The sequence below is a fragment of the Cyphomyrmex costatus genome, unplaced genomic scaffold (assembly GCF_001594065.2).
Source record: "Cyphomyrmex costatus isolate MS0001 unplaced genomic scaffold, Ccosl1.0 scaffold28, whole genome shotgun sequence".
NCBI lineage: Eukaryota > Metazoa > Arthropoda > Insecta > Hymenoptera > Formicidae > Cyphomyrmex > Cyphomyrmex costatus.
The window spans coordinates 118,434-262,612 of record NW_017276910.1 but is presented as its reverse complement, the minus strand read 5'-3'; the positions used below and the strand labels follow the sequence as shown (position 1 = coordinate 262,612).

Genomic DNA, 144,179 nt, shown 5'->3' with positions numbered 1-144,179 from the left:
ACCTCGGGAGTAAAGCAACAGGAGGGCATACACGATAGAGAAAGAAGGTAGATAGACTGACAGATAAGTAAGTAGAAAGAAATACTGCTATGAATTCGTATTTAATTTTCTACGCGCAATTAAGCATTTATGGCATTGAAAATCGATAGCATAGACATTGACAATTTATATAATATTAAAATTCTATATATTTTCGATTTTATTTTAATTTTTAAAATAAATATTTACAATCTTTTAAAAGACTTATAGGACTTATTTATATACTTATTTCAGTATAATTGTATTTATATGCAAAAAGTAAAAGAAGTAGTACAAAGAAGAAGTAGTACAAGATTTTTATAATTATTCAAATATGTGTAAAAATTTTCTGTTGTTTTAAAAATTAAACTTAAAGTAAACTTCACAGACATTTTTATTTTCAATACAAATATTTTTACTATCAATACGGTCTTATTTTTCTTTAGAAATGATCCGCAAAAAGTGAGATGTAGGAAAATATATCTAAGTTAATTTCAAGCAGGCAGAGCATAAGTCTATATATACGCTATCTCTATACGCTACTCATTTATACAACTCGTTAATATATCAAGCAAAAGAAAATTATTTGTGTAACAAGCAGACTACGAAAATAAATGAGATTTTTAAGGGGCAGAATCAACTTTAGAGGATTACTACGACATTCTGCATGGCAAAATTTTAAGGAAATAATTTTCATTACGTTATAATAATAATTTTCAATTACGTTAATATATAGAAAGTTGCAGAAATTAAATTTGTAATACCTTGCATACCTTTTACTCGCAATAAAACACTCTAATTTAAAACTACAATAAAACTGCAAATGCATTTTACGTTTATCTTTCTAATTAAAAAAAACTTATTACAAGAAAGCTTTTGATCGTAAGCAAGTACGGTATATAATGTCATTAAATCCTATTAACTCTTTGCACTTAAAGTCTCCTCTTAGCCGTTAGACAATTCAAAGTAATTCTTGTAATGCATTATTAATATCATATAAAAGTCAAAAACACAATTAGAAAGACTTGAAACGGTACAAAATTGAACGCATTTCCATTAAAGAGCGCGTCCGAATGAAACAATATTGTCCTCGCAAAGAGGTCATCCCGGAGCAAAGGGTTAAAATGAAAGACAAATGAATAATGCACGATAAGTAATATATCACCTCTCTGCCACAATGATGACAGTGTGCAGCGTCCAAAGCGGCAACAGAGATGCAAGGCTGATCGGCGCTCTCGCTATAAAAGACACTGTCGCTGCCCGGACTGACGGATCTCAACGATTCCGCCGACAGTGCTTTCAGTCTCGCTTCCGGACTTTGTGCTTCTATGACGAGCGCCCGCTGACCATTGTGCCCTGGACTACGCTGATAACGTCCAGGACTCAAGCGACTAGAACAAACTATGTCGTCCGCGACACGAGACTTCCTACGCGGTAAACTGCCAGTTAACGCCGCGTTCTTATCCTGCAACGCAATTGTTAATAAAACGTACATAGAAGGAAAAGAATAATTTTGCTAAAAGGTATTCTAAAAATTTTTAACTAAAAAACGAAGAATAATTTTTTGTGGAACGTGAAAATAATTAAATAAAATTCTCAAGAATAATGAAGGTGCTACAAGAAGTTTTGACATTCTAGTAATATGAAACGATTGTTAGACCGGATATGGATAAGTTAAATTTTACATAAGAACTCTATATTTGCTTGAAGCGGGTCTTAAATATTACGTATATTTTTTGTGCAAATTTATAATACAGTATATTCTGATTTTGCATATCGTGCACCAAAATAATTTTATACATACATAATTTGAAAATTCGATAAAATTATTTTCAGATCTAGCCCAATTTTTAGATACTTCAGCGAACCTTTCTGTCCGTATATGAATCTTGTCTCTGGCATGTTAATAAAAGAATAACAAAATACACCCGAGTGCTTACCTCATTGCTGCGCCTTCTGGTAGAAATATAACCACTAGTCTTCCTTCTTGGGCTTTCCCTGGTCCGACGATGTCTCGCGTTCTCTGCACCTTCGCGATGCATATGATGATGGTGATGGTGATGCATATGATAATGATGACTGCAGCTTGAATCATCGGACGTCGGCGCGTGTGGACCATCCTCGGTTTGCTCCATTCTCCATTCCTCCTTTTGTGGACTTCTAAGCACTTGTTGCTGCTGCATTTGCGTCGACTGTTGCACGGAGTCCCGTTTTCTGTTATTCCGATGAGGACTACGAGTCAACGTTGGCTTGCTACGCGATCTGTGGCGATGGCTAGGAGTCGGGCTGACCTCGACGTTCTCGGGATATACCGGCTCCGCGGAGTGCTCCAGTTCCACGTTGCTCGATGTTCCTCCGAGGAAGTCCAAGCTAAAAGTTTTCTTCTTTCGACGACGTTCCTCTTCGCTCCACATGCGAACGTCAGGTGGCGACTCGGCGTAACCTCCGGACGACGACCGATGACCCTCCTATCGAAGTGAAACAATATTAAATTGTTTGTGATTAATAAATATTTTATTTTATATATCTTACAGCTACATGTAATTCGATTGTAAATGTCTTCGAACTTTTCACAATTTTGAACAAAAGTATTTTTGTGTATGTATAATAATTTGTAAACTTACATCTCGATCCAATTCAGTCTCTGAGGTATGTCCGCTGCGTGGAGCAACTTGTTCTAAATCATTATTCGGATCCGCCATCGCATCCTTTAGGTCGTAGCTACCTGAACTACTGCTGCTACTAGACCTCATTGCCGGTGGAGGTAGTTCTAATCCAAATGCAATTTCCGCTTCTTCTAAAATTGGTGGCGGACTGCACGGCTCCTCAATAACAGCCTAATAACGTAAAGTACAAATTTTAATTAAATTTTTTTGTTAATATGATAAAATTTTGTTGCTTAATTAACTTTAAATGAATTCTATATTTTGAGGAAAATTAAAGTTTAAATTGGGTTGATAATATAAAAATTAAAGACTTATAGAGTCTTAAATCTATTTTTAAGACATTTTTTTAATTTAAAGAAAAAAATTAAAAATTAAATTTACAAATTACCCCAAAGGTAGAAAAAAGTTAACTGATAATGTGCAGTTATGTTGTACACAGCAATTATCTTGCAAATTTATTTAAATTGTTTAATTTGAATAACATCCCTCCGGCATAATTAAAATGTAACTAGCATTAAAACGAACGAGTATTTACCTCGCTCCTCGCCAGACTGTAAATTGAGCTTGCGCTTTCGAAGGAGCTTCCTTCGGCGGCGGTTGCGGTGGTCGAAGCAGGCGCTGACGCCGCGGCACTGGACGTCTGCGGTGGCCTCGACCAGGAACTGGTCGTGGCAGACGTGCCTGTAGTGGTCCCGGTTTCCGTAGAAGTATTGGCAGTGACATAATCCTCGGAGGTCTCGGAAATATCCGTGTTCGTACGTCCGCCCGAGTCGGTTCTCGCTAGGCTCAAACCGAACTCGCTCGACGACTGTGATTGGGGTTGAGACAACGGCGGACCTGGACTCGCGCGGCGTAATCCACTTCTCGGTCGGCCGTTACTCGCAGAAATAGATGATTCGATACTGAGGAGAGGAACATAAATTTCAATCGAATATGTGGAGAAAAAAAGACCTGAAGGGAAAATAGGATATCAATTTCAACGCTGTGGGATGTTTTATGTACATTGATTGCAACATTACTAAGGAAAAAATATATACATTGACGATAACACATTTCTTAAGGAAACGTAAGGATGAATGTCTTTGTCACTACCAAATCCCTAGCCACGTATCCACTATATATATCACTATATTGGGAGATTATATTGATATTTTATTGTAGAAATACAAAATAAAAAGTCATATGAATATGAAATGTATATAAACGTTAGTTAAAATGATTATTACAAAGCCGAGAAAAAATTATTTACAAAATTATAATCATAATTTAAAAAATTATAATACATTGTATTATATTATTTTAAAATTTTGGGAATACTTGAGCAAACATTATCCTGCAATTTCCATATTTAATATACAATATTTTTTTTAAATTATAAAAAATAAATCTACATAGAAATTTATATATGAATATCTTTCTATAAAAAAGAGTCATCACAGAAAGAGTGATATCTTATTAAAATTATTACCTATCATTTCATTTATATTGCATGCAGGAATGTATGTCCACTCAAATTTATTAATTTATGAATAATATAATTATGTATGATAATATATTTAAAAATGCGTATTCTAAGGATGTTTTATCAAAAATATCGAATTAAAACTTGGGGAACTACTATATGAAACCAGATCAGAATGTGTTATGGTCTTACATATCGTACGCATAAAAATGTGCTGCTGGGGATACATCATTGTAGTAAATTTGTTGAAACTGTACTGGTAACAGATCTTGTATTCTGTAAGACCGTCTGTAAAAAGTACCTGCTATAAGTAAAGTAATATACAAAACAAAATACCAATACAAAAATCTCTTGACATCTTTTAATCAGAGTATCGGATTTATTTATCGCTCCACATATGATCTAATCAATTTTACATTCTCTATTCTATAGTAAAAAATTCTTCCAAAACAAATCCTAATTTACCTTGGTGTGATGGGTTGCACCGGAGTGGCTGGTTCTAGACGTATTCTCGGACTCGGCGGGCAAGGTTCCACCTCGTCCTCCACGTCCAAAGCCTCGGTGTCCATAGAGGAACGTTGCTGATGTTGTAAGAGCAAGAGATGTCTTCTCCTCGAGGATGGCGTCAGTAAAACTAACGAGTCAGCTTGAAGAACCGTCGCTTGCGACTCGTTCCATATTCCGTCGCTGTGGTCCCTGGTCACGTCATTCGTTAAAGAATCGCTGGAGGCAAACGGTGAAGTTACCTGGCCGACGATACTGGTACTGGCGATGCCGGTTCCAGTACTAAAAGCAGGCGGGTAGACTGTAGTGTGCAGTAAGGCGCAGGTGGGCAATGAATCGTCCTTCGGGGTCTGTGAGATTCTACGTGTTGCTAAAAAATATCCTTGATTATACACGAATTTCTTCATTAACAGCGGCGCGAATGTTATTGCATTATGATACACACTTGCTGCTGTGGTTGGCGATGTAGGGGAAGTTGGAAGTGACCTAGGAAGCATAAAATCGTCTGACGATACACCTTGTACACCATCTTCGAGAGATACGCTTCTTTTCCGAAAGAGACCCCGACGTATTAGATTTTCATGAAACTCCTAGGAAGAGATGCAATTGTTTTACAAAAATTTTATTCGATATTACGGTTTAATTTGCAAAACACGTTTCGAAACGTTTATCTACCTCTTCGTGATGATCCTCGTGAGGCGAGAGGCTGCGCAACAAAGATAAATCCTCGGGTGTCGAGGAAAATTGGACGGGTGTTCTGACAGTTCTGCTCCAAGAATCCTGTTGATTCCTTCTGCAAGTGTGAGGATAACTCGGTTCGCTGCTTTCTCCGATAAGTTCACGTCTCTCAACACGAATCTCGCCATCGGAGAAGGTCTTCTGGAGAGGAAGGAATCGACGGATGGGTTCGGAGATCCGGCTAAGAAGCGCGCGAGCATCAGGCGAAACCGGTGCCGGTTTGAAATTTATAAAAATCTCTTGATCGTCTATATCGAGAGATTTACGATGTTGATTACACTGAAATAGGCACAGAAGAAATAATTTACTATTTAATGATTTTCTATCATTACTCTTTATCGATTCGATGAAATTATATATGTTGTGTCAATTATATAATAATAGAAATGTGCATGATTCTACCACTTCATCATTAGCAGATTAAAGTGCTTAATAAAATAAAAGTTTATATCAAAATGTATACTTACAACGCCAATAGGAACAATTGCGATGTCTCCGTTTGGCAAAGTCTCTTCAACGACAACGGTGGTGGTAGTGACAGAGCAAATAGGTGGTGGTGTTGTTGAGATAAGAAAGGGTGACCTTGGTGGCTCTTCACTTTGTGTCCTATGGAGCGGCTCGTGTTCAGTTTCCTCTTTTGCTGGCGCACCAGCCTGTCCACCAAGCGGCGTCCCTAACTGTCCAGCTTCCGAATAACTTTTGGTTAATTTTCTGCCGTTGAAGACACCGTTAGTTTGAGCACCTTGCGAAACCATCTTAACGCGATGGATGGTTCTAGGACTGAGAGTCACCGGAAGTACACGACCGCGAAACATTGGTGGAAGATCAGTTTGTGTCGCCTGAGTTTTCATGGCACCGCGTTTATGTGGTTTCTCTGGAACAAATAAATTGCTACAAGTTAGCCGCGAATTGGTCTGTAAACTGTAAACAAATTTATCGAAGCTATCTTAAATAAGCTTTAACTAAATTTTAAATATTTAGTACTTTAAATGTTTAAATATAAAATACAAATGATATTTTTATGTAAAATAATATTTTATTCCCTTTCAAGTCAATTTATAAATAAATAAAAAATCTTTAAATATAAATTTCTTATGCAAATTTTATAACAACAAAATTACAATTTTTGTAATTTCAAACTTATCATAAAATTTAAGTCACTATATACGATTACATATTTTATTTAACATTGTAGTATAATAACAGAAATTTATTTCACATTTGCAACTTCAAGTGTATTTCTTCGCTTTTTCATTTTATTTTGTAAAGTTTTATTAAATCATAGTTTTTTAACGTCAGTCTAATGTATAATAAGCTTTGCCATCGTCAAACCGGCCGCGAGTAAATAGCTTTAACTACTTTCCCCACATAATCTATGATACTTGGCTTGAGATCAAAATAGCAAGACGATATAGATCATCTGTGCGCAGTTGCTGCACAGTATGAAACCTCAGATTAAATTTCAATAAAAATTAATAATTTATTTTCAAGTAAGAACACCGATATTAATATCTCTCTCTCCTCTTTACAATTTTATATAGTTAATACTTTGTAATCTTATACTTATAATTTATATGTAAAGAACTATTCAATCACACGCGAGATTTTAAAATACACGACTTACCAAGTACGAGAACACGTGGCTCGACGCCAGGATAAGGATGAGCTAAGGGCAAAGACGAAGGCAGTATAGTATTCTGCATAGTTGGTTGCGAATCTATAAGACGTTCCGGATTATGTGGCCTCGGGGGGCTTATGTTTCTTGGGACTTCAAACGATGTGAGCGTGTGCGATCTTGCGAAGCTCACGTGCTTCGCTTTTGGAGCTTGCGATATTTGCATCGTTGTCACAGAGGCAGGAGGAGGAGGTACTACTGGTGGTAATACTGGTCGTGGACCTTCCAACTTCGCGGATTCTTCGTCCTCTGGGACCCAAGTGTATCTACCGCAAGAAAAAAAATCTATACCGTCAAATTATAATATCATTAGAAATGATAATTTATGTTGCCGATCGATATCTCAATAATTAATATCAGCAAAGCTGGAGATGGGTGCTTCTATAAAAGTCTAAAGTACTTTTTGATTTAATTTACTATCACTTTAAATTATTCACATTAATTCAATTTTTATTAAAATAAGTGCTGCTTTTTTATAAAATTTATATCACTAATATATATGATAATCATTAATTACAATTTTTCATTTACTTTAAATTTGAGTAAATGCCATTAAGAATTTTTCAATAAAATGTGTATCTCCGTTAATGATGAGAATTAAGTGAGCTAAAATATCAAGCGAATATATATAGGTCGTACTGTTGCAAATATAATTCGATTACACGCGTTACGGATACATCGTGAGGGAAACAGAATGACAACGTGTCATTCTATCGAAGCGCACATGATCATTTTATGTAAACACGTATACGTTAATTTTTAGAAAAACGATGTTGTTGCTCAAAGATAATAATTTGTAACGTAAAATGATTGCAATGAAAAATAAATGCATAAACAGAAAAATTAAGTAAACTTAAAATAAAATCGTTAACACGAGACTATATTTACGTTATTCACATCATTATCTATTAGCTATATCCAGATTTTTTTTCCGCATATTTTGCACACATACAGCGATTTTGCGCGCAACCATAATTTTTTAATCGACCGCTTTCAGTTGACCTTAAAAAGCTGATAAAGAGGCGGTGCAGCACTCATGCTAATCAGAAATAAACCCAACCCTAGACACTACGCTACGAGGAGACCACGGAAGGCTTTACACGTAACAGTCGATGGAACACCGTGTGCTATATAAATATCGTTCTTATAAAGTCTATCTAAAACCATAGAAGATACTCGGATCAATATAAGTATAAAGATAAATTTCCGAATATGACGTTTTTCTATACCAATTATGTAAAAAAGCGTCATCACACTGTACATCTATAGTGTTAAATTTAACCTAATTTAAATCGCCACTGCTTCTATACTCAATATATCGTTACTTTATACTAAAACAATGGATAAATTTGACACTATGTAGCGGCAATTTAATATTATATAGTGTCAAATTGACATTTTATAGCATCAAATTTTTACTACAAAATAACGATATATTGAATAGCAGCAGTGAGACGACTAAAATTAAGTTAAATTTGACACTATAAATTTAACAGTGTAGATTTTTATAATCAATAAAAAATCATAATCGAGTTTTCTAGCAAAATTGTATGATTTTCCTGACAACAATATATAAAATATATTTATAATAATTTTTACATTTCCCCAACTTTTTCATTTGTATTAAAGACAAAAGACCGTTTCTTCCCCTTGGATTTCAATTTCGTTTCCCTTGCACGTTCACCGTTTGCACTGAGACACGCCTTTCGATCAATTACGTTGCTAAAGTCTTTACCGATAAATCGATTAGTAGATATACATTCTAAACGTGTCTCGACGGAGTAATTTGCCCCAAATATCCGAAGCACTCGGTTTGCCAAATAGTCGAAGGTAATATCGCTTTTCGCAGGTGTCAATCTCGCGTATGATGCAGGTATACGGTGACTACTCTAGTAGGTAATTACCGTAATTGGAATACGAAACCAAACATATTCGAAAATATATGCAGTATGTTTATACATAAATATGTCGCGTATGTCACGTCCATTAATATAACCGTAGATTTGCGAAAGTACTCTTTCACCTCCATCGGAGAATTGCAATTTCATATATTGGATATTTTTGGAAATATTTGGAAATAAACGCGAATATATTGCCATCAGCTTTTTGTAGTAATTGGTCCGTAGATTTGCGAAAGTACTCTTTCACCTCCATCGGAGAATTGCAATTTCATATATTGGATATATTTTTGGAAATATTTGGAAATAAACGCGAATATATTGCCATCAGCTTTTTGTAGTAATTGGGCTCTTAAACGTTTAAATTTCCCTACTTTTCGACGCTAATAGATTACGGTCGTTTTTCGCGTTCAGAATTCTGAAGGAAGAAGTCTATATTGCCCGCGAGAGATCAATCCGTCTTCTTACTCACCTCTTCGGATCGGGCACGGTGCAAAACGATCTTGGGCGCCGTCTGAAGTAGGAACTCTCGATCCAGTCCGCCTCGTCCTCAAGGTCGTACCGCGATAGACCGCGGGAGTAGGTCGGATAAGGCTGACGGTACATAATTTGGAGGGGTCTTCGGGGATAGGGTGCGTCGCAGAGGTTCTCGTCGCTGGGAACGCTACGCACGCACGCCGACAGGATGGAATTTCTGGTGGAGCTGCACGGTGACGGTCCCCTCGTGGACAGACATCCGAAAAAACCACCGCCGGACTTCTCGACGGCGTCCAGCTGCCGGCTGGTGATGCAGTACTGCTCCTTGATGTCCTCGCGCGAGTACAACGGCGTCGCGCGACGATCCCAGGAGTCCATAACACCACCAGGACCGCCGAAGCCACTGTGGAGATCTACCTGCGTCGAGACGTCCACCTGTCGCAAACAGGCGCGATTATATTCCGGAAACCCAACCAGAGAACAATTCCGACAGGTTACGGACGTTGATTGACACGCGGAGTGATTTACGCGAATGTGATAGGAGTATGATATTTCAAAGGAATCGCTGGGCGGGATTTGTATTGCTAACTGATAGGTGATATCGACGACAGCGCTTTCTGATGCTTGAATATGATCTTACGCTCAAAATTGAGAACAATAGGATTCTGGTTTTTCGAAAATCGAAATGAGAAGCGAGTGTAAATGAGATAACGCGAGGGAAGAAAAATACTTGAAAACTAATTACTGTCCAACGCTATCAGGAGAAACGAGAAAACTCTCTCTAAATGAAATTACTGCAAGAACACATACGTAGACTTGTCATTTCTATTTGTGTTATTTTTTTTTTAGTTAGAATTACATTATAAAGTTTTCACATTTTCCAGCTCCGAATGTGTTTAGCAATTCTTCACTTCACGTACAGCGGTTTAGTTTAACTTTATTATTTTTTACCATAAAAATATGTACGAAAGTACGGACTCTCTGAAATTAAAATCAATAATAGCGATTAAGAGTATTATTTTTTACTTTACGCTACGAAAATATATTTATAATATTAAAATTTAGATTGTACACAGGATATTAATTATAGATACTATTTCCGACTGAGGCAAGATCTAAAACGTTTATTGGCAATATTAAATTTCTCTGACAAATTTCCTTGCTAGAAATATGACACTCAAGACTAAAAATACTGATTTTAAAATATTTCTTATTATATTGAAATATGAAATTACTTTTGTAAGAAATGAGAAAACAAAACGTTCTCGTATAGGATGGTATTGTCTTCCGCGGAGCAGTTAAAAATTGTATCGCTCTTCGATCGAGTACCGTAAACTGCTTCATTCATTGAAGTTCTGTAGCTATACACGGCTCATTGTGCTGAGTTACGTTATCGGAAATCGCAATAGTCGCTGCATTAAACTTCTGTAATTTCCCGGACTTCATTACCGTTCTTGCATTATTCGTTTCCTAAGCATGGAGTTCCGCTATCTTTTGCCCGCGCCATGGCGATGGCATTGTAGTCTAATGTCTATCGTATTATCAGTTTCCGGTAATGAGATTCATTCGGCTAGTCCTCCGATTAGCAGGGATCAACGAGACGGACGAGGGAAACGCTTCAGCCGTCGTCAAACGAAGAGCGTTTCTCTCGAGGAGATTGACCTACATTCGGTCACAGGAAACGGATTTTGAAGCGCGAGCAATGTCCTCATTCTCGAAGGATCAGAAGATGAGAAAATAATATTCGTATTTACCTAAATCAAAGAAAGCTTGTCATTACAACATTAATTAATTTTTGAATTAATTAAAAAATATTTATGAACAAAATAGTAATAAAAAATTGTTGGTGATTTAATGATAATAAATATAGTAAATATAGTAAAAAATATAAAAGTGAGCTTAAATAAAAATAATAAAGATGTATAATAAATACTAGCAAAAGAAAGTAAATGAAAGAATGTATTCCTCAGAAACTTTCTTCTCAAAGTTAATAGAAAAATATGCACTATTTTAATAATAAAGTTATTTATTAATTAGTAAGATATATGAAAAATAATAAAAAATGAACAAGCTTAAATTTATTCTATCAACGATATTGACGAGATTTGATTGCGACCGCAAACGCAGTGACTTTTTGTATACGTAGTATAAATATAAAAAAAAGATGTAAAATAAAATTTCTTATTGATTGTGTAAAATAAAAGTTATGTAAATTAAGGATTTTATTTGATTTAGTACGATGGTATCGATATTACGTTATCTAAAATATACTTTATATAGATACATTAAAAAATATAACATTATATCATGGTCGTAAAGCTGTTGTGTGTGATACGATAAATCAAATTCTAAATACTTTATTTTTCTGTATGAATAACGATTTTAAAAATCATGAATTAAAAAGAGACAAAACACGATTTTTATTAAAGTAAAAGTGAAGCTTTCAAACAAAACTTACGTCTACTCGTTTATATTTATCAGTTTATTTATTTCTCATTATTTACGGTACGCGTTTAATTTTTAGAGTAAATAAAAGTGGAGAGAAGTGCCGCGAAGGAAAAACACAAAATTGTCGATTTGGAAAATAACCGTACAGCGCAACTGACCCAGTGCTCTAGCAGTTGAATATACATCACACGGTCTTTCTACGCAAAAACATGTCTATCATTGGAATTGGGATCTCTGGATGATACCTGGGGATAAAAAACGGGTGTCGTTCTGCCAACAGCGTTGGCGTCTCCTCGCATAGCAGGCGGCATGCTCGCGGATGCTGTGGGCAGATTTCTTGGGTTCATGGCAATTTCGGGACTGGGAAGGATCCTCCTGACACCCGTCGGACCACCGGCGGGTGCCACGCTCGGCGCCTTCACCATCCTGGACCGCACCCCGCGCGGTCACACAGACTGGCTGCGAAAACGGCTGCGAACACGCACACCAGCTGGCCTATCGATCTACCCGCTTTTTCCCTCTCGAACGAGAGTAATTGTCCTACTCTCGGAGGTGAACCGAGAGACTCCCGCGAGCCAGCCAGCTTCTCCTCGTTGACTATCTCGTCGGCGCGCTTCGCGCCCGCAGGACCTTCATGGTCGCACGAGCGGGATGACGGGTCCACCACCCAACTGTGTCCGTACGCGACACTCGCGCCTCGACGGATTCGCGGTAATCTGTCGTCGGCAGACTCCTGGCGATTGATACGTGGCCGTGGAGGACCCGACAACGACAAGCGCGACGGTGGCGATGGTGACGGTGGCCACCACGACGACGTTGTAGCATACGTCGGACACGACCGAAGCGACGCGTCTCGGTGGTCCTCGCGCGAACGCGAGGGATGACGAGCTCTCCTATATGGGTTGGAAGAGATGCAACCGGAGGGTGCGCGTGCTGGTGCAAGAAAGACACCGCGTGATACGAGGAGGGTAGATACGGGGTAGAGACAGGGTGGCAGAGAAGCGGCGGCGTGATGGAGGGGGATGAATGGAGGGAGTGGAAGCGTGGGAGAAATTGAAACGGGGAGGAAAATCATAGCGGATGTTCGCGGCAAAAGAGGGATGATGATGACGGGGATAGTTAATACGGTGGGGATATTTGTAACCTTCGTTACTCTCGACTCGTGTGTATTCGCTTTGTGAGCTGCACGGCATACGTTTTCCTCGCTATCTGGCGTATTAATACCGTGATATTTATCCGTGTCTCGTTCGTTTAATGCCGATAGGGTGAGAACGTCGTGCACATAAATAATTCTTTCCCCGATTTATTTTCATATGGCGGCGAACTCTGTCGAACTAATTAACGACAATCTCGACTTTTCTACTGAAAACTTTTGTAAGAAGATCTTGTAATGTGAATTCTCTCGATAATCGGTTAAACATTGGTCGAAGTGGGGAAACGTTTCTTCATGTTATCCGAGGTACCGCCAATTTATAATAAAGTGATTGAATTAATTAATCCGTGTTGAATTGAAACATTTATAATTACATAATAATTCATGTACACACTTATATAATATTTACATTCAAATTACGTATTTATATATTTAATACAAATATAATTATAATATAATTGTAATATAATTATAATACATATTGTTTGTATTTGTATTGAAATGTTTGTGATTGTAAAATCACTGAATTCTTTCTTATTTTTCATACTATCAGTTGACCTATCCATACATCCTTTAATCATCTGAAACGCCTACAGTTAACGTCACAGAATGTTCCAATACTAAAATATCATGGTAGTAAATAATTAGGTGAAACGATAATCAGGCTAATAGTGTTGTCGCTGAATCAAAGGTAAACTAGGAAATGAACGGGAGAACAGTTCCGTTGCGGGCACGTGTGCATATGGGACAATGGCATTAGCTGTGAGGAAAGATAAAAAAAAAGCGACATGTTAAACATACTGTGATAGAACTGGCACGTTGCGCCGATGAATGAGGAGGCCGCGGGGAAAGCGGACGACGACGGTAAGAGCAGTAGAGGGAGCGAGATAAACGAGATGACATAGTTGCAATATTGAAAAGACAAGCCGGACGCGTGTTGGCACGGCGGAATGAAACAAATATGACGTCATAGACGAGCGTCGTCCTTAAAGCTGGCGACGCCTACGTTGTGCGACGTACGTACGCGCGCGTGGAAGTACCGACGCCTACGATTATGGGATGAGCAAAGAAGAGAAGGAGAAACGAGAGAAAGAGGGAGAGCAAGGGAATAGCAAAGGGGAGAAGGAGAGCAGAGTACAAGATTGACCACGTTGAGACCAGATGGAGCTCCTGCACATCCTTCCGCCGTCACCCTGTTTGTTACACGACCGGAACTACCCTCTGAAGTTCAAGTGACGAAGTATTTCGGTCGATATAATTTGAATCACACAGATGACCGAATTTTAATCTTATTATCTTTTTTATCGAGTCACTCGTTTTTGTTCGTTTGCTAAATTTTATTTTTGTAATATATATATGTACATTTTAACATTCTTTTAATTTCAAGTTTATTTATGCAATTTATCACTTGATATTTATTCTCAAATGATGATACTGGTTCCAAGTCTATTAATCTTATGGACCAAAAATTTCGATTACCAAAATTGCTTTCAAAGGTAAAATTTGTGTATATATTACCGTTAATGTATTTACATTATCATATACATATTTATAAATATAAATTTTATTATGTAAATGTTTTGAAGTATCTTGTATATACGTATTTGTAGTTCTTTCACTGATATAGAGAGGTCGCGCATATGACAAATGCATATCTGGGTGTAAAATCAATGCAGATTTCATCTGTACCGGTAGATTTTATAATAGATTACACATAAAGAGATAATAGCAATTTAATTTCGTAATTATTACATATCGAAGCATAAAAATGAAAGATGATATAATTTACAATATAAATATATGTTTTAATTATACAGATAAATTTAAATTTTAGATTTGTTTGATATAATGAAAAAGAAAATCTTTTTTAAACTATTTAATAATAAATGACATCATTATCTATAATATATATTGAAAGGTTTTTGAAAGTGTATTTCAAAAACATTGCAAATTGACATATTTTTTACTTTTCGGAATCCGTATCAACAGTTTATGACTATATCATTTCTCATTTTATATCAATTATAAAAATGTTTACGGACTTTATATATCTTAATTTTTGAGCACTGAGAAAACAGTTTTTTTTATTAATTAATGCAATGTGCAATTTGTATTCCAATGTTTCTTCTGATGCTTGTGGTCTGTTGCCTACTTTTCTAAGATGGAACTTTTGAATAAGGCAATTAGAAGGAGATTGCTTGCACGGGGCTGTAAATGTACGATAAGAAAAAAATCGATATTTTATTATTATATTTTACTTCACGCTGAAAATGGTTTAAAGCGGAGCCGAAACGTTCATTTCTGAAGAATGTAATTATGTATTTTAATTTATAGATAATACTATAGTGTTTAATTTTTCGCAACAATAACTGCGTTAACTTTTATAGTCTCATCTTCATGTTATTGTTAATTTATTAAATTGACATTTGATTACTAGCGAATCATTAATCGTAATACAATGGCATTTGGAAAAATTTTTTGAAAGTTTAAAACGTTTTTAAATCATTTAGTATTTTTTATTTCTCTTTTTGCATATGTACTTTATACATGTATATATACGTATATTGAAATGGACATGCTTATACGTATATTGAAATTGACATGCTTGGACATCCATGACAAATTGTAAATAAATGTGAAAAGGGAGATAATATAAATATTCATCAACATTCCTACCGTAAAAATAAATGTTTTATCAAACTGTAATTTTGTAATTCTACGGACAATCTAGTCAACATTGTTTCATAACGAACATTATTGCAGATATTGTTCTCATGCGTATAAAATAAATTTCCATTGCACATGAAATAAAAGAGATCTGCAAACTCTCTGTTTGATGTCCACTGTTTTTTTATCACTTTAACGGAATTTCAACGAGGCAAATTCCGTCTATTACATGACTTTGCATTTCTAGCTTGATAAATGGATTTGAGTGTGTGGTGAACTATACAAATAAACACGCGTGAATTTGTAGGACGAGAAAACACGTATATGTGACATAGTACATTTCTTTTTATCGACCTTCTGACCTTATGATTTCATGCATTGTCGAATAATCATCAAATAAACTTCGCTGAAACAAAACGTGTAACTAAAATATTTTTTTTTCTTTTAATATTTTCTTTTCAAATGGTTGGAGATCCTTGTAAAAATTCGCACGGATAAAGTGAGTAAAAATAAAATTTATCGAATAGTGTTTCACAGTAATTACTTATTAATTAGCAGAAAAGATCGACGTCAAATAGTACGCTTTATTTAGCCGCTCCTTGCAATTTTGCAAGTTTCCTGTTCAAACGGATATCCTTTTTTGCATATTCTACGAGGAAAAATTATACAGAGCAAAAAAAAAATAAAAGATGGAAAATGGAACGATAGAGTGACGTCGAATGTGAGTGGTGTTTGACACGAAACGTATAAAGTGACGTTGAAGAAAAACCCAGCAACTAGATTGTCACGGTTAACGGACCGACGTTAACGAATTACGATCCGGTTGAATGAATACTTACTTTTACGACAACCATTCGGATTTTTTTGCACAAATGCTTAATTATTATTGCACGGGGAAATTGTATTATCTCGTGGGCGATATATGCAGTCCATTCTTTAAAAAGGAACTGAAATTTTTGAAGTCCAAATAAATTGCATAATGTTATTTAACTATCTATCAATATTGAAAATTATATGTCTTGAAAAATAATATTGTATTAAAATAAGATATACATTGCAGCATTAATTCCATTAAATATACATATTATAGAATTATAGATATTAAATCCAATAATTTCGTGTCAATATTCTGTCAATTATTCAAACTAACTCTAATCACGCTTACAATCTGTCGCGTCACAGTGACAGATTAATTTTAATATAAATCTAATTTATTTTATTATTGATAATAATTGTATAATTGCGTCAATTTTCTAAAAAAAAGTTAAACAAAGGTTTAAAAATTAAGAAAGCATTGTTTATCTGTATTTTCAAATAAGACTACTTATATTTTCTTTCACTTATAAATTATATAAAATTTGAAAAAATTAATGGGATTGTGTTATAAGAAACATCATTATTTTGCTAATACTTGATTAAATCTTAAGTAGGAAAATTATTCAAATATATGTAGGAACTATTTTAATAAAATATTGTATATTTAATTATTTAAACAAAATGTTTTTATTATTATAAGCTCTTATATATTGTTTTATATGATGTGTTTTATATAGAAATATTTAACATAATTAATTTGTAAATAATTATATCATTCATGGAATAATTTAATAGCTCCGTAATTAAGATAACTGTCTCTAGGTCGTGTTATTGCTATATATAGTATACATCAAGATACGGAAGTCACCTTGACAATCCTCAATAAGTTCGACGTCGAGGATGAAAAGCTCACTGACGAAGAAATCGCTCGGGTTTTCGGTTTCGAGGACGAGTATCGTAAAGGGACTTTAACGAGATGGCGAAGATTATGGTCTCGCGTTTGAGAGTTCTCTTCGACGAACCGTACTCTCTCTTCAGCAGAAGCCAAACGTATAGCCTGTATATCAATATTTTTCATCCATCTGTCGGCATTCCGTTTCTGCGTAAAGAATCACGCGCCATTACTCGTTAATAGAATTATCAAGGGATAAACGTGACTGTACAAAAAATTGAAAGGAAGTTCTTTAAAAATTTTACTCAAACCGCCACTGATTTTTACCGAACGTTTTTTTAACCTGATTTGTAATGCATGAATTACTATCAGCAAACACTCCACTGCACTTTGTATGGTTTTATTATATTTGCTTTAATTTAATTATGATCGTTAATTGCATTTTACTGAATATTTGAGGTTTGTCTACACATGCGCAAGATAATGTATGTACATTCACATGAGAAATTCTTCGAAATATTAAATTTTTATTTTACACAAGTAAAAAATAGTTTCTACTAATAAATGATTTTAAAGGATGAAGTCACACATATCCCTTAAATGTAAAGCAGTTTTCAACTTTTTTTATTTTAAAAAGTATTTAAAATATAATAAAAAATATATATTTTATGAAAGTTTTATGATAAAATAATCTCTATTTGTCCATGGTAATATTGTGTGTTGTGTTAATAAGAATTAATTAATGTTATAATAATACTTTAAAAAATAATTTTTTAAATATAAATTTTAGAAAGAAATTATTTTTTAAAAATATTATTGGCGGGAATAAATAGATATAGTTTTAATATAAAACTATAAATATAACATTTTTGGATATTATAGGTAAAGAGTTTTTAAAATGATGAAAAAAGTTTGAAACTGCTTTATATATTTTCTATAAATTTATCTACTTATACGTAACCTATATACAAAGTTTCATTAAAATTATATATATAATACTTATCCTAAACATTTTATTATAACGCTAATTTGTTTTAATTTATAATCAATTAACCAGGCTATCTTTGGCTGTGGTAACATAATGAACACTATGAAACTTAGTTGCAGCTAAATCCCAGCCCGAAGCGCTTTACTACTTCGATCAATGCGATCTAGTAGCGACGATGAGTTTCTATACGGAGTTTCTGATAAAATCGAACCTTTATCTAGAACTCCTGTCAATAGCGCTTGCTCTGCGACTATTCAAGTTGACAAAGCGCTTATTCGGACTTGGAATCCTTATCCACACCTGTATGGCGTCCGCCAAAGAGTTGACCTTACTGGTCTTCTTCCTTGTACTATAGAAATTCCGTTTTTTTGCCAGTCTCATGTTTTCCGTGGAACGCTTGCAGGTATTTTCAACTTTTGGTTTTACGAGAGTTAGAGCTAAATATTTTAAGGGCACAGTTCTAGGTGCGGTTTAAATAAAATGGTAGAACTTTTTGTAGAATCTGCTGAAAGTTTAGTCGTCTGCAAAAAAAACTTTTAAAACCCAGTTTTAGACTTTGATTTCAGCTCTTCTTTCTGTGTAATATAAATATATATTAGTATTAAAGGTAAAGTTAAACAGATTTATATAATAAAATTAATGTCTTTGATCTTCGAGAACGAGAGAATTAAATTTATTATCTTGCAAAATTTTGAGAGATATCAAAGTTATGTCCTAGCTTTTCATACTGTAACAGTTTGCAGGAAATTCCTAACAACAATTTTGACAGTACACCGTGAGGTTTATGATGGGTCTTAGTTGCGATAACCACTGTAGGTTACGGCGACATGACACCGAAAACTTTGCCCGACATGTTCATCGGTAAACTCTGCATGTATTCTCGCCAGTGCCAGTGTCTTAACTATCGTCCTTTTAGTTCCGGATATTGTCAGTAACTTTTCCACGTTTTATTCACACGCGCAGGTTACTCGCATTATATTCTCTGTACATATATATATATATCTATTAATTTATATATAGCTATCCAATTACAATAAAACTTGTCAAAATTACTTTTATATAAAAATTGAAGGTAAATATGCTGAAACATGAAAAAATACAATTTTCAACTGTACAACAAACTCGAAGCAAAAAGAATTCTACCGCTTTTCCAAGAGAAGAAAGATGAGCAAGGTCGCCATATCAAAATTAATTATGTTGACACAGCAGAGAATCACTAACTTCTACCAAGTTTATCTTCTAAATTAATAATGAACTTAACGTGATCTCGATCGATCACCACTTGATTAAAAGATGTATTATAATTTAATAGGTATTAATCATAGATTTTTTATACATAAATTATTTCTAAAATAACTTGCAAATATTTATTCATAACTTGATTTACCGTTTCTTAGATAGATATTTGAGTTGAATAAAATAGGAGAAAATAGGAAGGTCTTATTACCTAATTATGATTCGTTCAAACGATAAATTATTTGTCAAATATGGTAGATGTGAAATAAAAAAACAGCTATAAAAAATTTATAATCAAAGAATAATATTCCGGATAATTATACACCTGCTTGTACAATTTATTTATTAAATAATTCTTAATTTTTTTAAAAACAATACAAAAAATTAAGTAAATACAAAAGATTATTAAGAGTCAACGCTGTTAGCAGTGCTTAATTCTTTTATACTTTAATGACTTAATTTTTTTTAAGGCAACTTCGATCAAACTTTGATTAATTTAACCAACACTGTTTATTAAGTAACATGAATAAAATTACTAAATTAATTATAGAATTATGTTTAATCTATCGAAAAAAGATGAAAAACAATGAACTGTCTTAAAGATTTTGCCTGAAGCGATTCTGCCGATCGACTTAACTATATACCGATTAAATTAATCAGAATTTGATCGAAGTCGCCCTCAATAAAGAAAATAACAGAAAATAAGTTTAATAAACTTTGACACTAAGTTTGAAAAAGTTTAAAGCGCGGACAAAAGAGGGGATGTCTTAAGATAATATCATGAATGATTAGTATTATTCTTCGGGTTATCGAACGTTAATCTTCTTCACTCGCAACTAACGAGTGAGTGTCAGGGTTGTTCTCACGGCGTAAATTTAGTATACACAACTCGGGAGTAACGCTGAAGAGGTGACAGCGCGCAAGCGTAAGCCATCGACCGGTAGAGAAATTCGCTTGAGAGTAGCGACGACCCCACTCGAGAGCAACCCACTCAACACGACCTCGAGCTATATCTTGTAACCCACACGTGAGACAGGACGCGTAAACGCGGCACCTCGTGCACGCACAAGCATTGTATTCCTACTTTGTAACAAGTTATACATCTTTCTACTTCACCGACAGTTTATCAAATATAAGTCATCGTGGCAGGCAAACCTGATTTTCCGAAAAGACTGCTATCGTTGGTTGGTTTAATGATTATCTATTCACTATTATTTGTTAAATTAACTACGTTTACACATATGAGAATATTTTAGTTAAAGAGAAATAGGAATCTGTATACAATTTTGATATTAATATAAAATCTTTATAATGTAATTTAATTATTCTATTCGATTTACAATGTTGACTTTTTAAGGGAATGATATTACTTAAGTTTGAAATCTCGTTGATTCGTTGAATATTCACCTCTTAAGAATTTATTTCATACAAATATAAATGTGATAAATATTCAATATAAATACAAAATGTATAATTTAAACATTTTTGCGAGTATTTTTTCGAAAGTTTACACACGTCATCGCCGTAGAATTGATTATTTCCTCGGGTATTTTTAATGAATTCGTAACTCGAAACTTTAAAGAGTAATATAATATTTGTAACCACGGAATATATCAATTACTTTTCATATTTTATTTAAAAAAAAAACAGTTTTGTGTGGCTTCTCTATTTAGAAATAAATCAAATATATATAAGTAAATTGCTTGTATGAGCTTTTTCCGCGATTGTTAGTGCGTAAATAATATATGTATTTATAAGGCGCGCGATAAGATATAATTCACAAAAAAAAATGTACTGCAAATTAATTGCTTTTACATTGTAATTTTGTTGATAAGTACATACCAATTTCTTGCGAATTATATTTTATCTCTATATAAAATGTATAATCTACGAATGAACATCTGTGGAGACATATGTCGTACAGACAATTTACTCATATTTATTTCATCTTAATATTTTATTTATAAATAATAAGGATAATAACGATAAAAATATTTGATTTTAATTTTCTTAGTATTGTTTGATTTATGATATTATATTAATGAAGATAAATAAAGAGATTTGGCAAATACTTTTTATCATTCTAGAAGAGCTCGTGTAGAAGGATAAAAAACGAGCGGCATGTTCTTAAGTTAATGAAACATGTGAGTGATATATGATCATTTTTATTATAAATTGAAGAGAATCCAGAAAATCAATCAATATGTTCTTACTATCGATAGTTGTAGCCTTCCTTTTACACATTTTTATTGAACGATATGCAGTAGAAATGGAAAAAGGGAAGAAAGGAAATAGAATGAGAAAAGAAAAGAAGAATAGAAAAGCGAAGACGGACGTTTTATGAGCTATAAAAAGCGTAGAACGACAGGAGTAATTCCGATCTATCCCACGGGTTTTGATCGTCTCACAGCGAAAAATCGCAATCTTGTAGAAAGTTAATTCGAAAGGGCAGCAGAAGAGGCTAATCTCATGACCTAAAAAGAGAATATCTATGTAATCGACTTAAGTCTCATCCAGAATTTGGAATTAAGTTAAGCGAGAACTTTGAATCGCACAATTTTAATTGAGTATAAAACCTTGGAAAAACAGACGGTTAATTTCAAATAGACATATTAAATCGACATATTAAATCATATAAGAGGGTTGATATAAAAGGATAATCATGAATTTCACACAGATAAACTTTAATAGTATCCGCAATCCAATAATATCGATTTTTTTTAATTTTACATATGGGAGACTTACGTCTATACCGCACACATGCTTAATGAATATTTAATGGAATATCTATTGGATACCCAATCTTTTATTCACATTTACAGATATTAATTAAATATTGACATTTATCATTACTAAAGAAATATTTTGTATAAAGATGAAACAATTTTTCGTGCAAGAATACATCGAAATTATAAAAAATTTTATAATTTCTTTATTTCGCACAAAGCTTTGTTTTCGAAAAAAATACTGTTACTATCCTTCATTGAAGAGAAATTTTAAATAAGTGAAATATTGTACATTAATTATTACGCATGTTATACCGTAAATTATATTGTGCGTTTATTTCATAACTTTGTAGTTTTTTAATCGATCATTCATTATATCTTATTTTGATTTATTAAACACATGTTATAATATATTAAACACATTATAATATATTGATTTGTATTATTAAACGATGAGAAGAAAGGTTCCAAAGAAATAATGACACTATAGTTAAAAAGTTATCAATAGTAACAAGCTTGAGATCGCGTAAAAAAGTCATGAGTTTTTCATAAAAAAAATTATACTATATAAAACTTATACATTATTTTATCTGAACACCAACTATAAATCACATCCTGTCCATTCATAGTCGGATACATTGTTATAAGATATAACAGTGCAAATAGCATTCGAATTTTTTTTTTTTAGATGACCACGATCGGGAAACGCGTTCGTCGAATGCGAAATCCGAGAAGACGGCCGGCTTGACGACTCCGAAGGTAACTTTAAGTCATCGCCTCGGTCACCAACTCGGTCGAACTTGAGGGCCACTTGGACGTGGTCTTGTCGCGACATAACGCGTACGAAACGGATGCGCGCGCTCAACCTCCGCACGCCGTCGCCGTCGCGACGCCAACCCCCACCTCGGCGACGACGCCGCCGCTGCCGTCCTTCGTCGGTGGAGACGACGTCGCTTTTCGTTCGCGATTTCAGTTCTGTACGCGCGACGAGTCGCAGCCGAGCCACCCGCGGTGGTCCTCGTCACATCCGCTTGTCGGTCGGTCACGGGGACAACGCGAGCCGGCGACGATGACGAGCCGTCTATGACGGCATCGGGTAACAACACCACGATGAAGGCCTGACCGTTCCGCCGATGATCTATTCGCGAGCACGGCGACGGGGAAAACGCCCTCTGCCTTCACGGCGCATTCCCTGCCTGACCTGACCTTTCGCTGGAGACAGAAAGAGAGAGAGAGAGAGAGAGGGTGGGAGAGAGTACGAGAGGAGTCGAACGAGAGGACTCGTGCTCGTGCGAACGTAGGACGTAGCACGCAGGACAACATAGTGCCTATTGTGCGAGACCGCCTGTCAACTACGGTATACCTTCGCGGAGCACCATCACCATCGTCGCAACTCAGCGACATGGAGAATACGAGGAATCGGAGCGGTGCTGTCGAGATGTCGCGGAAGATCTCCGAGACATGAAGAGAGCGCGACCGAGGGTGGGTATTTCGCCAATTCCAAAGAGAAGACGTTTCAGGAGGATCTCGACGTTGGCGGGTCGAGGGAACGAAACGCTTGCGTGTCCGAGTGGAAACGTGTCAATCACGAGGGTATCCCTTTGGGATACGCTTTGAAAGGGGAAGGAAACACGAACACACGCGCGCCAACCCCATGAGTGTTCGGAATGCATTTAGGCCCTTAGGGACTGAGTCCTTGTGAATTATCTTGTTCAACCGATAATGCGTTTCGTCCTGTTTACGGATTGCAAATCATTCCTCCTATATATATTCGACGCGATCATCGTGTTCGCACGTCACTATTGGCCGCTCATTGAACCAGTCGATTCGCCTGACCTACTCCAGTATCTCTAACATTCGTTCAATCCGTCTTCTCATTGATTTCTCGGATCGCTCGTTTCTCTTTCGATCGCCGCGCAGCATCGCCAACCGGCACGATCGCGAGTTTTGACAATTTCACCGAAGTTATACAAGCAATACTTCCGTCCGGCGAGCGGTGTGTACTCGCGAGATCCCGCGATCTCGCGTATCTCAGCCCCCGCGCGCGTTGGGGTGTTTCGCCGAAAACGGAGCCGCGGGTGGTAATGTCGACCAACGTACAGGGCGCAATATCGGTCTTTCGTGCACGCAGACTATCGATTCTCGCGCGACAAGGGGCTGGCCGACGCCGCCTGACGCCGCCACCGCTATACCGTCACCGTGATCGTTCCTGACGCTAATTTGTAGCTCGTCCATGGACAAACGCCTCGTTAGGCTCGCCTGCGTAAGAGGGGAAAACGTGCCCTCGAGTTCGCCTCACGGTCGATCATCCGAAATGCCGCTCTCGCTCGTGCACGTGCGAAAATACGTCCGGATGACGTCACGGGAATGCGCCCCGACCTCGAAGATTCGATCGGATTTCGTCGTTGCTAGACGTTTCCCGCCGCCACCGCCACCGCCACCGTCACCGCTGCCGTTGCCGCCGGTGGTTGGCGATCAGGGTTGATTTAGAATCGCGTCCATGCGCGTTAATTCGAGGACTCAGGCACGTCGACCTCGCGACATCGCTTGATAGCAGCATGCCGACGTGTATCTGGCAGATGATTCGCTCGACGTGATGCATCTCGAGCGCGTGATTTGATAATCGGACAGCTCGACTCTCTCTCTCTCTCTCTCGTCAGGGACAGTCTCGCGCGAGCCACATTGTTAGCCTTTACAACTGTTACAACTTTGCACAGTCGGCATACAAAGCGACAGCGGGATTGAAAAACCGATACACCTGTCCCTTTGATTTCACGCGGTGCCTTCTTTATACGGTTTCTGCTTTTTTTACGCGGTATAAAAGATTACATGGGCAAACGTTTAGAATACGGATCACCTCGTGGACGTTTTTCAAACTTGGCTATTTCGAGTCGCCGCGGAATCTAGATGTAAGTTACATGAAAAAGAATACGCTGCTTAAATCGAGACAGGGATTCTAATATATAATTTTAAGAACTTCTTCCTCTGTAAATAATATCCCTTCTTTTAGTTTAATTTATTTTTAACAGCTTCATCTTTTAACTTAAAATATAACTTGTGGCTGTTTTTGTTATTATAAAATCTAAAGATTTTAATTTATCCTTAATTGACAATTATATTAACCGACGCATTGTTTTCTTTTAATTATGCGTTAAAGAATGGTGTAAAAATAATGTTTGTTTGTCCTCTCAGATTGGATTTAGAAATGAAAACAGTTCTGTTGTGTTAAACTGAAACATTATCCTTTTATATCACACGTTCGGCGAGTTTATCGATGCAGAGGCGCGCATAATTGGTATGCAGATGTATTGATGTCACAAGAGAAGGTTACTTAAAAATGTTTCAAAAAACCGTTTTTACGTTTAAATGACATGTAAACTTAACAAAAAGTAATTGGTCGGAAATCTGATAAACGCAAACATATATTCACATGAGGGAGATAATTACAATACGTGATAATTACAATTCTTAATAAACGTCTTAACGATTTGTAACTTAAAATCTTTTAAATTCTTTTTATAACTTTGTGATATTTTAATCTCGTATATTTTAATCGTAACTGCGTAATTCTTTTTTATGTTCCACAACGGTAGCTTTAACGTGCCATGTCCCTGGCAGGAATTATTTTTCTCACAGCGCTACATCGTGAAGGCAAAATGAAAAAGTTGAATGAATACAGCCCTCCCAGAGATACGAGACTTAAAGAGCCGGAGCAATCCTAACGCTAGCATTTGTAAAGCTATATTCCTAAACCATACGATATCGATGTATGAGGGACTTTTAATGAAATGTTAAATGTCATAATTATCATGACAGTAATGTTAAATGTCATAATTATCATGACAGTAATGTTAAATAGAGTAGCTTTCGCATTCCGTTTTGCGTCAGTCTTTGAAATGCAGGATTTGAAGCAGCAATGACACCATTATGACACTTTCCGTCGGCTACGCCGTGTAATCCAAATGAGATTATATGGATGTCAAAGCAACCGGTCAGTAAAACCGGGATGATATATTACGATAAAATCATTACGCGTAGAATGCTTTGCTCGATCCTTTTATGCACTATTCGCACACGTGAACGGATGTGATATTTTACATGACGGAATAAGATCATAAATTGTACGTTTTACATTTCAATTTGAACTGAGCTGCACGGTCGAGTATAATACAAATTCGTGCAAAATGTTAATGAATTATTTGCATTTCAGTAAAGTAGAACGGATAGTCCCTCGTTTAATGAATAAAACTCTCTTGAACGTTCGCGTTTTTATTTCACAAATTATGTTACGTGATCCAAACAGGATTTAAATTAAGATCGATCGATTCAAAGCTGATTTCTGTTTAAATAAGTTAATTTTCAGTTAACAAGAGTGTAAATTGTATCAACCTTGATTAAGCTTTAGGAAGGTTAATTGGATAAAATCAATATAAGATGTCTACGCGATGGGGAAACGACGGTTTTCCATTCTAATTTTAGATGACGCGACGGAAGCGCTAATTGTTTGCAGATCGCATGGGTTTCTTTAAGTCGGGGCCGGCGGTAGCAGAGCCGTGATCAAAATGAACTTGATTAACATGGACGCGGAGAACCGCGTGGTTCTGAACGTGGGCGGAATCCGGCACGAGACGTACAAGGCGACCCTGAAGAAGATCCCGGCGACGAGGCTCTCGAGACTGACCGAGGCCCTCGCCAACTATGACCCGATCCTCAATGAGTACTTCTTTGACAGACACCCGGGTGTCTTCGCCCAGGTACTCAACTACTATCGCACCGGGAAGCTGCACTACCCCACGGATGTGTGCGGCCCGCTTTTCGAGGAAGAGCTCGATTTCTGGGGTCTTGACTCGAATCAGGTCGAGCCTTGCTGTTGGATGACCTACACGCAGGTATATCGTGAATAATGTCTGATTCGTGCACGTGCCTAATCACGCCTAAGCGTGGCTGCACGCAAAATCAGCGAAACGGATGCGTAAATTTATAACGTGATGTACAGTACGGTATATAGATATAGAGATTAAAGTATACAGAATACAAGGCCGAGCCGGTAAACTTTTCCAACATATTTAATAGATCAAAATGACGAATAGGCTTACAGATATAATATCATTTCTTTGCGACTCGGAATAATTTATCAAATTGAGAAGTTTGTCAGTGATTTATCATATTGTCTGAAACGTACTGTACGTCTTTTATTACCACGCTCACAAATGTGTCAGATTTTTATGCATGATATTAACATCTTTTTCATCAAAATGTCTTCAGTTACTTTGTGTTACTGTTTCTTTTTTAAAAAAATTACTTTTAATATTATTTTTAGAATCTAGTAAAAAGTGTGAGTTTACACGATATATTTTACTTAAATTTATTCCAGTAGGAGGGCCATAAGCTCTATACTATAGGATCATTTATTTGATAATATCTCTAAGATAAAAATGAAATATGAATAATGAAAAAGCCGATAAGTATATCACAATGAGAGAATCTTTTTCTATACACTTTCTCTGTTATCATCTTAGAGAGTTTGATGAAAAATGAGGAAATACGTGATCCAATAGTATACATGGTCTAAGAGGATACTGTTAGCAAATAGAATCTGAAAACTAGTTTGGATAGAGCGATGTGGAATAGACTCGAGTAAGCGTACGTGCAACATCGGACAAATCCGCCAGTAAGGCTGATCAAAGCCGAGCAGATATCATTGTCACTCACGTGAGGAGGCACACAACGGCTCGCGTATGCTTTTCACGCGCGCTTTATCTGTCCCAAGGCAAAGCACGAAAGAAAGCACACTCGAGAAAGAGTTTCGCAGGTACGAATAACTATCGTTGTTGCATCTGTCTCTCTTCCCACCCTCTTCGTCCCGACGCCCTTGCAGCATCGGGATACGCAGGAAACGCTGACGGTCCTCGACAGGTTGGACCTCGACACCGAGAAACCCACCGAAGAAGAACTGGCCAGGAAATTCGGTTTTGAGGAAGCGTACTACGAGGGAAGTCTCACGTGGTGGCAGAAGCTCAAACCTCAGATGTGGTCACTTTTCGATGAACCTTATTCCTCCGTCGCAGCTAAGGTACGATTTCAGTTTGACATATTACCATTAGGCATATAATTATAATACTAATTAAAATAGAAATTTATGTAAAATTTTAAATTTTTTTCAAGCTATAAAAATATATTTTTCAATTACTTTTATTTTCTATATTTAGAGCAAAAAAAGCATTTTTATAGCTTTTACTAATAAATTTTCGTACCCATTCAGCTCCTTTTAGTTTTAGCAATGATTATAAAATAATTTATTCATCTATGTACATTAATTCTACATACAAAACTCGTATATTACCAATATAGTTGTCTTTCTTTCTATGGATGTACTGTTAATTTTTATTAATAACTCGTTTAATTTTTGTATTATTAAAAGTTTTCTGCTATACATAACATTTACAAGTTGATCGTATGTCTGGATCTTTCAGGTAATCAGTATAGTCTCCGTTTTCTTCATCTGCGTTTCGATACTTTCGTTTTGCTTAAAAACCCATCCGGACATGCGAGTGCCGGTGATCGTGAATCGTTCGGTAAAGATTGACAACGTGACATCCTGGGTGGTAGACAAGACTCGCACCAATGCCCATGATGTCTTCTTTTACATCGAATGCGTCTGTAACGCCTGGTTCACCCTTGAGTTCTTGACACGTATCACCGCGAGCCCGAATCGCTGCGACTTCATCAAAAGCTCGGTGAACCTAATCGACATGGTCGCGACCTTGAGTTTTTACGTCGACCTGGCGCTGCAGCGGTTTGCGGCCCACCTGGAGAACGCCGATATCCTCGAGTTCTTGAGCATCATACGTATAATGAGGCTGTTCAAGCTCACACGCCACTCCTCGGGTCTGAAGATCCTGATACAGACCTTTCGCGCCTCGGCGAAGGAGCTCACGTTGCTGGTGTTCTTCCTCGTCCTCGGCATTGTCATCTTCGCCAGCCTTGTGTATTACGCGGAGCGCACCCAATACAATCCGAAGAACGACTTCAAGAGTATACCCCTTGGTTTGTGGTGGGCCCTGGTGACGATGACGACCGTCGGTTATGGGGACATGGTGCCGAAAACGTATATCGGGATGTTCGTCGGCGCGTTATGCGCATTAGCCGGTGTCCTCACGATCGCCCTGCCGGTGCCCGTGATCGTTAGCAACTTTGCGATGTATTACAGTCACACGCAGGCGCGAGCCAAACTACCGAAGAAGAGACGCCGTGTATTGCCAGTCGAACAGCCACGTGTGAGGGCACCAGGCGCGCCGCCCGGCGTGGCCGGCGGGCCTGGGACCGTCGGACCCCCAGGCTGTGGCCAGCAAATGTCACACTTGCAGTCCAGCGGGGGCACGGTTACCACTGGGCCCCACGGCCTCGGCATGGGCCAAACGCCCGGCGTCGGATGCACTGGCGGCGGCCAAGGACCGCAGAACCGGAGAATGAACGCCATTAAGACGAATCATCCGAAGGATCCGTTCGCCACGAAAACAGGTAACTCGAAGGCGTTCAGTCATTCAGGTGTTTTGCACGATTCGTGAGCTCGACTTTTACTTAACTCATTAGTCTAAGTGATACGCAATGGGGAGGTACATGATACGAAAGGATTAAAATATACACGTTAGAATTGGCACATAATTTAAAACTGCAGCTTGAGAATTCTCTTTTATGTTTTTGAGCCACTTACGAGAGTCTGAACAATCGTATAACAAGTTAAACTGTGGAAAATTAATTCGACAAATAACTGAATTCGGAACACGCACATTTATATAGATTATCGTATTCGTTTTTGTGCCGAGTTTTATACCTTACCCTTATTCACGAAAGACCATATCACGCGATGAATTTTACTTGAACTTTTAGATAACTTATCTGAAAATTGCTAAAGGCAAAATGAATCCTATACCGATTGTTTTTAAATTTGTATCAATAGTTATTCGTATACGGATTGGAACAATTCGAGTTAAATGATAAAATTATAGTTCATCATAGAATATCATAGTAAATCGTAATTTATGAAATTCTGATTGCAAATAGTTCGTTTTTCACTTATATCTAGATAATCTCTTGTATATAGTGACGAGTTTAAATTTCGCGTGTTTAATAAATACTTATGCCGTGACACACATAAAATAAACTATTGCAGTAGAACGCGCGTAGAGTTATACTTGCATACATATACATTTAGCATAATTAACAAATACATATACGAGCAAGTATATCATAAAGCAAAGTGCGAGATTCAGGTACTAATATCAGTTTACTTCTCTAATGTGCTCTACTTAATTTCCATTTTATAAAAATCGCAAGCAGTATTCAGAATGATGACGAATTCTTGCAAACGCGCAATGGTAATGCTTACGATAAATGCCATTAATACGTAAGAAAGAAATCTCAATATTTTTAAAAACGGTAATGATAAAGAATTATTGGCATAAATGATACGGGGTCGTTTTGAGTCGCGAAGTACGTCGGAAGATCGATAAAGCCGGCAAAACTCGACGGAGGACTAGCCGAGGTCCCGATCTCGTGATTTTCAAACGTCGATCGAACCGGCCAATCTCTAGTGTCTCTTTTTCTTTTTTTTTCTCGTATGGTGGGTTGCAGAGGAAGACCGGAGGAATTGTAACCTACGAACCAACGGGACCAAGAGAGCCGGAGGTTTGGATTAACCATTTGCGGTCGTAGTGTGCTCAGGCATGGGTATCTCTCACAACTGGTCGGAATTATTTTGGAGCGAACGACGCGGCGTGTATACACCTATAATCAAAGATTGTTCTGTAAAATCCCGTAAATTCCATTAGGCATGCTTTGGCAAGGGAAAAAAAAAAGAAAAATGTATAAAAACGATACCTCGCTGCATCGAAGCATCACACGGCTTCCGTTGCCCATTTTCAACGGCTAGGCAAAAATAAACACTGCCGGCGAAGCGTGGCGGCTGAGACCCGACAAGCGAAACGGTAAAAAAAAATTCTTGCGGCGGCTGTCATCAGATATACGATCGCAAAGGGTATATCTATTATTTATCTGGAATGTAGAATTAATAGAAACAATAGAGAAACACTTCCGAGGCTCCGTGTCCCCGAGAGAAGGGATTTCACCCATCCGCGGACACCGCGCCCGGCAGTTGTGTGTTTACCCGTTTTAATCTTAATTCTACATTCCAAATATTATTATATATATACAATATATACCGTCGGGACGAAGAGATGAATACGAGAGGAATCTCTCGGCGGTTATACCACGAGCCATCTATTGATCTAAATAAGCAAATTGTGTAGAAAGTCAAGGAGAACTTGTGTAGCAAATAGAGAACTTTCCTCCTTCCTTCGCTTCATAATTTGTATTTTTTAATATTCATAAAAGAGATAATACATTTTATTAATAGCAAATAAATGAATCGATGTATTGACACTCTATATCGTTCATAATCGAAGAATCTTCTCAAGGAATTCTATATAGATTGATTTTTCCTTTTGTGCTTGATATCTAGTGAATGCTATAATTTATAATTTCTGCTGTAGAGAAATTTTGTACTTTTATAATTTATTGTTTCACATCTGCTTTTCTCTGAAATATTTACTACAAAAATGACCGTAAAATCTCTTTTCGAGTGTTTCTTAGCTGAACAATATTCGCGTTATTTATATAATTAATTATATAAGTAATTTCAGCTAAATATTATTACGAATACCAGTTAGGCGGATTTTGATATAGAGACGCAAGAAATGTCTTCAATATTTATTCCTATTTGCTTTTTCTCTCTTCTTCCTTTCTCAAATTTTATCTTTAGTTTCATCTCGTTCCGAGTATAGCGATTAATACGCAAATGTAAAACGAAAATATCCCACAAGAGTGCAGCCGAATGTCTTATACCGTCCACCAGACCACCGTGTTTGTGACTCACGTAAACATCGCATCACCCATTGCTTTTAAATTTAAGATAGTTGGTGATCTAAGATACATTGTGGCAAAAGGATATGCTGCGCACAGTAGAAACGGGGACGTAAACTTTATTACCTTTGAAGCTATATACGTTTCCATTGTCGATATCATCACTCGGTCTATACACATTACCTCGATTAAAAGAAAAAAAAAATCGATTACTCATCGTGGAAGAACCTCGTTCTATCTTCCAGCGATCGTCTATATCGCGCGCCTACATTATTTCTATCGTTAGCGCCATTCTCGTGGAAACTCGTGTAAACGGTAAATCGAATAAGCGACAGTGGAAATTGCATCCCTGCATTGCAGCTCGTTTTATATAGCAAAAGAGATACCGATAGATGCACCGTATATCTTTTCGTACACCACACCGTCGTAGATTTTCACACCCGTCAACGTACGACTGTTGTTCACTGCACGTTTAGCATCGGCTGTGTTTTGCCCGATCCTATATATGATCCGCGTTCTCATCGCATATTTAGCGATAAATGGCTGCCTAATTTCCGCATCAGTGTCGATTAATTTTCGACATTGTACGTGGGACTTTATATCGAACAAAATTTGAAATTACGCAGCCACGTTCGGTAAATGCGGCGCTGAATAAGTGGTGAAAATGTACGCGAAAACAAAAATGGACACGACGTCATTGACATATGAGAATCTCGATACGAATCGGACGGCCACTTTTGGTCGTGAATGCGGTGAGGGTGCGGACCTATATGTCACTTTTACGCACCGTGAATATCGCCGGGACCAATCCATGAGCTCCTCCCTCCCCAGTATTCGAGATATCGTTTGTAATATCAATGAAAAAGAACAGCTCCCTGTTCTTGTCCCTCGCGCGGAGTTAATAGTGCAGCTCCTCTAATAGCAGTGAAGGAAGAGCGTCTCTTTCCGCGTTATACAATACATATATCTGTTGTGCCTGGGAACAGGGGGTAGAAGGAAGTGCAGGAAGGGACGACAAAAGCATATCATATAGGCACACGTGCGATCGAGTGTACGGATCTCGCGAACAGTCGGCGGACGCTCTATATAGACAATCGTCATTTCTCCGACAGAGTTAATCATAGCTACGCGTTTCCATTTTTTTTTTTCATTTCTTTTTTGGATGACTCAAGATGAGACAGCTGTTCTCTTTTGGACCAAAATTGCGATCGGTCGATTACATCTCACAAATTCAATAACGACCATATCTAAACATTCGTATTGTCGTTTCTTTTTATCTCATGGCACATCTCTCTCGATATAAAAATCATTATCAATACTAGCACACAAGTTGAAAATAAAAAAATTCCGTTTAAGGGATTTCAGAGCTGTTGGATTCGTATTCTTCATGCGTTGCAAATTTAATTAAACCGCTAGCATGTTGGGTTTACTCTAATGATATTAAATAATACAATAATACCATAATTATCTCTCCACATAGAATAATATAGCTGTATATTATTGGCATATGTTACAATTCTGATATTTTATTACGCACAATCGTAACGTTGCTTTTATATATGTATATTAAAATACATATACATTTACTTCTGTAATTAAGTTTTGTACGTTACCAAAACGCATTCGTAGATCAGTACTCGATCTTACATTATTTTCTATTTCAGTAATTAAACATTTAGGAGATTTACTTGTCATCGTATTTCTGGCTTCACGAATCTTGTCCTTTAATATTTATCTGCTTAAAATGCAATGATGACATTAGTCGATAAGATAATTTTTTTTAATTCAGGAATGCACGCACAAATTTCTACGCGTGTCATTTTACAATAAATACATTACTGCCCGATATATACATTTGCATGTAATTTTTTTTTAGTTTCTTAAGCTACGTATTAAATCCGTTTATTGTAGCCGGAAAGATTGATGTGTTGTTGAAGGAAGAAATTAATCAGATGACGCGAAAAATAAATGACCCGTCGCATAAAATAACTCAATTGCATTCATAGAGAAACTATGTGTACAGCCGTATATTATAAAAAAAAATGTATTTAGACTTTTAGATGGATGATAAAAATTATTTATATTATTAGAAAAGTGAATACTGCTGACGGATATGGAAATTGAATGAATAATAAATCCATCGTGCAAATTAGGTTAATATGAAAAGTTGGCAGGAAATTAACATTTAAATAGTTTCGCGGAGATCAAGTTGATACAGATATTTAATTAAACTATGAGAACTCTTAAACTCTTTATAGATCTCCACGTAAATAGAAAATTTATTTTCCTTGCACAAGACATATATGATTGGTTGAGTAATAATATTTAGAAAACGTTACATGAAACTTTATTCAATGTGTTTTCTCATTCTTTTCTCAGTATTTTAATTCTAAATACGTCAGTTTGGAATGATAACAATTTGATATATCTTGAATGTAAATATGAATTTTTTTAATTATAAAGCTACACTTTTAAATTTAACGACCAGTAAAATTTCATGTTTTTTTAAATTTTATGTACAACTTTGACTATTTTAATATTTTATAATTCTATATTTTTTATAAATAATCAGTATTACGAAAGCAAATAGATGATAATTTCTTCTTCTTAGCAGTTCAATTGTTACCTGATAGATGCCTGATGTTTAAACCTATTTAGCTAATTTAGTTGTTTAATTATTATGAAAGATACGCACACGAACACATCACGAGTAAACCTTCATTTTCGACATAAAATATAGAAATCGGAAAGAAGTTTCCGACATTCCAATTAAACCGTTTCGGAGATATTTGCGCGTTACACTTTTTGCGAAATCTACGTAGTATACTTACGTTACACCCGTTGGTCACGTCTAATAAGGGATATGAATAATTTGTTGATGGAAGACCGTTTTCTATATTTATTCTCATTTATGTGCGGTGCTGTCGGTTTGAGTTTGCTCGCTGCTCACAATTGCCCCGATTCTTTGTGCCTTAAAGACTGGATTTCCTATCCAGGGTTGCACCGACCATGCACTGGCTGTGTTACGTCTTTACCACTTTAATCATTAGGGACTATACACGGTCTATGCTGTGGTCATGCTGTCCACGCAGTTGCTATGTTGAACAACTCTGAGAAAGAGATGTACAGGAAAATTAATACGTAATTCGTGTAGTCCTTGACACAATTCGTCAATAAACAAATCCAAATCGGATCACTGCATCTTATTATAGTATCAGTTTTTGTTACCCTGATGTTTCAAATTGGATTTTTTAAACGCGTGTTTTTTCTTTGCTGCTTGTTCTAATTTAAAAGATATAGCTGAAACGTATAACTCGTACTTATTTAAAAAAAATTGAAGATGAATCTTAAAACTTAGAAGCTATAATTCGAAAAATATTTAAATTTTAGTGCCTAGAGAGTGTAAAATATATGTTGTGATATAATTTATTTCACCACCTCGTGCCTATCATCTATAACGTTACGTATACACGCAAAAGCGATAGAATGGAATACATTGAGAACATGTGTCTCAAGAATCATGTTTGAAACAAGAAGCAATAGAACGATGTAAGTGCAATCCATGTGTAAATTGAGACAGGTGCAAATGGGTGTTTGCATATTATTTAAATGGAAATAACACCACCCCTGCAATTTCCTGTGACATACAGAGCACCGCGGGTACAGAGCTCCCCCGTTATGCAGCCCTGTAAATGGAAGCCAGCCATAATTCGACCCTGACTAGACTATATATCCCGTATCGGCAATACGAGTACGTCCACGCACACATACGTTATATTTCACGGAATGCTCGCATGCATGTTGCAATATTCAACGCTGTTGACTCGAAATAAGAGAGCGGGAAAACGCACGGGGTTGCATTAGGAGATCGATGCCGATGACTCCAAATGTCCCTTCTTTCCTCCGCGGTCCGACCAGGAGAAACATTTGGATTCAAATACAAATGTACTTATACGCGTACAATGTATGTACATTCGCGCGGGAACGCGCGGGAATTCCGAGTCGTAACGTTCGGCTGATACTTTCGGCTCTCTTCCGTGATAAATGTCTCGAACCAATAAGTCCAACGTGACGTTTGTAAATTGTCCGATGCAGCAATTTGTGCCGAACTTCGCGGGAATATATTCGAAAGGGAAAACATTGCCGTTTGATCCAAAGTGCGATCTTTGTTTTACTGCATTCGGAGAAAAACAAAGTAGTAGCAACTACGTATAATAGGCTTTCAATAAGCCACTGCCTAAGCTTTAAGTCTTAAGCCGTAAGTAATTGACCAATCACAGCCTAATGCAGTTTAACGTAAGAAGAATAATACAATCGATTATGATTGGTCAATTTCTTACGGCTCAAGTGATAACTTAAAGCTTAAGTAATAATTATTTATGAAAAAAGTCCCACAAGGTGAAAACTGTACAAGTTTTGAATATGCAAAATTAATGTACATAATTGAATAAACAACTTTACAGTTACGATAACTGTATGTCCTGCACTAATTCTACGTACAAAAAACTTACGTAATCGCCACTCCTTCGCAGTTGCTACCACTATATTTTTTTTCTGAGTGCGAAATAAATAATAGAGCAGGAAGTTAAGGCGAAGTCGAGTGAAATAGAATACAGAGTAATACGAACGATGTCTCTTCTTCAATAAACGATAATCGCGCGTATAGAGTTATCGATCAATTTTCGAATTACATGTCGTTTCCCCTACCTTAAATGACCCAGTAAAACGACCAGAAATGGGCGAGGGGAAGGGGGAAGGAGAAAAAAAAAAGAAAATGCATATCGGCGGCGGGTACAATGAGCACGCACGCACAACAGTTTTTAAGGGGAGAAAGCGAGAGTGTGTACAGACTCCGTGTGTATGTGCGATCCGCGCACACATTGTTGCTCTAGTGCTGCATCATAGGTAGCGACGTCTTATATATGGTACCTACTCTTTTCATGACGGCCAGTAACGTTAGCATAATTTACAGTAATGTACATTTGCCGCTTGCGGTTTCACCATCGCGTTCGCTCCTTGCGCTTTTACGTTGACCGCGGGATTGCCGGATAGCCATCGGACACTTTTTCTCTCTTTTTTTTCCTCCTCGCGAAAACGCGTACCTATTCTTCCCGACGATACCTCCTCGCTTTCGACATCGAACGTCCCACTTTAACGCCTGGCGCAAGCAGGTCTACGATATAACGCGATGTGCTAACGCCACTGCTCTAATCGAAATTGATTAATGATTATTGATTATCCATTTGCTGACTCGTTACAAACGCGTTAAATTTATTCTCGCCACGTGTTTACTTACGTGCTGTTACTTTCCATTTAATGTTACATATTCTGTGCCAAGTGTTGACCCAGAATGGAAGACCCGATTTATAGTTTGCGTTACTATTAAATCCAGGAATCGTTTTTGTGATTCGGAATGAAAAATCTGGCAATCCTGATCGACTTTGGGGCTCTGATCTCGTTACCTTTCTGTATAAGCGTTTTCCGTTGGTTTCGCTGCTGTTCAGGATTAAGGGTGAAAGTCCGGTTTTCTAATATCAGGTTTTTCTAATATGTATAGGGTTCGGTTAATTGACAGCGGGATGTGCAGGTTACGCGGATACAAATTGAATTTTATATATACATCTGGACATCTGGATTTTTCTAGATGTGACTCGGATATCAGTCGGACAGCTGATAATTCCGGATATAACCGTATAGAAGTTTCATATATCCAAACGGACACATATATTACACGGATATGTGTGAAAACTTCTCGGATTCTTTGATAACTCTCGCTACAAGCATAAAGATAAACGAAAAAAAATCTTGTGTCGACAGAGACACTTTCATGTTATACGTGAGTATAAATTCTTTAAATATTGGAAAAACTTTCCGGAGATTACCGAACATCCGAACTTTCGTCGAATTCGACTTGAGCGCGGTTCTCGAATCTTTTATCGGATATTCCACAGAATATCTCAAGATTCGATATCGTGATACTGTCAACTATCATTTGCTTGAGTCTCGCGTTACCTGCGCATACCGTAAACGCCACGAATTGTACATTGCTCCGTTGTATCGCTCGACGATATAAATACAACGACGAACGTCCGACAGTTCTTCGGGAACACGTAGCTCAATTGGATGCAGTGGGGTGCTTAATCGATCTGAAGACAGATTCATCGAACGTTAATTTCTCGTTACGAAATTATTGTTGGACATTTTTGTCGAGCATTTCAGCTGATACATCGTTTATAAGCTTTCAACAATAAGCCATTGTGTGAGACTGCATCCAGCAGAAAAAGCAGCTTGTAAAATTCTTGAATATAATTGATTTGTACATTTAGATTCAGTGAGGAACTAAGGCAAGGCCAATTATATTAAAGAATTTTACAACAGTCGCAAAACTACTTTTTCTGCTGAAAGCAGCCATTACCTATAAGCTGTGAGTCGTAAGAAATTGATTAATCATAGCCGATTATTGTTCTCGCATGTGATCGGTCACATTTCTTACGGCTTAAGACATAAAAGTTTAGATAATGGCTTATTGTAAATAGCCTATTACATGTGACGCATTTTAACGTGACAGTCGTAAAATGAGGATACTCGGTATATCGTTTCAGTAAAAAAAAAAAAAAGAAGGAAGGAATAAACCTCTTCTTCTTTACGTCGTGTATTATTATTTATTTAAACTTAACTTAAATTAAAACTTCCATGTAGATTTACTCGAAATATATATGGCCTCAGCACTTCGCGGGTTAAATGCCCCACGGACATCCGAAAAATCTGTAGAGTATTATAGGACAAAAACATGTGCCCCCGCACTAAGTGACCGTACACAGTGACACGCGTAATCACGTACATATTTGCATACACGTTCGTCGCGACCACCGCCCTCTCTCTTATGCTACTTAACAGTCCTTTTGACTTCGTAGGTAGATACGTATGATTTCGAATTATACGACAGCGACGTCGCCGACGACGACATCGAAGTTAACCGCTGCAGTTCACCACTGTCGTCGAATTGTCTCCATTATATTATCGCTAATTTTCCTTATCGTTATCATTATGAATTACGAATTATAATTATTATACACGACGTATATATATATAGATATATGCGAAATAGCTTGTATAAAAGAAAGACTAACGCGATCTTGACTTCTTCGGAGGCAAGATGACGAGCGCACGTTTCTTCTAGAAGAGCAATTCGAGGTGATGCTGTCATCGTCGACATTATTGTATTAACGACATTATAATTTATTCTTGTAACGTCATTATCGTTATCGCTAATGATTGCCGTGATTGTCGTCGGCGCCTTCCGCAGCGGAAGTTACCATCGTATATACATTATATATATAAATAAGTAATCGTTCTGCCGCTAATCTCGCGTTTGGGAAATCTCGACGTGAGAAATCGGTGCCCCGTGATTAATACACTGCGTATTGTAGTCGACGATCGTGACGGGTAATCGAATAAGAGAAAAAAAAAAAAAAGAAGAAGAAGCGGGACACAAAGGCGAATTATATGCGTATATACATGTATATATTTATATATATGTATATATACATGTATACATTATATCACTATATCGAGAGTTGTGCGCTGCGTTTACGATTTAAGCTAGTTCATTTGTAAATAAAGACTATTTGACTCTTTGACTTTTTGTGGTATTAATTATGCAGCACGATACTTCAACCCCAATCCCATAATTCCCGTCCCGTAATCTCGCATCCATTAGTCTAAACCCGCGCAAGCGAAATCTCATCTTTATTCCGTTCGAAAATATTTTCCTATATTTGCGCTGCGAAAGCGACAGCGACGTCGCTCGACAATGCTACAGAAACAGTGTCGCAGACAGTATACAGATGCAGTCGATGACGCTTCCTTCTTCTGTTGGACAGTTGTCTCCGCATTAATAGATCGTCTAGCGTACCGCTACGCGCTTTATGCACCTTGCGAAGCGTGGGATAATTATAACGCTCAGGCTATACAAGCTAACTGTTGGTACGTGAGACACATGCCGGCATTGTCTTCCAACGTGCCGTCCATGTTAATACCCGGACCAAACGCTACCCTTATGCGAAAGGGAGTAGTCCAAGTCTCGACTCGGCAGTTACCCTCTGCGTCGAGTTCGTTTCGGCCGCACAACGAACTGCCGCAACGCTCTAAATTGCAGATACCTGCCATGTTGTTTCCCGGCTAAAACAGACATTTGCAATAAACTAAAGCATTAAACAAGATATTACTTCCGTCTTCTGATACAAAATGTGCCAAAGTTGCTCTAAGAACACGATAGTATCGCTACACTTGTCTTAGTGCCGAGACATTACCGTGTTTTCTGATTAACCCTTTGTACACACGACGGATATTTCAATCTAATACAATGGATTATTCGTCTCTCTTATTTTGCATTATTATTACAAGAGTATACAAAAATTATTAAGCAATTTTTACTTTAAAATCTTTAGAAATTATTTATAAAGTTAGGTACTAAAAAAAAAAAGAAAAAAGTAAAGCACATTATCGTTATATATTTAGTGAATGCGGGAGCATTTCAAAGAAAAGAATATTAAAATTTTAGTATTCACAACACAAATGATCACATAAATCCAAGTTGAAAATTTTTGAACGGAGTAATAAATTATGTAATGGTAGAAGTTGTGACAATCATATATTTACATTATTAGGCATTGCTAGACTTTAGCTACATAATTATTATTCAGGTAGCATGTTCATAATCGCAACACAAAACTTATTGTATCATGTTCCAATTGTGGACCTATACGCGTGCTATTTGAGTATAATTAAGAAAATATTAATTAAACACGACGTACCGTAATAAATTCCTCGAAATCACAAGGAATAAGTATCCTGTCTCTGCACCGTCTTCCGAAGGAAGGTACCGAATTCGTGTTGGAAATAAAAGTCATCTCCTGTTCAGATAATCCTGCTCCCGATCCCTCGACAATGTCCATACCGGAACCGTTTACAGAAGCGACGTTTAGATTGGCAGCCGCAGAGGCATTTCCGCTGTTCGCAGCGATCATTGCGGGAACCGTGTTATTGGTCGTATTGGACAGATCTTGAGACCTATTAGGACCTATCCGAAAAGAGTCTCGCGTGCAAGGCTGATAAGAAATACCGCACATGTCTCTCTCCTGACGTACGCATAATAGGTAATCGCGTTCGGCGAGGTATCTGCCGTTCGGGAGATAATTAAATGTCCTCAGTGTGCCGTTGAGTGAGTGAAAGTATTGGAGACATCCGACCGGTGCACGTTGCTCGAAACCCAGCTGCATCACCCGCATCTCCCACATTCGCGACTGCAGTCCGCTTGGCAGCCGGAAGTTTAAAGTGATTGGTTCGTTGCCTTCGCCCACGTCCACGTACACTGTGCCGAGATATACAGCAGTCTGTGCTATTTAAATTGCTCGAAAAACGTACACGTGCCCGAGATGTTCCGCGCGCCAATAGAGATCGAATTTTAACACTAGATTCGCGGTACTACAAAAGGAGCAATTACGGAGATTGTGTAAATAATTGTACAAACAAATACTCACCGTGTTGCCCGCTGTTCCATCCACATAGTTCGAAAGACGTCCTGTTATTGTTAATTACCATAACATCGCCGTCGCACACGCCAGTCAAAGCGTTTGGCTGACCCTAAAACAGTCTCTAGTTTCACATATACCTGCACGGGGAAAAACGATTTGTTCTAAAGTATTTAAAAGTTCAGTTAAATACAGATCTAATGTGAGTATAAATTTCATAATGAAAAATGTTGCACACAGTTTCTAGCAACCTCTTGACTATACATAATTATTCTGATGGTTTAATAAAATTATTTTCAGATCTGTGTATGTAGTTAATTTTTTTAGACGTTTTAGCAAAACCGTTCTTTAATTTAATTTAAATTTGGTTTAATTTGATTTGATTCATTTAATTTATTTTCCGTGTATTTTTTCTGCTTTTTATACTTTGTGATTACTCCATACACATCGCTAACTCAAACGAATTATGTGCGTTTTATTTATGTAAACATATTCCAAATATGCTGATGTCATTTGTCGCCATTTTATGTAAAAATAACGTCTACTGTCGTCAAAATGACGATAAATAACATCAGCTTGCCACCTGGAATATGTAATATAAAAACTAATATGCGATCTTTCTTCATGTTCACTTTATTCTTACGTATTTTGTCCTTTCCTCTTTTTCCCCTTCTTTTATTTTCCTCATATTTACAAATTTATTTATAAAATAATAAAATTAAGTACCAGCACATTTACCCGCAGGTAGCACAATGTCCAAAATCGAGATGTAAGACGTCTTAAAGATACCTTGTGTTCTAATTTTAGACATTGTGCCGTCTGGGTGAAAAACAACACTGACTAAGATTTTCACAAATGCTGCTAATATCATCAGGACAGTATCCGGAAATTAACGTTGGCGTATAGTTGTTTGAAGAAAAAAATTCTGCATTCTTCACACGTGTCAGTATCGACATTATCTTGACGACTTATGGAATACTAGATGTACTAAACGATACTCGGGGGAATCGACAGTTGCAACTAGCCTATTCCTAGATAACACTATAATAATAAGACATTCCTGAGACTTACAATGTTGAAATGGACGAAGTCGATCCTCAACTGGCTGACCTCCGTATCGATTTTCCGTACAAGCACTGAGCAGTTCATAGGCCGGTCGATGAGGTTGGGAAAACCAGGACTGGTCACGTAGGTCAGATTATTCTGTACCTCATTGTCGCAGCTTGCCGTGACTGTAAACCATATTAATTACTGACACAGTTAACAAAATACTTGTACCGACCGTAGGGTGTTTGCGTTTCGTACGCTTTGGAATATTTAATTAGAGTAAGCACCCACGATATTCGCGCACATTTCCGTGAAATTTTACGTCCGCATTTAAGTCAATCCAAACAAGATCGAACGCGAAGTATAATAGCATTCACCGTTAAACTCGTTAAATTAGCATTAGTGACGATTAATAAAAGATTACATTGATGAACGAATAATGAATCGCCTTACATTTACGTACAGCTCGAACTTCTGATGCTCGAACGTTTAAAGCTCAAACTAATAATGCGCTTTTAGCCTTCTAAAGTTAAGTGGGAAATCAGACACCTGAGTTCTATAGTGGCTTTTCTGAGGAATACTCAGTATAAACTTTTATACTTCATTTCCCTCCCCTACTATTACACTTTAAATAACTCTTTTCTTCAACGTCTTTCCAAAATCTATTAATTTTTCACGTAGATCGATCTATACGTAAGGAGAAACACGAATGTACAAGTGCGAGGAATTATGACGCAGTTGCTATTAATTCACCCAAAATAGCCTGTTTCCGCCGAAATTTCCTGTTTAAAATTCACGTCTATGCGAACGGATTAAATGCGAATGCCAGACATTCTAACACTTTCGTGAAGTATCTTACTGTGGGCGTCGCCTGCGCGATATTCTCACGAACAGCCTCCGGCTTCGATAACGAGTTCTCATTCAGGCATTCAGTGACCGTTTTAGAATCTCGGGACGCTATTCAACGGCCCGTTGGCTAAAAGAAACGCACGCTGCCTTCGCATGTAGATCTTACTTCCTCCGGCGTTGCGAGGAAACATCACGGTGGGCAATATAAAAAATGTATGAGCGGCTGATGTCGCGTTGCAGGCAGCGTGCATTCAACGATTCAACGAAAAGAGTGCAAAAAAAGCAAGAGATAGGCAAGATAGGTAACACAACTTTCGATTTGAACCACATTACTCACCGTATCTATAATATATGTCGCGTATGCAAAATTATACACATATGTATGCACATATATAACATAGAATCTCGGATAAATACGATACCTCAGAATCGGCGATCTATACTCTTAATTCTAACAATACATTCTTTGACAAATGTACAACTAATTTTTTAAATTTTGTATTGTAATTACTTTTAAGCAGCTTTTGACTATAATAAAAAATCCAGTATCGCAATCGAAAAAAATGTTTATCAATACACTTTTAAATCAATTTCAAAAAACAAAACAAATTTAACTTATCACGGCTTTATGCATCGAAATAATATTTGCTGCAACTTTCTGTAAATAATTTTTTTTAATACAAACGGATCTAAATACAATTTTTTTGTACGAATATTTATTATAGTTTTATTAATACATATAAAAAATTTAATTTAATTTATGATGCTATGATCTTATCGAATTTACAAATAAGTTATACTATAAAATGAGATTTTGTGAATCAAAAGGCAAACAGATTAAATAAGAAAATCGTGCTCAAAAATTTTACACTCAAATAAACGTAATAATACAATTTCTCTCTATGAATTTTTTATATTTTTGATCATACTTTAGCATGTAATACATACATCCTTAATTTAACATACATACACATTTTTAACATAAAACATTACAATGTTTAATTTATATTAAAGATTAAGACTATACTTTATTTCCACCTTTTGATAAATCTTAGCTTATTCGTTCTGCTGTTCTTGTTCTCTAAATTTTATCTCTCTCTCTTTCTCTCTCTCTCTCTCTCTCTCTTATCCATTAAATAAATTACCACATGTTTATCCAAGATGGAACAACCTGCCCTAAATAAGTATCTTAATGAAACGAGAACGTAGACAGGTAGTAGGTTCTGAGAGCGCAAAGAGCGCTCTAATAAATCGCGTAGATTGAAAGTCTCCCATAGAAATGTTACGAGTTAAAAAATATCAGTACTTAAAAGAATATATATATATATATTTTTTTTATATATATACACTGTCGTCTGCTACTTATTACATAATTGCCGTTCTAATCCCGTAAAATTGTGATGAGCTATTTATATCTAAAGGTCACGTCCCCATGTCTTTGACCATGAGAGCATTAGAAATTTATTTGTTCGTGTTATAGCTCTCGTAAATCCGCTCGAAGTGTATATGCATCATCTTTCTTCCGTAACGCATCAAATTTCGCGATATTAAATTATTTTTGCGGAATGACGGCATACGATAGTAAAACTTAGACTTTCAGGATGCAACGTATAAGGATGGCAAGAAGTGGTATTCGCGAAATCGGTCAAGAATCCGTACGTACGGTATGGCCGTGTTTTCGACTGTGGAATAGCATGTACCGTGGCGGAAAAAGCGAATGGATGCAGACCGAATAAAAAGCAACAAGGAGCGATTGGACGAGAGACTTTATAAAACAGAGACGGACGATGGAACGGTTTCAGGCTGGCATATAAGAACTTTTCCGCGCTACATGAGATTTAAATTGTAAGTCGCTTCATAAAATGAGACGAGAATGTTCGTAATAATAAAAGTTTAATCACCATCAGGGATGTACACCTAAAAATAATGCTATAAAATTCCTATTTTAGCTACATTTAAATTATCTTACCTTCTTAAAAAGAAAATTAACATCGTTAGCCGCATAATAGAGTCTTAATTCGAGGAGATTTTTTTTTTTTCCAGTAAATGAATCGATATTAAATTTTTTAGGAATAAATAAAATCTGTACTAAATTTACCTTCCACTAAACGTCCACAGAGTCTGTCATATAATCACCGTTAATGTACATAAATGGTGCATTACTTAATGAATTTCAAGTTTGGTACCTTCACTTAATGAGAATTTAATACGGTGGCCAACTACGAAGTTGTTAAGTCTAACGTCGAAAATTTTAAGCGCTTGGGCGAAGTAAATTTTAGAATTGGAGATGCACATCGTTGATGTCTATCTTTCAACAAATTTCAAATGGATTTTGTGAGAATGTAAAATGAGCTGAAATTCTACAGAAAATTTATCGCTAGAAGGAAATATATATATATATATATCGCAAGTGTCCATAAAATGTAAAATTTCACAATATAACGCGCTTAGAGGAGATACGAGTCCCGCAATTCGATTACATATGGAACTCTGCATATTGCAATATTTGTAAAATAGATTTTTAAAGAACGATATGCTCGGTCACGCTCGATCATATTTGCGAATTTGTTGAAAAGCAATGTAAACAAGCTGCCGGAGAGACAGTGGACCTCGTACAGTGCAACACTTGTGTCCGCACCGAAAGGCAATTAAGTAACTGTATAACCTGGCCTTCAAGTTCTTCCTCGTGCGAACTCACCGGGTAAGCGTATACCGTTCCTCCTTTTTTTCTTTCCTTCTTCGAGTGCTCCCTTTCACGCTATCGAGGAGAACGTGCTGCTTGAGATCGTCCCGAAGCTACACCCGGCTATCGCGATACCGTTAAACTTAGCAGAAAAGCGCTGATCGATTCGGCATCAAATCGACAACGCGAATACGAAAACTGCGGTTGCACGGATACAATTTTAGACGCTAAAAATAACATATAACTCCTAACCAGAAGTATATTTTCCGCATTATTTTTGGACGACATTAAACAGCAGTGTCGCGTAAAAGAAATAATGACGTAAGAAAGAAAATCTGATTAATCAGTTATTTATATAAATAAAAACAAATGTTCTATATGCAATGATTGCAATTATTTATACAAAATTATCTAAATAAGTTATCTAGATAAATAAATAGTTTCATACCTTATCCTTACGTAAATTATTAGAATACACATATGTATATTATTTCCTTATCTTAGATAAAAGAAGTGTTACTTTTTCAAATTATATCTTATATCAATTATCCATACTGCACCAATATAGATTAATTTTAATCTCGATTCAACTTACTCTTTACCTTTTTCTAAAAATTAAAAAGCATGAAGAGTAAGTAGAATCGAGATTAAAGTTAATCTACGTTGGAGGATACGGGCATAAGATATAAATTTATATTAATGTAACGAGATTAAAGTAGGATTTTAGAACATCTCCCTTTTTATGTTTATAAATAAACGGACGTTTATATTTAGTTAATGTTGTTAGATGAGTGCGATTCAGGACTTGTAATTCTAAACATTAACTAAGCTGATGTGTCAGTGCTATTGCTTAATACGCCCGCATTTTTTTATAATATTTGATTTAAGAAAGGAATATATATATATACATTTAATTTTAACATTGAAACAGTTTTATGTTTAAAATTTAAATCTAAAGAATTAAATTTTTATTTTTGATTCACATGTTAAATAGATTTTCTTCAAATAAAAAACATATCTTGCTATTATATACTGGTGTGTCAGTGGAGCATCTTGGCATCAATAGAGATAATTTTGAGTTACCTAAACGGAATACCGTTTATAATTGCACATGCCTAAAATCGGAAATTTCTCTGAGCGTAAACAAAAGATAAAGATAGAAATATAACGTGTATCTTAAGGGATTAGTCATTTCATCAGGAATTAGAAATATTTGCGGATAAAATACGACGTGTCAGAGAGACGTCACTTTTGTTGCAGCCAGAATGAATTGACGCTTCGGTAGGTCCCTCCAGATAGGTTTCACGATATCGCTTTTAAGATGACGCGCATGACAAGTTATATTCACGTACGAATGACAGGCATACTCACATATGCAGCACACGCCAAAACCGAGCGCGCACGGTCCGTGAGATTGCCCGCGCTGAATACGGCACTCATATGTGTTCATGCATATTCCCTGACGTCGTTTGTCCTCGGACAGGCACTCTTCCTCGACCGGAACGGGAAAGAAGTTCAGCACTGCGGATAAACGCGAAACGAGTCAAATAAACTCGGAAAAATCCCCTCGTCCGTTCTAACCGTTAAATAACGTCACTTACTGGAATGTAAATAAATGTAGGAGGTATGGATAAAAAATGGTTACGCGAGAAATTTGATGAAAATCTACAGATACAAATTTATGGAATGCATATAAAACAACAAACTGAGAAAAAATGTAATAAAGTTTAATAAATATTTATTTAAATAGTATTAATTAAACATTTATTTGCAGTAAATAAATATTTACTCATTTAAAACGATAATACATCAAATTAATGGTTTTTGTATTAAATATATCTTTATATTTAGTAAAATATTTAGTTAGTATTATTAAAAGGACGATTTATTAAATTTAGTACATTTTTTCAATGTAGAATTACTTGCAGTATTTACTTAGTCTTTTTATTACATTTAAGTATCATGCTTTACGTTTTATATTTGAGCACTTCCTCGACAAAGATTTAACTTCATTGTATTATTAATTTTTACTCAATTTCTTAAATAATTAATTCAAATGCTGAGAACAATCAATTATGTTTTTTTTTAATCAAAAAGTGACACACGTTTGATTGTTGAAAAACAAACAAGTAAATCAATAGTAAGAATACCATCAAAAATTAATAAATAGCATTTGCATAATTATTTTTTGAATTGTATTATATAATTTATCATAATATATATGCATCATTTAATACGCAGAAAATACACTTGGAAAAATAACTTTGCAAAATTTCTAAAATTGCATGCACGTTGCAAGGAAAAGAATTTATTCTTTCATTTACGTCTCTCTCAAATCAGACAGCAAACGCGATGGCAAGCTAAGAATAGCGATGCAAAAGACAGAATTTTCTTTACAAAATCTTCAATTTTCTTCATCTTAAAAGAGGAAGACAATGTCAGTGTCAACGTTAGTTTATGTCCAGTGTCAGTGTCACAGTATACATACGGTCGTCACCGTGATAGTGGTATCATATTTTGATTTCGGGAATTATTAAAATACGTTACTAGGAATTATATACGAAACAAAAGAAAAGGTTTACTGAAGTATTCAAAAATTTAGTTAGATATAGATTTAAAAATTATTTTGTTTGGATTATTAGAATAACTACATATAAAACACTCTAACTGATTACTAGAACGTTTTACCATCGACGCTTAAGAATTTTACAATATTTTGATAATCCAACAAAATTGCTTTCAGGTCTTTATTTATACTGAAAAAAATTTGTTTATTTGATTAAATTAATCTAGTTTATCTTTATTTCTTTCGATGAAAAGAACGTATGTATGTATATTTTGAAAAAAGTATTGATTATTATATTCTCCAGTAAAAGAAGATAAATTAATATTTCTATTAATTTAGTCAAATATAAAATAATTGATTCAGTCAAACAGGAACAACTTTTTTTTTCTCCATATAATTAAATTTTTAGTTACTTCATCAAAATCGTTCTTTCCTAAGTATGGATATTCCTCTTTTCAATATCTTCACGTCGTTTGTGCAATGTTATACTCACCCCTGGAAAATCGAGTCGCGTCACGTTCGAAGATCTCGTTAGACGTCGGCTTATCCCCTGCGTGATTCGACCAGAGATTCAGTCCTAAGAGCGACCATTGGTGTGTGATCTCCGGTAAGGTGAGTAGCACGCTAACGCTACTTAGCGTGAACCAAATAGAACACCATCTCCCCACCGGTGAAAATGATGCTTCGGCTACCGTGGCGATACACAAGATAAATATCCCATAGCAGCGTGATAGCATAATCGCGCCTTCGGATCACCGGTATTTGCGAAAACGCATTCCTGATAGCGCGAAATCGTAAGGACACATCCACGCTAACACTGAAGATCGAGGCCGCCGACTGACCGTCAATGGGACCACGCGAATGTGTCAGGCCCACGCATCTCGGGGCCTCTCCTGCCACCGGTTACGATATCCCCATATGAGTTCCAATTACGTTTTCGTATGTAGGTTGATTTTTTATTGAGATAACAATCAATGCGTGTCATGACGTTAACAATAAATGTGTTTTGATCATTTAATACAACATTTCGAATTTTTATAGAATTTTTTAATAAATGTCTTCTTATAATACTTCATTCTTTAAGAAAAAAAAAAAAAAGAAGCTCTACGTTAATAATAAAAAAGCAATAATGAAATAAACCTAGTAAACAGAACTAAACATGGTATATAATTATTTGTCTCTGTAAAATTGTAATTTGCATTTTGTAATTAGATAAAATAATTATTTTATTAAAAGTATATTTTTTCTAATTTTAATATTTTTATTTTGTCAAATTGAAAAATTAAATTGTTTTGTCCAAATTTTTTTATATATCACTCTTTTACTTTAAAAATAACCAAAAGATTAAATTTCCTAGAAAAGAGAAAAAGCTATTCTTTTTATTTGATTATAATAATAGGTATAATAAAAAAAATGTCATTTTTATTTCACAATTCTTAAAAAACCACCCTTTTTACAATTTTTATAAAATTGATAAGTTAGTTATAATTTTTCCCGAACAGAACAATAAGTCACAATAATGTCAAAATGACATCAAGATAAATCAGAAATAATTGAAAAATGGCTTTTAATAATCATTTTGGAGTCATTTTGATATTATAATGTCTTATTGTTCTACTTGATAATTGATTGGATAATTTACTTAATTCATTGGTAATTATTAGAAAATTACTTTAAATTATGTTATTTTTAAAATAAAAGAAGTGCAGATCTAAATTATAAATTACAATGTGACTTAATCCACTTTTATTTAAATTTGTATATTATAAGTTGTATAATCTTATTTTTCAATTAACTACAATTGAATAAATACCGAAAATTTAAATATTATAATTATTAAAAGTTCACAGTTGTAACGAAAAATATCTCAGTTAAGTTTCTTATACAGAAAATTAGCTTTTACGAATTTAATACCAATCTTATAGTATATGTATATACTTTTATACGTACATACTTTTTCATATTTTTAAAAATTTCTCTTTCTATGCAACATCGACTTTTTATTCTGCCGTACCGACGTACGTTATATGTGAATTTGTTGTATATCGTACATTTTCCTGAATTACCATCGATCGATAAGAATCGATTTTTATTTCAGCGTATGCACGTCATAAAAAAACACACTGTTCGTTTCGTGTCTAGTGTATTCTATAATTCTAGGGTATAGGAACATTATTCGTGTTTCATTGTCGTTCGTTATTACAGACAGATTGTAACTTGCATCCATAAATAATTATAAAGCAAATGCCACCACGGGTTTACTTACGCCATGATGATGAGAAACTATTTTGCTGTTTTTTCGTAAATGAGCGAAAGACGCTTGATCTACGACATTCGCAATCTTACTGAATGACGACGATCAGAAATTAGGTAAGTCAACTTCGACGGCTCGCCGAATGTCGTGAATGTAAAACGAGAATAATGAAATTAACGATCGGTGTCTGACGCGAGACGATGAGAGGTGTTCAATTTTCAGAGAAATATCATACTCGTCTTCGTTAGTGTTTATGCATCGTCGCGGATGCTCCGCGTTATCGAAACGAGCTCATTTCGCTTCTACGAGGATACGTAATGGTGTAAACGTTGCCAATACGTCTTAACCTCCTGCGTTTTGGGTGCACGATGATTAAGTAACGCGCGATCGCGGTCTATCTGTTCGGGACGAAATGCCGGATTAAAAAATTTACACACACGTATATTTATACGGCATGGTTACGAACGATTGACTCGCGGAATATTTTATCTCGTTAATTATCAGTCAATTTGGCGAAGTTAAAGAAAGTCTTAACTTTGCCCCGTTTGTGGTTCCTATGGAAATCAGTTCAGTTTAATTTAGTGGTTTTTTGGTGGTTCTTTGTAGTGGAACGGTTCTTGGAATTCTCATATTTCTTTTATAGTTGGTAAGTAGCTGGAGGATTGTTCAAATACTCCAGCAAGGTGGTAAACTGCGATTACTCTCAGCGATCTGTAAACGCTAAGATAAAACAACTTACCTTCCCTTGTATGTGAAATATTGTAACATATACATATGTAAAAATTATACTTTTATCCATGTTTTGTTATTGATATAATATATAGATAGAACACACATTCCACAATAAGCCGTTACATAAACTTTAAGTCTTAAGCAGCACAAAATTGACCAGTCACAGTCGAATGTGAGAATAATAATCGAGTATGATCAAAGTAAGAGAGGGAGTTAATTTCTTAAGCTTAAGACTTACAGCTTAGGTTTATTGTAGAAAGCTTATTAGTTATTTATATGCAGGTTTTACATTTTTTGTACTGTATTATACAATAGAATCATAAAATCTTGTTTTGAGACATTTATGAAACATAAGAGTAGAATATTGTAAAATTGGAACTGATTGACTTAATGAGTAAATGTGACATATTATAAAATTTAATCGGACTACTTCTTACCGCGTCTTCTTTCATAATTTTCATTATTTTAATTTCTTTAAAGCATTGGAATTCTTATAATTCATATTATTTTATATTTATGAAAATAATTTATGAATTTATAATGTATTCTGCTTTGTGCCATGTGTCTATTATCATGTGTGCACATGGAATATGCAAAAACTCTTAAGTTTAATATACTTCTAAAGTTAAGTATAAAATTTGTCTTTGATGCGTATGATTGTATTATATATTGGATATATATGATACACCGTAAATATTTATTTCGGTTAAATATTAGTTGTTAGCACATGCGGCAGTAATAATGGTAAGTAAGTACGGCTAATTAAAATTTCCAACTATAATAATTAACAAATTTGATACGCTACCAGAAACCGCTACTACAGGGTTGGCTACTGCAATACTGAAACTAAATTCACACAGATAGACTCGGTGATATCTGTGAGTGCTTATACTTTATTGGTGTATTATGATTTTTTTTCTAATGTGCTTCTTTGTAAAAAAGTGACCTTCGCGAATCTTGCAATTGCAATTTTGTGCCAACCTTGATGTACTATGGCCATCACTTTTTTGGCCTTATAAGATTTCGATATTTTCAGAGAATATTTCCGGTGACCGCGCCATTCACTATTACGGCTGTACCATGCAGAACTTCGATGATCTCGATATAGAGGGACGTAATCCTTCTCATTTATCAGGAGAAGCTAAAGAAAAGGTAAATAGAGGATGTGAGATGGCAACAGAAACGATTATGTAATAGCAACGATGAATTGTGCATAATTGTAGTATAATTTCGAACAAATATATCTTGTCAAATATGCAAGTCCAAAGTCCAATTCGAAATAATTGTTTTGAACATGCTGTGTTATTATGTCATATATACATTTAACGTTTCATTCTCCGCAAAACTAATATATGGACCATTGTGAATTACGGATATTTTTTTGAGACTAGCATTCGACAATGGAAGATCATCTGCCTTACGAATTGTTTATTTTTCATAGGAAGAATATGATCGGAAGCGTATAATGAGATGCAGCGTTACCGCTGAAGACGGTGCACTGAGACCCGTTTACTCCGAGACCGAAGATGGTGATATATGGTGTCATATCTGTAACGTTGCTTTATTCGGGGCCCATAAATTGATAAATCATAATTTGTGTAATCGTCACAAAATGAAACTGGACGAGTGGCCATATCCGGTTATGCTATGGTCCAAACGACCGGATGTGGCCAAGATGGTCGCGCCAGTGCAATCTACCACTATCAGCGATACCCTGGCGCCTGGTGAGCCAGTACCACCTGGTATGGAAGATCAAATAACGCGGATTACGTCGATACAAATGAGTTTAGATCGCCATCAAAGTTCGCCACTCGTCGGTCTCGAATATCTGTTGGAGTTGGTGGACAATGAGTCCTGTGAACCGAGTTACACGTGTGTTTTGTGCGACAAGCGTGGCGATCCGCGCACAGTAATGGCTCACATTACCAGTTATAATCATCGAATTACATATCTGAATAGACACTTTTCAACTATATCGCGAGCAATTGCAGAGTTACCGCGTACCCCTAACTATAAGCGCGGGGCCAATGAAATATCGGTGTTAGTGGCGAAAAAAATTGAAGAAAAGTTTGGAAGAATGAAGCCGCAATTGGTAGACAAATTTCAGTTTGAAAAGAATAAGATGCAATATATCAAGAGGGTATATCAGGACGTTCATTTTAAGTAAGTCCAAATAATCAATATTATTGTCGTTGATCTTTTTTTGTCATTTAAGTTTGTCACTTATGTTCAATATGACACCGATATTAGTAATACGATGTTTTAATTTATAACATTTGAATTTTTTATTTTACTTTATCGTATAATAAACCAATTTGACTGTTTCCTGTATGCAGGGAAACATCAGACTGTACATTTATGGATGTTTATGATGTGCAATGGGTAACCAATTTTGATGAAAAAATGGCAGAAATGAATGGTAATAATTTGAAAAAAAAAAGTGAGTATGCATTATGCAACTGTGTTTGAAACGATAATTAGATTTTTAAAATAAAATTTTTTAAATTATTGATTTCTATCAAGATTCGCCTGATAAAAATATTGAGGATAAAATTAAAAAAGAAGAGAAAAAAAAGGAAAAAGTAGAACCTAAAAAATTAGAATCTAAAGGAGAAGTTACGAAATCGTAAGTAAATAAAATAATAAAATCACAAAATATAGATATTGACAAGTGTGATATTAATAAAGAAATTTCTATAAATGTTTTGTTAATAGATTAACTCATTTCCAAATAAAAATTTAAGAACTTTTTATTAAAATTTTTTCAATAATTTAATCTGTTTTAAAATTTCATTTTTTTCCTAATTATTATTTATAAATTTATAAATTAACAGAAAAATAGTACTTTTTATTTTATCATTTTCTGTTAAAATTATAACTTTTGAATTCGAATATCTTTTAACTTTAGAATTGTTTTTATTTTAGGGGTTTTAAAATGCGTATAGTCAATAAAGAGAAAATGAATCTTCGTAAAACCTCACCGAAATCTGAGGAGAATCCAAAAAATTCACCAAAACGACCCTCGGATGACATCAAGTCGCTTTCATCACTTTCGAGCATATCTAGCAGTCCATCCCCATCCCGTTCAAGATCTCGTTCACCGAATCGAAATAAAAGAAATTCCATCGAAAAAAACACAGGAAAGTATCGTAGTCACTTGCGACAATCACGCGATCGTGTCCGTGGTAGATCGCGATCACGATCGCGATCACGGTCTTTACAGCCTCTTAGGGAACGTGACAAGTGGGACAAATACCGCGAGCAGATTAGACGCGCCGAAGAAACACTAGATCGTGCTTTAAAGTTTCACGAGAAGAATCCTGAAAAACATCCATCTTATCCAGACGAATGGAAAAAATTCTGGAATAGACGATACAAGGAACTCCAAGCCGAAGGTAACGATCCAAGCAAGCATGACTTCAAGCCAGAATGGATTGAGTTTTGGAACAAGCGGATGCGCGAAATCCACAATGAACAACTTCAGCAGCGAAAAGAAGAAATTAAAAAAAGATTGGAATTACCTGAAGACAAACCGCCGGAGAAGTGGATTCCACCGAGGCGAGAACGAGAACGAGAAAGAGAGAGAGAAAGAGAAAGAGAAAGAGAAAGAGAAAAAGAGCGGGAACGAGAACGAGAACGAGAACGTACCCCTACGAAGCGCAGTAAGCTTGCCATAGAAAGTGACGATGAAGTAGAGTACGTTGGTACGAAAACGGTGATCAAGTCTGATTATTACGAACGCCATGAAGCCAGAGACCGAGATTACACGTATCCTACGTATTCACGTGGAAGAGGGAACTTATACAGCCATTATCCATCGCGTGTTAGGCCGATATATTACGCAACACCGTATCCTGTAAAAAATGAACCGGCCACTTCATCGCCTATCGCGGAAGAGGTATTAACGGAAGATCTTGAAATAGTCGGTTTATTGCGGTTACTCACAGCTCTTGAAGGACAATTAGGTTCTCTTGGACCTAAGGTAGTATCGCTTTTGTCAAAAGCCTTAGCGGCTGAGAAAGCAAAGCCAAATTCCGCTGAAGAACTATTGTATGATGAAGAGATGAGCGTCCTATTCGAGACCGTCAAAGAAAAACTCAAGGGTCAATTGTTCGCGGGTATGGTAGAGAAAATGGCGATTACGGCCACTAAAACGGCTGTACAGAATATCGCTAAGTTGCTACACAAAGCTTCTGAGAATAAAAAGAAATTAGAAGAACAGAAAAAGAAAGATCGAGAAATTCTGGAAACTATTAAACCCGTAACAAGTTACATAAATCGACCCATATACTCAAGACCGGTAGAAATAGCTGTCCCGGTTATTAAATCTGAACCAGTGAGCGTACCAGGTGTCGGTACAGTTGATAAAGTCGCTATTGCTCAACAGATTGCCGCGGCTCTCGTTGCGCAAGGCAGATCAAATGTCTCGCAGGAAGAACTGGAAACTCTGATTAACGCTGTCGTTGGTATGGCAGAAGCATCGAAACATTCCGACAAACCAGTCACCACTGCTGATTTTGTCAAAGGTCTAACGAACAGCGACACTACCCCTCCTCAAGTAACAGAGCCTGTCAAAACGGCGGTCATTTCGGTTGAGTCTAATCAATCTCAGGTTTCGAAAACAGAACCGGACAATTTGTCAGACCTCGATCTAAAACTGAAATTGCAAAAGTTTAAAGATCTGAGCACAGAGGAACAACACAGTCTCATAAATTCTCTCAAGAAGCTTGAAGCGAGCGATCCGACGAGAGTGGAGAAGTTGAGAGACTTCGTTAATCTCGGCATGACGTCACCGTCAAAGTCATCGATAACAGGAAATATAAAATCACCATGTTTGGAGATTGAAATGTCCATTGCCAAAAGTAAAAAGAGCACTTCTCCGTTTTCCTCTCGTAAAGGAAATCAGAATCCAACAGACGATGAAGATAAGTGGAAACCTAAACTGGACATGTTCGCGAATGACGAAGACGAAGAACAACAAATGACAAAAGATAGTGATGATAAAACTAAGATCAAGACGATAGACTTGTCCGACGATGATGACGACTATACATACGAAGATATCTACAAAGCAGCGAGCAAGAATGTGAGCGAGAACGAAAAAGCGAAGAAATCGCGTACTTTTTCATCGAAATCGTGGTCTCGATCGCGATCGCGATCGCGGTCACGATCAATGTCGAGAGTGAGATCGCGATCAAAATCACCAATATCGAGATCAAAGGAAATTACAAAAACAAATGATCCCAACGCGATACTAAATGAAACTAAACGTCTGATTGCAAACATTATGTGCGACTTACCGAACAAATACGTTCCGAAATCGTTGAGTCTGGGCGAGAAAAAACCCGAGCTCAAAGTAGGTTCCAATGAGCCAGCACCGCCTGGTGCAATGCCCTTTTACAATCAAAATTTTCTTTCAAATAATAATCAATCACGGTCGCAAGAACAGCCGATGACCTATCCTAACTTGTCGAATCAACAATTCTCAAATTATCCACCACAGCCACAAATGTTTCCTAATAATCCCGGACCTGGATATATGGACAATAGTTACAATTATCAAGGTTATGGAAATCCAGTTAATCAAAGTCAATTTGGGGGACCGTCAAATCAGTACCCTCAGCAAACAGCTTACGGTTCTTACGGTGCACAACAAACTGCGCCTCCGTCAAACTATATTCAACCTTCGTCTCAGCAATACGATCATTACATGCAGCAACAGCGGTTTTATTGAACGAAATGTTCTCTGTTATCAATAATTTCTTTAATGAACATTCGCATTGCGGATTATTATGTCTGCAGGATTAGGTCAGTTCTGTGAACTCGAATGAAGTCCCAAGACTCGTTCTCTTTCCACGCACAGATACTAAACTGTCTAAGTTCTGTACTCGTTTTTATTCGTGCTTCATATATTTTTAATGAAGTTAATCAGATTCTATTTCATAATTAGCCAACAATAGATGCACATCACTTTCGTTTTAGTTTGCAGAAATACTTCCATAATGTTGATCAGAAAAAGTTGTACTTATAAAATTGTGATTATAGTGAGATATATATGTTCCACCTTATTATCCGCATATCTCCATTTTTATTTATTTGTACAAATGCAACATCTATATATTCACACATCAAAATAAGTAAAAAAAAATCATATCGTCATATTGACATTTTTAAATGAAATAGAATCTTGTTTCACGCGCACGACGTATAACTCGCAAGAATGTGTCAATTGTATGTTAAATATGTAATGTCTGAAATATTTGGTTTTTTTATCCGTTGAGCGCATTTTTATCCGCAATTTGCATTACGTTTTCGCATTGAATTTTCATGTATCTGCTGTGCGGGTGCGTGTCAGTGAGATTTATTAAACTGTGTATATTGACCGAATGTATCGCGTTGTAGTGAGCATTGTACATGCACGAAGTGAATGTGTGTCGTTGTTACATACATCGTGCAACTTCGACCAAACAAAAGTAAGTAAAATAAAGACTAATCGCTAGAGCGTGTGCATCGTTACAACATAGTTTTACTATATTTGTAATATATCTGATAAAAATCGCACCCTCTGCTTTTGTTGCATAGAAAATGCGACAATACTTAACAAGACAGTTCATAATAAAATTGTGTAAAAGACGCTTTAGATTGTAGAAATTTTTGCACGATATCCAGGATTTAACATTTACTACAATATAATCAATGTAATTCTTCAATAAATATATCACAAGAGTAGCACATTAGTAGTGTGTAATATATTTTCCATTAATTTTTAAAGTAATATGAACTTTAACGACTTATCCTATGTTTCTATGAAGACAAAAAAATTGATTTAAAAGCATAATCGACTAACAAAAAATGAAATTAACAAGACAAATAAAAATAGTATCTCTTATCAAATATAATCGTTTTTTTTCTAAATAATCCCTACAATATACAGAAATCAGGAAAAATATTTGAATTAGAAAGAAATTTTAGGAGCTATTTTATACTGTATTATTACAACAGTTACATGCTCGACGTAGCGATATCATATGTTTACGCATTGCACAATGACTAGAGAATTGCAGAATTATTCCGTTCTTTGTCCGCATATGTTCAGGTAACCGCAAGGATTTAAATACAGCACAAGATGCGGTTCATACAATATATACACTCCCCTTTACAAAATGAAAAAAAGAAGCGCGCCGATCGGGGTTTTAACAACTTCATTTACTTCGGTACGAGGCCTCTGGTTTTAGGGTAAACCGGTGCCGGAATTTGCTGCATCTTGGTGACGCTCTTCGGTCTGACTCGCGCCGACTGTAAACGCGTCTTGGATCTCAGCCTCGTGCTCGAAGCGTCAACATCTATGTCGCCCTCGTCACGCAGAGCTTCTTCCAAAACGGCTTGAATCGTCGGCGCAATCGCGGGTCCCTGATAATCCAAAGTTGTCCGTGCCGGCATGTCGAGATCCAAGTTCAGAATGTTCTCACCCGCATAACGGCATCCTCGTCCCATCGCGAGAGCGATCCGCGCGTACTCCGAGATTGGTCTACGCGCACCTGGTACGGAAGTTGGTCGTTTGATGGCATCTATACTCGATGGCTCGGGATCTTTCACGACCCAGCAGTCCTCTTCTTCATCCAGATGGATTCTTGATAAAATCTTCGTCTTTTCTTCTTCGGGAATAAAGTTCTCTATTATGAGGTACTTGAGTTTGAGCTCCTTCATCAATTCGTGCTGTTCCTGCTCCAAATCTCGTCTGTCCCTATTATAGTCGCTGGTCACGTCCTCTAATTCCTGCTTCAGAGCTTGCAACTTGGTGAAGCACTTTCGTAATTTTCTGGATTTCACATCCACTTCTTGCTGCAACGTGGTGTAGGTCTCCCTCACGCCGACCATTGTCAACTCTTCGTCTTCCAACTTCTGTTGCATTTCGACCTCGCGTCTCTTACGTTCCGCAATTTCAGCCGCCTTTTGTTCTAATGTCCTTTGCTGTTCGTTTGTGTGATCGATTATATTCTTACCGCCGCAGAGCATCTTGCTCTCCAAATCCTTTATTCTCTGGACGAGATTCTCGGTCTCCTGCTTCTCGGCCTTCAACTGCTCCGCTATGAGCTTTTTATCGGTTTCGGACAATTTATTGTCCTCGCCTCGACTGTCGTCCGCCTCGGATTCCGAATCGTTTGTTTCATCTTCCTTTTTCCTCTTCGATTTCTTCTTTTTTCGTTGCACCACACCTTTCAGCGCGAGTTTCTCCTTCAGTCGACCTATCTCCTCCTGATATTGCCTCAATAAAGCATCCTTCGGATCCTCATTAATTCTAGGCTTGTTCTTGATATTCTTAGCACGGCTAGCGTATCGTAGAGTCGTCAAAGTCTCGTCATAATTGTAACTAGCTGGTCCAATATTCGCTACCATGATCGTCTTCGAATTACCACCTAAAGAATCCTGCAGCAATCTCGTCAGCTTAGAGTCTCGATATGGCACATGCGTGGTTTTACCGTCCACCAACGCCGAGATTACGTTACCCAAGGCCGACAAACTCAAATTAATCTTACTCGCTTCCTTTAGTCTCTCTCCCGACGAACCAGTTTTGCTTTGTCTCTCACTGCCAGCGAGATCGACTAAATTCAAGCGTCCTACTCTAATACCACCGGTGTCATCGATATTACCCATCTCAATAGTGATGAGAAAGATCGCATGTGATCGCGAACTGTGCTCGTTCATGTTCGTTGCACCGATCGTTCTGTTTTGATTGCCTATGTTCATTAAGTGCTGTATCTCCGCCGCGCTCTTACAAACGGCGGTCGATAGGTCCTTAACATACACCCCAACGTCCGGCTTCTCCTTCAGCTCGAAGCGCAGACTCTGATCCGGATGCAGCAAATCGCGTATCTCCTCTTGATAAATCTCTAGATAGCTGGCCCTCACCAGATACTGCATGTTCTCCGATCTGCCGATGTGATTGAATATGTGCTCAAAGGAGCGCGGGATGATACCGCGCTTCTCATGATCCGTCTTCGAGCCCTCCATGGTGTACGTCTTCCCGGTGCCGGTCTGACCATAGGCGAAGATAGTGCCGTTGAAGCCGTCAAGTATCGAGGATACCAGGGGCCTAACCGTCTCCTCGTATAGCTCCTGTTGGCTGGAATTAAAGTCGTACACCGCGTCGAAGGTAAACACTTTGACAGTCTCGCTAGACGGATCGTCGCGTGGATGCCGCACCTCAACCGCACCTCTGGACGGGATCACGTCGACCACGCGAGTGTAATTGCGTGAGACCTCCCGCTCGTCCATCGGTCGGCATCGCACGACCACCTGCACGCATTGCGTCACCACTTCGGTAACGCTCGACTTCATACTTTTCTTCTTCCAGGTTTTCTGCTGGTTGTCTAATTTTTCCATACCGACGGTGAAATACACAGCTGTCCTCTGCAAAATACGGATTTATTGATCATGCTTCATCCTGACTAAATCTGTTTGCTTTAATTAACTCTCTGACTAACAATTGATATTTTTAAGAAAGTAATATTTTCTTTTTTTAAATAAACTATTTTTTTTTTTGCACAACTGAAGTCGATACCTATACATATCAATTTTCTTAAAATCTTGATATTCTTACCTTGTAAATACTTAGATAATATTTCAATAACCATGCTATCGTATTAATTGCACTATTATCATTATACTTATTGATCATGTGTTTCTTAGAAAAGAATGAAGTTTATATTTAAAAGAAATATTTGTGTTTGAATACTAAATTGTCTCTATAGATAAAAATTTGAATATATATAATTTCAAACTAAAAGTTTCATTTCGCAATTGATATATTCACATGTTAATAGGATTTTATAATTTTATTGAAAGATTCTCTAAATTAGCAGTTTACATAAACTTTTTAAACCAATTATAATAAAAATAAACTTCTTTTTTACTATAACAGTCTTTTCAACGTTTTTTATAATTTCATAAGTTAAATCGCAATATAAGTAAACATCTAAATTGTACACCTTATTCTTCAATCAATCCACCGTGGCCTATGATTAGTATTACTTTCGTGAATATTTCAACGTCATGCTCACTCGACATTCCGAATCAATAAAACTTGGCACAAAAATGCTTCATGAAAGTCGTATACTACGTAATATTAATCATACATTACGTCATAAAATTTGAATTATTTTTTTATTTACATTTAATTACTTGATTACTAATGCTTATACAATATTTTTTAAATTTTTGTTATATAATATTACTTTTAGAGTTTCTTTTTGTATAAAAGAAAGTGCAAGTGCAATTTTTACGTTCTGTCGATTGAAAATAGATTGTAAAGCCTCGATATCGTCTATAGTTGTACAAAGCGTATATCAACCATTTTCCAATTACATTTTAAAAGCGTTCAACTGCCATTGGAAATAATATTGAAACAGAATGTATCAATTTTTTAAAATTTAAAACAAATTGTCATTGCAAGCAAAAAAGACTGGATAGCATTTTGTATTAAATAATCAGATATTCATTTTAATCTCTATTTAAATTATTATCCACTATGAAATACTTTGTCTATAAAATTATATATATACATATAATTGTTATTCTATTCTTTGACAAATTATTTGAACACAACTTTATAGAAAATATTTATGTAATAAAAAAAATTACGTATCAAATATTTATTAATACCATATCTGGTATTCATTTTCCAATATCTTATCAATTGAGAACTTGCAGCAACGTAAAGAACTAATTTATAAAATTTATAACTATCCTTTTTTTATGTGAGCTATATTAAGATGCAAGGTCTGTCAATAATTTAACACAGCTTTATAGACTATTTCTGCAAGGAAAAAAATATACATATTAAATTTGACATATTTATTTTTCAATTTTTCGTCGATCAAGAACTTGCAATAACGCATTTGAAAATAAAACAATCATGGAACCTTCTTTTTTTATGCACTGTGCCAAGTACAAAGCCTGTCAATAATGGTCAATAACTTTAAGATACTTTTATAGAATATTTTCAACGAGAAAGAAAGTAAAAACATAAGATATTAAATTTGATATTTATTAAGAAAAAATATATTTATCGTTATCTTTCAATGACGTCTCGTCAATCGAGGGCTTATTATGGGATTACAAAAAATTAGGAAACTTTAAAACAAACCACAAAAAAATAATTTATCGACATCATCTTTTTTTTCTGCGCTATACTTAAGACGCAAAAACGGTCGAATTCACAGCACTTACCGTACCGTTAAGGGGTTAAATATACAAAATGCACATGCACGTCACGTAATGTCAAGGGGAAAGAAGCGACGAGCAGAAATTCTCCGAAGGTCTACTTATGCGTCCTGCGACCTGAAGAAATTGCGCACGGTGGACTGCAAAGAATCTCGTTTGCGTTGATTTATTACCGTTTTTACGTGTCGCCCTTCACTGCGAGGTGTTGGTATTGATCCATTATTTAGCGAAAGAATTTGTTGTCAACGGGTCGCCGTCGTTCTTGCCTGCATGTATTGATTCTCGCGCACAGCGCGCGACAGGGGAGTATCGCGAATCGAGAAGCGCCGGCACGCCGATATGCGCAATTCTTCACTTTACGGCACTCGCACTGCGCGAAAGTGATCACATGCTTCTGACAATTCCGACGGGAAAGATGATAAAACGCATCAGCGTCAAACGTGCACGAGTATAAATCCCTCGTCGCTGTGCGACGCCGGGATAATCGGCTGTCGCCGCTGTCGGCTACACGGCTAGTGCTAGTAGTGCTTGGTCTTGAAATCGATATCTCGTCCCCGTCATCGAACGAGACGAAACGAGGAAGGAAAGTCGAGTCTGGCTCGCCGAACGAACTCTACTTTACCAACTCAGTATTGTCCTCGCGCGTGCGATCCTCGGGATCGAATCCTAAAATCATCTGTTTTACCGATAATTATTTATCTATTAAATATATTTTTCTAACTAGTCTTTTTTCATACTACAGATTGAAAAATCCTTCTCCACAATTAAAATATATAAGCGATAATGTGGTCCAAACTGGTCAACTTTATGTCTAAAAAGAAAAAAGTTGGGAAATTACAGTCTTGTCATCGGCTTCTGATGTCAACTCTCTCTCTCTCTCGTAACATTTGCTTTATATACAAGTTTTATACTTTGTAGGTATAAAACAACTTGGTTTGGACTAGACATGAACAATGTATGTGTTCTTAATAAAATTATAAACTTAGATACCTAATAAAAAAATTAATTAGTACGAAAATTTGTACGCATGTGTGATGTAAAACAGCGATATTGATGTAATAGTCAAATAGCGATACTTATGTCAATAGATACGTTCCGTTTCGCACATGATGCATCAATTGTCCTTGTTTAACATTTGATGAGCAACAAAGATAAACGGAAAGATCCATTGAAATTGACCAATCGCATTTGTTGACAACAGATGCAATTGGCCAATTCTAATGGACTAAACCGTCGATTAAAATTACATAATTCGAATTGGTCAAAGTGGCTCTTGATTGGGTCTAATTTTACAACTCGGATCATGGGTTTAATTTATCCGTTATCTCTTTCTAATGCTAGAATTGAAAAGAGATGAGAAATAAATCGAACTTACGTTAAGAGTTAACTGTGAGTTGTCAAATTGGGTCTTAGCTGTAAAAATTATATCAAAATAAAAATTCCAAAGCATCGTATTGTAAATTATATTATATTTCACACGATTTTATATACAAATTTATATTATATAAAAATGTAATGTATGTAATAATTTATAAAAATAATTTTTCATCATGAAGCGTATTTTCACCATGTAAAACGTGAGCAATATGTAACAAATAAAATTTTAAGAAAATATAATTTTTTCGTTTTTTCAATTGTGTTCAAATGGAAAAATAATTTTTCCTACTATTACAAAAATTTATAAAAATTATCTGAATATAGCCTCTTATATTATATATTTTTTCTTAGTCTACATTTACTCTAAAGATCGATTATAATTTCCCTCCTTCTTTCAGCGAATCGGTATGTTTCCTGAACATAGCCAATCTTTCGTTTTAAGGAAGTGACGTCAGACACACGGAATCGGAGACTTGTAGTGACTTTCATGCCATAGAGCGAATGGAAGTGATGTGGATCATCTATCACCTTTCGACGAAGAAATCGTTATCGTAGTGTCTGCTAATTAATTGGACACCGTTCCAAATTGAGATTGATGACGAGAAATTGAAATTTTTATACATAAAAATCTACATCCACACTGGTGAGACATATCACGTTAGAATTTTATGACACGATAGGTTAATCGCGTTAAATTTAGCCACTGGCTGCATTTCAATTTATGGCATTTCATGTTCGCAAAACACTATACATACTTGATTAATGTATGAAACAAAAATTTTGTCCGTCAAAGAAGAAAATAATAATTAATTTTTCTTTAAATGTACAAGTTGACAATCAGAAGATTACTCTGAAAAATAAATAACTTTATCTTGTGATGAGTGGACAAATCGAAATGAATTGAATACTATTCTATAGAAGAAATCTGTCATGATTTTAACAGAATATATGTTAAAAAATAAAAATTATAAAGAGCTAATAATTATTTGTATTATTGTGTGGTTTATTGATGTTTTGAATCATGTAAATTTAATTAAAAAGCTTTTTAAAATTAAATATATTTTCTAACATTAATAACTGTAAATTGTGTTTTTTTAAATTTTCAGATAAATTCCTTTTATTGAAATGGCCATTTAAGTTGAGATCTAAGCATACATATTGAGTCAGCAAAATCACCTAAATTTTTAGCTTTTAAATATTTATTTTTACAAGTATATAAATATATATTTTTTATATGCTAATAAAAATAACAGATTTTCTCTGCAGAGTAATGTTTAATTTATTTCATTCTATTTTTATTGCAAAATATCAGTTGTATAATTTTGGAAACTTTTTGATTATTATTCTGTATATATGTTGCTTTAATATATTTTTAATAAATATATTATCTTACTGTAAATCAAGATTAATTAAAAATAATTCAATAAAAATTATAGAGACAATAACTAATCTTAATTATTAGTATTCTTAGGCTTGTTCTACAATATGCATTTTGTTTCCTGTTTCTTGCGTTTTTACTGTTTTTTACATCTTGTCTGTTTGCTTCTTATTTCGTTTTTTGTTTTCTATCGCTTGAGACAAAAGTTAATGAAGAAACAAGAAATTCATGGTAAGAAATATAATTGTCAATAAAAGTTGTCAATAAAAGCTGGTTGTAAAGAGGAAAGAAAATAAGAAATGAAAAGCAAGAAATAGGAAAAAAAGGCTTTAGTTTTGTCAGTTTGTTTACAAATACTACTATATCAGAATTTTTTTTAGAAAGAAAATTTTAATATATATATTCTTAAAATTTATTTGTTGTTATACAATAATAGTATATTTATGTATTATTTACAGTATCGCGCGCTTGGCTTTGCGCCGAGGCACTACTGTGTCTCCAGATATACTTTCATAATTAACAATATTGCTCTGCATATTAATATAGACTAAATATTGAAAAAAATTAGAGATAAGAGATTAATAAAAAAAATAATTACTTGAGCTAAGAATTACATATGTTTATATGTAATAGCAAACTTATTTGAACTACAATTATAAAGCAAATGTAAGTTACATTTTTTTTTTATTGCTTACTGTTTTAGGTAACATGAAATTGTGGATCGTGATAGCACACATCGCATTGGTTGTTACTAATTTATGGGTTACAGCTCATTTTCAAGAAGAAATACCAGAGGATAATGAGTTTGCAGAATTTGAAGATTTTGAAGAGGAAAAGCCAAGTGTACTTATTGAACATGCATCAGAATTGCCTCCAGAAGAAGTATTAAATCAAGATTTTGAGGAAGATGACATCTTAGTTACAGATGGTGATACTGAATTTGATCATTTCCAAGATGAAGAGGAATTTGAAGGACTGGATGTTGCCCCGGGCAATACTGGTCAAAAAAACGATGAACCTTCCACATTGACTATTACAAAAGTCCCATTCCATTTGCGGGATAGATGGGACAGTTATTATTTAGAAATATTAATGATCCTTGGATTAGTGGTATATTTCGCAAATTTTATAGTAGGACGTAACAAAAATTTCCATATAGTTGAGCAATGGGTAGTAGATCATAAGCAGCTTTTGATGGATAATTTTTCTCTCATCGGCCATTCATCGAGCAAATCGAATGAGAATGCAGGTGATGATGATTTCATGAGACAAAGTGAATCGCAGTTCAGTTTGTATTGTTCTGGCCGTGTCGGCTGTGAGTCGATGCTTATAGAATTGAAATTAATAAAGAGACAAGACTTAGTTGCTGTATTAGCTCAATTGGTGCGCCCGCAAAACGATCAAATTCACATAGAAGTGGAGCTTTCGAAAGACGAAATAGATAATTTCGTTTTAGCAATTGCCACAAAGCGGATAGCAATGCATTTAGTGCGCGACATGGCTGATATTAGCGTATATTGCCCAGAGAAACGATCTGGTGAAAAATTCGGTCTTCCATCAGGCTTTTACGTAATGTCTGAGATTCCAGAAGCAACGGTAGCTATCTTAGACACCAGAATTCAGCAAATTTTTACAAAGTATGCGCCTTATATAGAGTATATTCACATTAGTGATCAATTCAGTGGGCGTAAACCTCAGGAGTAAGTAAAAATAAACTGTGCGTATCATATAATGATTCGAATAAATAAAATATAATATAGAAAATGCATATATTTTAGAATAAATAGTTAATTTGATGTCGATAATATTTCCAATACTAATGTTCAGTTTAATTATAGAGATACTACTCAGTTAACAATGCCTGAGGTTAAAAGAATATTGTTGATGAGTTTGAATATAAGTCTTAAGGGTCGCACGAGTAATCCAGAGACTCACGAAAAATTTAGACCTTTACTTCAACTTGTTTTCTATTTAATTGATAAGTTGCGACGTTTTAAGTTATCTAAAGAGGTTTGTATTTCTTTACTTTAGTGAATATACATCTTTATAAACAACTATTGTAATTTATATTATAAATTTTATTATGTATGTAGGGTAAAAATAAAGCTGATAAAAATCGGCTGAGAGTGGAAGAAGCCTTCCTGAAAACAACGCACGCCGCAAGAGCCGAAGCTGCTGCTCAAAGACGAGAAGAGCGTCGAAGAGTCGAGCATGAAAAAATTCTCCAAGAAGAGGATCCCGATAAACAACGGAAGTGGGAGGAAAAGGAACAACGAAGATTGGCCAAAAAACGTGCTCCAAGAACGAAGCAACTTAAGGTGAAAGCATTGTGACATAATTAACAAGTGAGATGTACATTTTAAAAAACAAATCTGCTACTCTCTCCATATTTAAAAAGGAAAATTCGTAAGTAATTCAGTGGAATTGTATTTCGTCCAGATTATCTACGAAATATGCTAACTTATGTCTTCATTGAGATTTATATATTCATTCAGTGTTCTCTCACATTAAGTATCGAACTTATTAAAGAAAGTACAAACGACTGAAAAAATGTATCCTGTGAATTGTAAATTGTTGTGTAACATTTATTTTTTTTACCCTATTGCCAGCTTACTAAATATTATAGATATATAATAGCTGCGTTCAGTTTTGCAAATCGGAGGTATCCGTTTGCTCTTTCACCTCGAAATCATTCAGCAATTCGCACTTTTCTGCTGCGTGTTATCCCATCTGCGTTCGGCATTAACATTTTTAGAGCCAATCGAGCTCCTTGATTCACTCTGGATTCAAAGACCGAGCTTGTACAGTTAATGTAAGTTTTTGCGCCTAAATTAGTACGTACACATCTATGCGCATCACCCTGTACTTGATTTCGTATGACTCCCGGTCTTCCGTATCTGATCGTCTGGCATCCATTAACATCACTGGATTAACACACACATAACATACATCTCTTTTAATAGTTCTATTTTACAAATAGTATATTTAAACTATTATTATGTCTGAGTTTACAAACGTTATTAAAATAATGAAAATTGATGGAGTACATTATATATTTAACACCAAATAATAATCATTAATTGTTTTTCTAATGAAAGCGGCATCTGTCCAACATTATTATGATTCTCCATAGTGCTGTGAATTTTTGTAAACAGGTCTTCGAAAGTATCTGAATATTATTCAGAAGTGCATTTGAAATGTTTTATTTGAGAATTAAGGAACAATTTCTCCTGCGTATTGAGAAACTTTAGAAATATTTGAATTTTTAGTTTCATCATCACTGTCGTCAAAAAATATTTCTCTCGAGCAAAATTAATAATTATATGAATCATTTTTTCATCCATTTTTTGTTTGGTAAATCTCAAGTTTAGTCTTTATCACTTCCAATTCTGATAAAAGTATGGGCTTATTCAAAATGTTTGCTGTAATAATGTAATAAAATAATAATATAAAACATACTCTATCTTAATTAAACATAGATGAAGGACGATTAGAGTTAAATCATAAAATAAAAACAATAAAGCGGTTATAACATTAAGTATGTAATAAATTTTAAAGAAAAATACATCGAACACTAAACTTAAAATTAAAACAATATATTTTACCGCTTAAATTTTAATGAAAAATTGAAATTACACTACGCTACGCAAACTCTATCTTAATTGAAAAAAATCTTTTGCCTTATTAAAAACTGATGAGTTTTATATACCAAAAGTAGATTATACACGAATAAAACAGGTCCCTACACAAGACGTATCTTCCGAAAAGAAATATTTAATATAATTTATAAATTTCAAATTGCTAAAATTTAAATTTATTTTATAAGTGATATTTTCTTTTAAGAAAATACATCTTGCGTACGAGTGTGCTGTCTTCGTATAACGATTTTTAGTATATTCATCAGTTTTCAATAAAACGAAAGATTTGTCAATTAATGGGATATTTTTTATTTATTATATTTCATTTAAAAAATGTACAATTTTTTATAACCTAACCTTAAATAATAATTTATTTACTTATTACAGCTCAATATCATTCGGCATTAATTCTCGGTACTCGGATTGTTCGAAGATTACGTGATCAAGCTCGCCATCTGCTAGTTCACATCTCAGATTTATATTGCCAAACGCATCTGATATTCCCTTTTGAAAGAAAAGAATAATAAAATTTAACGTATACTGTATATTCATATATAATATTATCATATCTTTCTTTTAATGCTTTACATCAACGAACTAATATTCATTTTATAGCATTTGTACAAAACAGAATTTGTGTTCAAGAGATTCGTACTAATATTCTAAAAACTTTCTTTTTCTCACATTTGAGGTATCATTAGTTTAGTTATAAGTAATTTAAATTATCACTACATCCAATAGCATATAACACAATTATTTGGATGTGTTTAATATATTTTATATTACTACATATCTCTTCCATCATATAAATAAAAGTATAAAAATCATAAAGCATGTAAAATGCAAAATAAAAATATATTATTTATTGTACATAATAATAATAATAATAATAAGCGTCTGTTTTCCGAGCAATGTGCCATACTGTACTTAGCATATATATATATAGCTTATTCACTGTGCTACTTATTCACTATTCAGTTTTGGTCTTTATAGTGAGTAAGAAACACTGATATTCTCTTCTAAAGTTAAACAGTTTTGTATTTAAAAATGATATCTTTTTCACTAAAATGGATGAAAATATTTTGATCTACAGTTTTGCTATATTATATGTTATTTATATTTTAAAGTAGAAGAAGAAAATTAAATTAACTGTGCAAAAGTTTTGTATTACTCTGAATAACCGTTTTGGAAAAAATAAAATTGCTATCCGACACAAAATCCGCTATGACTATGTTAAGTCCACCACGGCCAGGATATTTCTGATTTATCCAGGAAAGAATTGTTCTTTGGCAGCCAGACACTAGATCTCTTTGCAGAGTACCACACAAATGTTTCATGACGTAGGGTATATCCGGCGTCAGGAGGCATTGCGATATGAATGCAATGTCCAACGATCTGCTTTGTAGTTCAATATTCAAAAATTCAATCAATTCGTCCGCACGGACAGTATTGGGCCACACGGTACGCCAGAGACCGGATGGCCATAAATTCGCGTAATTGCGCGCATAAACGTTCCTGTAAATTACGAACACCTGGTATCTCTTTAAGACTAGCCATTGCAGCGTTAGGTGATCGAATCTGGATGAGACTGGACATAATTTTCCACGGAAGATTTGAGTTATTTTGTCTACGAGACGGTGATGATCCTGTTCCTTGAAGTCATAGAAATGCTGAAAATCCAAGATAATGACCTCGCTCGCATGTGAGCTAAGCCAGTCGATCACGTCGAGAAGTGGCTTGCTGATTTCCGCACCATACAGTCCGTGAAGGAAGTATATATTATTAGTTCCCCGCTTCGTGGCCACGCGCAGATCTAAATATCGGATTCCGCCATTGAGCTGTTGCTTGATATCATCGTGTTGTGTAACAGACCAATTATAAATAATGGGCTTGGCAACGAACGAACAGTAGCGGCTGAGCGTTCGAATGAAGGCAGATTCGTCTGGCCCCACATCGTTGCGTCTCTCGACCGTATAAGTCATTGTATCATGAGAACCTGGAGAAGTTATCAGTTTGTATGAGTACTCTGTATACTTATATAGATAATTAATTAAAAACTAAGTTCCATTTACATAAATATATTTCTGAAAATAATGCAAAAAGCAAGGAACTTGAGTCAATATACTTGTAAATGAATATAAATTAAGAAATTCTCTTATTTTTTTTTCGAGGTCAATCAAGTCAAGATATGTTTCATTGTTTATAAATATAAATCGTATAATATTGAAACTATTATCTTTCGTATAAAAATTTCAATTTTTGGTAAGCACGAATATAAGTGCGCATCAAGAGAGCACAGTGATTTAAACGTACCGGGTATAGCCAGATGTATTATGGGTATATTTTTGAGTGGCGCCGGAAACCGAGTCATCCAAAACTCCAGATCGTCGTTCAAAACTGCGGCTGGCAATCCTGCGAGGTTCTCTCCCTTTCCTTTACCTTCCATGATGTTCAAATTTCCAACAATCGCGTATTACAGCTCTTATTGGAGGTGTATAAACACAAGGAAATCCATTGTTGACTCGCAACGGAGTCACGAAGGTGCGGGTAGTGAGACCACGAGTGTCGACTTGCGTGTGATGCAAATGACGCACTGGCTTGTACAATGTTGATGATTTATAGGTACTTATGTTCTTTCCCACGATGACTCCAAACCTGACTATACTATATAGCTAGTGTACACTCATCCAGCGTAACCTCGTTCCATGCATCACAATACACGTGCAGCACTTGCTACGTACATCAGCTGCAATCGTATTTCGACAAAAGAACTAAATTTTTTTTTTGTTTTCTTACACACATTTAACTGCTTTTACAATTTCCGCATGGTAATGTAAACAATGGAAACTTGACGAGATTTCTGGCGAGACAGCTCGAGTCCTTCAAAGAAATAAACGCTACACGCGCTCTCTGTTCGGCGCATACGCGTATTTTCTTTCACGTTATCAATTTTGAATGTACCGCGAGATACATATGGAAATTTTTGTCAAAACTGAGCTGCCTTTCTGCATACCAATATTAATTTAAAGTTAACTTTCTTCTGCGTGTTTTAGAGAACCAGGAATCTTACTCCAAAGATTCATGTTCAGTTTTCACCATCTAAAATTATAATTAAAAAAAAATATTTTTAAGAAGCTATTCATATATGACATATATTAATTAAAACAGCAAACATTATTCTGCTGTTATCTTTAGAAGTAGATTTCTAAGCATCTATTTTAACATTTTAACATAGTATATAAATATATAAATATTAAATATACAGAATAATAAAACACAAACATAAGTATAATATGTGTGTGTATTATATCTGCAACTTAATTTAACAAATATATCAAGAGATAACGAGTTTTTAAGAACATAAATGATAGTGTAACATGGTGAATCATTAATTGCTTTATAATATTAATGAAAATACAATAATTCACTGTGGATGCCTGTCATTCAGTGAAACAAGTCGACACAAATGTTATTCTGTCTTTCTTTGTATTCCATGAGTAACAAAGATAGAACAATATATATTGTGCCAACTTGTGTCTCTAAATGGAAAGCACTCTGTGTTACACTGTGAGTCTGTTTTTTGAGGCTGAAGTAGTGTACACTTTTGAAACTTAAAACAAGATATGATTAATATTTGACGAAAACGAGAATAACATTCTAGTATATAGTCTAGTGTAGGAATGAGAAACAGACCTGTATGATCTGTGACTCTTGCTAATGTTGCTCATATTAATTTGTCAAAATTTTCTAACATTACAATTACTTAATGAAAATCGTATCAAGAAATACTGAAGTCAAGTGAAACTATTCCAACTGCGTCATCTATGTCTTTTTATTTACGTCGCATTATATTGTATTATTACGTGGCATATCTTACCTGTGAATCATCATCTTCGATTACATCGGAAATGTTATGCTTCTCGAGTATATTCTGCAACGAATAAATAATCTTCTGTTTTTGATCAGCGCAACATGAAGTACAAACATCGCTCGTACAGACATGTTCTTGTAACTGAAAATAATTGTTTTTTTTTTTTATATCATATGTATTATAAGAAAGATATAAATGTCTTAAATTGCATGTATATTTACATACATTTGTGACGTATGCTCGTATCTAAATCTTTATACTTCTACTCACTGAGCTTACAACATAAAAATTATAATTATAACAAAATCAAAAAGAAACCAAGATCTTTGTGGTGGTTTTTCTTCGAGAACCCATGATCCAAGATTTGACATGGGTTGTAAATGTGCTGTTAAAAAAAAAAGCCTCTGTATGATACCTCTAATGCTTCCAGGATACTTTGTTTGGCTTCGTTCAGGATCTTGTTCAATTCATTGGATTCCTCGCACTTCTTTCGCACTTCCATCAGGACTTCTTCTCGGGCCTGTTTGGTCTCCTGCAAACGTCGCTCGAGGACCTTCACTTTCTCTTCCGACTCCACGCATCTTGCCTTGTATTCGCTGATTATTTGCTCGTAATTGCCGAGCCTCATATTCTCACGTCGCAGTCGACCGTGTTCGAGGACAGTGTCCACGTACCCCTGAGCAAGCTCATGCATCACATGTCTGTACTTTAATGCATCTTCCTGCGCTATTTTGGCTTCGTCTTCGAGTAATTCGCATTGCAATTTGAGCGCACGATCAGTTTCTTTGCATTCCGCGCTCTTCGTTTCCAGATCCTGGCAAACCTTTAACATCGAATTCAGCTCGTGATTCAACGCGATGTTTCTTCTGACTGCATTATGCATCATGTCCGCTATGCGAATATTCGTCGCTTCTTTGAATTCCTGAGCGAGCTGTCTTAATCGTTCCTCCATTTCTTTTTGCATTCTACAATACATGGAATTGTTTGGTATTAATATATATTAAACGATACTAATACATTATCTAATATAAAAAAAGTTAAATAACTTGATTTTTTTTTTAAATTATCTCCAAGGTATGTGAATTTTGAAGAATAAAGATATTAAGATAAAATTGCGTAACTTCTGAAAATCATTGTTACTCAAACCTGACATTTGCAGTAATGAAAAGCTATTGATTAATTTGTTTACTTAGCCTTAGCAACAATGACTGATTTCTCAGTTTCATAGAGCGTTGTTTTGTGCAATTCATCTTGTTTCGCCATTTCTTCCTCTTGTACCTCAAACTTGCGCATTAAATCCAAGCGAGCTAATCTCCAATCTTCCAACGCATTTAGCTTTCCAGCTGATGTAAAGTAACAGAACATGCAATTTTTCATACTGCCTTTTTTCTGTTCTTTATGATAATTTTGTATTACCTGCAAGTTTTACTTCAGCGCTCAAATTACTTTCCATAGTACGGTACTCTTGTTCCTTCGCATTTTCCTTCTTTTTATACTCTGCTTGCTCCTGCTTTCTTAATTCTTCCATGGCTAATAAACGTTCGTTCAGTTCGCGAGCCTCTTCTATTTTTCCCTCCAAGTCCCGTTTTAAATGCGCCACGACGTCAGATCGATCCTCTTTTAATTGCTCATACTTCTTCGTCAAATTCTTTACCTCGATTTCAAGCTCATCATTTCGACTGCGTAGCCTTAAAATATCGGGAGAAACATATCATTAAACGCAAGTCAGAAAGAAAGAAGAACCGAAGTGTCAGCCTCGATCTTAATGAACAAACCGTGACAGTTGTCTATTGTTGTCTAGAATTTGTTGTTCGTAAGATAGCGTTTCTCGTTCGTTTAAACACTTCTTCCGTACTTTCTTCTCTTTGTCACCTCCACGTTTCTTCTTTTTGAACATCTTTTTCTTTTTACATGCTACTTAAGCGTTATTATCTGCGCATGAAACCTGTATGCTTTAAAATTTTTTGTTGATGGAATCAAAATTTATGAAAGTCAAGATTTTTACATCTGATTGAAATTACTGCATTGTCTCCACTTGTTCACTACACAACATCAAATATCGATGTAACTTTTGATTTAGCGTATTTCCGCCCCTCTGTTGCCATAGTAAAGAAACAAACTAAATATATCTTCCTTGATATAAAAAGACAGTAATGTATCTTATAAGTAAATATCTTTCATGGTTCCTTTTACGTATTTTCTAAAAAAAATATATATATAAAAGTACATGACTGTTATGAGTATGAGGTATATGCGTGAATAAATGTCAACACAATAAGAGTAACATAAAATATCAATTAAAATAACAATTCTTATACAACATAATAGAAGTCTATTACATACGAAAATATTAACGAACTATAACAAATAGTACTACATATTTTATATACAGGATATTCCAAACTATTTCACTCTACTAAAATGTCGCTTTAAATATCAATTACGTTTACTTCAATTAATATAATTTGATAATATAATAGGATAAAGAAATAAATTTGTATTTTAGTTTTATTCATTGCGATATTGTAGGCTACATTGTAAACTCCGGTATATCCTGTATATAATGCAACTGAACAAGTTGTAAATAAGAATAAGTAATGTAAGAAATATCAATACTTGGCATATATATATATATACTACATATTAATGACATTTACACGGTTCTAACATTTTCATTTCACTCAATTTTAGCATATATACAATCCAATCTATTTGCACAATTACAATTATATTTACACAGCCACTGCAACATCGTGCATAAAATCGTAATATTCTTTGGCAATAAAACAATTTTATTAGATAAATAATCAACAACCTTTTAATTCGTATTTTATGTTACAGCAATATTTTGTTATATTTTAATATGTATCATGTGTAATCTAAAATAATTACAAACGTGTCACTGAAAAAAGTTATACAAGTGATTTAATTGTACAAAACTATCATGAAATAAGATCATTGCAAAGATAGTTCAATGTTATATTTATAAGAAAATATGATATACAGAATTGTGAATTTGAATAAATTTAATATTGGACCGTTTTCCAAAAAGAGGGAATTCTAAATACATCGTAATTAACCCGTTCATTTATGGATAGTATTCCTACTCACATGATATACATTGTGTGTGAGCTTAATAATGGAACTTTATAAACTAGAAACTAAGCTTAGAGTTCACACATTAGCATACAAGAACTAACCAAAATAATTTATATTTAAGAAATCACCAATTATCAGTTATGGCATTATACAACTTTCAACAAATTTAGGAGTAATCTCTGAGTTAGAAGTAAATTACTATGATATATACACATTTAACGCACTGAAATATTGAAGTTACTCGAGGTTACTCAATTTGCGCCATAGGAAGGATATTATAAAAAACGATGTTTCAATATAAATCTCTTATAAAATTTTTTCCAAGCTTAGTCTAGAAAAATCTATGTATATTCATATACATATATATATATATATGTGTGTGTATATATATATATATATGAAACCAAATGAATGAAAGTACAAAATTTAGTTAACAGGTCTCGGTGGGGGAGGTGGCTGCGGTCTGCGGAAGTATATAATAAGACTAAGCATTCCTGTGAGAAATCCAATAAGATATAAATCCCAGTTTTGTCCAAGCAATTGATCCCATTTATCCAATTGATCGACTAAACTGAATTCTTGTAGATAATCAAAGCCAAAAAGGAAAGAAAGTTTGATCAAAGCTAATGCTACAGGTATTCGCGCGTCAGGACTAGCATCCGCAGCTAAATCGTAGCATCGTTTAGCTAAATGCCGATCTTTAGCTAAACCTAATCCGCGTTCATGCATGTATCCCAAGTTGAACATGGCTTGAGCGTTGTGCTGTTGTTCAGATGCCGAACGGTAATGACTTGCAGCAACTTCATAATCAACTTTTGTTCCTCTACCATAATAATGCGCATCTCCAAGTTTTACCTAAAGTAAAATAGAACTCATTTCACATTCAAAGTGAAAATCTAAATTTTTCTATTTCGATTTGTATACCCACTTGTGCAGCAGAATAGCCTTGTGCAGCAGCTCGTGCCCATAATGCTAAAGCTCTAACCAAGCCTTGCTCTTCCGATAAAATACTAGTTTCTCCTCTATCCAAAATGAATGCTGCGTTACTCTGTGCAACTTCGTAACCCATTTCGGAAAACAGGGCGTAATTGAGGAATGCTTCGTTCACCCTGCCGTCTTTATAATCAGAATGTGCGACCATTAATTGTTCGCTCCATTTTCCTCTTTCAGCGACGTTTTTCATTAATTCTGCACCCGCTGGACAACTTCTCATCATTCCAGTGCCAGTGGCATGCATCTGAGCAAGATTATAGTATGCCAATACATGACCGGACTGACTAGCTAAATTAAAATACTTGTTTGCCATTTTGTAATCCCGCCTCACGCCTATGCCACCTAAAAATAAATTCAAGTATTACAAAACAATAGATGATTATTTATGTAAATGAGAGAAGAGGGTAAAATAATCACCCCTATTATGAAAACACATATACTTACTAAAATACATATTGCCTAACTGTAACTGTCCATCAACCCAACCTTGTTCTGCAGCTTGACTGAAATATTGCAATGCTTTAGCAGTATTTCTTTCTACTCCCATTCCGTATAAGTACATCAGACCTAATCCACTTTGGCCTACTGGATTGCCTAATTCTGCAGCTTTCTTAAAATATTTATACGCTGTTTCATTGTCTTGTTTAACAATTTCACTTCCTTCTAAATAAATCTGTAAAAAGAGAGCATGTGAAAAAAATATTATACAATTAGAACATATTTGACAACCATGTAACTTTGTATATAATGTATAATATATATGTATATACGCACGCACGTACATGTGTGTATGTAAAATAATTATACTTGTCTAACTTATAGTTACAAGTATTATTGTTAAAATTTCATTTTACCTTTCCAAGGAACGCCATAGCTACTGGATTGCCAGCATCAGCAGCATGTTGAAAATACTGCATTGCTCTTTCGTGATCCAGAGGGACTCCTCTGCCTCCTTGATAATACAGTTGTCCAAGTCCGACTTGTGCCTGGGTATCGCCCTTTTTGGCTAACAATTGATAATATTCTATTAAATCTTGATCAAAAATTCCGGAAGTATATCCTGGGTTTTCATGCTCGTCTAAGAGTCGAACCCGTTGAACTACTGGACCACCACTCAGCGAAACTTCTTCTGCGACCTTCTTCGCTACTTTTCGATAAAAGTCTAAAGCACGTTCACAAGAAGCTGGTGTTGTTACACCTGCCCAATGACGATATCCCATTACCATTTGAGCACGAACATCACCACCGAGAGCAGCTACAGTATAATGAAGTAGAGCTTTTGCTTGAGATGCATTAACGCCACCAATACCGATTGCATACAAAAATCCTAGTCCCTGTAAATAAATATAAAAGAACTGATTATATAAAACTCTCTCTGGCAAAGCTTAATGTTATTCATTATATTGTGTATATACCATATGAGCAGATGGGAGTCCAGTGTCTGCAAGCTCCTTGAATGTTTTAAATATATTAGGTATGTCGTTAATAGCTACTTCCTGGGTAGTAGAATCCAAGGGAGACCCAAGTAATCTTGCCCATGTCAATATAGATTTTGCCTCATGATGGCCTAACTTTGCTGCTTCAATGAGCAATCTATAACCTTCATCTCTGTTAGCACGCATCGCATTTATGATACTGTCTGCTTTCTTAAACAATTGTTCGGCTAAAAAAAATTATAATAAAGATCATTAAGAAATAACGCAAATAAAATGTCATAATGTGATATGGATACGATCGATGCAATGCTACAAATGCTTTAAAGAGATTTCTTAATTGGTCTTATTTGTAAAATTCTTTCTTCTAATTGGTCAATCAAATGCTTCAAAGCATTACAACAGCCTATCTCTTGAGAACAAAGCTTATCTAAATTTGACGTACCTGCTTGTTGTTCCAATGACAATGGTTTTTGGACCTCCTCCTCGAGCGTTTCATACAGCTCTTGAGCTTCCCAAGAGTCTATATCGTCTTCATCCAATGGTCTCTCATTTAAAACTATAGTGTCTGTATCTTTCGTTTGAGCTATCATAGTCTTCATCCATACGTTTCTTGTTCCTGGATTCTCCAGGGTCTCCTTGTTGGCGGACTCCGTCTTGCTCTCTCCATCCTCCTTTTTACCAGTCTGCTTGAGCTTGTCGTAGATCGGGTCAGACGTCGGTACGAGCTTCATTATCGTGTCACGCAGTGCACTCAGCTCGCGCAATTGTTCGAAGGCATTCTCCATATCCTCGATCGCGACCTCCTCCTCCGTTTCCTCATTAGTATTCGATTTCTGCGTAATATCGCCGCGCTTCTTCGAGCCAGTCTCCAGTTCCGCGGCGCTCAGAAGAAACAACGCCAGGAGCGGCAGGAACACGATCCTCCCGTTGGACTTCATAGCTTCGGCGAGATTCAAACGCGGGGTCTCATTACAAACCTACAACGCCGGTGACCTTAACGTGCTCATCGCCCTCTCGGGCACGCGGTTATACGAGACGCGCGATTGATCGCATTTGACACGTACATACGTGGACATTCGCGAGAGCCGTCTCGCCTCTTCGACCAATTACGTCATTAGGACACGTCAATACACATTTTCCCGCGGCCGATGAATGTCAACAAAAACAGTAGGCACACGATCGACTGAACGAGGATCCGTTACAAGTTGTGGTATACCACGCGGGAAAACATTCGTTGAGTCAGCTGTTCGCCGCTAAAAGCGTGCAATCGCCATAATAAACGTGGTTTACGCTGTCGCTATCCGTGCCGCACAGACCACACGCGAATGCGTATTACACCGTTTTTACACCTTGTTTACACCGCTGTACACCGAGCAATAGCGACACGTCCTCACGTCCATGAAACAGAGTCCACTGTCGACCGAATACGTTGAAGCAAAATTAAGCAAAATATTTCATTTCTCGTAATATTAAAAATTCTGATGTCATTTTTTTCTCCGTTATTCTCAGTTATTCTCGTTCAGAAACGGCGTAGTACAAGATATGTTTCGCGTTTTAGATTCGATTAGATAAGGATAGATAAGTAGAGAAAAGGTGATGATGATAATAATAATAATAGTCTTCTCATAACGGAATTAATTAAGCCGCTAAATTGTCCCAACTGCACCTCGTAGAAGTCAATGTCAGACTATCAGTGTTTAGTGTCAGTTGAAGTGTAATAGTAGAACAGATAGATTTATGAAAGTTTATAGGTTAGCCGCGTTTAAGAAGTTTTATTCTGATTTTATTAACACGCTATAAATGAATATAATAATTTGTCGAGGTTTTACAATCTAAAAACTGAAGTATTTCAGAATTCGAATAACGATGATATTTTATACGAGATGTAAAGAATGCGTAATAATCGCGCTACCGACGGTAACCATTTGTTTGCTGCGCAAAATGGAAGAAATTAAAAACTATTATTCAGATTTTAACCTATCAGAAACTGGTTACACCAGAATACACGGTTTCTGGTAAATTAAAATCTTATTTCTAATATTTCCTAGTCCGATATCTACAATTGTGTAAATGTAGTTGTAAATGGTTGCAATTGTAAGAATTGACCAATCACAGTTGAATACGAGGAGAATATCCAACTGTAATTGGTGAATTACAACTGTAATCACAACTACGTTTACATTGCTGTAGATCAGACTTTATAGGTTTTCTACAATAAAAGGTATATTTTATACTTGACAGCTGAAACTAGCCGTTTCAACGACAAATAAATCACGTGATGATTGTTATCGCTAAAACAGCCAGTTTGAACGGTTCATGAAAAGTACCTTAAATCACGATTCGATTGGCTGACGCAAGTAAGTGGTATATCCAAAATTTTCCAATCACATTTTACGTGCGTCTTTATAAGAGAAATGCGATTGGATGATTTTCTTCATGCATACGTTTATGCAACTATGCAAGTTGTGTGGATATATCCTCACGCTTAACACAAATTACTATTTGTGAAAATAGCCTTATAGTCTCAAGCTATAAGAAATTGACCAATCATAATCGATTATTCTTCTCACATTCGACTATGATTGATTAATGATGTAGCAAATATGAGTTTACTGCAACGTAATTGGCAAAATCTAATCGAAAACCGACAATCAGCAACCCGTGTAATTACGGGTTTAAGCTCCTACTCCTATATATATTGAGCGAAGTGATTGACGTTAACAGGAAGGGGAAGTGTTAATCTTTGAAGGCTGCTATCTTGCATTGGCGCAGCAAAATTACAATTCATTTGTTGTTATTTGTGTAGTAAACGTGGACATAATAAAACTTATAAAAAATAAATAAATAAAATTTTCTCAAATCATATTATGTTTTGTTTTTTGTATAATACTAATCAATATTTAGAGCATAGCTTTTACTGTTTTATTTTTACAAGATTTTATCATATCCGTTTATCAAATAAATAATAGAAAATATGTTATAATAATTTGCTGTATCACTGTAAGATAGCACTATAATAACACACTATTAGTTCAGCAGATTAAACAATTGCGTGAGTGTTTGTTACTATTGATGTAGATTCTTATAAATTTAAACGTTTACTTTTTACAATTTCTCTAAAACCACAACTTTTTATAATGTACTGCCATTCTGGTATCTCCGTTGACGTTATTATTAAAATCATATGTTTTTATATACTCTGTAAAAGCTGCATTTGCACATAATATGATCCTCGTCAGAACATTGAAAAATTTATCTTATGTACGTAGGAACATAAATTTTGAAATTTGATGCATACCTGAAATATTTGTACATTGCGTAAAGTGAACCCTCATTCGTATCTTTATTAATTGATTTGGCCTGCGATCTACTTGATGCTATAAATGCTTTGAAGCATCTCATTCTTTGATTGATCAATTAGTAAAATTCTTTCTTCTGATTGATCAATCAAATGCTTCAAAGCATTTATTGTAACTATACCTTCAGTGAACTATACTTTTTATTTATTTCTTGTTATACTTAAATATTGTTTACATTTATTAAGTATTTAAAAATGTCAATTAAACACAATTCTGATTTATAAATCGCAAATATTGAAATGCGATTTGAAAACCTCTTTTAAAAATAGAAGACGTTATATTAATGATAATTTTAATATACACACGATGCGACGTCAAAAAGTTTGTAATTACAATGTTTACCTTAAAATTAGCAAATGTTATACGTAACAAACGGTATTACGTAAACGTTATACGTGCATAATCTTGTCTATAATAGTGTCCATGAACGCGATTATTAACATATGTCGCATATTGATGCTCAGATAACTTAAACGACCGTTTAATCGTAATTTATTATTAGTTTTTAAACCTTTATATTTCAATAACTTACTGCTCGGATAAATATTTGTATATAATTTATATTTACTATACATCTCTATAATTTATTTGTTAAAAACTCTCTCTTTGTTAAAATATTGAATTTTTTATAATAAATTTATATCTTAATAAATATTTACATTATACTAATCTTTTTTATGCTCAAATTTGACTTATCTTCTTAAAATCGGCCAAAATTTATTTACATATATATATAGTTCTTTTTTAATTACGCATACATATGTTCCACGTTTAATTCCTCGGTAAAACAGCTGTTTAGCAATTCATAGTTATGTATATTTATATAAGATATATAAAAAATTGTAAATAATGTAAAAGTATTTTGTAAAATTAATAGATAAAATACATTTTTTTAACAAAGTATGAAATCGTCGAAAATTTTTATTAACAGAAGGATATACTATACAATTCAACATGCCTGCGTGCAAAGTTATTTTTAAATTTTAAAAATTATAATTTCAACTGTGAAATATAACAAATTTTAATTCATTTGTCACTTCCAAAAATTCAAATACTTTTAATCGGATATTTACTTAAAAGATTAAGAAATGGTTAATAAAGTATCCAGTTTAAAATTCAATCTTCTGTTATTATTCCTTTACATTCAGCTTACTCTCTGATTTTTATTTTCGTCAGAATAATGTATAACAAATGGAACTACATTAAGATACATCAATATAAATGCGTCGTTTTAATTGAGAAAATAAATTTAAAATTAAACATGAAACAAAATTGAATTCCATATTTTTCAAATGTTTTGTTTTATTTTACAAATTCTATGAATATTAAATATATTTGAATTCTATCATTATTTATAGTTATAATATATCATTATTCATGTCAAGGGTCCTTGTTGTGTCGTTGTCCGTCACTTTATCGTGCAACTGTGCACTTTGCTTCCTTTTTCTTCTTACACGGCAAAGAACTTTAAAGCTGCTTTACACTGCCAAAATATAGCGTCAGCGCACAGTGTTAACAATTCAATATTGCCTCTATTAAATATAATAGTTTTAAGACAATTCGCGTTCGAAGAGAGAAAGAAAGAATAAAATTAATAAATATTTAAATAGTTAATTGTATTGTTTTAAATTGGGACAGACAATTAATTGAAAAAGTAAAAGGATGAAATAAATCCGAACAAATACGAAGTGCAAAGCTTCAAGTCAACTTTGACATTATATAACATTTACGAAATTAATTCTCTATTACTTTTTCTCTTTGCTAATCTAAAGTAAATGTATATTTTCTTCCATAACGTACTTTTTTCTGTTTTTATTTCTTTTTAATTCAACAGATTTCCATCCAAATGGTATAGTATGATAAATATTCATAGATATTACTATTTAATTTTTTGAATTATTTTATAATTAAATAACATTTTATATAATATTTATGCATATTATTTATAAAAGCTTTATTCGAAATATCATTAAAACGTATAGACTAAAAGTTTTTTATAATATTTATGATGAATATTTTGTAAAATAATAAACATAAAAATGGCATTGTAAGAGTCACATAAATAAAAATAATAATTTAAACAGCAAATTTAAAAATCATATATTTATTAAAATATATCAATAGGTAATATTAATTACCTATTGAAACAACGCTTAACTAACTTATAATACAACATAAAAACGACAAAGATGTATGACATTATATTACATTATACATATTAACTAGTTTCGACCATATATTTTGGTCCTCTTCAGAATAGAAATTGAATTATACATATCGTCAAACGGACTGAGAAAGATTTATAGAATTGTTATATAAGTCTGCAAAAACAATAAAAATTTTTAAAAAATTAAAAAATTATAGATAAACGTATCAAGACACATAAGAACATATATTACAATCAAAAGTTAAATAATTCAGAATCATTTTTAGTTTTAAGTTGAGACAAAAATCTTTAGATATGTTTGCACATTGTTAATTATTTTTTTGAAGTTCTGAATTATTTAACTTTTGATTGTAATATGTTCTTATGTCTTGATGCGTTTATCTATAATTTTAAAAAAATCATAATTATTTCTAATATTCTATGTTCACTTTAAATCGATAGTCATTTAACCCATATTGTTTTTACAGACTTATATAACAGATCTTTCTCAGTCCGTTTGACGATATGTATAATTCAATTTCTATTCTAAAGAGGACCAAAATATGTGGTCGAAACTAGTTAATATGTATAATGTAATATAATGTCATACATCTTTGTCGTTTTTATGTTGTATTATAAGTTAGTTTTAAGCGTTGTTTCAATAGGTAATGTTAAAATGATATATGATTTTTAAATTTGCTGTTTAAATTATTATTCTTATTTATGTGACTCTTACAATGCCATTTTTATGTTTATTATTTTGTATAAAGAAAAAGGCCTTTGTCTCTTCTTAATTTTGTAAATATTTTGTAATAATTTTGTAAAAATATTTGTAAAATGTTTGTTAAAAATATGTCATCTATTCATAGAGATCAAATCAACATCCTATTTTACATACTAGTAACGTAAACATTGCATTGTTTTGGAATTAGAAGTTTTCTTCGCTAAAATAGGACTTAAAAAGTTATTAACTTATCAAACTGCTTTCGTAGATCTATAACTGTAATAAAGTGCAAGAAAAAAATACTAATATTTTAGAATTATGAAATCTTTTTCTAATACATCATTTTTCCATTGTTGTATAGTTTTAAATACAAAATACTCTCGTATTGTGTTGTTTCTAAAGCAATTTCCTTTATTTCTAATTTTATCGCCTACAAATATCTTTTTAATATAATCAAACATGTCTATTTAATGTGTACTTAAAAAAGAGTATTCATTTTAACAATTATATATTTTACAGAAAAAAAAATTTGTTTTAAAACGAGTATTAAAAAATATTAGAATATTTACAAGACATTCAAGTGAAATACGTTGATATATCATAAAGAATATTATTGCTAATTGTATCTTTGCACGAACATATCAGATTGTATAATCTTGTAAACTCCATTCATTACAATTATCTGTAAACGAGCCAGTTACTGTTTATTTCATCAAATCATTTCATCAAAGTAATCGTTAAATTATATATTTAAAATGTACTACTTATGTAATGTGTTACTTTACATAATAGGTTTTCTTAAGAGCGGAAGCACAATCTTGTATAATGAATAGCGCATAATATGCGTAAGAATATAAACCAAACAAAATCTTTCATGTCCTTCCTTTCTATAAAATAAAAGACTCCGATTTTTTAGTCGATTTCTTTATGTTTTATGCATTACGCGTTATGCAAAGATGATCTGTGCTCTGGCCTTAAAACGCAACTCTTATTTAGGCCGGTCTTATCTCTGCTTAATTTTTTCGATTATAAATTCAAGAATTGCCAACTGCAAAGCTGAAAACTAATATAATCTCTATATACATCCTGATTTCTTAATTATTTTAATCAAATTTAATTATATTAAGTAAAAGTTTTTTTTTTTTATTGCATTTTACAAAAAATAATAAAAACTATAATTTGCAAAAATGAACAGGGAAGATAAAATGATACGATCAGTTTTTTAAGTTTTGTAGTTGGCAATTTTAAAAATTAATCGTCCGATAACAAAACGAGTGTTTTCCGATGAGAGAATAAACAAATGTAGCACAATTGGTATAACATTATTTCATTTTTTGTTTTTTTATTGACAAACGACTAGTGATGCAGCTCGATTCATGCTTGCGAGGCTTTGAGATCATTTCATCCTTGTTTAACTATACGTTAAACAAGGACAAATAATGCCCACGAGCGTAAAACGAGCATCGAATCGAGCCGGAGTCGAGGATGTAACGATTCGTCGTGTTACACTTTTACGTTAACCGTATATTTTTTTACTGAAAAAGATACAATAAGGTAGCCAAAGTTAATCGGAGATGGTTTAAAGACCGGATTACTGAATCTCCGTTGGGACCTCGTTGGCGTGGCGCAGCCTTAAAGTTCACCGCGCAGCTGGAGAGGGGGAGGTAAGTCAGGCGCTCTGTGCATCGTAGAGAGGGGTGTAGCGGTGGTGGGAGGGGACGCGCACCGCCGCCGCCGCCGCTGTTACTGCTGTTGCTGGCTCTCGTAGGGTTAGCAGCCCCGACGAATACGGGCCTGGAACGGGTATGGAGTTGTTTCTTCGGCTCTGTCGCTCCGTGTGACAACCCGTGCATTTGAATAACATCGGTCGACGTCACTTGGAGTGCGCCGTTCGGCTTGCGGGTCGCTGGCGCGCGTCGATCCGAATAGTGACTAGATAAGTTAGTCGCCGGAGAGCGGACCTTAGCTCGAGTCCGCGGCTTAACGCAGGTGTGCATGGTGTGGTCTCAAGACTCGCTCGTGAGTGATCGTCGATAATACCAGTGTGATTTGATATCGGAAGATTTCACTACTTCGTCCCACGGGCGGAGGGCATACAGCGGGCGACTCTCGGGGCCATTATTTCGTAGCGTCCCTCGAACCTCGGTTGAGCCATGACGCGGTGCCTCGACGATAGTCGTTAGAAGGTATACTCCGCGTCTTTTCCATCCGCTGGGGCCCGCACGTGCTAACTGCCGCCACGAGTTGTGTGTGTGTGTGTGTGTGTGTGTTTGTGTCTACGTTAGAGAACGCCGGTCGACCGATTTCTCGTTATTACATTGATTACGTTATCGAAGAACCGAAAAGCGTGAACGCGCACAGCCGCGCTTCACGACGCTCTTTACAAACATCTGTGTGCAAATAATCTTGACCGGGATATCTAGCTGGTTTGTTTACGACAATCTTTCCCTTCCTTGGAATTCAAATGCGATCGTCGTCCAATCGATCGCCGTATGCGCGCGGATAAGAAATCACAGCGGACGTGCAAAGAAGAGAGCGGCGAAGAGTCGCGACGACCCGACGCGACAGCGTCGCGATAACACTTGACTGATAAAGCGAGAAAGAAGAGAGAGATCTTTTCTTTTTCTTTTTTCTTTTCTCTCTTCAAGGTACTCCGACTTTCTGACTTGTTCCTCGAACAAATGGTGGAACGCAAGCGTTGGCCCATGGAGGACAGCGTGCAAGGTACCTCGAGCGCCGTCCTCGAGGAGATTTTTTACGTGACGTCGAAACGGAACACGTATTACAAGGTGAAGCTGACGGAGAAAGGTCTGAGCCTGCAGAAGGAGCACAACGGCGCCACGAAGATCGAGACGATCGCCTTAGGTGACATCATCGGTTGCAGATGCATGCGGTCGAAGCGCAGGAACACGGGCAGCTGCGCCTGCCGACCGGGCGCGTCCAAATCGCAGATGAAGCTGGTGGAGTCGGCCGAGCTCTATCAGCAGTGCGACGAGCTTGACACGTCGGCATACCTCTACATATACGCGTACACGTTGAAGAAGACGCGCATGAAGGTCACGTTGAGGCGCGAACGTACTACAATCACTCTGCGCTTCCGCAGCTTCGACAAGTACGAGGATAATCTGCGCGAGGCTAGCAGGTGGCGATTAGCGATCAAGTGCTTGGTCGCCAATGTGCCGGTGCCGAAAAACCTCATGAGCCCCAGCCACGGGAACTTGGAGACGTTGGTCGGGGGTGAGTTTAGGACTGTCTTGTGTGATAAGCTCGTTGATTTTCACGTTTTCAAAGATCCTCGTCGATCGACGGAGTAAAAATAAAAAGCACCGATTAACAATATATATTTTATATATGATTCTGCGTTGTAATCGTATTAGCGATTGCCGATTGGGCTTGCGATCGTGATTGGCGATTACTGTTCAATCAATCAGCGCAAATCAAACGGTGACTGCTTCATTTCGATTGGTTGAAAAGTTAACGCTAATCCAATTGGCAATTGATAATGTGATTACAGCTTTAGATGAATATATAAAATTGTCGATGCGAGTGATCAAATACTCTATCGTTCCGATGATAATTTTTTTTAAGTCAATTTCTGCCTTTTTCTTTGCGAATTGTCCTTTTATAGAGTCTGCGTAATAACAATAACAGCATCCGGTAATACATCCGGCTGCGCGTTTAAAAGGCGTAAATACATTTAAAACAGATCTTAATCTATTACATCATTGAGCAATTTGATTTGCAAAGTCAAATTGTAAACAACAATTAACCAATTATTGCAAAATGTTATTTTATTGTGCACCGAATGATATATATCTACTAATTCATACATCATTGAGCAATTTGATTTGCAAAGTCAAATTGTAAACAACAATTAACCGATTATTGCAAAATGTTATTTTATTGTGCACCGAATGATATATATCTACTAATTTCATAACGGCCACTTTATTTATTGTTTTAACTTGATGAAAAATTTTACAGAATGATAAGCATATTTTAATTTGATGAAAAATTATACAAAATGATAACGTTTTAATTTGATGAAAAATTTTACAATGATAAGCATGCAATGAGTTACACCAACATATGTACATTCTGATATTTATGGGATTATGTACTACTCGAATGTATGTAAGATAATCGAATCTATATCAGGAAATTAGTGTTATCTATATAGTTACCTACATTACGAAACTTAGTTTTACAGTTTATGAATTATGATTAGTATTAGACTAGAGAAAGAGAGAGTTCTTTATTTCAAAATCATTTCAAGTTATGTTTTAAAATGTTAATATACAGTTTTGTGATTGATTTATAATATCTGAAGGTTACACTGAGAAAATAATTATTTATTTGATTAAATTTATTTGCTTCGTCTTTATTTCGTTTTTAAGACAATTTGACTTAGGCCGATATTCATAGTTAGTTCTTACATTCAAGACTCTTAAGTTTAGTCTTAACATCTTAAGACATTAGTTGAGACAATCTTGAAATAAGAATTGACAATACCAGCCTTAAATACATATATATTCTTCAACGAAGAAAAATAAAGACAAATTAAATTATTAATTTAGTTAAGTAAATAATTTTTTCTCAGTATGTATTCAAGACGATCTTAAATGTAAGAACTAAGATATGAATACGTATATCCGACCTGTATGACTGCAATTATTTGTTTTCCGTGTTGTATTATTATACAATAGCATGTATGCACACGTACAATATTATCTTTTTCTTATATGATTGCTTTAAAATTATACCTCATTCAGACTTACGCATTTCTATACAGCGATCGGATTAGGCGCGACTGATACAGCGTGTTTCGTTATTAATGGCAAGCCAGATATGAAGAAGGATAATTCTATTACTAGAGTTTTAAAGATATTTTATGAAAAAGTAAATAAGAATAAAATAAAATTTTTTAAAATCAATTAGGAAAAAGTGTTTCAATAAACTGATTAAATATTCAGTAATTGATGATATCTCATCAGTTACTGATGAAATATCATCAGTTACTAAATAGTTAATCAATATATTTAAATACTTTTTCTTTAAAAAACTAAAAAATTAATTTTTTTCGAGTTTACACAATTTTAGTTGTAAAGCTATAATTTTTTTCTTTTTTATCTTTTTTTGTCATTTACTCGGAGATAAGAAAAAATATTTTATGCACATGGAATAAATTTATATGTAACAACCTTTGATTAGTAGCAAATCGATCGAAAAAATTTAGCTAGATACTAATAACTTTTTGCAGCATTACTTATATCTGAACGTCCTACATAATTATTTTAATGTGTGGTCCAACAAAATTATTTTCAAATCTTTGCCTAAATTTTTAGCAAAATCAACTCTTTCTGTGTAATGATGTAAAATTGACTTTGAGATTTTTCACAAATAGTTTTGTTTGAAAACTCCATAATAAAACGTTTGTTCGCGTTGCTTGAAATTCCTAAAAATTTTTCAACTTAAAATGAGATAGATATTTAGAGAGTTGATAAAGAGAGAAAACGAAGATGCTGAGTGTAAAAAGTGCAAGCAACGCGAACAGATCAGTATTGGAATGTCGGAAATGAAATAATCAAGGAAATAATTTAACTTTCGTTCTGAGAATATGGCAAAATGATAATATTGATAATATCGTATATTTAGAAATTCCCTTCTACAGAAGTATAGAAATAACTTGTGTTGGTTTGAAACTTTTTTCTTTAGACATTTAATTTTTTTCTTACATCAGAGGTTGTCTGGTAATGTGTTTGTTATCGAGTATGTAATGATTCCTTATGCTCTCTCTGTGCATTGCTTTTGTGTGCAAATGCAAATTATATCTATAGGCTATAACACACACATACAACACAACATACTATATTTTAGTGATTAGTTCCTGTAGACTGTACGTTTTCGTAACTACTTATGTAATCTGTAATTTCAGTCATTACGCGTATCACATAGTCCACGTGATCTTGCGATTTACAAGTTTTAGCAATAAAGATATAAGGAATGTGTTTATGTGTGTGACTTCTTACATTTAGTATATATGTGAATAAATGATATATTTCATCATCAATTTCAAAACTTTGTAGAGATAATGAAATAAGATAGTGGGAAATAAAATATTTTTCACTATGTGTTAGTAGTTCTTGAGAATCTTATGGGTATATTGAAATTTTGCAAATATCTTTTTTGCAAAGTGATGACGTTAGAGACTTTTTCTAGAAATTTTTTTTGAAATATTAGAAGAATGAAACGACACTGTACCTTGAACATGAGATAAATTTTTTTAAATGGAATATGACTTGTAAATTTCTAATTATTGACTTCTTAATAATTGCAAACAATTTGAAGAAAAACATTCACTTAATAGCTTGAAAATTTATGAGCAAAATTTATATAACTGAGAGAAAAATGTATTACATTTTAATAAATATTTTTTGAATAGTATATTGGCTGAATATTTATAATATTATATATTATTTTGGACCATGAACCATTAATTTGATTTAACTATCATTTTTTTAGTAAATATTCTTTTATTGTAAGTAAACATTAAGTATATTAGTCAAACAAATATTTATGAAAACTTTAGTACATTTTTTTCAGTGTATTATAATACTGATTTTAGCATATCGCTCTGTTAACAGAAAAATGATATCAGAAAAAGTTAACATTTTTTAGGTAGTGAAAGAAAATTGATTTCGAAGGTTTTCATAAAGAATTTTTCTATAAGAAAGAATACCACAACTCTGATAAGAGACCTCTGATAAGGAGAATAAAATTTACATTATACTAGAGTTGCAGCATTTGTATTTTGAAAACTCATCATTATTTTAAAGAGTAGATTATAATTGAATTTCGATGTATATTAGCTTTAAGTTTTATTTGCTTTGATTTCAACTGATTGCGTATGGACATTCTCTAGTTATTATGACTTTTTATGTTGCATATTTGCATAGAGTGTAAGAAAACTGCAGATAAACAAGGTTAGTCAAGAAAGTTCAAAGGATGGAAAAAATGTTATTCGGTTTTTATTCTCTCTTATTTTACTCAATGAAATAAAGTGACAAAAACTATAAAAATGATTAACATTTAACATTGAAATGTCATTGTACATCCTTATATAAAATATCTTTTTAATTATTGAATCATATTATAATTTACAGGTAAACGAAATCTTATAGTAATAAAGATTTTTTAATTAAATTGATATGTAAAGTAAATTAACTCACTTCTGTAGGAACTAAAAATATTACTGAAAATACTATTGAAAAATACTACTGAAACTCTTGAGAAAATTAGAGGAAATCAATGCCCGATTCTGATTGCTCTCTATGTAGGAGGCTAAGACTCATAACTGATATAGATATAGTTTATCGGATTGCGTTGATGATGCAGATGAATATGTAAAATATATTTTTGAAAATAATAACTTATTAATATGAATAAAAGTATAAATAAAGTTACTGAATTTTACATTAATTGTTAATAACAAAAATATAGCAGTAACAGAATTGAAATTTTTTACAAATATAGATGTAGGGTGCTTGTAAATTAGAATATTGAAAAAAAAAAGATTTTTTATTTGTTTTATTATTTTGAGAAAAGACCAATTTTTATCGATTTGTTCCAGAAATTAATAGTGGTTGTTTTCTTCACTGGTACGGACTTTATCTTATTTAAAAATGTAAAATTTTGTTCAACTCTGAGATAAACAAAACGCTTATTCAGCGTCATTCAAGTTATGATTGATTAATAATTTTTGTCTCTTTATAAATATTTTTTTATAAATATCGTAAGATAATTTAAAATCGTGTCAGCTAATTCAGTCGTTGGGTAAACGTCTACTTTACGTCCGTCTGCACGATGTCTCGAAATGATTTTATTGTATGATACAATTACGGTGTATATGTGAGATGTTATATTTTTGTAACTTTGACTTTGCTTGATCGCGAACGCAATTGTTATCATAATATCGCGGTATAAGGTGTCTTGATTGCGAAATGCAGCTTCCAGGTTTATAATTTTTCCAATCTTCCTGTTGGCATACGTTGTATGATTTCAACATTGGTATCCGATTGAAATTTTTCCGTGACGCACAAATACACGAGTTCGCGCGAACACGATTTAGCATTGTTGTACATAAGCGTCATTTTCAAGTACAAAGAAGGAAAGTCCGGTACGCCGTTTTATTCGAACTTGAAAAATTTATTGAGAATGCGGTAGTAATGTTTATTCTTTAAATGGTAACAACGAAGTTCGGTATCTTTTATAGGTAGTATCTTTATAGGTTATAATTTTTTAAAAAGAGTTTATTATTCGGAGGCGAAAGAAGAGAGTATAATATATTTCATGCGTTGAAAATATTTAAATAGATATTTAATAAAATATAAAATTTTGGAAACACATAATTTTTATTGACAGTTCTTATTAATATAATTTTATAAATGTAAAATTTTAATTAATGACTTAAAATTTTATCTCAAAAAGAATACAGAATTAAGAGAATACGGTTGATAACTTTAATTTATGCTATAACGATGAATAAGCCACGAAAATTGATATTATAAAAATAGTTTTTGAAACAAATTATGTAAACACACGCGTAATTGTCTTAATTTTTTGTATTTTAAATACGTCAGACAGAAAATTATTTTTTTTTTGAAACGTTTATATTTATTGATAAATCTGTGTGGGAAAGACTCTCTTATCACACAAACAAAATAAAGAATAAGACAAATTTGTCATATCTTTAGCGATAATTTATTTTATCTTGTTTTTGATAACCCCTGAAGGCCGTAAAACTGTTATTTTTGTACAAGCTTAATAGTGTTATAAGTTCGTATTTCTTTTAATATCGTATTGTACATAAATCGCTGTTCATAATAGCGTCATATCCTTAATTAAATATACAATGACGTTGGCAGTATCAAAAGTATTGGTCGTCTATCCGTCTATTTCATTCGTACGCGCTCGATATTATTTCAAATAACGCGGAAGTTGGGAAAGGATTGCGTGCTCATAACAAGCCACCACGACACAAATTGCGTTATGTTTGCGGTTACATAATACATTATTTATGATCTAGTAAACGTTGATATAGAATTGAAAAACAATAAGCACCTTTCTGAGCGCTCTATCGTTGGAAGAGTTTTACGAGAAAGCCGAGAGTGCGCGAGTTTCTCTACGCGTGCACACGCATATTTCAGAAAATGACAAGATTTCTGTGAGTTTCTTGTTGTCTCCTTGGATTTTTTTCGTGACGCCTTCAGTTACCTCGATTTAAAATTAGAAAGGCTCGGCTAATCAACGCTCGCGTATTTTTTCTTTCCTATTCCTTTGATGCGAATTATGCTGTATTGTCAGTTGATGCGCTCGCAAGGAAAGATGCGAAACAAGATTAGCAAAAAAGTTTTTCATCATATGCAAATAACTTACCCATCTGGAATTTCTTTCGGGTTATTTAATTGATTTATTGAATGTTGTTTAATTTTATCGATAAATTACAAATTATGGAGTTATATGCATATAATGTTAATTTTTAATATATTCATGGAATTACTTAAAGAGGAGTCTTATGTAATTCTATTAATGAAAAACACTTAGTCTTAACATTTTCCAAGTAAAATTCTCCTGCACAAACATCCTTTAACAATCTTTTTTTTTGTTATTGATAGTGCTGTCATAGTGCTTTTAGCGCCGATCTTATGCGTTTTATTTTTCTTGTCTCAACAACGCGCGTTGCAAAAAGTATCGTATATATATCATTTATCTTATTATTGACGTTAGACAATAATCGAGACAATAACACTCTACGATATACGACATTGAACGTTTCAGGCTATTTAACATTAGATCGCATTTATTTAATTATCTTGTATCGCAAGTAAATAAATGATAAATATAAAGATAAAGTCAACTCTTTGTGTAGAGAGAGAGAGAGAGAGAGAAAAATTGAAGCTTTTTTAATTTATATATCAAAAAGAATTTTCGATTTTTAATATTAAGAAGACATGAGATGAGATATGAATGGTATTTTAAAATAATAAAAAAATTATGAAAATATTACCAGTTTTATTTGCATTTAAAAGTAATAAAAGAAAAGTAAAAAGAAATTTAGTGACGATATGAATAAAAAATTATTTCAACAAGTATTGTCAAGTAGTATTTTTTTATTTGTGCTCCAATTGAATGGTATAGAAATGTATTAAAAGAATGACAAAAATTTCAATATTTAATAGAAGTATTTTAAGTATTTAAAAGATTTATAAAAAGTTACATTGCACGATATCGAATTAATTGTTCTATAAATAAATAAAATATTTATTTGTTTTAAATCTTTGTGTAACTAATCGAGATGAATTGCAATAAAATTTTGCATTAAGTTATTTTGCATACTTAAAATATTTATACAAAAGTATTTGATATATTTTAAATTTTAGTTTATAATAACAAAAAAGATATAACATACACACACTGTTAAATCTATGTTGTTAAATTTAACCTAATTTAAATTAACCTAATTCTAACACTGCTCCTACTCAATATACAGCCTTGTGTAAATGCATTAGGCACTTAGAATTCTTTTGCATTGTACATTTTTTGCATTTTGTATTGGAAATTTATTTGTCTCTCGGCGAAAAAAAAGTTTTCGACTACGTATCTTAAAGTATAAAGAAAGGGCGAAATCTTCGACTTTCGAATCTGTATTTGAATCTGTTGTCTACGATATTTTGCTCTTAAATTATATAAAATTGAAAAATGATATTTTTGCAAAATTTTGGTTTTACTTTAAAGCGTTAGAGTTTAATGAAACGTCAGCAAACAAAATTTAATACAGAAGTATTATATCTGAAAGTAAGCTTCCTAAGTTTTAAAACGTTTTTAAAAAAAAAATTTGTATGGGAATTTTTTGTAAAGATAGAATTTTTTATGTAAAATTTTATTATGTAAAAACTTACTTTTTCTAAAATGTTTTTTAATTTCGAAACGAAATATACTAATACTAAAAATACCAATCAATCAAGCACATTATAGTAAACATTTTTTATCTTTTTTTAAATATTTTTTATTTTCGAAATTAATCGTAGACAAAAGATTCAAATTTAAAGCCCTATTACTACGCTTCAAAATGCGTGATACAAAACCTCTGAGATTTTTTTCATTGAGATATTAAATTTTTCGTAAAATATGAAAAAATTATATCTAAAAGTATGTCTAATACGTCTATTAAGCTGGCACAGCCACTTCAGCACAATCAAACACGACCAATAACATATTTTTTTGCTATTTTTTTGCTCTATTCCCGATCTTTTTGCTCCAGCCGATTCGTTAAAACCCATGGCTGTGCTAGATTAAGACTAAAGTTAGCACAGCCACAAAGAAAAATAGCAGCAAATGAAAAATCAAGTATATATTCTTGAAGGATTATTTGATTTGCTAATTTGTTGATTTTTTGTACACATAATGTTTTATGTGTTTCGTTAGAAGAGAGAAACGTTTATACTCTTTTATACGTCGTAGTCACACATGGAAAATGCAACTGCTACCTATTATGCAATCATGATTAAGCTATTATTTATTTGGTGTCAAGTCAGTTATCAAAGTACATATGTCTACATAGCGAATATATAAGTCTCGATAAATGACAGAAATGTGTTATGAACACAAATATTAATTCCCTAACGTGATTATTGTGAATGTATTGAAATATTAAAAACTTTTTAAGATCTCTCTGAATAGAATGTTTCGATAGACTTGTTTGCTGAAAACGAAATTTTCCTGAAAGTGAAATTAAACTATCACATTAAGTTTAAATCATTAAATGGAATAAATAATTATTATCAATATACAATTTAATGATAATATGCTAATTATAATATGTATATGAAAAGAATCGTATTGTAATAAATATAAATTCATATTAAAGATAAAAGATGACACTTCAAAGTAATGCAAACAAAATTTTAAGAAAAACTTTATTTTGGCCAAAATAAATGATAAATATGACTAAGAACGCCAATTTTGGCATTTAATCTCAATTTTCTTAAAAAACTGACGTGACAGCTCAAGTCGACCACCGAATTCATTTTCAGCGATCAAAAGTCCATTAAAAAATACTTTGTTTATTCAGGCTTCAACGAAGTATTGAACTGTGTAATTAATGGATTTTTAAATTACTAAATGTCAATACGAATGAAAGATGCAGTTGTTTCACATGCTGAAGATTTCTTAAAGCCCGATTCTTCGCTTTTTCGTGAGAAAGGCGGAACTTCTTCAAAGTAATAAAGAGCAGTGTGATGCATACTGAATACTGAATGCTCGATGCTTTTGTGATAAGAGTTTATGTTTTCTCCGGAAACAATATACGATAAGGATCAGCGGATGCGCTAAGGAATTCGTTAAGATTAGAAATTTGATTTTTCGAAAGTATTTTCCGCTGTCTAAAAGAAGATTTGGAATTGCCTTATTTTAAAAAGTTGTAGTACACACGTCTTGCATGTTTTATTGGAATTATTTATTCGAGAATGATTTGTTGACAATGCTAAAACCATGAAATCGCGTCTTTCAAATAACAACAAAATAATTATAAGAGGTTTTGGAACAATACATAACTTTTGCATTTTTTCTCGCTAACGTTTCAGCGTGTCCGGGTGAGAATCGGAAACTTCTGGTGTTGGTAAACCCGAAATCAGGACCTGGCAGAGGCAGAGATACCTTTCAGAAGAGAATCCATCCAATCTTGTCGGAAGCGGAGAGATCTTACGAGATTCACATTACCAAGTGTTCTAATTACGCCCGCGAGTTTGTGCGCACGAGGGATATTTATCAGTGGAGCGGTCTATTGATGGTTGGTGGCGATGGAATTGTCTTCGAGGTGGTGAACGGAATCTTCCAAAGGCCTGATTGGGAGAAAGCTCTACGCGAATTGCCGCTCGGGGTGATACCATGCGGCTCCGGCAATGGCTTGGCAAAGTCTATCGCTCACGCTAAGAAGTAAGTTAGTTAAAGAAATAAATTTAAAACACGTGCACCTGTTATTCTCGTGCACCCTAATTATCATTATCTTACGTCACAGAATTGCATTTTAATAGAATTAACCTTGAATGGTGACATGTGACTCGACAGAATTTAACATTATCGATTTTATTCCATAATCTGTATAAATATGACATCGTTTTTCGAAAGAAAAACATTGAAAGTGAGAAAAATGGAGTAACACTAGTTCGCAACAGAAAACTGTTTTAATAATTTTAACTATTTTTTTAATGTATTTTTACTGAATCAGAATTCAATATCTAAACAAACTATATGAAATAAAGTCCACTGCAAGCAACAATCATCGAAAGTGTAAATTCGTAGGCTATAAGTATTATTATTTTACAAAAACAAAAAATATGGATCAGTGGATCAGGCTATTGAGAGTCAAACGTGGTTCTTATTACGTAATTGTCTATTTATTCATAACAATCATGAACGTTTCGACTTATTTTGGAGTCATCTTCAGCATACATAATCTCTATATATCCTTGAAAGTTGGAGATAAAGTCACCATCAAATTAGTCGATCTGATGTACAATCTAATAAAATATTAATATTTTTAAACTGAAATTAACTAAAAATTAAAAGTAGTGACTCACCTCAAACTTCAAAGAAACGTCATTTAACAAATGTTTTAATATCACAAATTTATCATTTTGGAATCAATTTCAATTTGACATGTACAAAGTCTTCACATACGAGTCATTCAAATACATTATTATTTTAATTCACGTTGCTTGACATACATACTTTATATATATATCGATATTGAGATTATCCGTTTTATAATAAAAAAAAATATCTCGTTTATTTATCTTTGATTAATCGTTTTTGATTAATCGTCACAAACCAAAGCAAAAATGTTAGATTGTACGATTTGTACCATGAAGTTCTAAATTATAGGTAAAAAAAACTTTAAACCTTCCTCTATTAATTGCCATAAGACAGAGATTTAGTTTCGTTCTGTATTTCATACGGGATGTTTTAAACGTAGTTTTCATAGCTGTAATTTAATCTATTGACGCTTTGGTAATTTAATGCTAAAGATAATTTTAGAATAAAATAATGTTTCAGAGAACCGTACGATCGCAATCCTTTGCTTATCAGCGCACTGTCGGCGGTCAAATGTAAAAAAACATCGATGGATATTGTGCGCGTAGAAACAAGAAACCAGATCCTTTTCTCGTTTCTGTCGGTGGGCTGGGGTCTACTCGCTGACATTGACATCGAAAGTGAACGACTACGCGCTATCGGAGGCCAAAGATTTACTGTCTGGAGCGTAGCGCGTTTAATAGGATTGAGAACATATAAAGGCAAAGTGTCCTATTTACCTTGCAGCAAGGTTCCCCCGACAGAAAATATGGAAAACGGCAATATATATCACAAGGACTATGTCGCGGAGAACATATTGTCGCATTCGAGAAGCTATGGCGATGAATTGGACAGGTAATAATTCTGCGTGATGATAATAATAGATTTTTTAATAGAATGTAATGACAAAGATAACTGTACGTATTAAGGCACATATTAAGTCAGCGTGATTGTCTGTCAACGCGCCACGCGCCAGATATCAAAGATGATTTCAGAGTATACGTACAAAAGTTTTATCATCGAATCTCTTGAAGCTATTTTATATATTTGAAGATAGAGAGAAACTGAATCTGCTCGAAAAATAATGTCGCTGTGAGTATGTTGTGTGTACGTGTGTTTATTGAAATTGAAGTATGTATGCACACTGCATATTCACCGAGTTTATCAACTTGTTTGACTCTGAGAATATTTTCGATAATTTTACACAAATATATTACACGTAATAAGAAAAATGTAATATATGTTTATAATTATTTATTTATGTCGTTTCTTTCCATTATTTATCGCGTTTATTTATGAAAAATAAAAATGTATGTAGGTGTTGTGCCAAGCCTGAATCAGAACCGAAAGGTTTCTACAATACTTTCGGTGAATCATCCAACGATTTGAACGGTTACGATGATAACGACGTGATAACTGAGAACCTAGCTCTCGAGACGGAAAACGAGAGGAGACACAGACTTGACAGCTTCTACTCTGCAACATCAGCAAAGTCGACTTATTTCAGCACAGGTTCCGCCTCGAGTTATCACAGTATGGAAGACGATAATAGCACAGAGATTGGTATGTTACTAAAATTGAACGTAGTTTTATTGAATTTATAACATCGATATTAATAAATGTATCGTTAAGGTGCAGAAAACATCTGTAACAATCAAGTTATGTATGGGCCATCATCTACACTTCCGGCGCTGACAACGCAGCTCTCAAATTGCTGGACAACGATTCAAGGTAAGGTAATTGCTTAAATAACGGAAGTCTTTCACTGATAATTTGAATTTCGAAAATTTTAAACAATATTTTTTGCTTTTTTTTTAAACATATATTTAACTAAATTCTTACCAAAGTATTTAGAAATTATATTCGAAAGAAATAAATACTTTAATTTTAATATTTATAGTTTATAAGACTTGCAAGAGACGAGTTCAAAGACACATGTATTTGTTGTCATATAATATGGTGCCAAAGGTTGCCGCGTAATGCATCACTTATTAACCATTTAACTCCAGTTGAATTCGAAGTAACGTCACGTACCACTTAATAAAATGCCGAATGTAATGAAGCATAATTGAAAAAATATATATAATATAATGTAATACATTTCAGTTGCAATACTTACATTCAAAAAATTAATTCATAGAATTTTTGTACCGTTTTTCACAATGCATAAAAACTAAAGATGAATTTTACGGTATGTATATGTATATATGTAAAATATTGTATATTTAAAATTTCAGGAGAATTCATAATGGTACATGCAGCTTATCAAACACATTTAGGACAAGACTATTTTTTTGCGCCACGTGCTGCATTAGCTGATGGAATTATTTGGCTTTTAATAGCTAAAGCCGGTATTACACGGGCCAACTTAGTGCAAGTAAGTTATATTATGAAACAGGAAGAAAAAGAAAACAGTCGATGATTATACAGCGATACTTATCGTATTTGTTTATTAGTTTTTATTAGGTCTGAGTAGCGGAACTCATGTAACTTGCCCTGGCGTCGATATGATACCTGTAAAGGCATTCCGAATAGAACCTATGGAAGGAACAAGTGGACATATAACCGTAGACGGTGAAGAAGTTGATTACGGACCGTTACAAGCAGAGATATTCTCTTCCTTAGCATCGGTGATGACACCCTGACATAAACGATAATCATGTGTATTTAATGGTGATATCAAACAAAATCAAATAATTTGAAGATAATTCGACGAGAAATTTATTCTAGGCTAGCTTAGGATAAATTAGTTACAAAATAGTAACATCAAACTGTTAATATGCATTAATATCTATAAAAGATTTTTTGGATTGTAAATTTTAAATTGACAATCTACGTAGGGCTGTTTAAACCTCAATCTATTACCTTGCGATACGCTCAGTCGAAAGGGAAAGTCCTTTTTTTCTCTTCATAATGAAGAGGTTGATAAATATATACATAGAATATTATTTATTAATCTAAAGTTGGACGGGTTAAATCTGTTGCATCTTAATAGATACATTTAGCTATTTTGTAAAGTTTTCTATCAGTTTGTACAGTGTATCTATACATGCAACAAAATGATATTATTTGTGCTCACTATTGTAAACTATAATATTACGCGTAAGATATTATATTTTGTTACGATGTAAAATAAATTGATGAATTGTTTCTTTTTTACATATACAACTATTTTGCAAATCAATACTAACTAAATACATTAGAAAACTGTAAACTTTATTATCACAATTTTTAATATGTTTACGTCTTACATCTTTAATGCACAATAAAATAATGTTGCATTGTTTACGATTTGATATGCTGCATAAATAAAATAGTATTTTAATAATAAGTAATATACTACAGAGTAATCGATTTGATTACATATCAACTACATTATTACTTTCATTTCCACATAAAGAATAAAGAACGATACATGACAGGGATCGTGTATTGTAAAATTGTGTATAGAGTAAAATTGATTACGTATAATACGTATGGATATAATGCGTATGTTATACTTAAAATATTAAATTGCAAATTAAAATTTAATTATCAATTCTACTAATTAATTTTTTCTAATTCAATTTTTCTCTTAATTAAAAGTATTGTTTTTTTTTTGTGTATGTGATTATTATTGTATTTAATAAACACAATTGAGAGAAAGATGAGATTTAAAAAAGTTGTTTTATTTTAAATCAAGCTTTTTCCGAATTTTTATCATCTTTCATAACACATAATCTTGACTCAGTGTCATGTATAGTTATAAATTACTTTCGCCATAATTTCTCATGATAAAGGTCAAAGAGAATTAACCAACCAGAATTCTTTCTTTTTTTCCCTTACATTTTATGGAAAAGAGAAACTTTGATTTTGTTATGCACTATGCGTTATGCAAAAGTCTGTGCTGTCGCCATAAAGTAGTGCGATGCAAATTTAAAAAGTTGGAAAAGTTTTGTTTTCCTATATTCAAGAGAGCATCACACACACATGACGCATGAACTAATGTTTCCACATTAACGAGTTCATTCTGGATCACCTCTATTTATGAATAATGAATTCTGAATACGATAAATCTTAATGAGAATGGCGAGATTTCGCGTTTCCTGTTTACGCTATAAATAACAGTTGATCACTTACTGTTTACTCTATTATCGCATTTTAGAAACATAACTCATAACGCTTGTAATACGCATATGGGAATTTTGCTTCGATAATTAATATTCAAGGAGATATGTTTAGGTAACAAAAGGCGAAACGTTACCGTTGTTAAGTCTACACGTATCATTTATTATTCTCTCTTTACAACAGCGAGTCGTGATCATCGATCGCCATCAATCCCGATGATCCACCTCTCGTCCCTCTCTCTCTCTCTCTCTCTTTTCTCGCTTTAAAACTTCCCTTTTGTACGTGGGTCTCTCCGCATACGCGTCACTCGAGTTCGATGACGATGAAATAGATGAAGTATGAAAATGAAAAAAAAAAAAAAAAGTGAAGAAGTTTATGGATCAGTCTCTTTACCACAAGCTGAGTAAAACAACAATGAACACGGAGAGCGCGGTTTCCTCAGACGAGCGCCGTCGTGCCGAGTGATAAAATTCATCGCGCGAATTCCACGGTCCTGGCGCGGCAACGACGAGCGGCGTGTACGAACTGTCGACAACAGCTCGAGAAAAAAAAAAAAAAAAAGATAGAATTGTAGCTCGTTAAAATAATCTTAAGTAAAACTATTTATATGCATGTACGGGTGCGTCCCCCGAAATCGTCGCCGTTCCGCTTGCATCTATAGATTCTCTTTGTCAATTTAGAAGCGAACTTGTGATCTCGAGAAAAGTAACAAGTAAATTAAACGTATGGAAATTATTTTTACTCCGTAAAGCGCTACAAAACATTGAATCTTTGCGGAGTCGTGAGAAAAATCGCTCGCCTGCAAAACAAAACTTCAGAAACTACATTCCCTTAAATTGTACGAGAGAATCCTATAAATAAGTCGAACGGCAATAACTCCGGAGCATTCTGTATACATATCCGTATATACTACAAACATAAAAATGCACTGGCCGAATCTCTCTCCGTTTCCCTCGACCTTTTTCTGTCGCAACTGAATTGATAATAGAATCGTGACTCGTAAAAACGCCATACACACGTTCTACGTGATTGCGAGGAAGAATTCTACGGAAAATACTTTTGCTCCGACTGAAAAGTCAACGACCTCTTGGAACAGTCTGGCAGTTTATCTCAAGGAAACTAATTTCCAAATAGGCTGAGCGATGATTGTATGTACAATGCGGAGAATGATGGCAATTTTTTTCTTTCAGTCGCGCCAGAACACATCGATCAGTGGTCTAGTTTCCATCGAAGTCCTCAATTCGGTACACGCTACTTCCATTGGAAATAGATACCTTGTGGATCGAAGCGAGAGTGAGATAAGCACAACCTATTGTATTTCTATCGATTAATTTTGGTTTCACACGCCGCATTAAGTGTAAATTAACACTCCGATGGAAACTAGATCGGTGACACGGGAGGGATGTCGACTAAGGACAACGCTCGCAATATTTGTACGCAACGCAGGCGGTGTATATACAGAGTCCATTATTGAAATAATATTAAAAATGGAAACACATAGATACGCAGAAACGTAAATTCGGAGGTCTGCGGAGATAAGTGGTTTCTATCACACATCACAATTTTTGCGAAACGGCCAAAACGTCTCCCCGATCTCGTGAGTCATGACTATGTAAGCGCGAAAAGGAATAAAAAAAAAGAAAAGAAAAGAAAAAAGGATAAAGATGAGAAATCGCAAACGGTGACATTTCAGCGGAGTTTTCCAATCGAATGCCGGAGAATCGGGACAGACGTATTTATCTCGCTTTGTTTCCACGTCGTTTCGCCTCTACGATGACAAATTAATATCGAAGTGTCATTCGGCGCGCGCGCGCGCGCGCTCTCTCTCTTTCTCTCGCTCTTCTTGTCCTGACTTTCCGAGAGTTTATCGTGCACGTACATAAAAGTATATATACACACGCACACACACACACACACACACACACACGCACACACACGTACACATACACACACGAGAAGACAAATCAAGCGTATTCGCATTCGGAACGTATACATACACACTCCATGCTCACATTTTCGCGCATTTTACAGTCGCAGTCTCTCCGCATAAAAAATTACAGAATCGATCTCGGCTCGGTAATCCATTTCACCTCCCAGCAATGCCTGGAAATCGATTGCATATCTTTAAATTTAAAAAGTAAGCAAATTTACTAGAATATATATATCAAGGTGCATCATTTCAATGGCTGGGTTCATCAGAAAGTAGCTTTGCAACTGCTGTAAAATTCTTTAATAGGATTGATTTTTACATTCTAGATTCAACAAGGAAATAAGAGCTAGATCAATCCTACTGAAAAATTTTAAGACGCAAAAAGCTGTTTTTTCTGCTGAACGCAATCATTGATCGATATCTGCTGAGAACAAAAAAAAGTTGAAATAATCGCGAGCAAACACAACACTTTCTTTGACATTTATTAGTTATAAAAAAATTTGACTGTGACGACTACATATTTCTGTAAAATATTACGCGGGCAGTTGATAAGTCGGTGACTTTTTAAACGAAGACTATGTTAAAAAAATAAATTGAACTTTTGATGAAACAAATTTTTTTAATTTAATGATCACTATTTTTACCAAACAGCTCGCGTATCTCAATAATTGTAAAAAAAAATAAAATAGATAATTTCCTTTAGGAACAAAATTTTATTTCGTTGTATTTAAATGAAGATATATTTCAGTGAAATAAACATTATAACCGTCAAATAAATTTTTAAATCTTTTTTTCGGTGTAGGAGAAATTTGCTTACTTTTATAATTTTCATCGTTTTAAGATGTACAATTGATTCTTTACTTCTGAAATTTATTTACTAACTGCAAAATTACGCGTTAAGAGATCTTATTACCTAAAATAATTTTTCTACGAACTTGGACTGCGAGCGGCGAATTCTGCTCCTTCTCCCATTTTATCTTTTTTTCTCTCCTTCGAACGATAAGGACTACCGATGCCATTGGCACGTGGACGTTGTCGATTGGATCTTTCATCGTGAGAATCATGTCGAATTACGAAATCATGAACACCCCGCGGAAATTCTCACAGTTTGATATTATCGAAACTATTTTTATCTATAAGGATAGAATTTATTACGAACACGTTGCTGGTACAAGAGAACTTGTGACACGCGTTGTACATCACTTTTACATCGAACTAATAAATTAATCTTTTGGCCGTTAGAAACGATCGACACACTTTCCTTTTGCCAATCGAGTACTCTACAGGCGAATAAAACTGTCGATTTTATAAATATATTTTTGATAAATAAGCGGGGTGCCTTTCAATACATAACAAATTATGACGTATTCCTTATTCGGGCAACCAGCACTCGAATTGGCGTGTCTTATAAAATATCGAAGAAAATTAATCAATTTCGCACATATATGGTACACCATGATTTAGTCAATACTGTGATGGAATAATTCAATTTACAATGTAAGTTTACAACGTACAATATCAAATAAGCTTGAAACATAGCCAAGATTTTCTTTACAACCGATTCTGTTGGATAGTCCGATCGATCGGAGAATGTTTCACTTAACAGCGTAGAATACTCTAAATTTTACAACTAACAGCTCGCTAATTTAATGCATTGACTAAAGCGTTTTTTTTTCCAATGATTTTCATTTCAGCGAGAGACCGAGGGTTCCATTTCCGAGGACCAAATCGGGATTGATTATCACACAAATCTCCAAAATGTATGAATAAAGTGATTCCGAGAACACTCGATTACGGTTCTCCTTAGAGTTCTTTAAGTAAGAATTTAGAAATCACATGAAAAGAACGATTTTATTCAAATATCTGAAAATAATTATGTGAGAAACTTAAGTATAATGAGTAATGCTGCAAAGTTTTGTCATTCTAGCAATTATTTTGAGCGATAATAATTATTTTGATAGTCAAACAAAATTATTTTCAAATCAGTATTTACCTAAATTAAAAAAGCAAAACCGTTCTTTCCGTCCAGAATAATTATAGTTTTTCAAAAACGTCTGAGTATTCATACAGTCTATTTGACAGGAATAGTCATTTAATTTTTTTATGTCACATGAGATATTTTTACACAATTAAAAATTATCTACATTATTATTTTCTGATTTACTAGTATTTGAAAACATTATGTATAGAGGAGAGATTTAATCGTTTTCTGAAAAATTTTTTGAAAAAGTAAGTAGAAATTAAACACGTGCATATTAAATATGTTAAATAGCTTATTATAACAATTAATTAATAAAACACTTATTTTAATGCAAATTTTCGATGAAATTACTTGAAATGAATATTTAAAATACTTGTTACAAAGAAAAAAGATATGATAAACAATTTTATAATAATGTACATTTTCTCGTTCTTAAAGTGTAAAAATGGGTTACTATTCCTGAGCTGAAAAATGGATGTAATTCAATAATTCTTCTCATATGTATAAATATTTTTACTATAACTGTAAACTGATAAAATGAACACAATAAAATCCTTCATTGGCCTGAAATACACGACGGCTCAATAAAAAAATGTCTAATCGGTGTCCAAGCTCTTACTTAAGGAATTCTGATTACCCTTGCAGTTGAAAACGCACCACGAATGTCAAAATATCGTAATTTTTACGTTTTGCGATTGAAATCTCATAACAAAGAACACTAGAACACGCCATCGAGAGCGGCGACGGTGGGATCCGCTCTGGAAGTAACATGCCGAGCTTGGCTCGAACTCATCTTACGCTCTGTAATTTTCATATACAAACGGTAATATAACGTATCAACTATAATGCGCTACACTGGGTGTGTATCTATAAAGATATTTATATGTTAAAAAAGGGGGAGAGGAGGATGTAAGAGTTATATAATATGTACACACACGATACTGGCAGTATAACTTTCGCCTTCTTACGAATCCTTCTCGTCGCGCGGTGAACGTTCCGCTCCGATTAGACACGTACGGACGCGCTGAACCGACATGTATAGCCCAACGTGAACTTCGTCTCGCGACAGTAATAATTAACTAGACTTTCTCAATTCTGCGAAACGAACGGACTGCGTTTCGTCACGGCGGTTAAAATTCGCATGAGTCAGTATGAACTTATATGCGGCGTCAACTTTAATGGCTCTCTTTTCCGATTTCTGCGCTCGATAGAAATCTGGATGACTCGGGCCTCGAAGATCGCGAAAATTGTTCGCCCTAGCCACGTAGAAATCATATGTAAACGTTACAAAAACGCCGCGAAATCGCGAAGATGACGCTTCCCGATGTCGGAACGCATGGTCAATCGCTTTAAATCATTAGTAACGCACCACCGATGCGACACAGTGTCCCTTTGTTTATCCTACTTAAGCATACAATAATAAAAGAAAAGAAACGGCAACGAATCGTCGATGGAATTGTCTCGCATCACTTTAGTATCGTTCAAACCGGGAGATGGGCAGGGGAAAATCTTATAAGGTCGATATTGCCCTAAAACTCACAAAGCTGAGTATTGATCATGTAACTTCTTTTCTAAGGCGGAAACGTGAAAAGTGAAAATTTTTGTATATGTATGTGTGTATATGTTCATACATACATTCATAATTGATACCCTGCTCTCGCGCATTTTAGAAACATAAACATTTTCATAAACATCACAATATATAATTAGATTGCTTGGGAATATTTTTTCGAGAACAAATCTAGAAGCACAAAACAACAAAATTTTATACAAATTTTGACGAATCTGGTGAAAAAATGCGCCAAGTTCTTGCTCTTCGCTGTAATACTCGACTAAATCTAACTTGATAAATTAATAAGCATAATTTTTTTCATACAAATTAAGTTTCTTCCATTGTGGTATAATCATAATCATTTGGTTAATAATAGCAACTATTAGTTTCTTATCTGCGAAAAAACTTGGGCAATTTTTATCTAGCCATTTTATCACGTTGTTGATTTAGATAAATATATTAATAAATTTAAAACTTGATTATACATATAATTTGCTTTAACTCAGGCAATAAATATTCAGAACAATCTACACAAAGACGTTTGTATCTCTTTTAATGTTTTATGTTCTAGATTTGGCCTTTATGATATCGTGCAGAAATAACGCTGTAAAGAAATCAAATGCTTCTTTCCAATTTCTCATAATTTGAATTTTAAATTATTTGAGTTTTTGCTTCCCGTACGCCATCTCTTACATCAAATGCGAAAAACGCTAAACTTCAAACTTTAGTTCACTTTCGTAAAATTTGAATACATACAGATATGAAACGGTTTCTTTCGTTGAAATTTCGTCACCAATTAGCGATACATCTCCGCGAAATTCGCGTGAAGTAACGCGCGACACTAAATATAAATCGTAATTTCATTTAATTAAACGCCATTGTCGCCATTATACATATATATAGCGTAAAACGATGTCATTTATTAAATATAACTTAGAAATTTGGCAGTGTTCATTTCTTGTCTTCGTCCGATATCCTACGTATCATTCTAGAGAAGATGATCAGTAGAGTGTGCTGTGGTATGAATCGAAAAAGTTCTTGAAGTTGTAACAACATAAAAAATGTATAATTTACGCGATTATGTTTATATGTAATCATATGTGTAATTTATCAAAAATTTTTTTAATGAAGCCGGCGGCACACAATATTTTTCTTGCTGAATTGCTAGCTGGATTAGAATTTTGCCATTGTATGATATTATTGACAGAGCATCGTAGCATATACATACGGTGGCAAGAATATAATCTAGCAATCCAGCAAGAAAACAAATGGTGAAAAAATGCGCCTAGTTCTTGCTTTTCGCCGTAATACTCGACTAAATCTGACTTGATAAATTAATAAGCATCATTTTTTTCATACAAATTAAGTTTCTTCCATTGTAGTATAATCATAATCATTTGGTTAATAATAGTCAAATATTGTGTGATGCCGGCTTAATATATCGTTAAACAATATATTTCAAAAGATATAAGAAATATATAGTATATATATAGTGCGATTCCAAATGTGTGAGCCGAAATATATAAAAGAAATCTATTATTGTAGATATTTTATAAAATTATTTGTCTAAAAATTGACAAAAGGAAGATTCGAAATTTTTGACACATTGTTTGACTTGTATAAACTGTTACTGCATAAGAAGACAATTCGTAATCTCTCATTTCATACCACAGTGGCCTCAGATTGCTTGAGCCTCTTCCAAAAAAACAAAATGCAAAAGTGTCATTGCATTGCATTTAAGAAGTTTAAATAAATAATGAAGATGAATACTTATATTTTATAATGTTGATTCGAGAATGAGTTATCTTTTTTATGAATTCGTCAATTTAATCTATTGAAAAATTCGAAATAAAATTATCTAGAATAATATCCATCTTATTGGCTTCAAGCACAATTCGATAAGAATTATAATAAAAAATATAAATGCGCTTTTAAAATATTATTATAGATTATACGTAAGAGACTATGATCATATCTAAAATTTTTGCCCCCGATAAAATTTTCGTTTAATAGAAAGAAAAAGATAGAAAATACGAATTTATAGTACATTATGTTCATTTCCTATTACCAATGCGTCACGAATAAAAATACATGCCTTTGCAAAACTAAAATAAAATTCCATTATAAGAGCGAATTTCTATAATTTATAGACCGAAAATGAAGTGCTTACAGTTCACATTTCTAATAAGCTCTTTTGATTTGAGACTTTAATAATGGCTACTACTGCAGTGTCTAAACGTTATATCGCTTATAATTGCTTGTATTTTCTGATTAGTAAGTTGACCATAGATTCTGTGCAGTTTGAGGTACAAAATGCGTCTTACATAATAATCCCAACAGGATCCGGAGTTATTGTATAAAATAATTTGTATCAAAAATTATTGTAAGATAATTTGCGACACTGTTACATTTACTGACTACTATATCTAACTGTGTTACATTGACAGTTTAGATACCAATATATTTATATACAATCGTAATTTAGTTTCTAGTTGTTTAATGCATAAAGATTGTTTTTACAGTGCATAACTACACAATAATGAGCTCACGTATTGTGTGCTTGTTAACACAGTTTTGAGTAGTTTACATTTACGTTTATATTCCTTTTGCACAGATAACTTGGCCAGTTACTTACATATTCAGTGTACCGTTCGATTAATTTCAAATAGTATGAAACAGATGTGCCATTTTCTCTTAGTCTTGTATAATAATGAGCAATGCTAAATCTGTATCTTCATCGTCTCAAGTACACTGATTGATCGTTAAGTCTGATTCATAAAAATATTATGAAAAATATTATGACTGCGTTCGTTTCATGTATTCAATATCACATACATATAAACTGATTTATGAATATAACGATTAAGATAAATTTGTAGAGAAATTTTGATTTGCTTCGTATTGTCGAGTACAGAACGGTAAGTAAAATGTGACCCAAGACAATGAAACTACAGAACGCGACAATTATCTCTACAAGTGTATTGAAAAATAACTTTTGCGAAGGATGTCTGCTTTATTTTATTCTTTACTACTAACTACCAACATTTGCTAGTACGTTAGTATAAGAATATCTAGTTCAATTCACTTTTTGTTGTTATCCGTAGTTTAGTCGTAATATTTAGAGAAGACGATTGGCCAATCTTTCTGTAACGAATGTAAATCGTACGGAATTTTTTCTCGCATGACTTACATCATCAATACTTCCGTAAATCTACTATGCTACACTATTTACAGTTGATAAGCAATACATCCGATTGTTCTTGCAAACGTTTTTTTTCAAGCAAGTATATTTCGGTGTACATTCGTTTAATTATAATATATAGATGAATATATGTGAACGATGAGATGTATGCGTCGACAATCGATATGGAGCGTATACTTTTTTGTGATTAAAAATATAGAGATAAAAAAAATCGTTTTTTTAATATAATTTGACACACGATTCGATAAAGTAATTTTATTTTAAATTCTGCAATGAATTCATCGTCTAACAATATTTGTTGTGCGTAACAAAAATCTCTCGCACAAAAACTTCAGAATAATTTAATAAAATAAGAAATACGTTTACAAGAACATTCACATATTCTACGCCGATATAAATACATACATTTGAATGAAATGTACGTAACAAGTGGCAGTGCATGTAACGCAAAACAATCGATCACAATCATTTTGCCGTAAAAGCAAATTGAGAGAATTGATTATAAAATGTCGAGGAAGTGATCGCCATCTTACGCTTGATTTCAACTTAAATGTTGTACACGATTGCGTAATATATTTCGTAGTAAGCGGATTATTTACCGTTAAGTATTGAGTCCCTCCCATTCGATGAGGTATTGTGTCTGACCGTTTGGCCCTATCCTCTTCGCTTTGATGACAAACTTTTCACCAGCAGCTATTCTATTAGCTGCACCGAAGTAAATATTCACCGATGATTTCAGATCGTCAAGAGATATGTCAGGCGCACTTTGCTTCACAGGCGAACACTTTGGAGATGAAGATATACTGCTCTTTCTTTGTGGTTGCGAATCAGGGGGAGGTAATTTATCATTACTTTGCCGCTGTCTCAATCGCCTACCATTTAAGGCATAATCCACACAGTTCCCAATTTGACTACTTGCACTGCCCGAGGCACCATTAAATGAACTTCTTAAATTCCTGGCAAATTCACTTTTAATTTCATTGTTACGAGCCGGTATAATAGTTGCCGTCTTGCTAGCAGTATGCTGATATTGTTGCTGGACTTGTTGTTGTATAGGTGGTCGTCCTCGTCGATGTTGCCTTTTACGTTTTACTTGCCCGTTTCTATCAATGATAATGTCCTTTTCCGATAACTGTCTCTTGGTTGGACGTATCACTGGCGGTTGCGAGATCACAGGCGTCAGTGGCAGAGGCAAAGTGATGGGACACTGATTGTAAGGTAACGGTGTACTCGAGTTTGCTTGATTAATGTTACAAGGTGTGCCCACTAAATCACTGAATGGATTATTCTTTCCTTCAAAATCTTTGGGTAGTGGAATAAAAGAATCAAGAGTTCCTCTTGAACTGGTCTCGTCTCCACTTGTGTCTGCAGGCGTCGAAGGTGGCAGAGGATGCATTAGATCCACAGAACTAGGTACAGATAGCTCGGATATACCTGATGTTGTAGCTGGTGGTGTTGGCGGTCCAGAAACAGAAGTTGGAGGTGTTGGAGGTAAATCGGATGCTTCTGAGCTCTGTGGTTTGCTCTGTGTTAACGAAAATAAAAATGACATTTATTATTCTCGTATACAAAAAGACATGATGCATTTCACTTATTGTTAGTAAAAAATATAATGCAATAGTCAATCTTTTATTTCTCTTGAAGATTAAGTTAAATGACTATCATATTACTTTATCACACTTTTATATACATAAATATGCAATAATCTTACCTTCCTTTCCTTTACTTTGGCAATGGCGTTCTTTAATAATATTCTTGCTTTTCTATATCTTGCTTCTCTGTCTTCCAGCGATGTTTCCTTACTACTATCTTCACTTGCTTTCTCTCTTTTCTTCTGTTTACGTAATATTCTTCGTGAATTGCTTAATGCTAATAGACGACGAAGTCTTTTTTGTACACTCAACTTAGGAAATGGGAATGACTTTTTTACAAAACCGCCGCCTATGTTGCAATATCTATAAAAATAATTTAAATTGTCTAATAGAAAATTTCAAAATGTGTTAAAATAATGTTTTATTTCATAATATTTTAAATACATGTATATGTTGTACGAATTATAAGTGTAACACGAGCAGAGATATCAAGAGAGGTAATGAAAAATCGAATAAAATTCATTCATTTACACTGAAATACTTTCATACACTTTGACTATAGTTGCCATAAAAATAAAGTTTTGTAATCTGTCACCGATGTAGAATCTAGATTCTTTGCTGTCTCTTGCCCATGGTGCACCATTTCTCGCCTTTCATGTGTTTTACATGCACTCTCTACTTGCATCAATTTTTACAATATACATATATGTAATACAGAGGATTACATCGGTTTTTTTTTTATATTTTCAATGAAATAATGATAAAATGTTTCGAGTAAAATTTATTAGTTTCTAATGAAGAATTAACTACATACGAAAAATTTCAAAATTGTTCATTTAAAAAAAAATTAAAATCCTACTATATTTCTTTAAATGGAGAATCATATATTTGTTTTTCTATTATTACAGTACATAAAAGAATGATACATTATTACATATCTTCTGTTCGATCTCTCATGATAATTTTATTACAATATTTAAAACATAATTCATGATGTGTTGATTATCTATCGTTGATACATAAAGCAGTGAAACTCAAACGTAAATAAACGTATTAAGAAACATACATAGAAAAATATTATCTATATATTGAATCTTTCATTTAGAAATTTACCGTGTAAACGTAAAAAAATACACAATATATTAAAAAGTTTTCACGGAAGAATAAACTCTACGGATAGAGTTCCCATATAAATAGATAGCTTCACGTACATTTCTTTTGCATTCATTAAATACTAACAACATTTAGTTTTTCGGTATGAGAGTGGAGATTCATATTTGAATGTAACATTTAGTATTACACACGGTAAACTAGTTCTGTAATTACATTTCGTTACATCTCACTAACAGGATCTTATAAGTTTCTTACTTTGTTTCTTAACACACACACACACACACAAGTTCGTTTGAGTCTCACTAATTTAGATATAGACGACAGAATCTTCAAATAAAATAATCAAAATAATACATGATGTAAAATCATTGAATTCGTTTTTGTGTATCATAATGTAAAAAGAAAAATATATAGTTTTCTATTTTAAAAGAAACAAAAAACGTAAGTTGACTTCAACTTTTAGTTAAATTTTAGACAATTTTGAAATTTTTTTACGCAATTAACTCTTTATTAGAAACTTGTTTGAAATATTTCGTTGTCACAATACATCAAAAATATCTAAAAAATCGAACAATATAGGAACTCTATATATATGTATAGACTAATAGAAATAGTTGAATTTATACTGTCTTTAAAAAAAGTTTAATGAAATAAAAGTAAATAAATATATGCATAAAAATATAGTATACCTGTTTCTTAAAGATTCTATTGATTGACTGGATTCTGTTAATGGAGGTGGACTTGGACATGAACTTTGCTCTGCTTCGGAATTTTGATAAATTGTACCTCGCATTACTATAAGTGTAGGACTCACGGGTATTTCTACATCCTCTGTTACCTTTTGCTTCAACGCAATCAACTGTCTTGTACTTTCTGGTAAAATCACCGGACTGAAATAATAAGTTTTACATATTATATAAATGTTAATGTTACATAAACGTATATATGTTAAAAATTAATAATTAATTTTATATTGTAAATTTATTGCATTATATTATACTAACTCTGTTGATGGAGGAAGGTATTGCAGTCTTTTTTTAGTATTATTATAATGAATCCAACATCTACGTAATACAGAATCATCTATCTGGCCAGATATTGGTAAATTGACAAATGCACAAGGTGGTGGCAGTCTGACACGGAGGCCCCATATTGTAGTGCGCTTTTTTATTTCTTTACCACATTTAAACCTGTTTCTATTAGTTGTCAATGCTGTCAATATTGATTGCCTACGTACATCGATACTGACATTTTTTATCTAAAAATGCATACAATGTTATCCTAAACATTATCAAGTATTATAATTAAATATAAATTAAAATTTATTTTATAGATGATATGTTGAAGATTCCTACCTGTGTTGGAAGCTGTAAGGCCGTCCAGTTATCATTTGCGTAAGGTATAATAACAGTATCCAAATCGTAATACTTTTTAGCGTTATAAACAGTCAGATTGTACAACATCAGGTGCACCAGATCTACCCATTTCATTTCTAAACGCCGAATAAATTCTTTTCCATGATTGCACATTGAACACACGAATACATAAAATCTGTAAAAATTATTAATAATTTAACTACATAAAATTGCATGAAAAGAGAACTTGTATGGGATAACATGTAAGAGTAGTTGATTTTTAGTCAGTGAATCCTAAGTTCCCTCATTTGTATCATATGTCTCAATTTTAAAAGATTATAATTAGAAAATGAAAGATTGTGAAGAAGTGTAAGATGATAGTGATCGAGATGAATCGTTTTAAAAACTCATATGTTAATAAGAATAACAATTGTTTGTAATAAGGCTGAATAAATTTTAAAAATATAAGAAGAAAAGGGCCAAATGTCATCAACGATTAAGTAAAAAAATTTTTGTCATTTAGTTAAAAATTTTAAAAGAAAAAACAGTGAAGAGTTATTAGATTAAAATATGTTTAATAATTAACAACAAAGAAACAGACTAAGACATAGGATAAAAGACTAAATAAACGTTTCGACCCCTATCAGGTCATTTTCAATGTTAGAAAACATGTAATAGTAAAACAAAGAAATAATAAGTGAATACAATTTTTAACGCAAAAAACATTTTCTCAGACGCAAATTATCTAATTAACGTTTTTTATCCTATGTCTTTTATCCTATGTCTTAGCCTGTTTCTTTGTTGTTAATTATTAAACATATTTTAATCTAATTACTCTTCACTGTTTTTTCTTTTAAAATTTGTAACTAAATGACAACAATTTTTTTACTTAATTGTTGATGACATTTGGCTCATAGCCCTTTTCTTCTTATATTTTTTAATATAAGAATAATTTGTATATTTAAATTAAATTAAATTATCTTTAAATTTACTTACCTATCACCACTGTACAAAGGATGAGTTAAGCACCTGATGCATTTTTCATGAAACCATTGTCTACAACGGCCACATTGTAACATCTGTGCATACCATTCGCCATTAAGTCCACAGTAACAATAAATTTGTTCAACGTTCACTCTGTGATGATTATCCCAATTTAACATATCAGGCTGAAATTATATGTTATAATGAAAATATCTTGTAGTTTTTATTGTCATATTTTTGAAGAGCACATTCTGTTTTATACATAAATACAATATAATTATATAATCTATATATATTTGAACAATAATATACATTTTACAATTGAATCTTACATCATATGGCAATTTTGTCATGTCGTCTGGTAGTGGTTGAGGTTGGTCCCTACCGCTGCAAACTTTTCTGATGCTTGCTTTAACCATAGAATGTTTTGGCTCGCAAGATTCACGCAAACGTGGCTGACTGTCTGTACACCTTCTACATATCCAATGAATATCTCTACCTGATTCTGGTTTTGATATTTCAGGCTGCAAATGCATAATAATTATTGTTCTATATCTTCATCAGTTTCTAATTAATACAATCAAACTTATTTCTATAATTCAAATATCAAATAGGATTCTTAATATACCTGATGACACAATTGATGATAGCCACGACCACATTTGTCACAAACAATAATGTCATTGTCAGTCTTAGGCTGAGATTGTTTACAAAGAACACACATAACATCCGAGTCTGGCATAGCCAATTTTGTCAGCTCTCTGAACAACGACCAGGAAGATGTGTTGTCCAGAAATTTGACAAGACATCTTTCCCTAGCCAAGTCCACCTATATATAAGCAAATTTAAATGTTGTTACGTTATAAGACTATTAGTAAATATCAATAAAGAAAAATACAAGTTTGTTTGTACCTCGACAACTGTACCAAGGTAATATTTGCCCTCTCTGTGTTGAAGAACATCATCTCCATGAGAGATGCCAACCCGCTGTTCCCTTGTGGTACTATCTGGCGCTACCAGACTTTCCTCAGGTTCTGACATTTTCTATCCTCTCTATTTCTAAATTATAAAAATTATAGGTGTAATAATCAAGTATTATCACAACTAACATCTAAAGATTTAAATTAAGCTACAACAATAAGAGATAACGTATCTTATAAATAAATCTTTTTAAGAAATCTTTGACTTCTGTATATATAAATAGATTGTTGGTAAACATTAGAGAACACATAAAATTTAAACTAATTTTGAATTCATATTTCTTACTTTCCAAATCAGTTTTATTAAGTATTTTATAATACATCGAAGAAATAGTATGAAAAATATGTTAAAATTTTTGTCTATATGCTGTGAGCTAAAAAAAGGGGGGGGGGGCGAAAACAAATGTATTTGTCGTTATTACATGCTAACCTATACTCTCTATTTTTTTTTTTTTTGAGAGTAAAATCTCACTCTAACACTCTAAAGAACCAGTCTAGAAAAAGAGTAGCTCAATTTTCAATCTTTAAGAGATTTGATTCTTCAAAACGAGATTTTCCTTTTTAGAGTGAAATTCACTCTAAATACCTTAGATTGTAAATTTGGCTAAATTCTAAATACACGATTGTGTTAACATTGTTGGCAAATTATCGCGAATACTTGCGTAAATCTACGGGATGGAATGTTTTCGAATATAATTAATAGAAGAATTTGATTCGGAACATCACAGACGACGCTGGGGAAGCGTCGAGCTAACCAACGGGCTACGCGCGTCCCCGTTCAAAGGTGCGAGGAAAATCCAGATAAATCGTTATTCGCCATGCCGTCGATCGCCACCTGCCACAACGAGTAACGTTACACAATTCGACGTACGGGAACGCGGTCGCGCGACCATATGATCGGCATCTCATTAAAAAAACAGTCCGGCGCACTCACTCTCGCTATCGAAGGCGCGAGAGCGCCGTGACGCTTCTCAGAGCCGTTCACGCGGTGCAATGTTCACGGATGTATCAAAATGCAGCGCACAACCGCGGGGCTATATTATTCGCTCTCATGGAAGAATCTCGGCGTTTCTCTACGCGAGCGATTCCCTCTGCGTCGCCGTCGATCCGATCAATCCGACGAGGACGGTGTACGAAGGACGGATAGAAACAGGGAGAAAGAGGGAGAAAAAGAGAAGAAAGGCAAGGAAGAGAGAGAGAGAGAGAGAGGAAGAGGAGTAGAAGAAAACCCATCAACCCTCGGAGCCCGATCGGCGCCCCTTGGCGACAGGACGATGACTCGCGGTGACGTTTCCGAACGCGCGGAGTCCTGGACGCCGCGGAGCGTCGTAAATAAACCCGCGCCCGACCCGGCGCCGAATCGGATCGTGTCGGCTCGGATCGGGTCGAGTCTCTAGTCTCCGGTCTGATCCGGACGTCGTACCTCAGCGTCTCGGCCGTGGAATCACGCGCTGCTACATACGGTCTTCATCCTCCGACTCCGGTCAAACATTCGACAGTACACGAGCATGGGGGGGCCCCGCCACGGTCGGCTCGTTTCACGCTCGCTCCGATCGCTCGCTCGGCTCGGCGCACTCGCGGCGACACGACGGCCGCGGCGGTAAAAGCCTGGTCCCGCTGTCTCCCTATCGCACTGCCGCGCCGATCACGATGACGCCCGGGGCACCCACGTAGGCCGACTACACGATCACGACACGCCCTCAGTTATCGGCATCACCGCGGCGAACTCGGCGCACGTTCATTGTGTCCCATGGAAATTCGAACGAGCACCGTCCGCCATGTTCGGGGAAACACTTGCTGGGCTACTACGCGAATCAGACGCGCCACCGTGAGACGACACTGGGAAACGCGTAGGGGCGTAGCGATGTTTCAACTATCCCCTTCGGGAAACACCTGGATGAAGAAATTGCCCTCCCATTCGTTTATACTGTGAAACTGTTACATTTGATGTTTACCTTGAAATTTTTTCTCAGAATTTTTATGTGATTTTAGATTTTTTTTTTCGAAATTTTTGAATAATTTAATTTATAATTTATTAAAAGATTTCTTTGATTTTTTTACACAAATAACATTTTTCAAAAGTGTCGAGGAAATCTACATTTTTTTTTAGAATTATTGAAATAATTTTTCATTCTATAATTTCTGATGAAATTTTATAAAATCTAGAAAAGTTTAAGATAATTTTTCAGAAATTGAAGAATGAGAAGTATACAATTCTTAAAATATTTTGAAATTCACATATACTTGTATGAAAAATTCTAAGAAAAAATGTAGATTAGTATGTCTCTAAAAAGTATTCCAATTCGTATATTCTAAAAAAAATTTTAGTTTTACTGCACAATAATTAAAATATTTATTGTTTCGAAATATCAATGTCTGCACCAAATTTCAGGATAGTATTCATAGTCCATTTTTATGTTTAAGATGCTAATACAGCTCTCTGATTGATTCATAAAATATATATGTATATGTATATGTATTTAAGCAATCTTAATTTTAAGAATCGATTGTATTAACCGATCTCAATCTCTTATTTTTAAACACTGACATTCATGTTAAAACTGCCATACCGATCGAAATATATAAAGATTTTCTATGATAAACCATTAATAAATAAATCAAAAGTTAGAAGTTAGAAATTAACGAATCATAGTCGATTATTCTTTTCACATTCGACTGTGATTGGTCAATTTCTATAGCTTCTGATTTCTGATTTATTACTGATTTATTGTAGAAAGCTCCTTAAATTTAAGAGCTTTTTACAAAGGTTATTTGCTCCAGCTTATATGCCTTTATATATATTTTTGTTTCATATAAAAAATTTGTTTAAAATTATAGCTATTTGAGACAACAATTAAGAGGTCTTCAAAGATTTATTTATACATAATACGTGCTTATTAAAAGTAATACTTTTATTTAAGATCGAATAATATTAATCGTTTCTCTTTAAAGGATTAAAATTTTACAAGCGGTATACGAATCGCAATAGAATGTACATAAAATTTATTGCAATAACAACAATTATATCATATATATGTTAGAAATGCCTTATTATATGTTAGAAATGACATTTAACTTGGAACGTGGCCCTCGATTCAAAATGGCCGACAGTGATCGTCATTTGGGTCTCCTTTTGCGGTACAGACATAACATAAACAATCGATATTTCAGTCGTTCAAACATTCGGAATAGCGTGACAAATATGAGCGATCGGAATTATTATTTAAGAAATGATCGTTCCCATCGATCGCATCGTCCACGCGTTGTACGAACATACCTCAAACGTTCAAGCAGTACATATACATCTTTCACAACAATGCACTCTTATCCATATCACAGACTTGGAAAATTTGCTCGATGCAGTTTTCTTCGGTAGCCTTTCGCTCGCTTACCGATGGCCGATTTAGCAGCGATGTATCGAATATGATCGGCTAGGAAAGCTTAAAGATCATTTAAATACTATACATATCATTTAAATACTATACTTATTTTTATTTTCCAGTTAAATTCGTCAAAGAGAGATATAAGCAGTGCTTATTATAATTAATTTTCTGCTGACAAAACGCTAACAGAAATATAAATTTGCCAATAAAACTTGATAGCAGATTGATTGTAAAAATCGAATACAATCTGCTGTTCCATATTTAAAAATAAACGAACTTCATAATTACGAAATAATAGATTACACTCAGTTCCTACTGACAATTAGCTGTCAAATATATCAATTATCAGGAGTTGATAAATATATCGAGAGTTGATAGAATATTTATAGGCTCGAATTATATATATTCCAACTTTGGATAAATCTCAACTTATTTGCTCACATTTTTACTCTCTTTCATTCGCCTTTTATCTATTAATAAGTAATTTATTACATAATTTATTCATAAGAACAATCTGCCTTTAATACATTTGATGCTAATAGTAATACATTGCGATGTTAACTAATCTGCTTGTTACATTACATCTATTTTACTGACAGAACATATATTTATAATATCAATGCAATTGATTCCAACAACAAACTGTCAAATTTAACGTGTTGCCTCTATCACCAGTCTTGGCGGTAGGCAACACGATGATGAAAGTGAATATCAAATAGAAAAAACGCAATGTTAGTAGTCTAAGATCCAGTTCCATTAATATAAGATTAATTTAATCTTAGTCCACTAATTTACTCTTTATCTTTTTTTAATTCTAGAAGACAGAAAAAGATAAAGAGTAAATTAAACCGAGATTAAAGTTAATCTTACGGATGGTTGTAATCGTATTACCTGCTATTACTGTTAAAAAACTTCGATGTTGTAAGATTTCTTTCATAAAAATTTATAACGTAAAAGAGAAATTTTCGAATTACGAGTAATATTATATTTCTTTTGTCTTCTGATTACATATCTTAAAAGTAGATAAGATAAAGGGTATATAATTAGAAGATTGTTATAGATTATTTGTGAATTTTTTTTGCGATATATAAAATTTTATTTTCAGTTTTCAAAATTCTTCCATCATAATTTCGAAAATAGAAACTATTACATTTTTTTGTTTATATATTTGGCACGTGAAGATGTTGGTTCATTAGTAACAGGAAATGCTTTAAAACTGAAAATTCTATCAGTTTCTCAACAACACAAATTATTACTGCTAATATTTTAAAAATAAAAATTTACCTTTGTTTTTTTGAGGGTGAAGATTTTCCTAAAAATAACGAGTTTCTTTAATATTAACAAAATTATTGACATACAAAGACGTCAAAGACTTCTGATTTAAAAGAGATCGCTTGCATCAATTAATATGTAATAAAAATAGTATAAATATAAATATTTATAAAATAAATAATTTATTTTTTTAATTATAACAAAGAAATAAGTTTACATACATTTATATATAATTTTTCTTCAAAGCAGTTTACGGATAGACAAATATATGTGAACATTTGAAGAATGTTCAAAATGTGTGTTCCTAAGTACAATATAAATATAGGTATTTATGATAATTGATTTGAACAAAATTAAAAACATGAAGAGAATTATTGATTTATGAAATTTTGTTGACAAATTTTGAATAAAATAAACTTATATGTATATATATATATATGTATATATATATATCGCATAGAGATCTATCGCGTTTCTTTTCACGCTCTAGCACTTCGATATATGGTAATTAAATATGGAAAATCAAAGAATTAAAAGGAAAGTGGATTTTAAATAGATTATATTAATTCTCATTCAACGCGAGTGACTATTACGCGAATTTTGACGAAAGCAAAATTTCATAAATTGATATCTCAGCGTAAATGTAAATACGTAAAAAGGCTCATTGTGAATCTTTGATCTGACGATGTGTAGATATATAATATGTATAGATCGTATCAAAGTTTTAATAAAATTTTGTCCGTATTATACATATCATCGTCTTAATGAGAATTCTTTATGATATCATTCTCTGCTATTGCAATAGGCAGCAAAGACGCCCCTATAGGGCTATTGCTCTTGACATACACATAAATTATGGACGAAGTCTGTTACTAATAGCGATTTCGGTCACTTGCATTACACTAAATTAGTGCGAATTAAAAGCAATATGCAGGCAAAGTTAAATGTAAAAGCATATGAATAATTTAAACGATTAAATGGTCCATAACATTGTTAGATTAAATGGCCAATAAAATGACGTTGTCACATATTTAATAGATTATATATATATATATATTATTTCATTGTTTTGATTACATTATACCACCATGTTTAAATATTTTATATAAAGCGGCCTTTAATGTGCACTGATTAGCATAGTGTGAGTGACCGAATTCACTATAAAATAAAATTTACATTCTAAAATGATTGACACATTCTTTTACTTTTTTGATGAAATAAAAGTTTGTAAAGAGAGAAAAATATTATTAAATTATATGTGATATTGAATTTTGGTATAAGTAATAAATTTCTTTGTATGTTCTTAACATCTTGCTTTCATTATTCGTTCTAATGTTTCACACAAAGAAACGTACAATATATTAAATACAATATATTAAATATTAAATACAATATTATATTTTTTAAATTTATGATACAATTAAATGTACAGTACATTAAAAATTTAAAATAATATTCGCGCGCGTTAAAAGGGAAGAAATTTTAAATAATTCTGAAAGTTAGTAGTTAAATGTAGTGTAGCCAAAACTAATTTTTAAAAAAGCTACGACAGTACTATTAGCAAAGCATGCTTCGCAAAAGTGTAAAATTGCAACGCAGAAATGTGTGAACCCAATATTGCACATTTAGCGAGAAAAATAATATAATACATATTCCATATAAGTATCTAAATATGGACATATTGATTATACCATAGAATTTCATTGATAAATGTCTCTTGTTCTGCGTAATTTGTAATTTAGAGAATTCTTATGGTCGTCAGCTTGGCCGAGGGTTAATACGTAGTTGACCATAAGAAAGTTCAACGATCTTATTATTTTCACAACCGTGTGAAAGCGACACGGTACATTCGTATTCATGTAAAAAAGTTATACAATTATTAACAGTCAACATTCATAATACAATCATAATGCATCACAGAGTAGTCTATATCGTTCGAGAAACATATTTCTTCAAATATTTGTTATATGTACAATAACTGTGTTATTTGACTGAAATTAATGAAAACATGGGCATGTATTCAAATCATATTAAAAGGAAAAAAGAAACAGAATGTACTATACCTGTTGTTTTAACAGCGTTGCATTGTTTTAATTTTATTTTATTTCCATTTTTGTTTTTGATTTCCATCGAATTTATTATTAACTTTCGTCAGGAATGGTTGGAATTCAAACGTGCACTTTTTCGATCCGTGCTTGTCTCGACTTAATTTTATAAATATTATATTTTTAAAAAATGTTACACACATCCAATTTAGTTTAAAAAAGTCTAAAAAATTGAAAATACACATTTTAATTTACCTGTGCATTATAAAAATTGCAACGTTTTTAATGATTGATCATTTACATACGTTCCAAACAAATACAAGTTCAATTGCCACTTTCGCAAAACATAATTTTTATATCAGTGGTTTAAAATTATTAATAACATTTCTTTAAATTTTATAAAAGACAAGACCTTTTATTTAACATAAAAAATATTTTGACATGCTGCATGTATACACAGTCACAAAATAACGTATATGATTTTATAATCATTGTCTCTGATAAATACGAATTCATATAAAACATAGTAAATAAGGAATAGAATAATTTCTTTTAGGCATTTTTTGTGTAAGAGATTATTCGAATGTGCGTACATGTTCGTATAAATTCGTGCGTATAGGTATTCAGACTTATGCCAAACAAAAAAATAACATTTCAAAAAAATCACAGAGATAATTATAATATTCATTAACAATGATTATTTTTTTTAATATCGGTAATCGAAAATCAGTTATTTAATTTGGTCATTAATGTTTATCGATCAAGAGATCGATGTGTATTTCTGAATGACAATTATTTATAGATTGCGTACATATAAACATTATAAACAGTCTAGAGATAGATATTGTGATTTATTTAAAAAAAAATTGATTTACAATCACGTATCAGAAAGAAAACATTTCCAAATTGTAGAATCTTGTAAATCTGATCTAAAATGCACAATTGTTTTAAATATCATATCTCAATTTTCATATCTCAATTGTTTTAAATATCTCTATGCCGGCTGTTTACTGTTAAATCAATGACACAAAAGTGCCCATATAATTAAATCTTTTTTCTCTTTGACGCTACCCATTCAATGTTTTGGTAACTTCAATACCTACCGAACAATTTCATATACGTATAATATAAACAATACATTCTTTCCCAATGTAAAACTGTATCCTTTAGAACATTTTTTTCTTGACTGCCGTGTAGCGTTCCATGTACGTATCGTAACCGTCCAGCTCCGCGAACTGCTTCATCTCAAAGAGATTCCCTTCGAGTGCCAACACCGAGACCTTGGAGTCCTTGAGGAGTCTGATGGGCACCGAGCTCAGCTGTAAACAGTTCTCCTCCAGTCGCAGCGTTTTCAATCGCGGACAATCCGCCAGCTTTTCGGAGATGGTGGCGATTTGATTCTGATTGAGATTGAGCTCGATCACGTGGAGGCCGGCGGCGGCGTCCGGCACGATCGTGAGCCGATTCTTGGACAGATCCAGGACGTCCAGGTGCCTGAGGCCGCAGAACATCAGCGGGAAGTCGGAGATCTGATTGTCGGATAAATTCACCTGCTTCAAGTGTCTCAGATTCGCCAGCGACGACGGGATCGATCTGATCTGATTCGTGGCGCAGTTTAGGCCCTCGAGTTTCTCAAGCGCGCCCAGCGTGCCGGGCAGAACGGTCAGTCGGTTATGGCTGAAGTTCAGCTGCTTAAGCAGCGTGAAATCGCCGATCTCGTTCGGCAGTGTCGTGAAATTGTTCTCGGACAGGTCCAGGGTGCGCAGCGTCGGCGCCAGGTCGTAGAGTTTCCGCGAGAATTTGTCCAGCTTGCACTGCGACAACTTCAGGGTGGCGGTCTTTTCCGCGGTCTCGTAGTGCCTCTTCAAAGCGGAGTTACCCATGTTGCCTCAGTGTCTCGAGTAATATCCTTGCGAGTAATAATCGTGCGGACCTTATCCCTGTCAATGTTGTGAAGGAATTAATTGATCGTACCGATCTATCGTAGCAGAATATCGAGTGCCGCTTTCGAAGCAGAGATTCGATCGCAAGATCGCAGTTCTCGTCGCCCGGATATGCGGCCTTGTACTTTAAATTTGGAATTTGGGTAAATTGTGCTTGGATTGTGTTTTCGCAAAATGCATATATAAGTTGTTATATTTTCTTTTTCTCTGTGTGCTGTTCGTGTTGCTTGCGCTACTCAAAATCTTCTCTTTCCCGCCCGCGAATATTATATATTATATATACTTATTTCTTTTTAAGTGTAAACATTTTTGCGGATTTCAAGCAACACGGACAAATGTAATACCAAATTCTCACAGATATCTGTATACATGCAACGATTTAAACGTGGGGAAACGGGAAAGGGTTGCGACGCGCGCTGCGTTCGCACGATATTCAAAACGATCCGCTAAGCGCGCGCGAAATTTCACCGGAGCGACGCGAAACTTTCGCGGGTGACTGTAGAGTCACGCGCGCCGCGCTGGAGGCGGGGAAAACTTTCCACGCGGACTGTACCGCCCGCCTGTGGCGACTTTTGCGCGACGCTGTACCGGTGCGCGCGCTCTCGGTTGGCCGTGTTCACTCCGTTGACGAGATTTCCATAGCGCGGAATCGCCGCCGTACCGCCGGAGCGAAACGTGGGTTAAGTTATTACCGCGCACGGTGCGGCGTGAGCGATACACGTCGCATTTCGTTGCCGCGCCTCGCTCGCGAAGACACGCGTCGAATACACGCGGGACGTTCGTCCGTACTCGGGGCGTCCGGCCCGTTCGGCGGAGTAGGACACGCGGGAGTGTAATGTCACGCGATTGACAGCGCGTCCGCCATAACGGCCCCGGTCCGGTTTCGCGTCCCCGCCGCCCGATGGCGGGTCGCGCGCTCGCGCGCGCGCGCCCGCCTGCCCGAAAAATGGCCGACAAACGAAGATGTAGCGATGCGCGTCGGGTTTACAATAGACTGAAAACGCCGCTGCGGCTTCCAGTGCATAGTACACGATGCGGCGGTGCGCGGAAGTGGTAAGATAGTGAGATCTCGACATCACCGGCGAGCGACGTACCAGGGTAAACGATGGCCTCCACGCCGAAGACGGAGAAGCACACAGGTAAGATAACCACTACCCGTTGACTGAGAGCGAGCGAGCGAGAGGGAACGAGCGCGCGCGCGAGAGAGAGAGAGGAAGTGAGAACGGAAAGAGCGAGCGAGACGGTGTGAGAGGGCGCGTATACGCGATAAGCATGCGAGACCGCCGCGCGACGTTTCCTATACACCTTCTTTTCTTCCGCGAGGCTTCGGATTTTTTTTCTGAATAAAAAGAAACCGATATGTCACGTCGCGTGATCGCAGTCGCATCGCTTGACGTTGATCTCGATTCTTGCTTATCGGCGCCGCCGGTATCTCAAACTCGACCGAGTTAACCGAAAGCGTGATGATATAATCGGTGGCGTTAACCCGACGACGCTACCGGATGCAAAACGTCAAAAGCACATATGTGTGCCGCGTGTACGCATGATTTTTTTCCCCCCGTTTCCTCGAGGAGCGAGATGCTCCAGAATATTGTCTATCAATATTCCTACAATTGCGTTTTATTCGGATTTCGGGAAATCCGACGTATTTACGATAATGACAGACCTGTCGAAGAAAAACAAGAAGAAAAGAATCACGATCGGTTTACTTATTCACGGGGAATTCTCTCTTCCCGCGATCGTTTCCGCTCGCGTGCTCGCATTGAGAACAAGGCGCGTCAGGAATCTTAGTTTGTTGTGTCCTGGTTCTAATCTGCGTCTAGTAATTTCGTGTTCCATCCCAATTAGTCACAGCTCTTGCCATAGTCGAGCGTACCGATAGCTTGGGTCATTCCATTCTGGGCAGACAATTCAACTTTGTTTTCTACAACAAAAAGCGATGTCACTCCTTTACTTCAAAAGCGACACAACGAAAAATATTGAGTTTCTCCAGAAAAAAGGGAAACGTTTTTAAGTTTGACAGGAAATTAATGACTAATCAAATCGGTAAAAAGAATATATTGTTAATATGCTCAAATGTCATTCTTATAATTTTTGTCTCATGGCTCTTTAAAAAAACTATCCCTTTTGAATGACTTTTAACGACTTTTTGTGAAGTTAAATTCACTTTCGATAATTGCATAATGTTTATCTTAACGGTAGGTACTTGAAAATTATGTTTTTTTAGTTATGTCATTTTTTTAAATAAAAAGGTATAACATATAGTTAGAAATAGATTAGACAAAGTTATATCAATAGCGTGAATCAATCCATTTTAAGTAGACAACATTGTTTTCTATGATAAAATAAAAAAAGAGACGATATTTAATTAAAAATAGATTAGACAAAATTATACCGTTCGCTTAGGTCCATCTATTCTAAGCAGACATTGTTTTCTACGATAGAATAAAAAAAAACATTTAATTAGAAATAAATTAGATAAAATTACGCCAATAAACGTGGGTCAATTCATTCCAAGTAGACAACATTGTTTTCTGAGATAGAAAGAAAAAAAAGAGACGATACTAAGCAGACATTGTTTTCTACGATAGAATAAAAAAAATATATTTAATTAGAAATAAATTAGATAAAATTACGCCAATAAGCGTGGGTCAATTCATTCCAAGCAGACAACATTGTTTTCTGAAATAGAAAGAAAAAAAAGAGACGATATTTAATTGGATATAGATTAGAAAAAACTATACCGATAACTATTGGATTACTTCGTTCCAAGTAGGCAACTTAACATTGTTTTCTGCAATAGATAAAAAAGAAAGAGACAATATTGAGTTAGAAATAAATTGGACAAAGTTACCGCTTGGGTCAATTAATTCCAAGCAGATATTTCAACTTTGTTTTTTTTTACGATATATAGGAAGAAAAGAAAGAGACGATGTTTAGTTAGAAATAAATTAGAGCCACAGAGCTAGCGAAATTATCCAGTCTAATCAAATAAATTGCACAGTCGTGACAGTCGATGGTTATAAACGAGCAATTTTCTTTGAGAAACGCAATTAAATTCTTTAAGATTTGATTTTGAATGTGATACTTTGAACGATATTTACCCAAGTAAGTACCTCTCGCTTTTTGCAAGAATGCTCTGTTTTTCCAAGGGGCAAAATCCAGCTGTTTTCACAACTAACAAGCACGCCGATCTTTATTTACAAGCGCGTGAAAATGTCGTAAAAAGAGCCGACTTTAACAAATATCCAAATGTAAAAAAAGAAACGTTATACAATTTCTTTCCTATAATCAAAAAACTCATAATGAACAATTAAATTTGATTGATTCTATTTATATTATATGAATTATATGTATAACTTAGGCTGTGTTCTAAAATTTACAATCAGTACAGGAAATCTACACAGTATACGTAAATTATACAATAGATTTTCAATACAGGCAATAAATTTTGGAGCCCGACCTTAGTACGTGATCTTATCATAATTTGACAAACAATACGTCACGTTGACTTTATTTGATTCTGTAGAGACAACAATTCCTGCGGAGAAAGAATGAAAATAGAATGACAGATTGAGAGGGGAGCTAAATGTCAATTTAAATATCTGATTTTTGGCTTCAAGGCCGTCTCCTCTTTTCCTGGTGAAGCATTTTTTAGCACGGACTCACATTGGCGGTAATAGTCAATGGAGTGTGTCAACAAACTTTACAACCGTCCAGGCAGACCCCGGGTCGTGATTCGAACAGCTGGCTGTGTCACGAGCTTTTCATCCCACAATTCGCCCCTTCCGAACAAAGACCTATCCCTCCCTGGCCTGACCTGACCGAGAACGACTATATTTTTCGTGGCGATTACGGGTCCTTTCTCCCTTTGCCCTCGTTGGCTGCCCTCTTTCTTAGGCACCACGAACACGCCCCTCTCATGCCTTTCTCGTTTTGTTGTCGTCCCTTCCTTCGTAGAAGACGCGCGGTGTTCTTTTGACTCTGCGCAAACTTAATTTTTTAAATCACCATTTTTTTTCCAATCTATAAAGTTCTATATCAGAATAGAGATATAGAGATTGAATTTGATCAATATCAAGGCAAAGTTCCCTAATTTGATATAAGTTTTCTTTTTTTTTGATTGGTTAAATTGAGTCTCAATCTTTAGTCTGATTCATAACAGAAAAGTTTAAGATAAAATTTAGATTCTCTGAATTTGAAAAAAATCGCAATTATTCGGATATCATATAGAGTAGGGCTAATTCATCAATTGTCACATTTTTATTTTGTCTTTTTACTGATATAGAAAAGTAATTAATAATTAATTTTAATTATATAAAAATTGAGGATTGTCTGTGTGACAGATCATGGCAACTAATAAATTAATTATATTTAATTAATAATTGGAGGGTATCTCTGGGCTAATTCACCACAATATAGTCGAAAGTGTGTATGATATTGATAGAAATAAATTAATGCTAGAAGCTTCTGTTTGTCTGACATTTCCATAAAATGAGAATTAGCCCATTGATACAGTAAGCCCTATATTTTAACGTAATTTTGAATTCCTTCAGTAAAACAGTTGGGTTGGTGATAAAGTAACAGATTATAGATCATAAATAAAAATGTTAATTATATCTAACAGTTGGCTAGTAATTTAATATATATAACATTTGACTTCTCTAGTAGAACAGTTATCCGTGGAAAAAAATATCTGTTTTAGATTTTTACAGTAGCTAAATATTTTAATACTTTCAATGTGCAACATCGATGCATGAATATATCATATATGAATTTAAGCTCTCTGTTGAGTATCATATTTGACGTACACAGTATGAGTACATGCTATTGTAAAAATTGCATATTGTATTCCTGTTTTAGATTCGTTGTCAATATTTCAAACTTGGAGATATTTCATTCTTAGAACATTTCTCGTAATACCTTTGCAATAGTGTCCGTACGTAATGCTGAAAGAAAAATATCGAAAAGAGAGAGAGAGAGAGAAAATTCATTTTTTCATAACACACGTGCAAGTTCCATGTGCTGCAAAATCGCGAAATTTTTATTAGAAGCAGATAACGCCGGATCTATTAGACGACTAGACTTATACAATCGATAATATACAATGTAACATGTGTAGCTTATCAGAGCTGATACGTTCGATCTCGAAGGGATATGTGACGGATAGAGGCACTTAAGTAAGGGTAGTTCGATCAATTCGTCGGATAAAAGTAACAACAATGAACCCTATACATCTGCTTCACGTATAATTGCGTTTAATTCGAGTTACTCTATTGGCTGCATCAATCGTAACGTGTTCGTCGGTGCGGACGTTACTTTTTTCGTCCGTTGTGTCCTGTACTACGTTTTCTCTCTTAAATGAATTAGCTCACGTTCAATCGCTCCGAGCAAAACGCGGAAGCATTATTCCGTATTTTGAGATTTTTGCAGTTTTTAATCGAGATACGCGGAGTAAATTTCATTATGTCCAGAAATGGCTCTCGATGGAAAAAAAATCTCCAATATTTTCATCGCTTGAGGCCATAGCCGATTGTCGAATACATTTCGCTTGAAATCTCATTTTGAACAGTATACCTAAATACCGCATATATCATCTCTCTTTCTTTCTCTCAAATGGAGAGAAATACTATATATATAACATTACGATTTTATTGGCCGGTGCCACAAGTGAGATCAATAGTAAATCTGTTGCATAACCGCGCGACGTGTAGTGTCCTCTGAATGGCGGACTCATTAAATTTCTAACTGGGATAGGGTTGGATGTAGTCGTATTGAAATAATTCTATAGTGGCAAGTGCACTGTGTTGTGCGGAAAACATATGACGAGGCTGTGCGGTGCCATTGAATGCCGTCGGCAATACCTTGTCCCGAGATTCGAGTAATTCTACACGGCAGAGGCGGAGCGAGTTGCGGGAGAGCGGAAGATGGAAGCGCGAGATCGGGATCTCGTCAGATCCACTTCATCTCGTCGGATCCTTCGTCTCTGTTTCGTTGCTATTGTGCCTTTGTACTCGACTGCTTTAGTCGCGTTACTGCCTAATCTGTAGATTCCTTTCTTTATTACTGCTTTCGCTAATATCCCCGTCGCTAAAAGCCTTTACGTACTTGCAAAATAAAAATTTCCGAAATTCGCTTGCCTCGTTTCTAGATGAAAGATAACTCTTCTTTCCGCCGGATAACGAATCGTTTATATAAACGCGAAAACGACGAACCTTTCTACGTATGATATGAAAACGGTAACGTGCGACTCGTCCATCATTATAATTGTTTACAAGACAAGCATAATGATTCTGAAGTATGCATAATGAACAGTTAATTGCATGTACAAAAAGAGTTGCGAATACGGTAATGAATACCGTCTTCGAATAATTTATGAGCATTTATAGTAAATTATTTAACGCAAACGAAAAAGAATTTACTCGAGGTGATTGTTAAAATAATTAATAAGTTTCTTCAATAAAAAATTAGTATTGATGAAAAAAACTACGTAGCATGCAGTTAATAACTGTAAAATTATTTTCTGCATAAGTTTATATTTAGCAGTCATGTATAAATTAATGGCTGTTGTATACTTTTATTTTAAGACGGGATTCTTCAGGTGTTTTATCAGATGTCGTTAACTGTACTGAAAAAATATAATAAATATTTATGTGAATATATATATATAGTTTTAAGTAAATATTGACTAATTATAAACATATATTCATTTGATAGAAAAACCATTAATTTGATTTCACTTCATCTTTTTATTACTGTAAATAAATGTTTACTTAGTATTAATTTCAAAGAAATATTATTGAGGTTCAGTAATTTTTTTCAGTGTGCGAAAGAAAAACATTTAGAAATAAAGGAAATGAAAATCTATAAGTCTACATATATAAAGAACCATCTTCAAACATTCATACGGTAGTACAGTTGCAATTAGCGTGGCATGCGGTGGAACATGCTTTCCTCGATGAACTCCATTACCGCAATTATTGCGCTCTATAAATTTTCATTAATTTGATGCGATATCAAAAGAGTACAAGGAATGCTTGAAAAACGGAAATGTCCATTCGGTCTTCCGCTTTCTCATAATCACCGATATACCGCATTTAAAACTTATCATTAATTTGCATGCAAAATACGATCCATCCACCGCTGCAATATATTTTATGACTCTCCATAAAATATTTTTGATCTATTTCGAAATGGAAATTTCTTTTAGCACTTGTGTTTAACGACAGGAACATTATATAAATCCCGTTAAGATCTCCGGTTTGCAGGAAACGATTTAGAAGTTATAATAAGTATTCATAAAATCGAGATCTCCACAAAATAGATGTTAATTAAATAACATGCATACTAATTGCTTCTCGGTCTATAAAAAACTCTATATGATTACTCTTACACTTTCTTTTTTTTTTTTTTTCCAATTTAACCTTTCTCTAGATTCTCGAAGAGATTATTTTAAATGCGATTACTCGCAATTCTATAATGTTGCAATATGTTGCGAAAAACATCGCGAGAAACATAATAAGCACAAACTGAATAAATATGTTAAAACAGAAAGAAGATTTCCTGTTGAGGGACACAAGATGTACGCTTTTTAATTTTTTCATTTTCAATATTTCAACGATAAATTCCTTCCTGTCTAAGAAGGGTAAGTCTGTTTAAGAAAAAATGGTCTCTTAAAAAGATTGCCATCCACGCTCATTTTTGCGAAGCAATCGTGGTCGCTTCGCAATATTTCGATTTCATTTTGCAGACGACTATGCCACGCAATATTTCTACGGTATACACGTGATTTAGCTCCTTTATTGGATTCGATCTGTCCGCGCGAGCCGTTTAGGAACCGCAATCATGCGCAGCCACCAGCCTTCCGTTCCTCCGGCGATCCGATCTGCCAATATCTATGCAAATCCACAGCCGAGTGCTACAGGCCTCGTGTCAACCAAGCCGATGATGCAGAATTTGTGCCAGAAACACGCATTCACAACGCCGCAATGCCGACGATGCATATAACGCAGCAGCGCTAACTCAACTATTCATTAATATGCAACTGTTTTTCGCGTTACGTTGCGGTCGCATAAAACAGAAAAAGGAAAACGAGAAAAAATGCACGCGCGTGTTAAAACTAGTCCATGCACGTGTTACCGTTCATCCTGCTCGCTGTAACGCTACAATGCTTGCAATGCCTCGATTTTTATTCTTTGATTTCGTCGAATGTATCTCGTCGTGATTTCGAAATGATCACGCTAAAGGGAAGATAGAAACTTGAAGTACCTGTTTATTGATGTATGTATATTTTTACAGAAGTATGTATAAAAATATAGACACATTTATTTATCTTCGTAGATCATATATATTCCGTTTTATTTATGTCTTGAAATATTGTGTTCTATGCATTATAAAAATTATTTCTAATGCATAAAATTTTTATTATACTGTAAAAACAAATTATGTATAGATCGAGTTGTTTTATATCTAAATATTTATTTATAATAAAATTAGAATTGCATTTCATCATTCCATTTTGGTAACGTTTTAAGTTTCAATCGACTGTCTACGTTTGTTTTGTTATCAATTTAAATAGAGGAATCGAATTGATTAATTTCAAGAATAATATTGCAATAAAATATCATAAGTGGATATATGTGTAGTATGGGTTACTTTCGTGCATGCGTACTTGAATATCTTGAGATCTATCGAGGCTGTGAAGCATGAGCTATTCACTGTCGTTTTCCTATGCGAGCCAATTCAACGTGCAATGACGATGACAATACCAGTCTTAACATCAGCATGAGCGATACTTCTCACATACTAATACAATGCAAATAATGATGGCGGTAACAGTCTCGCGCGAGCTCTTTTCAAAGAGAGATTATGCAATAAGCACACTATCAAGCCTTTGTTAAAAAAAAAAATGTGATATGGCTTTCAGACAAGTTTCTATTGCTTGGTTCGTTTGAAAATTTCCAGTACGATACTGGTGTGTAATTACACAGTACTATTTTAATATTTATATTCAAATCATAATTTAAAAAAATAGGAAATTATTATGTTTGAGAAGAACCGAACGGAATGCGAATAGGACTCGTATTTCAAGAATTTTCATTAATCTTTTATTCATTGTTTCTGGATTAATTCCTATCCTAATTATAAATCACAATTTTCAGAAAGAAAATATAAAAGATTTATGTGGGAAAAACTTAATGAAATAGCATGTTCCGAATGGAACGTCCTCGTTCGTCAAGGATTTTCGTCAATCTTCCGTTGAGTGTTCACAAATTAATTCCCGATATATAGTGAAAAGCATCGGTTCGAGAGACGTCGGCTAGCTTGCGAAGGTCCGCAAATAAATTGTGTCTTCCCTGTCCCGCTCGTCGACTCGGTCTCGTATCTCGAAATAAAGGAGCGAAGCGTAAGAGCCTGGCTTCTCTGTACGAGGCCTTTTGTCCCTCTCCTTCGTTAACCCTCTCGCCACCCGTCACTCCCTCCCTCATACATCTTTTACTCGTCCGTTCCTCTCTCTCTCTTCCTCTCTTTCCCTCTCTCTGACCCGTTAAAATAGACAAGGCTTCTTTCCCGGCCAAAGTCGCAGATATTACCGGCCAATCTTGCGCCAACGGCCTGTCCGCGAGAACGACAGTTTACCTCGGATCCGCGACGAAGTTGGTTCTAACCCGCGACGACGCCAGACTTGTTCGCAATTGAATCCCTCTGGTCCAAATTTACTTTCTCGTAGACGTAAACGGGCATTTCGAATTCCGTTGGGACGTTTTCCAACTCTTTATTGAAGTCTCGCCGCGTTGGTGAATTTCTTTCCTATCTTCCCTCGATGTGCTCAATTTAATTAATTATCGTGATATTTATCGATAAGTACAGTACTCGTCTTTACTGAATCAGCGGCACACGAAGTACATATATTTCGCCGGATTGTTTGCATTTTAGTAAATTATTAAAAGTGATATCTTCTGTGTGGTGCAATTCTATAGTAATTTATTAGAACGCGAGCGATCTAACAAGAAAATATATGCATCATTCGCTGCTGGCTTTACTTTTTTTAAATTTATTTTTATCAGTTTAACTTCCTGAACGTTAATGTAGCGTATCATAGAATGCGATAAGTTGTCGAGGGACACTATTTGTAAGACACTGTGAATGAGATAAATATAAGATAAAGTCTAGGAAGAATAATCGATTATTGCTATTATTTCGCGCGTTTATTGATAATGTTAAAAATATATGAATGGCGTGACGAGAGACAGAGAGAGAGAGAGAGAGAGAGAGAGAGAGAGAGAGATGCTCGGAAATGTGACAGCACGTTTCTAGGCGTGTGAGCATCGGGAGCGAATAAAAATCGCGTAGAGGAACGCGTCTAACAGTGATATGTAAAGGGCATCGAAATGTCAATTCGCCACTCAGTGTTGCGTATGGTAATTGCGTGCAGATTAAGTGGGTGTTTACCGCAACGGAGTTTGCCAGGCATTTAAAAGCGACGCTCGTGAGACACATAGGCGACGACCCGAACATCTTATCCGCGTGTTCTTTAGAGAATGCGTGACACGTCGCGTCGGAGCAACGGCAACGCGATCTGCCGGCACGAGATAGATTAATTACTTGATTAAAATGAAAGGCAGTCGAATTACGAAACGCCGATTATGGACGTAATACTCGCGCAGCTTAATCAGCCCCTCGTTGTTGCTTATCGTATAATTAATGTACGTGACCCGAGTGGAATTGGAACGACGTAATACTAATCCGTCTCTTAATTACTTTGCGCAGGACGATTCGTAACTGTTTCATTTCTTGGAGCTCTGAGAGCAGTGGTGTTCTGGTGTACCGTTTATCATCTCGTTTTTCGGACGAGAATGTCCGTGAAGTTACATAGCTCTTTGTACTTCTCCTAAAAATTTTATTTTTATTAACTAATAAAAATTGATTGAACTACTTTGCTGAGGCGATCGATAATACGTATGTCGAGGAAAAGTTTGTGTAAGACATTGATCGAGCTGACGCTACCGATTATTAATCGTAATTGGCCAAACATAATTATTTATAAATAAGACTGAAATATTCTATGAACTACGCAAATATTTGATTTAAAAGACATATATATGCTGCGAGACGGCTGTGTCAATTTGTTCAAATCGCGCAGACTTTTCTCAATGCACAAAGCCGTAATTATTCACTACTATTCCTTTAGTGAATAGTAATTGTGGGATGATCTCAGAAGATCGCGATACGTCGCGATACGGAGTGATATGTAGCGGACGGTTTGCAGACGTAACGATGTTAAACGATCAAGACGCGATCAGATGAAAGGGATCGTTGCGTTTACTAAACGCGCGCAAGTCGCGCGTATGAACAGAGAGGAGGCCGTATTGTGCTCGTGCAAGTTTACTCGGGCGTGTGGCGTTAATTAATGCGCGAAACGTGTCTGTTGCCGCCTCGTCCATCGTGCAAACGCATCTCTGCATCTCCGAGATAGAAAACGGGCAGATAAGATATAAAGGGCGTATCGTGATAAAATTATATATCATGCACCGCGATATAATTTCAGGGTAGAACGATTCTGCGTAGACCAGTTAAATTTTCTCGATGTCGTGAATGCGCGAGTATTCCCGCATTTTTATTCGTGACAATGGAAACGAAATGCCTGGAGGTATTTCTTTTTCGTGCGGTTATACACTAGAAGCGTCGATGGTGCCATTTTGGCTGATATTTCAATTTTTTTTCTTCTCGTCTTCTAGATATTCGGTACAAAAAAAAATATACACGAGAAAAAGTTTGCTGTGAACGCTAATCTTACACCATAACGGCAAATTCCATTTGCAAATAATTGTAAATAATACATAGTTTAAGGTCAAAGACACGTAAAATATTTAATACAAATTTTCCAACTGTGCAAAATAATTTTTCATTAACTGGAAACAAAAAATTGTTAAATTAACTTCTAGCTTGATACCATCGACGGTTCTAGTATTAACTGTCAATCATGGTAAATGATTACAATTTTAACGAATTTCAATTCGCTAGTACACACTTTTTGTGCACGTAAATATATTTCACTGTATTCGCATGGAACACGCTAATCGAAAATTAAATTAATGATTTAATTCAATCGAGTCGAATTCCTCGTAAAATTATTTTAGCGAACTATTTCGATTCTACTCAATGGAATATTTTACATACTCGTGCTTATATCATATTGAAATGTGTTTGCGTACCGCGATGTTTTACGATTTATCGCCGGTGCTGTGCTCTTCATATGCGATGCGCGAGAAATTTTTACGTTATTACGTTTACCATTTATTTTCGGACGTGAAGTCGTTCGCGGCGTATTGCTCCTACTGTTTGAAAACAGTCATTTGTGCGAACGATAATTTTTAGACGCGCGGTACATAACGCAGATCGGTGTAAGCGTAAAGATAGCGGTCTCCGAAAATAACGATGCGACGAACGCGACAGAAAATGTAGCGCAACTGGGTCGCAAGTTCATCAGCGTTAATTATTGCTAATCGGAATATCTCACACTGCGGACATATATTTTCACGAGACTACATCTTGCTGCCTTCGTGACAGATAACTGATCGTATATGCACGAACTTCGATCGATGATCGAAATTCGTCAACAAGAATAAATTTGGAGAGATTATTGAAAATGACTGAATATGTTAATTTAAATGGTTTTTAATTATTAGTTACACACACACAACACGAATAATAAATCTGTAATTCAAAAAAACGAAGAAGAAGACTAATATTTAGATAGTTCTCGGAATATGAAATCGACGATTTTCTTTATGATGTTTTAAACGATCTAGCTATTGTAATTTTGATCAGCCGTGCGTTAACTATATGGTCGATTAATGAAACGTAAACAATGTCGCAAGAGAAACATATTTGTTATTGCTATCAAGTGTTTGCGTGTTTTGTTCATAAAAACGTGATATTTTTCAGAAAGAGAGCGGACTTTAGAAACTTTTGCAAGAAAAGACGTTGTTTTTCAATTCAAGTTTTATCATCAGAATATAAATACGTATTTTGCAGATATTTCTCAAAATTTTATAAACCTTTATCTTATGAACGTTTTTATTTAATCTGTTTATTGTATGTCGTGTAAAACAAACAAGATTACATATCGAATAGAAATTTTTCAGTCGAATATCTAATGAAGTAGTTGAAGAATTTAATTGCGCATCGCATTTTCACGAAAATTTGTTCTTATAATTTTTTTAGCGGTGCCCCTGAACGAATTTTAATATCAGCGAGCTTCGAGCCTAAAATTTACGTCGAAGTCTTTGCTTACCGTTGTCGCGGATGAAATGTCTGGAGAAAATTCGATAATTTTATGAGACAAGTAGTCCAGAAGAACTGTACCTGGCCCTTGTGCTTACCGTACCGTGTCACAAGTTACACGACCGACCTCCTGGTACCGTATCGGATTATACACATCGTTTTGAAAGTAGTAAAAGCAATGTAGGACCTCGGTGGTCGAAAGGCAGAGAAGAGGTTGGCTTTTCGCTCCAATAATCGCGAATCGTTTGTTGTACAAGATGATACTTTAAGAAATTCGATACTCTTCTCTGCCTGACATTCTTTCCATGAATATGTGTCAATTTTTCAACGGTCTTACAAGAATACGTCGTGTATATGTCAAGTATATGTCATGTTCTGAACGGATCATAAACTATGGACAATCCTCATGAATATTAATGAAAGTGATGTGATTCTACATCTTAGCTTAAAGACAAAATCTAGAAACGATTTAGAGGAGACATTGTTTAATATTTAATCATTAATGTATGAAACGAGATTCCGATATATAAAATTTATACTAACTTCTTGACATTTCGTACATTTTTTATATTCTTTATGTAGAGAATGGAAAGTCTAGAGGTGTCTCATGGTATTCTTTTTATAAAGAGCGTATATGTAAAGAAATAATAGAAAACGAAATAACTTTTGAAATAATATGAATTACAACAATATGTTTTTAACACATTTCATTCAACGTGCATTATTTCATCGTCACGGCCTTTAAATATACTGCACTCCAAAAAATATGAATGTGTGAATTTGACATGCTAGTTAGTTATTTATGTAGATCTAACGTGTTGGTGTTGATATAAACACCAGATGTAGCGTGCTTTAACATTGACTTAAATATTAAATTTTTACATTGATATCAACATTGTGAGAATTATATAGAAAGATTTTGTTGAAATATTTAAAAATTTAGCTAGATACAGATCTATAAAAATAAAATAATTTTATTGGACCATTAAAATTATTATGGAGAAAACTCAATATGATGAGAGAGCATTGCTACAAAAAGGCTTGATATTCTACATAATTATTTTGTAATCCCACGGAATCATTTTCAGGAAATTCGGTATCTAGTTAAATTTTTAGATATTTCGACAAAATCTTTCTTCTCGCGTTAATTGTACTACGATTTGCGTAGGACAATTAAAGATTTTTGCAAAGTAAGACACACATGAATAATAACTCAGAAATTTATTTAACGACTATATCAAGTTTCAAAAGTTGTCATAGTTACCGTCGCGGTTAAATTAGCGTAAACTTTGCGAGAGAAATTTCGAACATTATCACGCGCCACACAAGACTTGGAGGAACGAAGCTATTGCTGGTACTTGTCGCGACAGCCATTTAACGGCGTCATGATAAGTTTACGTCTGACATATATCGCGGGAACGACGCGGAAGCGCTAGACGCAGAAATCGTGACGGAACATCCGACGCGTTAAAATAGACACCCTAGAAACTGACGCCTTAGTGTATCACTATCTGTATCGCAGCATAGTACATACCCGAGGTCGCGTGTATTGCCGCACGTGTATATTTAGGTCCTCTGTCATCAGTTTCAACCGATCTATGAATCTTGAAATCTCCATTCGCGCGGCGACTCTGCACTCGATCGGAATTATTAAGGCGACAATAACATCGAAGAAGATGTTACAAAAGATTCATTAACTCTACTCTCTAAATTCTTTGAAATGGAATCTCACTCTAAAGAGGAAAATTGAGTCTGCATTTCTCAAAAAGAGTGGCTCAATTTTTAATCTTTGAGAGTGAGATTTCACTCTTTAGAGTGACAATTTACTATAAAATTTTTAGAAAGTTATTACATTACCCGCATGGTTCTTTTCTTAAACATAATTACTCATGTTTGTTATACTCCAGTATTAAATTTCAATTCTTATTCTCTTTGATGATTTACGAGACACTGTTAGAAATGCTTCTTTTACGTGTAAATGAAGCTAGTGGTTATGCACGAAGTTAAAAATAATAAATGATGTAACTGAAAACTACGTAAGTTAGTTACTTAAATATAATGAACGTGTATATTGAATTTCATAAAATTTTATCGAAAGTACATTAAATTTTATGAAATTTTTAACAGTGTATATCGAATGTTAATGAAATTTAAGAACATTTCTAACACAGCGAATAAAATAAAAATTGATAATATTCTATACATCTTTTACATAATGATAAATGCAAAATATTTTTAAATTGTGAAATAATTGCTCTAAAAATAATGTGTATATAGATACCATTCATATATTTAACGAGTTCAATAATAGATTAATATAAGGCTGGAATATCCTGAATACCACATGGGAGTAATGAAGGATATAGCATCTTTTAAAGCTGATTCAAATTGAGCAAAAGAAAGCGAGTAAACGTAAATAACTTTGAAGTAGAACGATGTCACGAAGTGTAAGTTCGTTGTTTTTCGCTTATTTGTTGAGCTGGATCTGGCTTCAGACGTTCGTATTATGACTATAAAAAATAGGTCAGTATTCATAGTCGGTTCTTACATTTAAGATCGTCTTAAGTATAGTTTTAGAATGTTATAACTGCAAAAAAATCATATTAACATTTCAAGGCATTACTCAAGATGATCTTATAACGAGAACGGATTATAAATACCTACATATTTAATTTGGTATAAAATATTATTTAATAAATATTCTTTATTTAGTTACACGAAATTCTTGTTATTTTCAACCATTTTTGATGGATTATTCAGTGTCTCGGTATTGTCGTTCGATTGAAAGATACGTGGATGATATAAGCCGCGCATAGAGATATCCAGACACGTTTTCTATGGGAACAAAACCTAAAACAAATTATCTTTCGCAAGTCGATTATCCATCTCTGATAGAAACTGCTTGTCGCGAGCGATATTTTTATGGGGCGATATTGACTACGGTACAATGCATTCAGAGTCACCCAAGCTTGTGATCCTCGATATTGTCTATCAATAACTAGTCTTGCTGTCATTTGATACAGCACAATGTATTGGCAAAAAACCAGGTCTCTCGTTTTTCCGTGAGCTCAATTAAACGTACCGTTTCTCAGGAAAGAAAAGACACAAGATCTTAAAAATTGCACCAGTATGTATTTTTGTTAGTGCGCGATATAAAGTAGTTTTCTTAGAAATTGTTAGCGTTAATTTCTAAATAATGTCTAAATGAATGCTGCTCATAGCATTTCCTTCTAATTTTATGATTCGCACTTAGAAGATGTAATAATTATCTACTAATATCTCGTGAATAGTGAAAGTGAGATTGAATAGTGAAAGTGTTCTATAACAAAACAAACGTATTTAAAAATGCAATTCGTGCAAGTTCACGCCATGAATAACGACGCGAAGTCCATTTTGAAAGAGACTCAATTGAGGTTCTTCGCGTCATAAAATGCCGCAATACGACGACAGTTTCCTCGATTCGCCGAGGTTTCGGCGGCGAACTCGTAGTTATACAGTGCAAAAACAGTTTTTGCCCAAATCGAAATCTTTTCACATCACAACCACACCTCTGCTGCTGGCCGTAACCAATCACGCTAGGACTCTTTCTGGCTCCTTATCGACCTACAACTTGAAAGGTAATTCCATTTAAAAGATTCAGGTTAAGGACGTGAGGTGATTTCACATTTTGTGTCAACGCTTATACGATAGCAAAAAAATGCAAAAACGTTGAGAAGTTATTTCCTATTAATTATTTGTCTTCGTTTTGCACGAATTTGTGTTACTTGTTTTTCTGTTACATTGACGTTTTACGCCCATATTTAATTTATGCATCGTTTTTATTGAACTCAACTGAAATAAATTTTAAAACATAATATGGTTTGGTAAAGACATTTTAAGAATAATTTTGATATTTGTTAGGTCAAATTTACAATCGTAAATTAATCAAATAATTCTGATGAAGTTAGCTTTGAAGCACAATCTGAGTTTGTTTAATAGTTGGAGTTTTGTAAGATTTTATGTAGATGTTTTAGGAAGTTATACAATATATGAATAATTAATATTTAATTATTAATAATTAATAATGCTTAATTTTTATTTTTTTCTATTTTTTTACATCTTTAGAACAGTGAAATTACGTAATTTTAATAAGTTAAGAAAAAAATAATAAGATTAATTACAATACCATTGTGATATATCTAACTTGATCAGTTTTTTATTAAAATATGATATAGTATTATTAATTTGTTAAATGTCTGCAATTTTATTTCTCTTATGAGTAAAAATTTTCGATAAAGAAATAATAAATTAATTTGTATATGAATAATTGTTTAGTCGGAAACAATGTGAAAGATAAATTTTATTCAAATAATAGATTCAATAATTGTTTTAAATGGAATATATCGAACTTGTCTAATTAACTATACAAATTGTTACTGAAAGAAAGACATAATTCATGTGTAGCAGTCATAATTTGCTATTAGTAATACGTGAAAATTGAATTACAAATTTTAATGTACAAATTGCTACACAATTTTCAATATTATATTATTATAAATTTCACAATCAGAGATTGATAATACAATAATTTTCTCGTTAATTAGGATTTGAATAACAATACCTCTTAAAACGTTCCCTCTATTGAATGGAAT

At 34.5% G+C, this 144,179-nt stretch overlaps 12 protein-coding genes and 2 pseudogenes across 16 annotated transcripts in view; 7 read left to right on the top strand and 7 right to left on the bottom strand.

Moving 5' to 3' along the window:
• Positions 1–12,410, bottom strand: part of LOC108774992 (uncharacterized) — a 20,667-nt gene extending 8,257 nt beyond the window's left edge. The window contains exons 1-13 of the mRNA XM_018541256.1: positions 12,132–12,410; positions 9,461–9,873; positions 7,013–7,329; positions 5,856–6,262; positions 5,326–5,667; positions 5,096–5,240; positions 4,612–5,020; positions 4,339–4,434; positions 3,220–3,586; positions 2,643–2,855; positions 1,959–2,486; positions 1,184–1,483; positions 1–2 (exon numbers count right to left, since the gene is read on the bottom strand). The exon at positions 1–2 is cut by the window's left edge and continues 293 nt beyond it. Of these exons, the coding sequence (XP_018396758.1) occupies positions 1–2; positions 1,184–1,483; positions 1,959–2,486; positions 2,643–2,855; positions 3,220–3,586; positions 4,339–4,434; positions 4,612–5,020; positions 5,096–5,240; positions 5,326–5,667; positions 5,856–6,262; positions 7,013–7,329; positions 9,461–9,873; positions 12,132–12,311 (3,719 nt within the window). The 5' untranslated portion in view covers positions 12,312–12,410. The remainder of the gene's footprint in view (positions 3–1,183; positions 1,484–1,958; positions 2,487–2,642; positions 2,856–3,219; positions 3,587–4,338; positions 4,435–4,611; positions 5,021–5,095; positions 5,241–5,325; positions 5,668–5,855; positions 6,263–7,012; positions 7,330–9,460; positions 9,874–12,131) is intronic.
• A 1,688-nt stretch (positions 12,411–14,098) lies between these two features.
• On the top strand, positions 14,099–17,673 carry LOC108774944 (potassium voltage-gated channel protein Shaw-like; annotated as a pseudogene).
• A 6,108-nt stretch (positions 17,674–23,781) lies between these two features.
• LOC108774989 (Shaker cognate w) lies at positions 23,782–31,636 on the top strand. The gene is made up of 5 exons (XM_018541250.1): positions 23,782–23,846; positions 26,875–27,253; positions 28,243–28,437; positions 28,838–29,885; positions 30,999–31,636. The coding sequence occupies exons 2-5, from the start codon at positions 26,927–26,929 to the stop codon at positions 31,061–31,063; spliced, it is 1,635 nt and encodes a 544-aa protein (XP_018396752.1). The 5' UTR covers positions 23,782–23,846; positions 26,875–26,926; the 3' UTR covers positions 31,064–31,636.
• Positions 31,637–40,135: 8,499 nt separating this feature from the next.
• LOC108774943 (uncharacterized) lies at positions 40,136–49,700 on the bottom strand. Its single transcript, XM_018541192.1, has 7 exons — positions 49,457–49,700; positions 48,299–48,331; positions 47,769–47,918; positions 42,890–43,050; positions 41,828–41,930; positions 41,102–41,658; positions 40,136–40,466 (listed from the first exon to the last, which is right to left on the bottom strand). The coding sequence occupies exons 1-7, from the start codon at positions 49,698–49,700 to the stop codon at positions 40,248–40,250; spliced, it is 1,467 nt and encodes a 488-aa protein (XP_018396694.1). The 3' UTR covers positions 40,136–40,247.
• A 1,449-nt stretch (positions 49,701–51,149) lies between these two features.
• LOC108774981 (uncharacterized protein CG7065) lies at positions 51,150–57,954 on the top strand. The gene is made up of 6 exons (XM_018541241.1): positions 51,150–51,333; positions 52,986–53,101; positions 53,391–54,112; positions 54,286–54,389; positions 54,473–54,575; positions 54,875–57,954. Exons 2-6 carry the CDS (start codon positions 53,030–53,032, stop codon positions 57,681–57,683), a joined length of 3,810 nt encoding a protein of 1,269 aa, XP_018396743.1. The 5' UTR covers positions 51,150–51,333; positions 52,986–53,029; the 3' UTR covers positions 57,684–57,954.
• A 922-nt stretch (positions 57,955–58,876) lies between these two features.
• On the bottom strand, positions 58,877–63,679 carry Klp68D (kinesin-like protein 68D). Its single transcript, XM_018541239.1, has 2 exons — positions 63,346–63,679; positions 58,877–61,360 (listed from the first exon to the last, which is right to left on the bottom strand). Exon 2 carries the CDS (start codon positions 61,331–61,333, stop codon positions 59,156–59,158), a length of 2,178 nt encoding a protein of 725 aa, XP_018396741.1. The 5' UTR covers positions 61,334–61,360; positions 63,346–63,679; the 3' UTR covers positions 58,877–59,155.
• Positions 63,680–66,635: 2,956 nt separating this feature from the next.
• Positions 66,636–67,618, top strand: LOC108774941 (coiled-coil domain-containing protein 47 pseudogene; annotated as a pseudogene).
• A 7-nt stretch (positions 67,619–67,625) lies between these two features.
• Positions 67,626–70,066, top strand: LOC108774980 (coiled-coil domain-containing protein 47). The gene is made up of 4 exons (XM_018541240.1): positions 67,626–67,644; positions 67,766–67,937; positions 68,021–68,245; positions 69,953–70,066. Exons 2-4 carry the CDS (start codon positions 67,785–67,787, stop codon positions 69,971–69,973), a joined length of 399 nt encoding a protein of 132 aa, XP_018396742.1. The 5' UTR covers positions 67,626–67,644; positions 67,766–67,784; the 3' UTR covers positions 69,974–70,066.
• Positions 70,067–70,663: 597 nt separating this feature from the next.
• On the bottom strand, positions 70,664–75,609 carry LOC108774982 (uncharacterized). Its single transcript, XM_018541242.1, has 9 exons — positions 75,212–75,609; positions 74,853–75,124; positions 74,626–74,779; positions 73,852–74,401; positions 73,120–73,130; positions 72,842–72,875; positions 72,236–72,262; positions 71,879–72,014; positions 70,664–71,561 (listed from the first exon to the last, which is right to left on the bottom strand). Exons 1-9 carry the CDS (start codon positions 75,331–75,333, stop codon positions 70,711–70,713), a joined length of 2,157 nt encoding a protein of 718 aa, XP_018396744.1. The 5' UTR covers positions 75,334–75,609; the 3' UTR covers positions 70,664–70,710.
• Positions 75,610–76,798: 1,189 nt separating this feature from the next.
• Positions 76,799–80,097, bottom strand: Hrd3 (HMG-coA reductase degradation 3). The gene is made up of 6 exons (XM_018541225.1): positions 79,407–80,097; positions 78,944–79,191; positions 78,383–78,862; positions 77,973–78,201; positions 77,464–77,870; positions 76,799–77,390 (listed from the first exon to the last, which is right to left on the bottom strand). The coding sequence occupies exons 1-6, from the start codon at positions 79,900–79,902 to the stop codon at positions 76,962–76,964; spliced, it is 2,289 nt and encodes a 762-aa protein (XP_018396727.1). The 5' UTR covers positions 79,903–80,097; the 3' UTR covers positions 76,799–76,961.
• Positions 80,098–86,504: 6,407 nt separating this feature from the next.
• Positions 86,505–101,600, top strand: Sk2 (Sphingosine kinase 2). 4 transcript variants are annotated; one of them, XM_018541217.1, is made up of 8 exons: positions 86,505–86,996; positions 87,842–88,430; positions 97,835–98,186; positions 99,306–99,677; positions 100,141–100,385; positions 100,455–100,553; positions 101,060–101,199; positions 101,279–101,600. In XM_018541217.1, exons 2-8 carry the CDS (start codon positions 87,875–87,877, stop codon positions 101,465–101,467), a joined length of 1,953 nt encoding a protein of 650 aa, XP_018396719.1. In that variant the 5' UTR covers positions 86,505–86,996; positions 87,842–87,874; the 3' UTR covers positions 101,468–101,600. The 4 variants fall into 4 exon arrangements, with proteins under 4 accessions (XP_018396719.1, XP_018396718.1, XP_018396720.1 ...); XM_018541216.1 differs by having other exon boundaries at positions 86,505–87,379; XM_018541218.1 differs by having other exon boundaries at positions 86,505–88,430; positions 100,461–100,553.
• A 10,563-nt stretch (positions 101,601–112,163) lies between these two features.
• Pcl (polycomb protein Pcl) lies at positions 112,164–117,679 on the bottom strand. Its single transcript, XM_018541235.1, has 9 exons — positions 117,551–117,679; positions 117,267–117,467; positions 116,971–117,162; positions 116,651–116,823; positions 115,655–115,850; positions 115,304–115,557; positions 114,989–115,189; positions 113,321–113,549; positions 112,164–113,119 (listed from the first exon to the last, which is right to left on the bottom strand). Exons 1-9 carry the CDS (start codon positions 117,677–117,679, stop codon positions 112,196–112,198), a joined length of 2,499 nt encoding a protein of 832 aa, XP_018396737.1. The 3' UTR covers positions 112,164–112,195.
• A 7,642-nt stretch (positions 117,680–125,321) lies between these two features.
• LOC108774972 (leucine-rich repeat-containing protein 57) lies at positions 125,322–127,411 on the bottom strand. Of its 2 annotated transcripts, none has more exons than XM_018541229.1 (2): positions 127,356–127,411; positions 125,322–126,258 (listed from the first exon to the last, which is right to left on the bottom strand). In XM_018541229.1, exon 2 carries the CDS (start codon positions 126,199–126,201, stop codon positions 125,485–125,487), a length of 717 nt encoding a protein of 238 aa, XP_018396731.1. In that variant the 5' UTR covers positions 126,202–126,258; positions 127,356–127,411; the 3' UTR covers positions 125,322–125,484. The 2 variants fall into 2 exon arrangements, with proteins under 2 accessions (XP_018396731.1, XP_018396732.1); XM_018541230.1 differs by lacking the exon at positions 127,356–127,411 and having other exon boundaries at positions 125,509–125,812; positions 125,869–126,867.
• Positions 127,412–142,920: 15,509 nt separating this feature from the next.
• The window catches only part of C3G (C3G guanyl-nucleotide exchange factor), a 61,158-nt gene continuing 59,899 nt past the window's right edge, over positions 142,921–144,179 (top strand). The window contains 1 exon segment of the mRNA XM_018541205.1: positions 142,921–143,165. Within this exon segment, the coding sequence (XP_018396707.1) occupies positions 142,979–143,165 (187 nt within the window). The 5' untranslated portion in view covers positions 142,921–142,978.

Excerpts from the sequence above, each read along its gene's own strand:
- LOC108774980 (XM_018541240.1), top strand. The coding sequence starts at position 67,785 with ATGCCTGAGGTTAAAAGAATATTGTTGATGAGTTTGAATATAAGTCTT. Across the intron at positions 67,938-68,020 it reads GTTTTAAGTTATCTAAAGAG|GGTAAAAATAAAGCTGATAA; the intron begins GTTTGTATTTCT and ends TTATGTATGTAG. Across the intron at positions 68,246-69,952 it reads CAAGAACGAAGCAACTTAAG|CTCAATATCATTCGGCATTA; the intron begins GTGAAAGCATTG and ends TACTTATTACAG.
- Klp68D (XM_018541239.1), bottom strand. The coding sequence starts at position 61,333 with ATGGAAAAATTAGACAACCAGCAGAAAACCTGGAAGAAGAAAAGTATG.
- LOC108774943 (XM_018541192.1), bottom strand. The coding sequence starts at position 49,700 with ATGCTATCACGCTGCTATGGGATATTTATCTTGTGTATCGCCACGGTA. Across the intron at positions 43,051-47,768 it reads TTTTGGCGTGTGCTGCATAT|TCACGGCAAGCTGCGACAAT; the intron begins GTGAGTATGCCT and ends TATGGTTTACAG. Across the intron at positions 41,931-42,889 it reads ACTTCGTCCATTTCAACATT|GGTCAGCCAAACGCTTTGAC; the intron begins GTAAGTCTCAGG and ends AGACTGTTTTAG.
- LOC108774981 (XM_018541241.1), top strand. The coding sequence starts at position 53,030 with ATGCAGAACTTCGATGATCTCGATATAGAGGGACGTAATCCTTCTCAT. Across the intron at positions 53,102-53,390 it reads CAGGAGAAGCTAAAGAAAAG|GAAGAATATGATCGGAAGCG; the intron begins GTAAATAGAGGA and ends TATTTTTCATAG. Across the intron at positions 54,390-54,472 it reads TAATAATTTGAAAAAAAAAA|ATTCGCCTGATAAAAATATT; the intron begins GTGAGTATGCAT and ends ATTTCTATCAAG.
- LOC108774989 (XM_018541250.1), top strand. The coding sequence starts at position 26,927 with ATGAACTTGATTAACATGGACGCGGAGAACCGCGTGGTTCTGAACGTG. Across the intron at positions 28,438-28,837 it reads ATTCCTCCGTCGCAGCTAAG|GTAATCAGTATAGTCTCCGT; the intron begins GTACGATTTCAG and ends TGGATCTTTCAG. Across the intron at positions 29,886-30,998 it reads TCCGTTCGCCACGAAAACAG|AGGAAGACCGGAGGAATTGT; the intron begins GTAACTCGAAGG and ends GGTGGGTTGCAG.
- Sk2 (XM_018541217.1), top strand. The coding sequence starts at position 87,875 with ATGGTGGAACGCAAGCGTTGGCCCATGGAGGACAGCGTGCAAGGTACC. Across the intron at positions 98,187-99,305 it reads TCTATCGCTCACGCTAAGAA|AGAACCGTACGATCGCAATC; the intron begins GTAAGTTAGTTA and ends ATAATGTTTCAG. Across the intron at positions 100,554-101,059 it reads TTGCTGGACAACGATTCAAG|GAGAATTCATAATGGTACAT; the intron begins GTAAGGTAATTG and ends TTAAAATTTCAG.
- LOC108774972 (XM_018541229.1), bottom strand. The coding sequence starts at position 126,201 with ATGGGTAACTCCGCTTTGAAGAGGCACTACGAGACCGCGGAAAAGACC.
- Pcl (XM_018541235.1), bottom strand. The coding sequence starts at position 117,679 with ATGTCAGAACCTGAGGAAAGTCTGGTAGCGCCAGATAGTACCACAAGG. Across the intron at positions 117,468-117,550 it reads ACCTTGGTACAGTTGTCGAG|GTGGACTTGGCTAGGGAAAG; the intron begins GTACAAACAAAC and ends GCTTATATATAG. Across the intron at positions 115,851-116,650 it reads CCTTTGTACAGTGGTGATAG|ATTTTATGTATTCGTGTGTT; the intron begins GTAAGTAAATTT and ends TAATTTTTACAG.
- LOC108774982 (XM_018541242.1), bottom strand. The coding sequence starts at position 75,333 with ATGTTCAAAAAGAAGAAACGTGGAGGTGACAAAGAGAAGAAAGTACGG. Across the intron at positions 75,125-75,211 it reads AACAATAGACAACTGTCACG|GCTACGCAGTCGAAATGATG; the intron begins GTTTGTTCATTA and ends CGATATTTTAAG. Across the intron at positions 72,263-72,841 it reads CATATTATACTTATGTTTGT|GTTACGCTGGATGAGTGTAC; the intron begins GTTTTATTATTC and ends GCATGGAACGAG.
- Hrd3 (XM_018541225.1), bottom strand. The coding sequence starts at position 79,902 with ATGAAGTCCAACGGGAGGATCGTGTTCCTGCCGCTCCTGGCGTTGTTT. Across the intron at positions 79,192-79,406 it reads GTCATTGGAACAACAAGCAG|CCGAACAATTGTTTAAGAAA; the intron begins GTACGTCAAATT and ends AATTTTTTTTAG. Across the intron at positions 78,863-78,943 it reads GACTCCCATCTGCTCATATG|GGACTAGGATTTTTGTATGC; the intron begins GTATATACACAA and ends ATTTATTTACAG.